At 37.5% G+C, this 144,179-nt stretch overlaps 1 protein-coding gene and 1 pseudogene across 6 annotated transcripts; one reads left to right on the top strand and one right to left on the bottom strand.

Annotated features, from left to right (window-relative positions):
- Positions 1–76,582: 76,582 nt before the first annotated feature.
- BRMS1L (BRMS1 like transcriptional repressor) lies at positions 76,583–127,596 on the bottom strand. Of its 6 annotated transcripts, none has more exons than XM_032624460.1 (11): positions 123,037–123,803; positions 116,853–116,943; positions 112,937–113,064; positions 111,070–111,149; positions 106,670–106,834; positions 85,026–85,122; positions 83,891–83,974; positions 82,915–82,979; positions 81,802–81,841; positions 79,592–79,718; positions 76,583–78,182 (listed from the first exon to the last, which is right to left on the bottom strand). In XM_032624460.1, the coding sequence occupies exons 1-11, from the start codon at positions 123,176–123,178 to the stop codon at positions 78,065–78,067; spliced, it is 1,137 nt and encodes a 378-aa protein (XP_032480351.1). In that variant the 5' UTR covers positions 123,179–123,803; the 3' UTR covers positions 76,583–78,064. The 6 variants fall into 6 exon arrangements, 4 of the variants coding, with proteins under 4 accessions (XP_032480351.1, XP_032480352.1, XP_032480353.1 ...); XM_032624461.1 differs by lacking the exon at positions 106,670–106,834 and adding an exon at positions 103,989–104,048 and having other exon boundaries at positions 79,592–79,739; positions 123,037–123,802; XM_032624462.1 differs by lacking the exon at positions 106,670–106,834 and adding an exon at positions 103,989–104,048 and having other exon boundaries at positions 123,037–123,799.
- Positions 127,597–140,981: 13,385 nt separating this feature from the next.
- On the top strand, positions 140,982–142,034 carry LOC116748610 (annotated as a pseudogene).
- The last annotated feature ends 2,145 nt before the right edge of the window (positions 142,035–144,179 follow it).

Genomic DNA, 144,179 nt, shown 5'->3' with positions numbered 1-144,179 from the left:
CAACCTCACACACACTAGTATGATGGATGTGGGAGAAACAGATCTCCCACATATTTGGGAGACCCATATTTGGGTTAAAATATCAAGGCAATCTTGAAGAAAAAAAGAAAGGAATTACCAAATAATCCAAATAAACATATAAAGCAAAGTTTGAGAGGACTTATTCCTAGCTAAAGAGAATAATAAGAATATAAAACAGGCCCATGGTTTGGGGGAGATGAAAGTATAGGGCTGATTGTCTATCAAAGTTCTTTTCATAGCATCTTCTGACAAAACCATCTATCTATCCCTCTGTAGCTACTTTCTTAAGCCACTGCCATTCCCATAAGCACAACATCACCCCAAACTGTTGCCCATGTCAATTGAACCAATTGGAAGTGGCACAAATTCATAGAGTCAGAAAATACCTTGGTAGATGCCAGGGGTCGGGGTGGGTTGGTGGTGGGGAGGGGGAATGGGGAGTTGGTGTTTAATGGGGACAGAGTTTCAGTTTAGGAAGGTGAAAAATTCGGGAGATGGATGATGGTGAGAGTTGCACAGCAATGTGAATGTACTTAGTGCCACTGAACCGTACAGTTAAATAGGATTAAAATACTATGTTTTATATTATGTGACTTTTACCACAATTAAAAAAAAAACATTAAAAAAAAAGTCCACTTGGCAGAGTTAGAGCAGATGTCCTGTCATTGAGGAACTTTCTCCATTAGGAATGGGAGCCCTGAAAGAGGATTTGGATTCAATTGTTCCATCCAATCACTTCATTTTACAGATTCATTCCTTAATCTAGACAAATACTTCCAGGTTCCTAGAATCCTTAATCTAGACAAATACTTCCAGGTTCCTATGCACTGGATAGGTGAGGAACTAAGTGCAGAGAATCTAAAGTCACACCATTAGCTTCTAACCCTGAACCAGAGGCTGTGTCTTCTGAGCCCTGCCAAGGCATTCTCCATCACACCCTGCTGCTGCTTGGGCCCCCTGGCTCTGAGAACATGAGCTAATATCTGCCACATCTTTTATCTTCAAGCAAACAAATTCCTTATTGAAAGGGCACGACAAGCACATTTACAAAGGTCTTCTTTCCCAGAGCCAGGGAGGCAGGTAAGAGGCCGACAGGAGCAGCCCTGTGTGCCAGGCCCCATTCTAAGTGCTCTATCTAGACTGTTCCATTTAATCCTCACACCTGCCCTCTTCGATGGGTCCTCTTGTTATCCCCGTGTCACAGATGAGGAAACAAAAGCACAGAGAAGTCAAAGAAAAGCAAAACCGGATGTGTCCAGGATCTCACAGCTAGTGAGTGGTAAGTCCATGCCTTAGACTGCTCTTTCCAGCCCCAAGCCTGAGCTGCAGAACTGTTTTCCACAGTTTACTGCCCAGTGATGCAATAACGAAACAACTGATTGTGCTGGGGTTTCTGAGATCATAACTTCTAAGAGTATACAAGAGCTTTGGCATATAGAGTCACGAAGGATTATTAAACACTCTGTAATTATGATACTGTCAGATAGGGGTCATTTATCCTTATGCCTTGTGGACCCCCTAGGCTCTGTCCACTAAATCACTTTTAGGGGGTTTTGTAAAATAGGAAACAAAAGTGACAAGATTTTCAATCAAACAGGGTCCATTTGTCACACTGTGCCTACATCTCTATGTAAATGTTCAGAGGTTTCTGCTGATGTACACAGCCACCTTCTACGCCAGTTTCTCTCTAAAGTGGAGAAACCATGCCTGAAGCATATCAGGCATGGCAAAATAGTGAACCCTACCTCAAGAGGATTTCCTGTGTGTCTGTAATGTTCCACTAATGAAGTCTTAGAAGCATTTAAGGCCATCTCCCCTGTGCACACCCGCAGCACAGCCTTAAAGAAAAACATCCATGTCCACGAATCATGCAGAAACAAGAGGGAGCAAATGGATTTGAATTGTTAGGGTCCATAATCATACAAAATACAGTTTCCTCTCTATGAAAAAGATTAGCTGTTCAGACATGCAGCTTACAGAAGCCAACTTTAGCGAAATACTTCTTTTCCTTACAGCGTATCAAATAACTTAACACACATATCATTTTGCTGCTTATGACTTTCCATCAGAGAGCCCCAGAAGCTAAGGGGGCAAATTTCTTGGCAGTGTGCTAGAAGAGAGAAGATTTTATTTTTCCAGTAATAAGAAAGGAAACATAACACGTTCATGACACTGCAGAGCTACATTTTTGCCTTCCCATATCTAGATCTACCCTCAAACAAATCTCATTACCGGATACAATCAAAGAAATTAAAACAAGTCACCTCTATGACATTTCACCACCTGTGATGCTTCTATTCCCATCAAAGATGCATAAAGTGCTTTTAAGATACAGGTCCACACAGGCCTTAGTGTGGTAAACCCAGTATAGGCCCCGCTTAATACCTACCTAATTAATTAAAAAGCCTGCTCTGCAAAACAGCCCTGCGACTTGGCATGGCCAATAAGATGTGATTTAAGGAGAATATTAAGAACCACAGAGCCTGTCATTTGGTTTAATCTACAACAGTTTTGCAAAGCAAAAATAATAATAATAGTAATTGAAAAGTACTTTTATTCAGGGAACAAAAACTGTGCTGTTTAACAGAGTCTGAGGCTTGACCACTGCCGGGAATCACCAAGTACCCAGGATGTCCAAGCTTCACAGCCTCTGTAAAAAGAGTTCATTTAGACTCCACCTCCCAGCCTCTCCCTTGATCCTACGGGGGTCTAATACTTCTGAGTCAACCCTCCTACCACAGCAATGGAAATGTTGTGCAGCAAAACACCTAGCTTGCAGGGGAAAAATATATACATTCAGAAACTACAATTGATACAAGAAGCCAGATCACAAAAGAATAAAGTGCTGATGGTCAAGAAAGAGTTAGAAGCTCATTGAACATAAAAATAGATTCGAGAATTGCCAGGGATTCTTCAGAACTAGAGTGAGGTATCCAAACCACCTTGCTCTACTCAAGCACACTACTGCCCCAGGCATTGAGAAGTCTCGCACTGACTGTGAGAACATTCTACCACCCCTGCATCCCACTTTCTAGTTGGTCAGACTGACCGTTTGCTCCACGAGGACAGAGCCTGTATCTGCCCGGTTCACTCAATCTTCCGGCACCTTGCTTGGCACATGGTTTGTACTCACAAATGTTTGCTGAATCCATGAAGTAACAACTTCAGGCATTGGCTATAGCTTTGTTTTCCAGAGTTATGTGGAAAACTTGACCTCAAAATACAGATACTTCTAGCCCTAATTTCCATTTCCCAAATGCACTGAGTTTTCCTAATTAATTTCCTAATTAATACAAACCCAACTCACAAGATGAGTAGATATTACAGGATTCTGCCCTTGTTTCTATGTCCCTTTCAGTTGGCTTTCCTGGAGCCTGGGTTTGTGAGGACGCTACGAATGTGTTTGATGCATGGAGGCTTTCCCCCAGTTTAGTGAAATGGGACAGGCTTCTGTCTCCCTCACCTCCAGGGGAAGTAGACTACTACCTGTGGTTTTAAATTCTAAATGGTATATTCACATGTGACTATGAGTTTACTTCAGAAGGCATAATACAATGTAACAGAATAAAAACTATCTGGAACATATATCTAGAAGGGGCTAAATTATAGTACATTTACTAACATTCATATATTTAACAAATTTTCACTGTAGCATTTTGTAATCATCTGCTTTCAAATCTAATTATTTTTCTTCTCATCAAACATATTAAGTCCTTTCTAAAGTAAAATTCTCAACAAATGAATTCCCTGCTTATACTACTCTATATGCTAGTCCAGTGACCTTGTGTACTAGGCCTTGCTCTGGCACCTGCTTGCCTCCCGAGCTGCATGCCTCACCACTCCTCCACTCATTCTGTACCCCATGCAGTTCTGAAAAAGTGCCCGGCTCACCCTCTCTCTCCTCTGAGAGTTCATGTGTGCTGGCCTCTGCCACAACCTTTCTCTACCTCCTTACTCCCTCTGCCTTGTTAAGTCTTACTCATCTTTTAGATCTTAATTGAGGTATCACTTCCTCAAGAAAGCCTTTTCTGAGCACCACCAGCACCCACAAGATGAAGCTAAGGAGTCTCCTCTATGCCTCTTATAATACCTAGATCCCACCTCTGTGCTGTCATGTTCTCCAAAGCAACTGCTTATTATCCATATCTATTCCTAGATAGTAGCTGCTCGATAAGTATTATTGAATGAATGCATGCCAGAAGTGAATGCATCCAGGCTAAAAGATGTGAGACAGATGACAGAGTGGTCTTTTCCCTCTAAGTTTATACTTTTTATCTCGATCATATGAATGAATAAGAAAAGGCCACCTTACGTCATGGCCTCTCCTAGACAGCAAGTAGTTCCTATGAAACTAAGGCCCAAATTATGGCCTCCATTTGAAGATCCTTTCTAGTCCCTTAGGCAACTTTAAATAATAAAGATAGGAAGGTTCTAGAAGGATTTTCTTTAACCTCACACTAACAGTCATGAGCCACTGTTCCCATTGCTTATGTGAGAACTACAATATTTTATCATATATAGACCTGTCGCATGATAATATAAAGGGAGTCCTTAATTTTCACATTGTCTTAAATGTATAGTTTCTGTGGGGTTTTTAAAAAATCTCTGCACATGACAATCAATAAATATTTAATGATGACAGTGATGATCAGGATGATAATGGTGATGGAAATAAATAATATAAAAGGATGACATATCACCATGAGCTTCGAGTTGTCCTCCAAAGGCTCTAAATGTGTTTTATGCGAGGCTCGTTCTCATAGCTGGACAACATCGTGAAAGCAACTCCCAGTTTTAAAAAGAAAACCAATTCTGAAAGATGTTGTTGACACTTGTGACCCCATGGAAATTATTTCAATCTGTGGGCAATTTGCTTTCAGTCTTTGTGTACAGCACAGAAAATTCCGTCGGCTCGCTATCACACACCGCCCATCTCGGCATTCGTTCTCTTTTCTTAGCTCATCAAGACACAAAATAATCTAAACAAAATGACTACATTGACATTTTCCTCAAATACCGTAATAATTGCTAAATTGGACTCACCAGAGACAAAAGGAAATTTTATTTTCTGTTGATCACATGCATCTTTTTATACATGAGAACCCACGATACTATCATTCCCCACCACGCTGCTTCTGCCAACAACTGTGACTGACTGGGATGCACATAAAGCCCCCAGCCTCACATGGAGCACGACAAGAGTCAAATTAGGTGGGCTGGGAGCAAAACAAAGAGCTCCAGAAAAGGAATTATCTCAAACGCAGCATTTTAACAGAGGCTTCTTCATGCCAGCGTGCATGCCGCCTCATTAAATGATGTGTAAGGGTCAGAGGTTAATCAACTTCAATTTGGCAAGCATACTGAGTAGTTTTTAGTCATCACCTTATATTTCCAAATGAGAAGAGGCAAGAAACACTCCAAGTTAGTGGAGCGTTTTCTAATGACAACTTTTAACTCGTCAGAAACAGCATTTCTCATTTAATTTGGGGGTTTTTCCCCCCTCAAAACCACTAAAAGGGAGCCCTCATACACTCCTGGTGGGAATGTAAACTGGTGCAGCCACTGTGGAAAACAGTATGGATGTTTCTCAAAAAACTGAAAACAGAACTACCACATGACCCAGCAATTCCACTCCCGGGTATATATTCAAAAAAACCCCAAAAACACTAATTTGAAAAGATACATGCATCCCAATGTTCATAGCAGCATTATTTACAATTGCCAAGATATGGGAGCAACCTAAGTGTCCATCAACAAATGAATGGATAAAGAAGATGTGGTGTATGTATAAAATGGAATACTACTCAGCCATAAAAAGAATGAAATTTTGCCATTTGCAACAACATGGATGGACTTGGAGAGTATTATGCTAAGTGAAATAAGGCAGACAGAGAAAGACAAATACTGTGATAGCATTTATATGTGGAATCTAAAAATATAACAAACTAGTGAATATAACAAAAAAGAAAGACTCACAGATATTGAGAACAAACTAGTGGTTACCAGTGGGGAGAGGGAAGGGGGAGGGGCAATATAGGGGTAGAGGATTAAGAGGTATAAACCATTATGTATAAAATAAGCTACAAGGACCAGTGGTGAAGAATCCGCCTTACAATGCAGGGGACGCAGGTTCAATCCCTGGTCAGGGAACTAGGATCCCACATGCCACAGAGAAACTAAGCCCGCACGCCACAACTACTGAGTTCGCTCACCTCAACTAGAGAGCTCGCGCCACAACTACAGAGCCCACACGCTCTGGAGCCTGGGCGCCACAACTAGAGAGAAGTCTGCGCGCCACAATGATAGATCCCGCATGCCTCAGCGAAGATCCTGTGTGCTGCAACTAAGACCCGACGCAGCCAAAAATAGATAAAATAAATATTTAAATAAATCTTAAAAAAAAAAAATTACCACTCTGGTAAGGGAGACTGTGTATGTGTGTGGGGTCTGTCAGTGAGTATATGGGAAAATCTCTGTACTTTCTACTCAATTTTCCTGTGAACCTAAAACTGCTTGAAAAAATAAAGTATATTAAAAAATAAATAAAAATAAACTACAAGAATATATAGTAAACACATGGAATACAGCCAATATTTTATAACTATAAATGGAGTATAACCTTTAAAAATAAAATAAAGATTTTAATAAATGCAAAATACTCAAAGATATACAAGACATAAATGGTTGCCCTTTTTTGACAGTTTTATTGAGGTATAATTAACATTAAAAGAACTGCATATGGTTAAAGTGTACAATTTGGTAAGCCTTAACATATGTATGCACAAGTGAAACCATCACCCACAATCAAGGTAACAAACATAGCCATCATCCCTTTTAGGGGCTCACTCTTGTTTCCTCCTGCCCCATTATAATCTCTCCTTCCTACTCCTGCCACACCTTATTCTCAGGCAACCATTATCATTACAGATTAGCTTACATATTATAGAATTTTATATGAATGAAATCATACAGTATGTATTTTTTTTAGTCTGGCTTCTTTAATTCAGCCTAATGATTTTCAGATTTATTCATGTGGCTCATGTAATAGCCCAGAAATAAACCCACACACCTACAGTCAATTAATCTTCAACAAAGGAAGCAAGGATATACAGTGGAAGAAAGACCGTCTCTTCAGCAAGTGACGTTGGGAAAGTTGGACAGCTGCATGTAAATCAATGAAGTTAGAATACACTTTCACGCCATGCACAAAAACTAAACTCAAAATGGCTTAAAGACTTAAATATAAGACATTACACCATAAAACTCCTAGAAGAGGGGCTTCCCTGGTGGCGCAGTGGTTGAGAGTCCACCTGCCGATGCAGGGGACACGGGTTCGTGCCCCGGTCCGGGAAGATCCCACGTGCCACGGAGCGGCTGGGCCCGTGAGCCATGGCCGCTGAGCCTGCACGTCCGGAGCCTGCGCTCCGCAGCGGGAGAGGCCACAGCAGTGAGAGGCCCACGTATCACAAAAAAAAAAAAAAAAAAAAAAAAAAAAACTCCTAGAAGAGAACATAGGCAAAACATTCTGTTACATAAACCTCACCAATGTTTTCTTAGTCTCCCAAGGCAATAGAGATAAGAGAAAAAATAAACAAATGGGACCTAATTAAACTTACAAGCTTTTGTACAGCAAAGTAAATCATAAACCAAATGAAAAGACAACTTACAGAATGGGAGAGAATATTTGCAAATGATACAACTGACAAGAGCTTTACTTCCAAAATATACATACAGCTCATACAACTCAACAACAAAAAAACAAACAACCCACTGAAAAATGGGCAGAAGACCTAAATAGACATTTCTCCAAAGAAGACATACAGGTGGCCAACAGGCACATGAAATGCTCAACATCACTAATTATGAGAGAAATGCAAATCAAAACTACAATGAGGTATCACCTCATACTGGTCAGAATGACCATTATTAAAAAAATCTACAAATAACAAATACTGGAGAGGGTGTGGAGAAAAGGGAACACTCCTACACTGTTGTTGGAAATGTGGATGGAAAACGGTATGGAGGTTCCTCAAGAAAACTAAAAATGGTTGCCACATGTTGCTCATGTAACAATAGTTAACTGCTGTTTACTGCTAAATAGTATTCCGTTGTCTGCCTGTGCAACAGTTCATCCATTCGCCTGTCAGCAGACATTTGGATTGTTTGCCAATGCTTATGATTATTGCAAACAAAGCTGCTATGAACATATGTGTACACTTTTTTATATGGACATATGCTTTCACTTTAAGTAAATACGTCAGAGTGGAAAGACTGTGACATAGGGTAAGCGTATGTTTGACTGATTTCCCAAAATGTTTATGTAATTTTACATTCCCACCAGCAATGTATGAGCATTCCACTTGCTCCATATCCTCACCAACACTTAGTGTGGTCAACCCTTTTAATGTATTGCATTCCAATAAATATGTGGGAGTATTCATTGTAGTTTTTATTTGCATTTCCCTAAAAACTAAAGATGGTAAGGATTTTTTCATATGCTTCCTTGTCATAATATATCTTCTTCGATGAAGTGTGTTTAAATATTTTACCCACTTTTAAAAACGGAGTTATTTGTTTTTTATTGTTGAGTTTTGAGAGCTCTTAGTATATTCTGAATACAAGTCTGTCATCAGACATGTGGTTTGCAAATATTTTCTCCCACTCTGTGGCTTGTCTTTTCATGCTGTGTCTCTTGAAGAGCAGAAGTTCTTAATTTTGATGAAGACCAACTCATCAATTTTTATTTTTGGTGTTGTATCTAAGAAATCTTTGTTTAACCCAAGGTCATACCTGTTTTCTTCTATACATTTTATAGGTTAGGTTTTACATTTAGGTCTATGATCCATTTTGAATTCATATTTGTTTATGGTACAAGTATAGATAGAAGGGTTTTTTGGGTTTTGTTTGTTTGTATACAAGTATCCAACTGTTCCAGTGCTGTTGGTTGAAAAGGATATCCTTCCTCTACTGCATTACCTTTGTACCTTTATAAAAAAAAAATCTATCTGATCTTTCCATTCAGTTTTTCTGTAAACCTAAAACTACTTAAAAAAACAAAGTCTATGGGACTTCCCTGGCAGTCCAGTGGTTAAGACTCCACACTTCCACTGCAGGGGGCATGGGTTTGATCCCTGGTCAGGGAACTAGGATCCTGCATGCTGTGTGGAGTGACCAAAAAAAAAAACAAAAAACAAACAAAACCCCCCACAAAAAACCCCACAAAACCCCCCCCACAAAGTCTATTAATTATTTTAAAGTCAAAGTAAGTCAACTGATAATATATGTGTGGGAGATTATCTTTTAATTCCCACTCGTTTCTCCATGGGCTACTAAAACAAAGCACCCAACAGTGTATCATAGCATCACAGCAAATACCTGACCCTGCAGAAAGTTTTAGTGGTCGTTATAGTCCGAACTCTCAAAGATTATGCAGAAGGTCAAAGAAAAAAATGGACTTGTAATATAAAATTTAGAAAGGGAAAGAGGACACTTCCAATTAAACATGGAGGGTAGAATATACGCATTTATCTCTGCTTCATTCTCAACACTATTAGACAAAATAAGAGGAATAAAAAGACATGAAGCCCCAAGGATAAAGAACACAGGAGAGCAGACAATAGCAAATGAGAGATAAAAACAAAATTTTGGAATCTGAAAAACAGAAGGATGGATGACCATTAACTCAGAGGACCAGGCAGGGAAAGCAACTAAGTGCCTAGGGTAAGGAAAGCCAACAAGAAGTCAGTCCATTCTACAGAAGACCCAAGAATTGGATATACCCATTAACTCTGAAGGCAGGCTACAGGGTGAAGCTGAAACAGGAAAAACAGTTTCTCTGCACGTGGATCTCTCTCCGTCTGGTCTCTCTACAAGGGCTGATTTGGGCTTCCTCGCAGCTGGGTTGTTGAGTTCCAAGAGCAAGTATCCCAAAAGAGAAAGTCAAACGGAAGCTGAATCTTTTATATGATCTAGCCTCAGAAGTAACATAGCATCAGTTCTACCATGTCCTATTGTTTGAAATAGTTAAAAGTTCCTGCCCAGATTAAAGTGGGGGGTGGGGAGAGGACAACATAGACCCCACCTCTCAACAAGCAGAATTTCAGTTACACTGTAAGAACATGTGAGGTCGGATAGAGTGATTTGTGAAGCCATCTTTGGAAAATAAAATCTGCCACAGCCACTGACTACTTGAACTGCTTTATTTTACAGATAAGGAAACAGAGGTCCAGAGAAGTCTGTATGATCCAAATCAAATAATCACTAGCAGAGCAAGACTAGAAACTGGGTATCTGAGCTCCTAGTCTATGTTCTTTTCCACTAAGTCACATTGCCTCTCAATTTTTATAAAATTTACACTGGTGAGATTATAGAGTTACTGAATAGAGAATATTTAGTATAGGCAAAGTCTGACCTGACTCCTAGATAAGGTTTTCTTGATTCAGTAAATTCAGGCCATAAAGAAACTGCTCTTAGCCAGTGGAGCAATAAAAATTAGGGAATTTTTAATAATTCCCAGAGCAAAAACAGTTAATGAAGTTAATGGAGAAACATTTTACAAGTTAATCTTCCTCATTGCTGAGTTTCAATGACATTATGAATTCTATAAATATTTTTTCCAAAATAGTTTCATCCTTTCTTCAGAGAAATGGAGTAATACAAATAATTCTAGTGTGATTTAAAACTCTAACCACAGGAATCAGGCATAGTTCTTTGACCATACTAAATTCTAACAGTATTACTCATTTTGATAAGTTTTACTCTGCTAATGTAGACATTATCAGTAATGAAGCAATTAGAGTTCAGGTACTATAATGAATCAAAGTGTCATTTTAAAACAGATATAAGTCATCAGCAACAGAAAAGAACAATTGAAAAAGAGATTAGGAATTTCTGGTAGAGTAGCTTGATAAGACCAACCCTCATGCTAGGAATAACTAGAAAATCTCAATAAGCTACCCCAAAAAATGTCATTTTCTAAGGCACTGGACAGCAATCAAGACTTCGAGAACTTAAGGGCTAATCCTTGAGAGAAGGGAGATGCATTGGACTGACCACGACTCCTCCTATCACCTTTTCCTCCAAGGCATTTACCAATTCCCAAAAGGCTCAGGGTTAAGCAGTCAAGAAGAAAACAGTGGCTCAGAGATTTTTGTCAATCTTACAGGGATAGAAAGATAAAAATTGACATTTAGGACAGCCAGGAATTAAAAGAACCAGGATCCAGGAGAAAAGGGAATCACAGAGAAGTGAGCTAAAAATTCTCTACCACTTTCCCCTTGAGTGATTTGTTAATTCCTGAATCACAAATGAGCTAAGCTGTTGGCTGTCTTTTGGTACTAGAGAGATAAAAATTGAAATCCAAGGCCCATGAAGGAAGAGATGATATGAAAAATAACTCAGGCTTTCAGTTCAGACTCCCCAAAGTCTATGTCTTTGCAGTAAAGCAAAACAGACATAGACCAGCCATCACAGAGGCTTAAATTCAGCCTTGAATCAGCTTCCTCCCTGATTGGATCAAGATGACTACTCTACCATTAAAAAAACTAACTCCTATCTGGAATAGGATAACATTATCCAGAGCCTTTACAATTTTTATTATACAGTGTCTACATTCATTTTTTTTAAACTATTTAGCATTCCAGGATATAGAAAAAATGACCAAAACCAAAGTGGGAAAAAAAAAACAGAAAATAGACAATAGAGCAAAAGGCAATCCAGATATTGGAGCTATCAGACATAGACTTTAAAATAATTTTAATTAAAAATTTCAGCAATATATATGACAAGATGGAGATTTTCATCATGGTAATGGAATCTGTAAAATACAATAGCTGAAAATAAGAACTCAGTAAACAGAGTTAAAGGCGTATTAGGTACAGAAGAAGAAATTAGGAAACTGAAAGATAGGTTAATAGAAAACATCAAGACTAGAACACAGAGGGAAAAAAAGAAAAGTACAAAAAGAGCACAAGAGATATGTAGGATGTGGTAAAATTGCAAACATCTCTATAACTGAAGTTTCAGAGAAGAGGTAAGAAACAATGATTCAGGGCTTCCCTGGTGGCGCAGTGGTTGAGAGTCCACCTGCCGATGCAGGGGACACGGGTTCGTGCCCCGGTCCAGGAAGATCCCACATGCCGCGGAGCGGCTGGGCCCATGAGCCATGGCCGCTGAGCCTGCGCGTCCGGAGCCTGTGCTCCGCAACGGGAGAGGCCACAACAGTGAGAGGCCCGCGTACCACAAAAAAAAAAAAAAAAAAGAAACAATGATTCAGAAACAGGACGAGAATTTTCAAAAACTGACAAAAGATGTCAAGTCAAGTCATAGATTAGAGAAACTCTCTAAATACAAGCAGGATAAATATCAAGAAAATCACACTTACATGCATCAGGCAAAGCTGTTTAAAGCTAAAGTCAAAGAGAACATCTTAAAAGCAGCCAGAGAAGACAGACACATTTCCTTTAAAGAAAAAATAATAAGACTTGTCAAGAGAAAAAAAAGAAACCAAAGAAAATGGAATGACACCATTAAAGTGCAGAAATAACTTCCAATTTGGCATTACACACCAAACAAAATTATCTTTCAAATTAGAAATTATAACAAAGATATTTTCAGGCAAATAAAAACTGAAAACTTATTGCCAAAAAACCCACTAAAAATAAAATATTCAAGTGAGTTCTTCAGGCAAAAGTACAAAGATTCCAGATGTAAGCACAGAAATATAGGACAGAATGAAGAGCAAGAGAAGGTAAATATGTGGTTAAAGTCAAATGATTATTGACTTTATAAAATTATAATGTAGGTTTTAAATTATATGTAGAGATAAAATAAATGATAACAATAGCACAAAAGGCAAAGGGGTTAAATAGGATAAAGTATTCTACAGACCTTATATTGATTGGGGAGAGTAAAGAGTACTAATTTTTAATAGATCTATTTAGTCAAGGATATCTGTTGTAATCTCAAGAATAACCACTAAAAGAATAGCATTAAGAGGGAGAAACTAATGATAATAAGGGGGGAAATAAAATAATTTAAAATATTTTATTCATGAAAGTCAAAAAAGGAGAAAAAAAGGAACAAAGAACATGAAACAAATACAAAATAAAACAGTGTATATATAACCTGAATATCAGTAATTACATTAAATATGTGAATATACAATAATGCATTGTTATGGTCTCAATGTTTGTATCCCTTCAAATTTTATATTTTGAAACCCTAATGCCCAAGGTGATGGTATTGGAAGGTGGGGCCTATAGGAGGTGCTTAGGTCACAAGGGTGGAGCTCTCATGAATGGAATTACTAGTGTCCTATAAAAAAGGTTCCAGAGAGATCCCTAGCCCCTTTCACAACATGAGGTCAAAGGGAGAAGGTGCCAGCTATGAACCAGGAAGAAGGCCCACACCAAAAGGTGACCATGCTGACACCTCAATCTTGGGATTCCAGCTTCCAGAGCAGTGAGAAATAAATTTCTGTTGTCTATAAGCTACTCTTATAGTAGTCTTATACAATATACCCTTATATAGTCTGTGGTGTTTTGTTACAGCAGCCAAACAGACTAAGACATGCATTTACCCAGTCCAAACTTCCTTGAGAAAGGAATGTATAAATTTCTTTTTACATATTTTCTCAAGGAAGTTTCAGATGTTACAAATTCTTGCCATTACAACAATGCAACAATGTTGTGAGAGGTTTTTTTTAAAATAAATTTATTTATTTTTGGCTGCTTTGGTTCTTCATTTCTCTGTGGGGCTTTCTCTAGTTGCGGCGAGTGGGGGCTACTCTTTGTGAGGTGCGCAGGCTTCTCATTGCAGTGGCTTCTCATGTTGCGGAGCACGGGCTCTAGGCGGGTGGGCTTCAGTAGCTGTGGCACGTGGGCTCACAGTTGTGGCTTGCAGGCTCTAGAGCATAGGCTCAGTAGTTGTGGCGCACGGGCTTAGTTGCTGCACGACATGTGGGATCTTCCCGGACCAGGGCTCGAACCCATGTCCCCTGCATTGGCAGGCAGATTCTTAACCACTGCTCCACCAGGGAATCGCTAAAGGCTGTACATCTTCCACTTTATCAGGTCTTACCAAATTACTTCCATCATATGACAGGCCCTCTTTCACCACATTCTTGCCAATTCTTAGTACTACCAGCATTTTGTAAAATTTTTGTAATAATTTGCCAGTCTGATGTGCATGAACAGTACCTTATTGTTTTAATTGCATTTACTTTATCATTGGCGAAGCTGAAATGTCTTTAGTATATTAACTATTAGGGTTTCTTCTATGATTTGGCTTTTTGTATCATTTGCCCTTTTTTGTGAAGTTGTTTTTATTTTTCATATTGACTTGTCCCTTAATTTATTCCATATACTAGTTATAAGCTTGGGATACTAGGTACATAGTGATGTTCTTCATCCAAACAGGAAATAAACAAATTCAGGCACATTTTTCAGTAACAGTGAGTTCAGTGTCAGATAATGTATTGCAGATATTTACTCAAAATGGCTAACTTTTAACTTTATAATGCCTTTTGCATACAAATTTTAATATGGTTAATATATTCATTTTCCTACCTGACGTGCTTTTAATGTAAGAAATTCTTTCTTAGCCTATAGATTAAAGATATTCTCATGTTTTAAAGTTTTATTTTCTCTCTAGATCTTTAATTCTCTTTAGGAATTTAATTCTGCATGTGATGTGAAATAAAAATCCAATTCTTTTCCCGTACAGATAGCCAATTGTCTCGGTATCATTTATAAAAAGATCTATACTTTCCTTATTGATTTATCCTACCATCTCTGTTATACACAATATCACACATGTATTGATATATGTGGTCTAACTGCCTGTCCTGTGCCAATCACACTGCTTCAATTGCTATTACTTCCCATTAAATCTTATTATCCAACAGAGTATACCTCCCCCAATTTATTCTTTGAATTATTTTAGGTCTTCTTGGCACTTTATAATTCCATATGAATTTTGGTTTCAACTTGTCAAATTTCAAGATTTAAAAAAACTTGGAATTTTTATGAGAATAAATTGACTTTATGGATTAATTTGGAGAGAAATGACATCAATATTGAGTCTTCTCATTCATAATCTTGTTCATATCGCCGTTTATTTAATTCTATTTTATAGCTTTAGTAAAGTTTCATAATTAAGGTCTTACACATCTTTTGCCAAATATGTTCTCAGTACCTTGAAGTTTTTGTTGCTCTTACAAATGACATCGCTTCTTATATTTTCTAATTTTTTTGTATATTGAACATGTATCCAATAACATTGATGAAATATCTTGTTTGTTCTAATAATTTATCTGCAAATCCTCTTTCATTTTTAAGAGCATGCTTAACAAAGGACAAAGGAACTTCCAAATCAAGTACCTGAATCCATTATTTTCTAAGCCAAGGAACTGAATACAAAATTTTTAAATGGAGAGAGAAAGAAACATATTTTCTTTCCATATCTTTTTAATAAATACAGATTGCCTCATGATTTTACCCTTCTACGAGGTCTGGTATAAATAAGGAGACTAATTTTCAGCAGTGGCTTTGGAAGATGGGTCACTCTTTGGTCACTCTTTGTGCTATGATAGTGAAAAAATGATCCTGAAGACAGAGGCAGGAGCCAGGTCATGAGTGACTTGTGTGCCAAGCTGAGGAGTGTGTATTTTATCCCGAAAGCAATTAATTTAAATTGGATTTGCATTTTTGCATTTGAATTTTAGAAAAGAGCTCAAGCTCATGGACTGAGCGTGTATTCTAAAGGCAGGGACACCAGTTAAGATACATTGCAGTAACTCCCTACACTATAAGCTTCATGAGAGCAGGAACTGTTGATTTTGCTCACCACTGAATCCTCAGAGCCTAGCACATGCTTGACACATGACATATGCTCAATAAATACTAGTCGAATTAATTAATCAATCAATCCTATGAGAAATAATTAGCACAGAACCAAAAACAGAGGTTGTGGAGATGCAGAGGAGAAGACAAAATCTATAAATATCTAAGAGAGGGGCAATTGTATATTGGCAGTGACAGAAGGGAAAAATCTAGAATGGCTCCCAGATTACCAGCTTGGGTGACTAGATAGATAGAGGTACCCTAAAACTAGAGAGGTAATAAAGAAATACAGACATGTTATCAGGAATATATACTGAGTTCAATTACAGACATACTGACTTTGAAGTACTTCCAGACAGATTAGTCCAAAAAGCAGGTGGATCTCTGTATCTACAGCTGCTCGAGGGGAACCCAGCACTAGGATGTTGCTAAGGTTGTATGTGTCAGTGAGTCATACTGGGCAAGTGTAAACTAGTTCAAGTCTCTTTCCCCTGTGACGTGCTGTATCCATCTTAAGCTACCCTAAGAGCTCAGTAAAGTACTTACAAGGATTTGAGCAGATCTGAAGTTGCTTCTTGAAGAAAATTTGGCCTCACCTTCAGGGACCTCTGTGACCCACCTCCATTTGCAAGTGAGGTGACCTTTCATTTAGGTAAAAACACAATTGAGCATTATCTTCGTCTTTCATAAAATAATGTCACCCCTGCCATCTGCTCCTCTACAATCCAAAGCATATCACTGTGTCTTCGACAGTATATGCACACTTAACTTCTCATCACAGAAGTTCACCTGGAATAGTCAAAGGCCCTTAGGTTGATAGGCTGACAGCCTGAGATTTGTTCTCTGTCCACTCCTCAGCTTAGGAGTGTAGAATGCTTTTTTTACAGGCTATTCTAGTATTAATGGAGAGCACCACATTAGCTTAGTTCCTTCACCGAGTACCACTTCAGCATTATTCTCAGCCTGCAGCAAAGCTCAACATAAGAAATACACATGAATAAAGGCCCAGTGCATTTGCTTTTCTGGAGATATTGTTTTTCTTGTTTTTATTTCTATTTGTATTTTTATTATAAATATAATATGTGCTTATTGTTTAAAAAAATCTTTTTTCAAGCAATATAAAGGCTCCCATATCCTTCTTTTTCTGCCCACACAATTCCAGCTCACGTAGTCAAGATTCTTTCCATTGCAAGCGACAGACCTGTAGTTTGAAGGAAGTTAAATGCGGGAGAGGAACTGAAGGCCACTAGGGTAGGGCAAGGAATCAAAGCAACCACTGCTGAAACCAGGGTGGTACCAAGGGCCCCAGGGAATGAACCCGGTGTGTGAACTTCTAGTCTCTGCTTCTGCATGGATGTTAGAGTTATTCTCTTAGTTTTCTCGAGTGGTGAAGGACAGAGCTTCGGGTGACTGGGGGAACACAGCCTTGCATCACAGTCATCCAACAGGAAAAGGGATTTTTTTTTCTCCCTTAGAAAAATCCCAGGGACATGCTCTGATTAGCTTGGTTTGGGTCAAGAGAGTACCGCGGTTGGTAGCACCCAGAAACTCATGACTGAAATAGAAGAGGAGCAGTTCCGTTAAGGAAGAGGGACACTGTTATCAAAATAAGGGGAAAGTGTGCTAGGCAGCAAAAGTGTCTGACAACTTTATATTACCATCAATAGTTTCCTGCGGGGCTTCCCTGGTGGCACAGCGGTTGAGAGTCCGCCTGCCGATACAGGGGACACGGGTTCGTGCCCCGGTCGGGGAAGGTCCCACATGCCGCGGAGCGGCTGGGCCCGGGAGCCACGGCCTCTGAACCTGCGCGTCCGGAGCCTGTGCTCCGGAACGGGAGAGGCCACAACAGTGAGAGGCCCACGTACCAAAAAAAAAAAAAAAAAAAAAAAAAATAGTTTCCTGCGTATCTTCCAGACATTTTCTCTATATTTAGAAGCATATAAAAATATTCTTTTTATGTTTTATACAAATAGAACATACTATGAAAAGTTCCTTTTAGGAGTTTAACAAGGAAAAAAATGTTCAAAAATGATCTTTTACTAAGTATACTTAGCTGGTATACTTTCTTTTAATCAGATAATGAGAATTTTCTAGTCCACTATTTTTCTCTTGGCTGTAAGGAAGCCCAGAGCTAAATTTAATGTTCAGTTACTGTAACTATACTAAATCTCACGGCTAGAGTATTTACTTCCTTCTTCTTTTTGTGCTTTTAGATTTCTAATTCCCAGTTTGTTTAGCTTTATTGTATAAATGTCTTTTATTGTAAACCACCTAAAATTCTTCTTGAAAGAGGACAGGATTTTTACAAGTTCTTCTAACACCTAGTATCTTTCAACTTTATTATTTTCCATGATGAAAGTAATAAGTGCTTAATTTACAAAATTTAGAAAATAAGTGGGAATCTAAGGAGAAAAAAAATCATCTGTGTTCTCACCACACATTATTAACATTTTAACACACTGCTTAGCTTTAATACTAGGAGAAACAACCAAGTCATATAACCAGGTCAATCGAATAGACTCCTTGCTAATCAAAAAAAAAAAAGTTCCTGGAGCTTTTGAATTATGGGGAGATCCAAGGAGAAGAAAACACTGAACAAGAAAAAAGATCTCTGAAATTTTGACAATGGTTATCCAGAATTTACTCTCATTAGTACTGATATAGAGTCTATTAATCCATCCTTCCCAAATGCAGTCTATCCATACCTAAATTAAGATAGAGTTGAAAAACAAAATGCTACCTTTTTGTTAAGCTTCTACAATTGTATCTATTCATAAAATCAGTGGGAAAATTATTTCAACTAAAACAAAAAGTCTTATTTTCTAGGTTTCATAGCCAAAATAGTGTTTTTTAAACACACAGTTAATAAATGTATTAGAAACTTTCATATCCCCAATTGTGTAAAGTTGCCAAGGTGACAGTATCAAAAAACCAGTCACAGAAAAACTTTGAGACTCATGTGCATACCTGTTCCCCCTTAAACTTTGACTCTGAAAGAAAATTAAGTAATCATACCGAATGTTTTAAAACCTGTATCAGTCAGCTTGGGCTTCCATAACAAAATGCCATAGACTAAGTAGCTTACACTTCTTTTGTCACAGTTCTAGAGGGGGGAAGTCTGATATCAGGGTGCCAACATGGTCAGTTCCTGGTGAGGCCTCTCTTCCTGACTCTTAGAGGGCTGCTTTCTCACTGTGTGATCACACGGCCTTTCCTCAGTGCGTGTACAGAGAGATAGAAAGCTCTTGTCTCTCCTTCTCTTCTTACAAGGACACTAATCCTATTGGATCAAGGTCCTACCATTATGACCTCATTTAACCTTAACCACTTCCATAAAGGCCTTGTCTCCAAATAGAGTCACATTCAGGATTAGGGCTTCACGATATGAATTTGGGGGTTGGGGGGACAGAATTTAGTCCATAGCTATCCCTTTGCTCTGATAGTCATATCTCTGGCAACAGTTTAATTTAGCTCTTTACATATTGAAAATAAGCACTTACAGAGGGGTGAGTTCTTTACCTCTTTTCAGAATAACAGTTCACCCACCAATAACTTCACACAATAAAAAATATGTTTCTTAAAAACTAAGTATGATATAAAGATAGATGTGAAAAGATATACATACGTATGTTGTGTGTGTGTGTGTGTGTGTGTGTGTGTGTGTGTGTGTGTGTAGAGAGAGATTCAAAGTTCACTCATTTCTGCGTCATCTGAAACCTTTAGCCATCACCCTAAGATTTGGGTCCTAAAATACCCAGTATCATAAAACATAGCTAGGTTGGTAGGTAGATAGGCAGCTATGGTGAAGCCACTAGGAGCTGGAACTCAATGACCAAAGTGGGTACACATGAAAATAATTGGATACAGAATAGACAATGCAAGCTGAAATTACAGCACTTTGTTTTGCCGTATATTTTATGTAAAGTGTGCTTATATTTAAATATAGAACCAGAAGACTATGTTGGGTCAAATTTAAAATAGTCCCATTTTCTGTGTCTGAGTAACATGCTTGTCTTTGAATTCTTTCATCCAAATTAAAAAAACTAGACAACAAAAAAAACCCATAAATCAAATATTTTGGTCCCTCCCTGGTCTTCCTACCATGGGCTGACTCTATTCAGAAAGTGTGTATTTTTCCCCATGACATCTGAAGTACAATATAGAAATTCATCCCTCTAGTGAACTGGGCCTTTTCCCAAGAGTTTTATTTTGCATTTAACAAAATAACAGCAAATTTCAGGTATTAGAAGGATCGAAACAGCCTCTTCTATTCTGTTGTCCTTAGAGCACCATCTTTTATTCATAGCTTCTCTTGTGGTGCTGGGAGGCAGATTTTGTTGCTATAGCAACGCCCTGCACATCCTTGGGGATAGCTTACAGTTTTACTTTTTTTTTTAACAACAAAGAGCCATTGATACTACATGTTGCCAAAGGTTACAAAGTTGAATTCTAAAATGAAAATATTTCTTCTATAGAAGTGGTACACCATATGCGTCCCACAAATTCAAAGAGATATGTAAGGATATGACCTTTGTGTGAACACTGATGAATCTAGTATAATACTGTTTGGCTTCAATGGATTATTCACAGCAGAAGTAGTTGAAGTGTATGCCTTGTTTTCTAAGACCACTGTCGGGGATAAGGGGTTTATTCCCAGTATCTGTAAAGATCCAGGAGGAGGAAACAAAATCAAAGGTACCATTGCTTACATTTTGTTTGTTATTTTGTAATCACCTTCCCTTCCCCACCCCCACCAAAATGAACTGCTATATCAAAATCCAATTACACTTTGACAGTAAATAGATCCTCAAAGAGTGGTTGTGACTGAATCCTTGTTCCTCAGAATAGATATTAAATATATGAGAATCTCAAGAGCTCTGAAATCTGTATTGCTAGCTTCGTCTTAACTGGATTCTCTTCATCTGTGAAAAAATTATATTCCTTAGCTAGCTGTTTTGTAAAACCAGGAAAAATATTTCTTTTTCAAGTATTCTTTTCAGGATAAGTTATCTCATTCCCCTAGAAGTCTGAAGGGATGCACTGAGAACCACAAATGAGAAGTTAAAGGCTCCATGGAATCACTTCCTGGGAAAACAGCCATAAGAGTTTATAGAAGGTCTGGAGGTGGGAATCTGGATTTTTCTCATTAACAGGAGAGAGAGCTACAGACTGAAAATGTAGATAAAATACATATATAAATACACATATAAGGACTGACCCCAATCTCCCCCACTCACTACAACCTGGGCAAATTCTCCTCCTAGCAAACCAAGCAAACCCCATAATCAAGGCCATTTATTCATTCGTTTATCAATATTTACTAGGTACATGTTACATTCCAAGCCACTCAAAAGCTTTTCAAATGCTTACTAAATGCCTGATTGTACTCTTGAAGAGTTAATCTCTAATTCAATAAAATCTTCATTGGTACAGTTTTTATAGCTAGAACATGGATAAATCTATTAAAAATAACAGATTCTCAAGGTAATCATAGCTAGCAATAACAAGCTCAAAGACAGTGTTTCTAAATACCATCTCCCACCAAAAGGAACCAGGTTTCCTTGGAGAAATGACTGATTCCAGAAACGGTTGGGATAGGGAAAACACAAGGTAGACTAGAACATCTTGTTCAAGAAAGGAAGGAAGTGCTTAAACACTGATAGAGTCATATCGAAAGAATACCGGAGCTGGTTTGAAGGAGCTCCCACTGCCACATCTTGGACAATTTGACCATCAACATGAATAGTGACAGAAATAGGTCATAATACATCCAATGAAAAATAAATCCATGAGTCCATAGTAAAACTCAGAAGGAGAAAAGGTGGCAGGGATGGAGAAGAAAGAAGAGGAAAGAAAGTGGGGGAAAGAAGAGGAAAGCTCAACTTTACAGAAGAACACCAGCTGTTATGAAATGAATTGTGTCCCACCTAAAGTCCATAGGTTGAAGCCCTAATCCCAATGTGACTGAATTTGGAGATGGGACCTAGAGGGAGGTAATTAAGGTTAAATGAGGTCATAAGGGTAGAGCTTAAATCTTACAAGACTAGGGTCCTTATAAGAAGAGGAAAAGATACCAAAGGGTTCTCTCCCTCTCCAACCACAGAGAAGAGTCCAGGGAGGACACCATGAGAAGGCAGCTGCCTACAAGCCAGGAAGAGAGGATTCACCAGAAACAAACGCTGACAACACTTTGGTCTTGGGCTTCTAGCCTCCAGAACCATGCAAAAATACATTTCTGTTGTTTAAGCCACCCAGTCTGTGGTGTTTTGTTGTGGTAGCCTGAGGCAACTAACACACCAACTAATAAATGTCAAGAAAATGATAGAATTCAAAAATCACTATTTTCAACCCACAATGTAAAAATCATCAATGGATGCTAAAACCAATGGGTAAAAAACTATTGGTTTTAAAATATCACCACACAGGTTAACTTTACAATGGGAAATTTAGGCATGACATCATCACCTTAACCAGGTGATCAAACTTAACATCACCAATAGTGGGACAACCTGATATGCACCTCTTGATGGATCCAATAAGAAATATACATCTGCTATCCAGTATCCTTGCTAAGAATATTTAACCTGAATCTAATCATGAGAAAACAATCAAATAAAACCCAGAAAGGGAAACACTGGCAAGGCAATTACCTACATCTTCAAAATAAAGTGGATGTCATGAAAAGAAGAGACCACTTCTAGAGTAAAAGCCTCTAAATATTACCACCAAACAAAATTCATAAACCTTGATTGGATCTTGGGTCAACAAAACAGCTAAATAGACCTACTGGGTATAATTGAGGAAATTTTTAAATGGGACTGTATATTAGATGACAAATGGAATTAGTGTTAATTTTCTTAGGTGTGACTAGTATAGTTGTTATATAGGAGATTGTCCTTATTCTTTAACAATTCTTACTGAGATATTCATGGGTGAACTATCGTGATGTCTGCATTTCAAATGTTCAACGACAACAACGATATGTATATACGTATGTAAATAGCAAAATAAAGAATGTGTATCAGTAAAATGTTAACAGTTGATCAATGTAGATAAAGGGTATACAGCATTCAGTGTACTATTCTTTCAACTTTTCTGTGGTTTGGAATTTTTCAAAATATGCAGTTTAAAAAATAAGAAATGTAAACGTATAAAATGTTAAACATTTTATGGCACGCAGCTCACCCTAACTGCTACTGACCATGTGCCTACCAAGACCAAACAGCACAACTTAATGATTAGAGAGCATGGACACTGGTTCCCAACAGACCTATGTTCAAAACCGATTTCTCGGTTTTGTTACTTCCACAAGTAAAAGTATCACCAACCTTTAGCTTTCTGCGGTAAAATAAGATTAATATCTACCTGATAAGCAGTCAAGAAGATTAAGTGAGGTAGATAAACTCTCTGGCACACAGGAGGCAGCGACTATTATTACTTGGCAGGATGAAGATAGGAATTGGAGGTTCTTTTTTTTTTTTTTTTTTTTTTTTTTGCGGTATGCGCGCCTCTCACTGTTGTGGCCTTCCCCGTTGCGGCGCACAGGCTCCAGACGCGCAGGCTCAGCGGCCATGGCTCACGGGCCCAGCCGCTCCGCGGCACGTGGGATCTTCCCAGACTGGGGCACGAACCCGCATCCCTCGCATCGGCAGGCGGACTCTCAACCACTGCGCCAACAGGGAAGCCCATGGAGGTTCTTTAGTCACCATTACATGCTTCCCGCTCTCTGGTAAGCTCTCTCCACTGAAACTATGACATCACTTACTAACAATGAGTGACTGCATTACATTATTAGTAACCATTTTTGTGGCAAGAATGTTTTGAACCAAATTAAAAGGCAAGGACCATGTCTTAACTCTAATTTCTCTATCTCCCAAAGAACTTTGTACAATGTTATACGTGGTAATATTTCACCCGTATGCTGTGACAGACCAGTCCTTCTCAACCCTGGTCGCACATTGGAATCACACAGGGAGCTTTTAAAAAAATCTGATGCCTGGACTCCACCCCAAAATATTTTTATTTAGTTGTTCTGGGGTAGGACCCTAGCCTGTAGATTATTTAAATTCCCAAGGTGATTGTAAAAAAGTGTCTGTTTTGTGTTTCTCCTTAGCAAAATGGCACCAGCCATTGCTGCCAACTTTCTAGCCCCTTTGGAGTAAGCTGGAGTGTAAGGTGTAGGTGGGTTTGCATTTTGACATGTCAGCCTTCTATGAGCAATGCTTGTCCTCCTACCTCTTGAGAGAGGGTAGAAGCCAATTTCAGACAATTCGTAAGACTTTCATGTAGGCTGTATAGGGGAGGAAAACCATCTTTCCCTTCTACCCTTCTAAGTTCATGACTGGACCCCTGTAACCAAAGACAGATTAACAAGAGAAAAGCATACAAATTTATTTAATATACTTTTCACGTGTCATGGGAACCTTCATAAGGAAGACCCAAAGAAATGGTTAAACCTGAGAATTTTTACATTAGGTTTCATGAAGAGTAGAAAGTCATGAGAAAATATGAGAGGACAAAGGGCGTGAAGTAAGTGGAGTAAACAGGGAAACTTAGCAATGCCTGTTCATTCAGAATCTTCTCTGTGTCCCTGTGTCTGCAGAGATAAGGATGCTCCTTTCCTCCAGGTATAGCAAGGGCATCTCTCACATGAGGGTTTTATATCTGCTTCAGGGGAAGGTCAGAAAGTCCTTGCATATACTGTTTATCAAATTCCTTCAGCTTAAAATATTCAACATGCCAAAAACCATATTTGGGGGTAATGTGTCCTGACCCCCATCTGTTGTTAACATGAAATGTGGCATATTGGTGTTTCACTTTATCAAAATTTATAATTACACCTAATGCTGCTCTTTTTTCAGTTGAAGAAAACTGTAAAGGTGACTCTTCCTAAACTAGAAGTTTGGGTGAGGTTTCACAGCAGAATAGTTATCCAAACAGCAGAAACATAACCGTAACAATACATTATTTGATAATTTGGACATTCACAATTCAGAAAATATTTTCGTTTCCTAGAGAAACTGAATCAGAAAGCAGACCACTTGAATGATAAAAGAAATGGAGAGGTGTGGGACCAGAAATCAGAATCAGCAAGTATCAGAATATGAGAATAAGAGCATGTTAGCACATTCATCTAGCCAGCTGCCCATGTTGAAGAACAAATTCAAATAAAAATGTACCCAGGCATTGGTTAGAATGATGAGTACGCCGCTTCCCACAATCCTCCAGCCACGATGGCCCCTGTGGCTATGGGTCTTAGCTACAACCCTGGTAATCTGACTCATCCAAGTACCACTTCCCTGCCCTTGGCTGTGCTCTTACAGACCTTGAACTGCTGGGAAAACACCTTGTGTCATTAATAAAGTATAAAAGGACGCTCACAGTGCATAATAAGATACAATTACTAATGATGCTCTCGTTTCTTCAAAGGAACCAGGTCTAGACCACTTCCAAAAACTATCCAGTGCCCCACTGAATAGCCAGGTAACCATGGGCAAGTCACTTACCCTCTCAAAGCTCAAGTTTCCTTGTCTGTCAAACAGGGATAATAAAGTGCTTACTTTATAGGATAGTTATGAGGATTCAATGCATTCAAGAATGCATGTCAAATGCTTAACACTGTTCTTCATACATAGTATCACTGGTTAAATGGAAATTATTATATTATTAATATTGTAATAAATCCAAACCCCGCAGTTCCTTGTGTGAAAAAATAAAGATATGGAAACCGAAATTAACCCCTATTCCCGTTAATTTATATACGAGAAAGCTTTGATATTTCCACAGACAGTAATCAACTGATTTATGCTTTGACAGTATCTTCAAACAAAATTTAGATATTTAAAATCATTGTCCTTTAAAATAGAACCCAAAGACTTAATTACTTGTCGAAAAGATAGCTTCAAATTTTACAAACAAATTCCCATCTCTTTTAACCCTAAGACATGCCCTCCAAAAATAATAATAAAGGTGATGTGATAGTGGGACCATTTCCATTCATTGCCAGGACATTTCTAACTAACAGAAAGGCATTTGAGACTTTAAATTTTTAACTGAAAAGAATGATGCAAATGAGAGAAAAACCATGTTAGGAAAGACAACATGGAAGAACAATGCACTAAAGAGTGGGAAACTGGAGGAGAAAAAGCAATATGACAGGCTTGATTGGAGCAGAAGGAGAGAAAATTTAGTGATTACCTAGCGTACAGGAAGAAAAAGCTTTTCCTCCAGCCTTTCAGATTCTGAACATGGGGGCCTGTGAATTAAACAGAAAAAAATACAGGTAACAGGAGAAAAGACGTACAAACTTTATTGATGTTAATATTTTACATGCATGGGGGCTTCACAGAAAAGTGAAAACTGAAAGGAGTATCCTCAGGGGAGGGGTCCTTATCCATCATTTTAACAAAGAATGATAAATTGTGGAGGAGTGACTAGACACAGAAAAGGGGGTTGGGGCTGCTAAGAGTGGTAAGTTGTGGAAGGTGGCTGTTTAATAAGGTGTACTGTGAAGACCCATCTCAGTGCTGTTTCCCAGGTCTTCCTGGCACAGGAGAGAGGACACCTCTTCAAATGGAAATTTATGTCACCTTTACAAAGGGAAATGTATGCCCTGTTTTTAGGCAGAAAGGGGGATGGCAGAGAACTTTTTCTGTGACTTTCTCAATTGCTTCAAAATACTCTTTATGCCAAAGATGATTTATGCATATTTATGCATAAATATGCATATTTGGGGGTGGCGTATTCTGGACCCCTCTCTAGAAAGCAACTGAGGACTCAAACTGAAGAGTTTCCAGAGGCAAGTTGTTCTGAATAACACAGATAGATAACATTATTTTACCACACATTTTGAAGTAGCCTAAAGGAGAAACAGTAGAAGTAGACTAGACAGGATATACTTAAAAAGGAAGTTAAAGACTTCTTAAGAGGAAGATGGAAAGAAAGGGAATTGATTTTAGGAATGCTATAAAAAAAAAAAGGCAAAACTAGACTGTTTCAAAAGTTTTCTTTGGGGGGGAGTCAGGTTTTTATATTGTTCTTGTTATCTTTTTCTAGAGCTTTAAAAAGTTTGGGAAACATGTAATGGAATATCATAACCAACATATAGATAGATAGATAGACGGCATGTAAATGAATTTTACCTTTAGTAAACTCAACAGGAGGTAAAACATCTCCTAAATTTAAGGATTCTAGTCCTTAACAAAGAAAGATTTATTACTGTCCTAAGGAAATAATTCCCATAATGAGATAAAGTGCTGCTTTTAAGTCCAGGTACTACATGGGTCTTTGGCAAACTACTAAACCTCTGTAGGTCTCAATCATACTATGGATACAACAGACTAAATGGACCCCGAAGTCCCCTCCCTCATAAAATTCTGTTTTAGTATAAATGGATATGACCCTCCTCAAGATGTGACTTCCTTCTCCTTCAGTCACACTTTTTAATATTGAATACTTTCCTCATAAAAATAGTGGCATTACTTATGATAGGATTAAACAAAACAAAAACACTTTCTTCTCAGTTCCTTTTATGGAACAAGATTACAGGTATTTTGGGGTTCCCCAAATCTCATAAAACCAAAATTTTGAATATTTTAAAATATATTGCTGGGCTTCCCTGGTGGCGCAGTGGTTGAGCGTCCGCCTGCCGATGCAGGGGACATGGGTTCGTGCCCCTGTCCGGGAGGATCCCACATGCCGCGGAGCGGCTGGGCCGGTGAGCCATGGCCGCTGAGCCTGCGCATCCGGAGCCTGTGCTCTGCAACGGGAGAGGCTACAGCAGTGAGAGGCCCACATACCGCAAAAAAATAAAATAAAATAAATATATATATATATATTGCTATCTCAAAAAGTTGTAAAATTTTTAATCAAGTTTTACTAAATAAAGTTGGTTTGGAATTGTGTTCATATAGTTATTAAAATGCCATTTTGAAAAATTACAGAACACTTTTCAAATTTCATGTGCATCTGCGTAGTAGCTCTCTAGATATTTACATAGATCATATATCTAAGAGTAAGGGACCAATGTCTCTCCCACAGAAACTTATTACAGAGAGAAGCTACAGTGCAGGGTTAATCAGAATTAAGCATGTTATTATTATAATTAACAGTGTTGATAGATCCAAAATGATTCTTTAACCTTTTTCAGTTATTCTTTTCCTTTATCTTTTTGCAAAGTTTTGAAAACCTGTATTTTTTTATCCTATATCTTAGAGTAAAAAGGTCTTGAAATTATACTCATGTATTAAAATTATAATCCTAAACATGCACAAGTTCTGGTTCCCAAAGCACATTTTCTGGTCCCTTCAGAGCCTGAAAATAACTCTGAGCACAAGCGACATGGGCAATGCTGCCCAAGATCACCTTTCATTTTTAAACATACTTTTTCCAGTTCAATTTTGCGACCCTTTCTTTTCATTCTGGTTATTGGAGGCCTTTTCTAAGTACTGCCAAATAGGAAATTACCACAAAGACAAGTAGAAGGAAAAAATATTTTTAAAATAACTTCACACACCGCCTGTAATTTTGGTAAATGCCTTCCTCTCAGAGTGTGCGGGCATTTCTGAGATTTCTGTCAAATCAGTCGTGCGGGCCCCCCACAGGGATCCGTGTTCCCTTTTCAGCTCAGTAATCAAACAGCTGTGACTGGTCCATGTCTGCCTTTGTCCACTTCTGACCTACATGTTCCTGTGAGGGACATCTTTGTCTCACTTTTCTTTGGTCACCGAGTTCATGTACCTCAATAGGCTAAGTCTCACAGTCCATTAACGAGAATTCTCAGCTCAGCCCTAGGCCACCCAGAATCCCTGGTTGTATGTTGTCACTGAATGGCTTCACTGGTGGCCCATTCAAATGTGCTAATGTCAGAAAAAAGGGTTGAATGGGGTACCAATGTACACCATTGCTGAGGCAAAGTGACTGGGCTTCCAATAAAGCCTCCCCCGGGGTGATGTTAAGCAGAGTTATCAATGGTGCTGAGGCTGAGCCAGGACTAATGCTCCAATCATGCCATCAACAGGTGGCACAGATGCAGCCACTTCAATATGAAATCACAGTGCAAAGTTCACTGGCAATTCAATCCTCTCTCCAGCTTCCAACCTCCAGATAAAAGTGTAGTTAGGCCTCCTTCCCCTTCTGGTTCTGGGGCAAGCTCACAGAAGACATTCTGGGTGGGAGAGGAAATGGGTACTGTTTGTTTCCAATTGTTCTGAGGTTTACACCTTCGTTTGAGAAGCTTTCTTAAAGGCCTTTTATTTTCTCATAGATGTACAGAAGCAGATAAAGCATTGCTCAGGGATCACCCCCAAAGCACTAAAAGGGCATTTCAGCTCAGCAAAGGAATATTTTGATTATGCAAAATAGATGCTACATTATGGTCCCATGGTGCTAATTCTCAGAACATCCTGAATTACAACTAATTACAAATTACAACTAAATTTTGAAGGTATGATGACCAAACCAATTCTGCAGCCCTTCCTCCCCTAATCAGGGCAAATGAAAGAGGGGGAAAAAAGTTGGAGTAGCTCCCAATTTTTCCTTGTAACTAGATATGTCTGAGAAGAAACATAAAGGGAACCAACAAGTCAGGATTTTCACAATTTTTTTTTTTTTGTGTGTGGTATGCGGGCCTCTCACCGCTGTGGCCTCTCCCGTTGCGGAGCACAGGCTCTGGATGCGCAGGCTCAGCGGCCATGGCTCACGGGCCCAGCCGCTCCGCGGCATGTGGGATCCTCCCGGACCGGGGCACGAACCCATGTGCCCTGCATCAGCAGGCAGACTCTCAACCACTGCGCCACCAGGGAAGCCCCCACAATTTTTTTAAATTCACCCGGATTTCTGAATTATTCACAAATATACAGGATCTCCACCCATTAACCAGAAGAATAGTCCAAAATTACAGTCCCCCTATCACTCAAACTGGACACCAAGATGAATCATTACCACTGTAACGGTGCCCAATAGAGTTAACAGAAACTGATAGCTATAGAAATTCTTGAGCTTGTCTTACAGAACAGCAGATAAGGGAACAGCCTGTTAAAACCTCTTTGCTTATAAACTACCTTCATGGATTAAGCTCGCTTTAGTTAGGTTGCTTTTCTTTCTTTCTTTCTCTTTAATTGCATACCTTCTTATCTTCACACAGCTCAGTTGGTATACAGAAACTTGGAGTCAGCTCTTGTCCAGTGCAGGCCAGCTGGGGCAGGTTGGAACCACCGACCCTGAAACTGGGCCTGTGCAGGCGTCCCCCCACTGGCCTGGTGACGTCAGAGGACCAGAAAACTCCACCCTCCAATCAAGCTCAGCGCTTCCATTTTGACTACGCACAAACACGTAACCGGATGCACCTGTGCAGAACACCAATTACCTCACCTTTTCCCACCCCTAAGACCACCCTACTCATTTTATATTCCGGCCCCCCCTCCCCCCCCCCCCCCCCCCCCCCCGCTTCCAGCAGGCAGATCTCAGACTTGTTTTCCAGTCTCCTCGCTTGGCTGCCTTGTCAATAAACTCCTTCTCAGCTGTAGACCTCAGCGTCTCAGCTTTTAATTTGGTGCCCGTGGGCCAGATGGACCTAATAATGGTAACACCACTGCTTCCCAGATTCCTAATCCTTAAATACTTAAGACAGTCTGCTGAGCCAGGTCATGATCAAGTCAACCTCAATCCTCCAGGAAGGCCCAACATTCTGCTTGGCCCCTCACTAGGAGTCAAACATTTATAAAAACTACTTCAGTTCTTTGGCTCCCTCAAAACCATTTTTCCTAAAAAATGAATAGGATATCTCACCATCACATCTTTTCCCTAATTTCTTATAATGGATATGGATTATTTTTATACTTGGAAACAGTTATTTTTTTGAATAGTAAAGTTACTTAATCCTCAGTCTTCTCTTCCTCAGAAGTGGAATTTTGTCCTCAATTCCCTAAGAAAACAAAATATTTGCATGACATGTTAGTAAGAGAAGCAGCTGGCTGAGTTTCAGGAATGAAATACAAATTAGTCCACTAAGAAAAGATTTTCTGCCTTCTCCCTTCAAAATTTCCCTCCTTCTTAATCACATTTAACCCAAAGCTATTTAAGGTGTAAACTTAAATATTTTAAAAAATCTATGGCTTCTTGTCAGAACGGATGTCCATGGAGCCCACACTCCTTCAATTGGGATAGCCTTTGAGAGTACCTATTTAGATCTTGGTCCAGGACCACAACCACATGATGCCGTAGCTTTCCCATTTTGGTTCCTCTGGTATATTGCCAAATAGAGGATGTAATGGTCCCTTTACAAAATAACGAATGTAAGTGAAAATTGGGTTGGGTTCATACCTGGCCAGCTGGCTGGCATTATTTCTCTCATCTTTATTCCTAATGTAGATCAGCTTAAGAAGTCAGAACCTTTACAGCATTTTTAAAAAGACGCCTCTGGATTTTACTTTCTTCACTGCCTCTAAAGAGGCTCCACAGAATGCCTGGGAAGAATGGGCCAATCCCCAGCTGTCCCTTTGCTTACAATTCCTTCCCTCCTCCCCGTTGTCCCCTCCTCTGCTTCCCCTCCCCCAACTGCCCAAACTTTGCTTTTGAAGGCATCCTTGACTTCAGAGAAGTTAGACCATGTCTCGGATGTCTTTTCTTTCTCTAAGGCAGGCTAATAGAGATAATGGGCCCTGTGGGAGAGAGGAAGCCAAAGAGAGAGATTCCTTTGGACACTTAAGGGAATTATTGACAAGGCTCACCAGACTGGGGTTAACAAATGGAAAGCAGCTGAGGTCGTTCCACTAGACCCTTTATGCTCTCAAGGAAAGGCTGCGGGGTGGGGGAGGGGGGTGGGGAGAAGGGCAAGTTGTTGTTTTGGGGGAGAGCAATTTTTAAAATTATCCTTAGGCCACTTATTGAAGACTCTAAATAAATGTTTCACATAATTGAGACTATTAATTAAGGCTACACCCAGGAACAGCGGTTAGTGTTTTGCTCACTGGACAGAAATGGAACAGTGAATGAATTCTGGTTAAGTGAGGAAAAGTCAATATCACTCATTTCATAAGTTAGAAAACCAAGTATTTAAATGCTGCTGCAGGACAAGTCAGAAAAGATTTAGCATAAATCCTTTCTTTTTTTCCACGAGTCTACATTTTTCACTGGAGATAGACAAAGGACGTAGTTACTCTCCCAATCTCCCTAACTTCAGTAAAGAGCTCTTTACAACATTCTTTTTTTTTTTTTTTAAACATCTTTATTGGGGTATAATTGCTTTACAATGGTGTGTTATACAACATTCTTTTGATGTTAAAGCCTGGCCTTTTCTTGCATGTACTAGATATCATATGCAGGGACTTTAACATGGGAATGTATCTACCAACCCACCTCCTCAGAGCAAAATCTGCTTCCATTATTAACCTTTAGGCTGGAGCTCAGTGACGATTGTTCTTATTGGACCTTAACTGCAAAAATTCACTCAAATCTGCCACCTCCTTTCCAAAGAATGACTGAATTGAGGTTGCAATACAGAAACATTCCAAATAGGAATTAGACTTCACATTGGCTCTAATTCTTGCTCTATGGCTACATGGTAGCCAGATGTTGTTGATACTGGTGAAGGCTGCATGCATTACCATCCTTCACATAAACAGCCCAATTCAGAAGGCAGAGGGATTAGATATTCATCCCAAAGTACAAAAATAGCCTAGATCAGATTTAAGGTGTTAATACAGATACATAATGAACATTCTTCTGTGTGTTTTGTTATTGTTACTGTTGTTACGAACAAGTGGTCTTTATATGGGAAAAAATTGTATTTCTTTTTTTACCTTTTATTCCTTGTGACCCTAGGGCAGAATTAGCTTGGCCTTGTGTTGACTCTACTCCTAAGAGACAAATCCCTCCATTGAAAGAAAATCTTCCTCCAAGAATCCCACGCTCAGCTGCTAAATTAAGAGAACTAGCCTAGAAAGATGCAAAGTAGGTATTTTAGTTCAATACAGCAAATTCCAAACATGCATGTGGGTGGGTCTACATCACAGACCAGCAACATTCCATAGAAGATCTATTCCTCTATAAAATAAACTTTTTCCTTCCTGCTGACCAAGTTTCCAAACAAACATCCAGCTTTGTCTTCTGCTCCTACTAATGCCATTTATGTTGTAAAATCACTCTTTTGCAAGATACAAAGAGTGTGATTTCTAAAAGCAAGTGTCAGATAAAGCAATTTATTGTATGTAGATTTTAATTGTCTCTTTAAAAAAAGAAGAGTCAATTATGCCAACATCCCTAGCAAATCTACCACCTAGTGACATGCTGTATATTTGTCTACACTTCCAGAGCTGGCCATAAGCTGCAGATGCCATCTTTCTGGACTGCCTTTGAAGTTCTAATGTTTCTGTACTTCAAAGAGGTACCAAGACAATATTAGGAATGACGAGAGTGGGTCCTATTCCCCAATTCAGAAAATGTTAGACATATTTTATGAGCCTAAATGACTTTCTATTTCATTGTCAAAATCTTCCTTCACCAAAGGATTAAAACTAGCTAGAAGACAGTAGATTGTACTAATTATGTAGTCTATGAAAGACTTTGTACATAAAATAATTAGCAAGGAAGTCTCTATCCCAACTGGTTAGTGAACACCTTTATTATTGATGTGGCAAAATAAATGTGAGGGTCTTTAAGAAAAATTATTTCAAATCTACAGTCACTTCCCTTTCTTGTAGCATTCTTAAAAGACTTCACCATCATCTAATGAGCCTTCTGTTCCCTTTAATTCCATTGTCAAGAGTTGCAAACTCCTGGGTTAGTTCTGTGTAATAAATCAACATTTCTAAATAAGATTTATATACTTATAAAATCAATATTTGTGACTTCACTGCTCAGTACAATTTTCTATATAAAAAGGCCAAATAAAGTTTTTAATCTTTTAACGGCTTAAAAAATAAGCGGAGACTGGCATCCAAACCTAAAAGAAAGCCAGCAACAGGTCTCATGAAAATCGTGCAGAGAGCCCATCAGACATTAAGTAAATACTTTGCTTCTGTTTTCCAGTCCCTTTTTGTTTGGTTACCACGGCAACCTGTTTTGTGGGGGTCACTTGGAATGTATAAGAATTTGCTGCAATTAGATGCTTGCATCCTATTGGCCAGTATGAGTAGTAGTAAAACTAAAAAGAAATAAAAGAGAGGGAAAGGCCCTCCCTGATGAATGTGGACAAAGCCAACATGCACTTTGGGAACCAAAGAAAATATTTGTAAGCCTAATTATCTTTCAGAGCTATTTTCAAAATTGCTCTTAATAAAAATGTCCGTATCCTCTAGCCTGTGATTTCTCACCTTGTTGACCTTCTAAACTACTCTTTAGCTATAACACGCGTATTGCACTTGATTTTACTTTTGTTATTCTCTAATTGTTTTATGAATATGTCGTATGCCTTTATGAGATTACAAAAGTCCTTCATGGTAGGGACCACATCTTAAACTTTTAAGGCACTGTAGTAAAATGGAGAAACCATGGAAGTGGAATTAGATGTGATGGGTTGTGGTCTAGGTTCTGAAACCAATACATTGTACAACATTTAGCCATGTCCCTTTAACTTCACTGAGTCTTGGTTTCTTTTATTTCTTTTAAAATTTATTTTATTAAAGTATAGTTGATTTCCAGTGTTGTGTTACTTTCTACTGTACAGCACAGTGATTCAGCTATACACATATATGCATTCTTTTTCACATTCTTTTCTATTATGGTTTATCACAGGATATTGAATATAGTTCCCTGTGCTATACAGTAGGACTTTGTTGTTTATCCATCCTATATATATAATAGTTTACATCTGCTAATCCGTCAGTCTCTATATTATAAGATTCATGCCCTTTAAGGGTGTTATAGATTATTTTTTACTGTCTACAGTGTTATGCCTATGATATACTATTTATTTCCTGAATTAAGTTTAACTGACAATATTTTATTTTAAAATTCTGTCCCAGGCAACCCTAAATATATAGATAAGATAACTGCCTCTTCTCCAGTACTCAAGAGGCACTATCTCTTTGTTATGGACTCTTAGACTGTAAATTTTAAATCCATGTTTGGATGGAGTGAAGGTGCCCTACTTCTAAGATGAAAAGAGGAAGGAGATTAGATGTCTAATTATATTAACAAAGAAAAATAACAGCATCAGTACATGCTCAGAACCTTGCTTAGCCTGACTCAAGAGAGGCAAAGCTGCATTACTGTTGTAGCATCTAGATCCAGGCATTCTGAATAACAGAGAAATTGTTTACTTAAAATAGCCTCGCTGTGCGTTTTTTTTGAAGCAGTATCTACTAAAGTTTAGACCTACCACTAGACATATCAAATGATTTCAAATCTCAGCTTGATTGTTTACAATCCAAAGATTATCTAAATTCTCCTCCACTCACTATGATCACTCCAGATGCTTTAAGCCCTTGTTGAGCCTGCTCAAGGAGGCTATCCATTCAGGCTTTATTTCAACACCTCCAATAGCAAGAAACTCACCGTGTCCCAAAGCCATTCATCCCATGTTCAAGCAGCTCTAATTGTTAGATAATTCTTCCTTATGTTAAAACCAAATCCCTAAAAAAAAAAAAAAAAAAAAACCAAATCCCTCTTCCCTGTTATTCTATACATTCGTCCCAGGCTAGAATTGTTCTCATGATATTGTTTGAAATTCTCTTCCTCTGAGTACATATCAGTTTTCCAAGGCCTTCTTGCAGAGACACCCAGAGCTACACACAATACTCTAGGCTGACTGACGAATACAGTGTATATAATAGGACCATCACCTTCAGAGGTTAAATCAACAAGCATGATTATGTGCCTGTTTGGGGCTATGTGCTCGAGATACAAACATAAATTAGACATCTGTGATTTCAGAGAGACAATGGTCTATAGGAAAAGCCAAGAATGTTAGCAAATATATTCACCAGAAGGGATGAGGGCTAAGGTTGAGAATACAGTAGTGTTCCAAAAAAGTATGTTTTCAGTGCTCCCTGGGCAGTGGGAAAGGGCCAGGAAAAGTTTCATAGAAGAGATGTTACCAGGGAATCCAAAGAGAAAGAGCATTCTGGGAAGAAGCAATAGTATAAGGAAAAGCTCTGACGTAAGACTCAACATGATAAAGTCAGGGAACTCCAAAAAGTTCATTATAATGGAAATGCCGGGTATGAAGCATGACAAGGCAAGAGCTCAGGTTGGAGTAGTAGGCAAGGGTCAAATGGTGGAGGACTGTGTACGCCATGCTAAGGCATCTGAACATTGTCCTCTGGTCCAGTGATCTCCAAACTAGGGTGCAGACACCAAAAAGGATGCACCAGATGATCCTCTGGGGTAAAATATGAGAACTTCCATTTTATTTGATTTTTACCTCAAGAACTAGTCAAATATTAAGCTTTACTAATATTTCATTCGTATCGACACCGGCACCCTCAATAGGTTTAAACATCAAACTGTCACCTGTCACATACAGTGACATGTAAGCAAAGCATCTTGAAGGAAAGATGGGAATCCCACAATGTGGAGACCTGGACAGTTGGCCATCACCATTTTTTATTAAAAATGCTGCATATATTAGCTACTTTAAAGTAAATAACCCTCATAAGATAGAAAGGTGACTTTTAAAAGATCTCATCAGGGCTTACCTGGTGGCACAGTGGTTGAGAGTCCGCCTGCCAATGCAGGGGACACGGGTTCGTGCCCCGGTCCGGGAGGATCCCACATGCCACGGAGCGGCTGGGCCCGTGAGCCATGGCCGCTGAGCCTGCGCGTCCGGAGCCTGTGCTCTGCAACGGGAGAGGCCACAGCAGTGAGAGGCCCGCGTACCGGGAAAAAAAAAAAAAAATCTCATCAAAGAAATCCCAAACTAAAAACTCTAATAGGATAAGCAAAGTAAGAGCTAAGAAAGAGGGAGAATTGATCCTTCTACTCCTTGTATAATCTCTTTGTCAGGTAAGAATACTAATAATACTTTCAGATCTGTTAAGTCATTGACATATATATATATATATGAAAAAACTGTTTAAGATATGGATTTACATGTAGAATATGAAGACTTTATAAAATTTTGCTAAACTCAATAAAGTTTATAACCCTCTTTTGCAGAGTTTTTACTCAATAGTAATAACTTTGGTTTAAAATGCTTCTTTTCCTTCTGCCTTAGGAAACATGGTCGAAAGCATTCTGAAGGCCTATGGAGACCGCAGCAGATGATGCAGTGACCCCGCCGACACACCTTAGGCACATGTTGTCCCTACTCCTGTGGACTACATTTTACAGTAACATCTGTATCCCTGTACCTGAGGGCTCTCTCTAGATCTGCAAATAGGTAGGCCAAAAGTACTGGATGATTAATGTCTAGCCGATTACAGACAGGAGTCAGAGAGTATTTACTGTGCTTCAAGTGGAACAACTCAGAAAAATTCTGTACTGGCTCCTGAGCTCTCCATGGGAGTGAACCCCAGTTTCCCACAGCAGGAACTTGCTTGGTAACACCTCCTTTATTGGATCATTCCCTCCTTTCTTTTCTCACTTCTGTCATTCCTTATTCATGCTTCCTGGGATCTCCTCCTCCCAAATAAGTTGCTAACACTCAAATTCTTGCCTCAAGATCAACTTCTTTGGGAACCCAACCTAAGACAGTGACTAATCAAAATGCATTAGATAGATAGATAGACAAACAGAGCTAAATATTTGAAGAAATAAGTACTAGAAAATTTGCTAAACAGTTGGATAAACTATAGATATTTCTAATATGCTTCTGCTCTTAATATTTATCAGAACTTTTTTGCAAGCCAATAAGGTGAAATGTAATGGAGAGCATATATTCTCTTTAGTATTGACATCCTTTAAAAACACTATGTTAAGGAAATACTGAGTATAAATACAAACTTCACTAAAAGAAAAGATATCCTAAGATAAAGGGAAAAGGTTAGCACCATAGTAAAATTCATTACCTGCATCATTAAAGGCAAATTTGGGTGCAAAAATGGTGACTCCAGGTGAACATTTTGCTGATGGCATTAATTTTACAAAAACAAAGCCCTTAAAATATAGTCCATATCTTTATAATATTTTTAAATCACCTTTTAATGAGGTGAAAAAACATCATGCAAATCTGCGGTATTGCAGAAATTTGTTATCTCACAGCAAAGAACTTAAAAAGAACTTTCATATATAAAATGAGTTGCATATTTTTATTTTACAAATAGACAAATGTCCAAAATTTGCTTACCTTTTCTATGATGAGAATAGATTGTCATTAGCATACTACCTAGAAGATTTTTTTAAGTAAATAAACACCAATCAAAATCCCAGCAAGTTATTTCATGGATATTGACAAACTAATTCTAAAGTTTTTATGGAGAAGCAAAAGACACAGAATAGCCAACACAATATTGAAGAAGAAGAACAGAGTTGAAGGACTGATGATACTCGCCTTCAAGACTTGCTATAAAACTACAGTAATCAAGACAGTGTGGTACTGGCAAAGGAATAAACAAATAGATCAGTGAACAATAGAGAACCCAGAAATAGATCCACATAAATATAGGCAACTGATCTTTGACAAAGGAGCAAAGGCAACACAATGGAGTAAAGACAATCTTTTAAACCAGTTGTGCTGTAACAACCGGACATCTGAATGCAAAAAGAGTAACCTAGACACAGACCTATACCTTTCACAAAAATTAACTCAAAATAGATCATAGACCTAAATGTAAAACACAAAACTATAAAACTCCTAGAAGATAACAGTAGAAAACCTAGATGACCTTGTGTATGGTGATGCTTTTTCAGATACAACACCAGAGACATGATCCATAAAATAAATAACTGATAAGCTGGACTTCTTTAAAGTCTGAAACTTCTGCTCTGCAAAAAAACAACATCAAGAGAATTAGAAAACAAGCCACAGACTGGGAGAAAATACTTACCAAAGACATAATCTGGTAAAGGACTATTATCCAAAATATACAAAGAACTTTTAAAACTCACCAAGAAGAAAACAAACAACTCGATAGAAAAATGGGCAGGGCTTCCCTGGTGGCGCAGTGCTTGAGAGTCCGCCTGCCGATGCAGGGGACACAGGTTTGTGCCCTGGTCCAGGAAGATCCCACATGCCACAGAGCGGCTGGGCCCGTGAGCCATGGCCGCTGGGCCTGCGCGTCCGGAGCCTGTGCTCCACAACAGGAGAGGCCACAACAGTGAGAGGCCCGCCTACTGCAAAAAAAAAAAAAAAAAAGAGAGAGAGAGAAAAATGGGCAAAAGATCTGAACACACACCTCACCAAAGAAGATATATAGATGGAAAATGAGCATATGAAAAGATGTGCCCCATCATATGTCATCACAAAATGCAAATTAAAACAACAATAAGATAACACTATACACCTATTAGAATGGCCAAAATTTGAAACACTGACAACACCAAATGCTGGCAAGAATATGGGGGTAATAGGAACTCTCATTCATTGCTGGGGGAAAGGCAAAATGGTACACACACTTTGGAAGACAGTTTAGTGGTTTCTTATAAAACTACACATCCTCTTACCATACAACCCAGCAATCACGCTCCTTGGTATTTACCCAAAGGTGTTGAAAACTTATGTCCACACAAAAATCTGCACAGGGATATTTACATCAGCTTTATTCATAGTTGCCAAAACTTGGAATAACCAAAATGTCATTCAGTAGGTGAATATCCATTCACCAATACACGGTGGTATATCCAGACAATGGAATATTATTCATCGCTAAAAATAAATGAGCTATCAAGCCATGAAAAGATATGGAGGAAACTTAAATGCATATTACAAAGTGAAAGAAGCCAAACTGAAAAAGCTACATACTGTATGATTCCAACTACATGACATTCTGGAAAAGATAAAACTGTGGAGACAATAAAAAGATCAGTGTTTGCCCGGGGTGGAGGATGGGAGAGAGACTGATAGGCAGAACAAAGAGGATTTTTAGAGCAGTGAAAATACTCTGTATGATATTAGAATGATGGATATATATTAACCCTAAGGTAAACTATGGACTTTGGGGGATGATGATGTATCAGTGTAGGTTCGTTTTTGGTAAAAAGTGTACCGTCTGGAGAATGATGTTGATAATGAAGGCGGCACGCGTAGAGGGTATATGGGGACTCTCTATACCTTCCACTCAATTTTGTTATAAACCTAAAACTGCCGCAGAAAAATTGTCTTTAATAAATAGACTTAATCTGTCCTTTCAGAATAAAGATGAGAGTTTAACCACGAATGAGAAAGCAACTGTTTTTCGAAAGAAACATGCATGGACAGAGCATATTTGAAATGGCACTGTTTCCATTATTATGCAATTTCATCACCAAAAAACAATGTGAAAGTGTCGTTCTCACACCTGCAAACTTAAAAGCACAAAAATGCTTTTCTAACATTATCAAATTTTGTAAATAAAGGGTTTCAGTGGGGCTCTGTTAAAAAAATATTAAAATGTAATGCCTTTTAGTTAGTGCACAAGAACAACTGATTGAAATTATGGAAGATGGAAATGTATTACCTGAATTTCAGAAAAAAAGATTGGATAGTTGTTGGATGGGATTGAAAAATAAAAACTGTGTTTTAATTATAGCCAGTGATGCACTTCTATTTGTTTTTGAAGTATCCTGTGTTTAGCCACCGCAGCAATCAAAAGCAAGTATCAAAATAAACTGAACTATGAATCACTATATCAAAATAATGTTAAGTCAAGTTTTTAAAAAGTAATGAAGCCTATTTAACTACATCACAAAAATAGATTAGATGTTCTATTAATGATTGATATTTTGAATGAGTTAAATTCTTATTGTACCTCATTGCTTTTAAATTTCTGTTTTGTGTATGTTTTATCATGTACAAAATAAATAAATATTTATATGTATATACATTTACATTTGATATACATGCTCTAAATATTCTTATGGATAGGGCACACAGATAACAGGAAGACTGAATGAAAACCTATTGAAGGGTTTAGAGTTGGGAAATAACAAGATCAGATTTGAGTTTTAGAATGCATACTCTAGAAATGTCTAGATAGTCATGCAAGTTTGGAGACAGACAATCTAGGAAACTATTTGACAGTTGAGTAGAGTAGTTAGGCCTAAAACAACACAATAGCAATGGAGAGAGATGAACAATGGCTAACGTGAAAGAAAAAAACATGGAAAACCAAATGTATGTAAGGATCAGGGAAAGACCTGAAATAAGGATGACTTGACTCCCTAGTTTGGGGCATAAATAACTCCATTGGTAGTAAAGTACTTACCAAGACAGGACCTTCCAGACAGGAAATACCAGGAGAACAGCAGATTTAAGAGAGAAAGCTAATATACCTGCTGAATCTGAAATGCTATGAGAGATAAGTATTGATCTCAGAAGGCTGGGCTTACAGATTTAAGAGTCATCAGCTTATATGATTACACTTGATTACTTGATTAATACAGCCTAAAAATGATTGTTTTTCTTTATTTGGGGGAGGAGAAGGGTCAGTTACATCATACTGAGCTTAAAATTAACTGAACTCTTAAATCTTATACATGTGGTACTGTTAAGTCATTTCTCTTATACTGTGTTTTTGCCATTGAGTCTTTGGACAAGAACAAGACTTTCTCCTGTGCTTAGCTCTCCTTGGATGAGCTAACATGGATAACAAGCCCATCTGCCAGAGTCTCCAATTTTATTTCATCACTTGCTATCTTCTGTTAACTGAAAATTTTGTCATTCCATTTTGCCTCTCCTGGCTCTCAGGCACCCGTTACTGAGTTGATTGGTTCATGGTATCCTAACATCATCGGTATCTGCAAGGCTAACTAGTTTATTTTATTTTGTTGTTGTTGTTGTGGGATCTTCCCGGAACAGGGTTCGAACCGGTGTGCCCTGCATTGGCAGGCGGATTCTTAACCACTGCGCCACCAGGGAGGTCCCTCCCCAATAGCTTTTTAAAAAATCTCAGTCCATATTGTACTGCACATGTGAAAGTTGCTAAGAGAGTATGTCTTAAGAATTCTCATCACAAGAAAAAAAATTCTGTAATTAAATATGGTGACAGATGTTAAATAGATATATTGCGGTGATCATTTCACAATATATACAAATATCGAATCATTATGTTGTACATCTGAAACTAATACAATGTTGTGTACCAAACAAAAAAAAGTCTCAGTCCAGATTTTCATAATTTTCTAAATGAGATTGTGTATACGTTCCATGAGGCCATTTTACCTGCTAAATGCCATGTTTCAACTTGTCTTATAAGAGAGATTCAGGTAAGGTCCTACAAGATTCTCGGGAAAGGTAACTAGTGAGGTATTATTTGAACCTCAAGACTTTATCTAATAGCAGCTGTAAATGTAGGTTAAATATATTTAATTCACTTCTAACAAAGATGTATTCCTATCACACCATCATCTTCAGAGTTGGTCCCTCCAAAAATGATGAGTGAAAAAGAATGGAATGTATCATAAGGGCTATAGAGGTAACCACAAATTTTAATAAGACACCAAATAATTTTATAAAAGGATGAAGAGCTCTGAAGCTGAAGTTAATTTAGTATGTCATGGTTAGTATTTAGTGCCTGATTTGTACCTGTTGAGATAACTTAACTATATGGTCATTTTGTTACTTTTCAAAAGCACTAAATTTCTGTTCAGTTGAAAACATTTCCAGAATAAACCTATTTGGTCGTTTCATGGACATTATGCATTTGTTTACAAATCAATTATTGTAAATGACTGCATGTGCTTCTTTTCATTATGCAAATTCTGTGTATCATTACACTTTTTGCTTTCTTGGCTGTATTTTAGTGTCTAGTAAGCTGGTGATATTGACAGTAAAACAAATATTTGGCACATATTTGAAGTGAACTATAACTCAGAATCAAATGTAAATGGTTCGTTGTGAAGTCAGGGAAATACATGTTACTATCCATTGCTTGAGTAAAGAAATTTACTAAGAAAAAAATATATTAAAAAAATTTGAGCAGAGTTCAAGGTAACAATTACAGAAAAACTGCCATATTAATAGGAATCAATAAACTCACCAGCTTTTTTCTCTCTCTACTTTCTGCCAGAGAGAGCATTGATAGGCAAAATGACAGAAATGGAGAAGGGGAGAAATGCATACGCTGCACTTAAAGTGTATTCTACAAGATCATAGTTCATTTTTTAAGTGATGATATTGTACTCTTTTCTCCTTCACAAGTTTTATTCACCACCTTCTGTGATAAAGTTTATTTATTATCCTCAACTACCACATCCATACTCAGTCAAAGATAATAATAATTACATCAAGAAAATAGCAAGTGATACTACTGATTTTAGTGTTTTCATCCAGAAAGGTGTAAACTATTCATTAAATTTTTTTCTGCCATAATCAATTTAATTAATAATTTGGATCATTCAATATTTCCATGAAAAACCACAATGTGACTATAAGGATAAAAAGAACTCATATTAAAAGGAGAGGAGAGCAGCAGACATACAGCAATAAGAACAGAGCTGGTTAAAAGCACTAAAAGCCGAAATATTTACAGATCACTCTTCAGCTTTTCCTAGAGCAACAAATCCAAACAGTGCTATGCCTTCTGTTGCTTTCTTTCACTTTACAGATGCTGAAAACTTTCAAGTTTCTATCTCCTAGAAGTGGGGTGGGAAAAAAAGCTGGTTATTATTCCTAAACCCATTGAAATTGCATTTGTGGCATCAAAATGGATTTTTTTTTTAAGCAGGATGTTGGATTGACAGTAAAGCAGCTGCTCTGCAGCAAACGAAAGCAAAAATTAATAAGAGACCTTAGCAAAAGAAAGACTATTGGTTTTGCACACCCAGAGCAAATTGGCTGGATTTAGAAGAGCACACTTTGATCTTTTCCAGACTAATTACTGCTCTGTGGTTTGGCTGTTTTGTGCATTAGTTGCCCTTCATACAAAACCGAAACTGCTGTGGTACACAGCTGTAATACAAATGAAAATTTGACATTCAGTAAACAAAGCATGGTAAGGGTCATTCTTTTAGCACAATAACTGCGTAATACAATTTTAGAATGCCTTTTGTATACAAAAAATTACACATTTAAGGCAGTTTTGAACTCAGAGTAGGCAGTCAAGGCTGTTTGTAAAGGATAGAGAAATTGCTCCCAACTCTGATCTATAAATACAGATTGAAAACAGTTTATTCCAACATTGTACAAATGCTGAGGAATTTACATATTACAGAAATAAATGTATCCGTTTTTAGAAGATGGTTTTTCATTTGTCTATAAGGTTAATTGGGAGCAGATTTCTTAAGTAGCTGTTTGCAGTGGCAATAATGGTGTTTATTCACAAGTATGATTCTAGATTTGCTTCTGGGAAAGATTTCAGGTTATTTTATAGAAATATATTTAGCTTATAAATGAGTTATCCTTCTAAAGGACACGACTTTATGTCATTTGTATTTTTAATGTGTTTTTGACAGTCACTCTAACAAGCTGTACAATAAATTATCATCAAATGACTAAAACATAGATCAAATACATTGAAAGGCTTTTATATTATAATATGACTCAGTTTGTATTTAAACCAAGTTAACCTCCGAAGCTATACAAACATTACCTAGTTCCTTCCAACACACACATTTGTACAACTTCAGGTATACCTACGCTTAGTCAGAGAACTTACAATAATTCCACTATCTAATGCTGAAATCTTTCAAATATAGAGAAATATTTGATTAAAGAATTGATCTATCAAAAACATTTCTAGCTAGACAGAACCAAAAACGCCAACACTTTATGCTTTACTTCTACTTCAAACATTTGAAAAGAGGTGATTTAGAGAAGATCATGATATAGCTCATTCAATTAATTGTTTATCAGAAAGTGAAAAAAATATTTATCCAGGATTGATTAATAACCAACAACCATAACCAAGACAGTATATCATGGGTGTGAAAGATTGGAAGTACTGATTCTTCCATTCAACCACTTAAGAATACCACACATTAGATGTTGAGCAAGTTTTCTTTCAGTCATTATTTCTTCAATTGCTAGATGACTTCTATAACTTTTATGACCTTCAGTGCCTCCCCTTTTTGCTTTCAAACTTTAGCTGGTTACACCCTTCATATACACACAATGCTGTTTTCTAAATGCCTGTTTCTGTTTGGTTCATTTACCTTTACCTCACAGAACAGCTCTCTTGTGGGTGGGGCTGTGTAGGTGGGGGTGGGTAGTTACCTATTCACAGCAAGAGACTTGAGAGTTCAGCACAATAGATTTTCACAATATGTTAGGTGAGGCCCAGAGCTCCCGCGCTAAGCACCATGTGGAAAGGTAGATAAATACATAGAGATAGAGCCATAGACCTCAGCCAAGTGGCTTGAAGAATAACAGAGAATCTATAATGATTTCTGCTTCAGCAGCAATCAAACTCAACCTCTGCAAATTAATCAGCCTGCAAAACACCAAGAATGGAGAAAAGAGGATATTGATTCCTGGAGAAGTCACCTATATTTTATTTTCCCATTAAAAATAATCACAGAATGCTATTCTAAAGTGTGAACATTTTCCCCCCAAAGTATAAAACAGACCAGTTCCTTTTTGCTATTTCAAAGATTATCTCAGAATGACTCCATGAAACACTGGTTTTAATTTTTATCTGGGGAGAAAACTGTCAAGTATACCCATAAAGCATTATTTCCCATGCACTTTTTTTTCTCCAAGGGTGTTAAAAAAAATGGGGGGAAGGAGGTCCAAGAGGGAGGGGATATATGTATACGTATAGCTGATTCACTTTGTTGTACAGCAGAAACTAACACAACATTGTAAAACAGCTATACCCCAACTGCAAAAAAACCAGGATATTCATTTTTAACTTTTATCCAAAATAAAACAAATGATGACATTTTCAAAAAAAAGGGTGTGTTAGAGTCTTGGGGTTATAGTAATTTCTCTTTCCTATGACCATTAATTACTTAATGTCCCTTTCCATTTACTTTTTCTTTTTTAATACATCTTTATTGGAGTATAACTGCTTCACAATACTGTGCTAGCCTCTGTTGCACAACAAAGTGTATCAGCTATATGCATACATACATCCCCATATCCCCTCTCTCCTGCATCTCCCTCCCACCCTCCCTATCCCACCCCTCTAGGTGGTCACAAAGCACGGAGCTGATCTCCCTGTGCTATGTGGCTGCTTCCCACTAGCTATCTATTTTACATTTGGTAGTGTATATATGTCCATGCTACTCTTTTGTCCTAAGTCATGCCTTCAGGTTTGAAAACTATCTGCAAAGGAACAAGAAATTTAAAATTACTTTTATTTTTGCCTTTTCAGAATAAGTTCTCTGGTTAAACCGCCAAATGAAAGACCCCCTTCTAACTTACCTTAATCATAAATTTAAAAGAAATATGTTCATTGAGTTGAAAATTTTTACAACAAAAAATGTAATTCTGAAAAATGAAAGTTAGGTTTTACTTAACAGTGGAAGCTGCTTTTCATAATTATCCTGTAAAATAATAAAGAATTCTTTCATTTCCTATACAATCAATTACAGCCTTGTTATTGAAGGACTTTTTGAATTCTACCCCCCCCTGCAAATGGTTAATGTTCCAAGTTTGCACTTTGGGGGTTATTAGAATCACAAGTTCTGTTTTAAATTAAATGCCTAATTAAAAGAAAACCATTCATAAATAGCAATGTGCATAAATAGGAATGAAATAATAGTAGCTCCACGTCTGTCCCCTTTTCCCACAAGGCTCTTAGAACATTTTTTTGTCCCCAGGAAAAAACTGAAATTTGTCAATTAGCACAGTTGCCACCCAGACATCTTTGCTGAATATTCAAATTGGCCTCCACTGTCACTAGCATGTTTGGGTGTAAGAGAATAGCAACAACAGTGATCTGCCTCTAGAAACATTCCTTAAAGCAGGGTGCCCTCCTAGGCCATTCCGAGACTACTATCAGTACCACCCTGCTTCCTTCTGGCAAGAACCTAACTCTATCCAGATCGAGAGGAAAAAAAAACACCTCTCAACCTTTGGGTGAAATGTGGGCTTTCAGCAACTCTCGTAAAAAAAAAAAAAAAAATTCTCAACGTATAATGGGGCTTTCAACTGCTCCCCAAACCATTCTTCATCTTCTTAAGGTTGGAGGTTACAGGGTACATTTTAAAATGGATTTAACACTTGCTGATCACTGAGAAGATTAAAGGCAGAAACGGCCAAGACTGGATGGCGGGGCCCCTACCAAAGGCTTGAGACCATCACTCTCTTAGCCGGCTTTTCACTTCTGTGCATTCAAACGCTTCTGAACTAGGTTTGAAAATTTCAGGATTCATCAAGAGCCAGACCAGAAGATAGCATATTCCAAGCATTTCATCATCAAGTGAAGTTCGGTTACAGAGCTCATTGCCCTCTGACCTTAGGGAAGCTATTTCACATTTCTCTTCCCCATCCATGATGGGGATAAAAGGTAGTTTTGTGGGATAAAGCTTGACAAGGGTGAATGAATGAAATTATGCCTTTAAATGGTTTGAAGTCAGGTACAATTTAAATAAAAAACTAGTACTTTTCACACATTGTGATCTTAACATCAAAGCAAGGGGAATGTAATCTGCTGCTTTTTCATCCGAACAAATCCAGTAGCAATCATGCTTATTAAATACTTGTACATAGTTTTGTGATAAAAGCTGTGCTGTCATCCAGGAGCTAATTATCTCAAAGGAGAGACTGTAAAAATACTCTGTAAAGTGTTTAAAGTATAAAGTGTAAAAAATGTAAAGTACTACACTTGTAAATAGTAATAATAGTAATAGGTATTCAGTGCTTACCCCGTACCAAGCAGTATGTTCTACAAGGGTTTAATTTAACCCTCACAGCAACCTCGGGAGATAAATACTTTTTATCACCATTTAAAAAATGATACACCCAAGACTGAGGGACACTGAGTCACTTGCCTATTCCACACAGCAAGAGGGAGAAACCAGGGGAAAAGCCATGGTCTGTCCTATTTCCAAACCCCAGCACATCATGTACGGGAGTTCTATGGCAATGATGTTTACCTTTTCCCCATATTAGAATTCAGTGGTTTCATCATGACTGACAATTTATACCTCTGAAAATGCAGATGTTGTTATGAGTTACAAAGTTGAAACATGGCATGTTTTGTTCATAAAAGACTTTTCTAAATTAATAATGTACCCCAGAAGAAATTGCTTTTGTTCTCATTTTGTTTTTCACATGAGTACAGTAAGTGCTAGAAACACAAACCAATCACATCATTACTTGTTAACAGTCAGATTTTTAAATATTTGGTGGTAACTATCATGGTACGAGAAAATATTGCTGACAGCAGCACTATAATAAAATGTCACTATGTAGTCAAATAAATATATAATTGCCAATTCTACACATGAATTTTCTAATCTGAAAATTTCCTGGCAGGGTGGTATTGAAAATAATGGCTCCAACAGTATTTCCCCAAGTCATTTTAGTTAACAGTTTATAAGAATCATATTTTTCAAATATCCTTCCTATCACTTTTGATTATGATAGCAACAAACTGTATTCCCACTTTACAACAGGAGAAACTGTGACAAAGAAAAGTTATAATAGATGGTGAAACAAAGTATTTTAATTTCTTCTAAAAGTCACGTACATCTAAAACTGGCCCAACCATTTAAGGCTACTTCTAACTTTTAAAATATTTTACAAGAAAAAATCAATTCCAAGTACTTATTCACCACAATTTATATTTCAGAGTACTGTAATTAATTTTGGTACATGGTATATGAAAGAAAATAGGACTAAAAGTTCATCTCCAGTAATATAAATCTTGCTAAAATAGTGAATTGTGATAATTGGGAGTTTCATTACAATGCAGAAGAAATACCTTCTAATATCAAAATATTTTCCTTATTCTACCATTAGAGATCTATGAAAAGTTTGGGGAAACATTAGGAGATATGTTTTCAAGTAATTTGGTGTGAACCTTGCTAGCAATGATCCAAATAAGTTTTTAGATTACTCTTTCAAGAAATTGCAGTATTTCATGTAAAATGGTATCCACTTTACTACTAAGGTAATTTTTTACTCACCATGAAATCAAAATCTATATTCCGCTCTTCCTTGCATGTCTCTTTAAAACCTCAAACCAGAGGAATGAGTCACATTTTAGACCGTTTTCTTTTTTAATCTTCTTCACTCTTCTAATCTGTTTCTAAAGGGATACTTAGTTTTAACTAGATTGCACTTTCACTTGAAAAGAATTGAACAGGGTTTCTAGAATGAGTTAAAGATTACCCATTGAAAGTATTTTTGGCAGCTACCTTTAAAAATGCAAGGATCTGTAAACAATGGTACATCTAGATTTAATACAGATAATATTTGGTTCTTTGAGATAGAAACAATGTAATTATGATATTGGCAGGAAAGATATATAAGATGTACTTTTCACTTCTAATATCTCTTTGGATGAGCACAGTGTTCTTTGTAGAATTTTATTATACTGAGAATGATAAATACATTAGTGAATTTCTCATACAATGACAACAGAAACGTCTGGTATTGTTTTTAATCAAATAGTTAGATATACACAATATTATTTCATGTTACTTACAGTGAGAGTATGAAACTCAAAGCATGTGGTAAGAATCATTTTTTTGACTTCTATTTATTTATTGTTTTATACAGCAAGTTCTTATTAGTCATCCATTTTATACACTGATGTCAATCCCAATCTCCCAACTCATCACACCACCACCACCACCCACCCTTCGTCACTTTTCCCCCTTGGTGTCCATACGTTTGTTCTCTACATCTGTGCCTCGATTTCTGCCCTGCAAACTGGTTCATCTGTACCATTTTTCTAGGTTCCACACATACGTGTTAAAATACAATATTTGTTTCTCTCTTTCTGACATACTTCACTCTGCATGACAGTCTCTAGATCCATCCACGTCTATACAAATGACACAATTTCATTCCTTTTTATGGCTGAGTAATATTCCATTGTATATATGTACCATATCTTCATCCATTCGTCTGTCAATGGGCATTTAGGTTGCTTCCATGACCTGGCTATTGTAAATAGTGTTGCAATGAACATTGGGGTGCATGTGTCTTTTTGAATTATGGCTTTCTCTGGGTATATGCCCAGTAGTGGGATTGCTGGGTCATATGGTAATTCTATTTTTAGTTTTTTAAGGAACCTCCATACTGTTCTCCATAGTGGCTCTATCAATTTACATTCCCACCAATAGAGCAAGAGGGTTCCGTTTTCTCCACACCCTCTCCAGCATTTGTTGTTTGTAGATTTTCTGATGATGCCCATTCTAACTGGTGTGAGGTGATACCTCATTGTAGTTTTGATTTGCATTTCTCTAATAATTAGTGATGTTGAGCAGCTTTTCATGTGCTTCTTGGCCATCTGTATGTCTTCTTTGGAGAAATGTCTATTTAGGTCTTCTGCCCATTTTTTGATTGGGTTGTTTTTTTTAATATTGAGTGACGTGAGCTGTCTAAATATTTCAGAGATTAATCCCTTATCCATTGCTTCACTGGCAAATATTTTCTCCCATTATGAGGGTTGTCTTTTCATCTGTTGTAGTTTCCTTTGCTTTGCAAAAGCTTTTAAGTTTCATTAGGTCCCATTTGTTTATTTTTGCTTTTCTTTCCATTACTCTATGAGGTGGATCAAAAAAGATCTTGCTGTGATTTACCTCAAAGAGTGTTCTTCCTATGTTTTCCTCTAAGAGTTTTATAGTGTCCAGTCTTACATTTACGTCTCTAATTTATTTTGAGTTTATTTTTGTGTATGGTGTTAGGGAGTGTTCTAATTTCATTCTTTTACATGTAGCTGTCCAGTTTCCCCAGCACCACTTATTGAAGAGGCTGTCTTTTCTCCATTGTATATCCTTGCCTCCTTTGTCATAGATTACTTGACCATATGTATGTGGGTTTATCTCTGGGCTTTCTATCCTGTTCCATTGATCTATATTTCTGTTTTTGTGCCAGTACCATACTGTCTTGATTACTGTAGCTTTGTAGTATAGTCTGAAGTCAGGGAGCCTTATTCTTCCAGCTCCATTTTTTTCCCTTAAGACTACATTGGTTATTCATCTCAATAGATGCAGAAAAAGCTTTTGACAAAATTCAACACCCATTTATGATAAAAACTCTCCAGATAGTGGGCATAGAGGGAAACTACCTCAACATAATAAAGGCAATATATGACAAACCCACAGCAAACATCATTTTCAATGGTGAAAAACTAAAAGCATTTCCTCTAAGATCAGGAACAAGACAAGGATGTCCACTCTCGCCACTCTTATTCAACATAGTTTTGGAAGTCCTAGTCATGGCAATCAGAGAAAAAAAAAGAAATAAAAGTAACACAAATCGCAAAAGAAGAAGTGAAACTGTCACTGTTTGCAGATGACATGATACTCTATGTAGAGAATCCTAAAGATGCCACCAGAAAACTACTAGAGCTAATCAATGCATTTGGTAAAGTTGCAGGATACAAAATTAATGCACAGAAATCTCTTGCATTCCTATAAACTAATGATAAAAAATCTGAAAGAGAAATTAAGGAAACACTCCCATTTACCATTGCAACAAAAAGAATAAAATACTTAGGAATAAACCTACCTAGGGAGAAAAAAGACCTGTATGCAGAAAACTATAAGACACTGATGAAAGAAATTACAGATGATACAAACAGATGGAGAGATATACCATGTTCTTGGATTGGAAGAATCAGTATTGTGAAAATGACTATAATTACCCAAAGCAATCTATAGATTCAATGCAATCCCTATCAAATTACCAATGGCATTTTTTACGGAACTAGAACAAAAAATCTTAAAATTTGTATGAAGACACAAAAGAACCCGAATAGCCAAAGCAGTCTTGAGGGAAAAAAATGGAGCTGGAGGAATCAGACTCCCTGACTTCAGACTATACTTCAAAGCTACAGTAATCAAGACAATATGGTACTGGCACAAAAACAGAAATATAGATCAATGGAACAGATAGAAAGCCCAGAGATAAACCCAAGCACCTATGATCAACTAATCTATGACAAAGGCAGCAAGGATATACAACGGAGAAAAGACAGCCTCTTCAATAAGTGGTGCTGGGAAAACTGGACAGCTACATGTAAAAGAATGTAATTAGGACACTCCCTAACACCATACACAAAAAATAAGCTCAGAATGGATTAAAGACTTAAATGTAAGGCCAGATACTATCAAGCTCTTAGAGGAAAACATAGGCAGAACTCTCTATGACATAAATCAAAGCAAGATCCTTTTTGACCCACCTCCTAGAGAAATGGAAATAAAAATAAACAAATGGGACCTAATGAAACTTAAAAGCTTTTGCAGAGCAAAGGGAACCATAAACAAGACGAAAAGGTAACGCTCAGAATGTGAGAAAATACTTACAAATGAATCATTGGACAAAGGATTAATCTTCAAAATATGTAAACAGCTCATGTAGTTCAATATTAAAAAAACAAAAAGCCAATCAAAAATTAGGCAGAAGACCTAAATAGACTCCTGTGTTTCTCCAAAGAAGACATACAGACTGCCAACAAACACATGAAGGATGCTCAACATCACTAATTATTAGAGAAGTGCAAATCAAAACTACAATGAGGTATCACCTCACACCAGTTAGTATGGGCATCATCAGAAAATCTACAAACAACAAATGCTGGAGAGGGTGTGGAGAAAACGGAACCCTCTTGCACTGTTGGTGGGAATGTAAATTGATAGAGCCACTATGGAGAACAGTATGGAGGTTCCTTGAAAAACTAAAAATAGAATTACCATATGACCCAGCAATCCCACTACTGGGCATATACCCAGAGAAAACCATAATTCAAAAAGACACATGCACCCCAATGTTCATTGCAACATTATTTACCATAGCCAGGTCATGGATGCAACCTAAATGCCCATTGACAGACAAATGGATGAAGAAGATATGTTACATATATACAATGGAATATTACTCAGCCATAAAAAGGAACAAAACTGGGTCATTTGTAGAGACGTGGATGGATCTAGAGCCTGTCATACAGAGTGAAGTAAGTCAGAAAGAGAATAACAAATATTGTATATTACCACATATATGTGGAACCTAGGAAAACTGTACAGATGAACCAGTTTGTAGGGCAGAAATAGAGACACAGATGTAGAGAACAAACGCATGGACACCAAGGCGGGAAAGTGGCGGGGTGGTGGTGGTGGTGGTATGTTTGGGAGATTAGGCTTGACATGTATACAATACTATGTATAAAATGGATAACTAATAAGAACCTGGTATATAAAAAATAAATTAAATAAAATTCAAAAAAAGAAAATTTTCATTCAGAAAAACCATGTTAGCTCAAGGGTGAAAGAAAAAATTAGAAGTGATTAGCGATATGGGGACTGTATGAGGTTTCTATTGCTGTGTTACCACAAGTTACCACAGACTTAGCAGCTAAATACAACATCCCTCACAGTTTCTGTAGGACCGAAGCTGAGCTGAGCTGAGTTCTCTGCTTTCATTCCTCACCAAGTTGCAATCCAAGTGTCAGCTGGGTCATCAGAGGCTTGACTGGGGAAATCTCCACTTCCAAGCTCCCTCATATTGTCAGCAGAATTCACTTCCTTGCAGTATAGAAGGGTTTTAGTTTCTTCCTGAAGGCCACCCTCAGCTCCTTAAGAGTCACTCAAAGTTCTTTGCCACATGGGCTTCTCCATGTGACCACTTATTTTGTGACAGCTTTATTTATTCAAAGACAGCAAGAGAGTTTCTCACCTCAGAGAGGGCCCAGACCAGCTTTTAAAGGTTTCACCTTATTAAGCCAGGCCCACTCAGGATAATCTTGATGATCTATTGATTTTGAAGTCAATTGATTTGGGACCTTGAAAGGATATTTCAAGACTCCAGGTGAAAAGTATAAGATCCCCCCCCCCAAAAAAAGAAAAGTATAAGATCCCAGACTAAGAGTCAAAAATATTTAAAAGATACATATACACCTTAAATATAATTTAACTTTTTATTAAACTTTAGTTAATTATCAGTTTGATCCTTTTTCTCTTATCTGTAGAACTGAACTCTGATAATTCCTAAAGTAAATTTTTTTTTAATATTTTGACCTTTAAAAGAAAAAGCCACAAATATTTCAAATATCTGGATCATTCTAGCCAAGAACAAAAGTAAAACACAATATATAAATATCAGATTACCAAGCATTGAGTCCTATACCACAACTCACACATGAAAACTATTAATTAGCTCATATTAACACCAATAGGGCATTTACTGGGTTGGCCAAAAAGTTCGTTCGGGAAAAACCCAAACGAACTTTTTTTGGCCAACCCAATATATCATATATATGTCATTATATGACTTGAAAAATATGGTACAGAATATAATTGATAAAATTTATGTAGCATTTTTGTAGCCTTCTATCAAAACAATTGTTTAAATATATATATATATATATATATATATGGGCTAGCTTGTTACTCGTATTTGTATTGTTTTTAAAGGGTAAACTAATTTAATGAGTAGTGTGCAAAATCTTAACTTATATAACCTGAATTACAATTTTGGAAAAAAATGAAAACCAAACAAATTAAAAGGTGTCAGCTGAGCCAAAGGCATTGCAGTCAGGGCTGAAATACAGAGACATTTAAAAGCTACCTTAGAAAGTGACAAACCACCTACTTTAACTGGCTCTAACTAGAAACATCAGCCATGTCTGCTCATTTTGAGCCATAAATATACATAACTGACTAAAGGGAGAGAAAAAGACTGGTAATGTCCATTGATGTCTATGTATCCACAACCCTGTTTCACCTTTAGAGACCTCTTTAATGCTTGCATTTTTGAAATGCAACAGAAATGATCAATTCAATTATTTTAGAGTCTATGTCGAGTACCATATAGTTTAGCTGAAATTAGAGACAACCAGCAATTGAGGGAGACCAGTTGAGAATGCATGCAAAACACATTATAAAGAGGTAGATTTCACTCATTTAGGACTGAAAAGCACAATTTAAGAAAGTTGTGGAATAATCTTTAAGTGAAGACTCTATCTCTGGACTAGTCTTTAACCCAAGAGTAGAACTAGGGGGAAAAAACTCCCAAATTTTCAATCTGCTTCAAAGAGAAATTTTACGAGGAATCTCTGCTATCCAGAATTTCCAGAAATCCCAAACACTTACTGTTCAGAAATGAGTTTCGCATCTTGAGCTTTGAAAAATGTCATGTTATTTGCTCTAAAGAAAACAAATTATTTCACAGAAAACAAATATGCAGTTTCCTCTCTCTGAAAGCCCCCTTTGTGTTTGAATGAAAACTTCATGGGATTGCCAGGAACCTAATAAGCTCAGATACCATGTCGATGTGCTTGCTTTTTAGATTTCTGGGACATGCCTGCTGCCTGCCGAGGATGTGAAAGGAGACAATTCAGAAGATAACGAGGCAATTTCAGATGTCTTCACATTCTATACAAGTGAACACTGGAAAGTGTTTATTACTATTATTTATATAACATTGAAAGAAAAAAGATTTTGAAATTTGTTGTTGGTCTAGAACACTTGACTAACATTCGACTAACACTCCATGGATAATAATCAGAAGGTAACTGCATAGTAACATTGCAGCATGTACACAGTATGCAGTAACACTGATTCTTAAAAGGAATCACTGAAAAACAATGGCTTCATGAACTTTTGTGTCTCCCAAAGTAACATTTTACATATAAAATTTAGCTCAAAAATATATTCTAAGAATTTAGCCAAACCAAATACTAAAGAGAGGAGAGAGAGAGAGAGAGAGAGAGAGAGAGAGAGAGAGACAAGGGTGGGGGAAAGGAGAGAAAACTATCTAGAAGAGATAGAAGAACCTGAAGACATCAGTGTAAGGATTTAGTCATGCATAGTAAATATGTACTTTTCTGGTAGACTAAGACAAAATAAGGGTTATAAAAATGTATTTTTTTGTATATAGAATTTTTCATCACAATCACAACCCATTACTAGCTAAACAATGAATATAGCATCTTTTAAAAATTTTATTGAGGTAGAATTGACATACAATAAACAGATTATACATAAGTGTACAATTTGGCAAGTTTTAACATATGTTGATAGCTATGCAATCACCACCACAATCTTTCATCATTCCTGTTTGTATTCCTGCCTCCTGTCCCTCCCCAGCACTCTCTCCCCCTCCTCTAGGCAACCATGGACCTGCATCGCATCACTTTAATTAATTTGCATTTCCTAGAATTTTATGTAAGTGGCGCTATTGGTGTCTTGCTTCTTTCACTCAGCATAATCATTTTGAGGTTCACCTGTGTTGTTGTATGTATCATTCCTTTTTTATTTCCGAGTAGTATTCCATTGCATAGATATAATACAATTTCTTTATTTACCTGTTGAGGGATATCTAGGTTATTTTCAGTTTTGGGCTGTTATAGATAAAGCTGCTATGAACACCCCTGTGATGTACAAGCTTCTGTATAGAGATAAGCCTTCCTTTCTCTAGGAGCAAAATGACCAGGTCATATATTAAGAGTATGTGTAACATTTTCAGAAACTAACAACTGCAAGCTGTTCTGATTTACATTCCCATTTTGTGTGTAAGAATCCTCCACATCCTTATCAATTTTTGATATGGTCAGACTTTTTCAGTTTACCATTCTAAATTGTTTGGTGGTATTCATTAAGGTTTTAAATTTTCATTTCTTTAATGAATAATGATGTTGAGCATCTTTTAATGTCTGTGTTTCCAGATTTGTATTTCATTGACTTCATTGTTCCTGTTTTATAATTTCATTGATTTCTACACTTCTCTTTATTATTTCTTTCCTCCTGTTTACAGTAGGTATCATCTGCTCTCCTTTTTCTAGTTTCCTAAGATGGAAGCTGAAATAATTTATTTGAAACTTTTCTTCTTTTCTAATATATGCACTTTAGCACGATAAATGTCCCACTAAGTACTGCTTTAGTAGCAATATCCTATAAGTTTTGATGTGTTGTGTTTTCTTTTTAATTCAGTTTAAAATACTTTGTAATTTTTCTTTTGATTTGTTCTTTGTCCCATGGGCTACTTAGAATTTAGAAGTGTGTTCTTTAGTTTCCAAATATTTGGGAACTTTCAGCGATCATTTTTTTTTATTGATTTCTAATTTAATTCCATAGTGACCAGAGAAAATGTGTTTTGATGATGTGAATACCTTTAAACTTACTGAGACATGTTCTGTGCCCCAAGATATGATCAATCTTGTTAAATGTTCTCTGTGCATGTGAAAAGAATGTGCATTCTGTGGTTGTTGGATAGTTTTCTAAAAATGTCAATTAGCTCTAGTTTGTTAATGTTATTTATTGTTCAAGTCTTTTATATCCTTGCTTATTTTCTGTCAAGTAGTCTATCAATTATTGAGAGAAAGATTTTTAAATTTCTGGCTGTAATTGTGGATTTCTGTACTCTTTGACGTTCGTGTATTTTGAGTTTTGTTAGGTGCATAAATGTTTTGGATTGTTGTGTCCTCTTGATGAATTGACTCATCATTACAAAATAACATTCTTCATCCCTGCTGATAGTGATTGTTCTGAAAACTTTGTTTGCTATTAATAACCAGTCCAGCTTTTATATGGTTAGTATTAGTATGGAATACCTTTTCCCACCTGTTACTTTTTAACCTATTTGTGTCTTTATATTTAAACTGTGTTTCTTATAAGCAGCATATAATTGACTTTTGCTTTTTTAATCCAATCTGGTCATCTATGCCTTGTAACTAGGGTGTTCAAACCATTTACATTTCATGCCATCATTGGTATAGTTAGTTTAAAGTCTATCATATTAATATGTTTTCTGTATATCCCATCTGCTCTTTTTTCTTCTCTTTTTCTGCCTTCTTTTAGATTGAGTAAAATACATATATTTTTGATGGGTATCGAATTCTAGATTAACAGATTTTTCCCTCAGTACTTGAAAGAGGTTGCTCGATGGTTTTCTCACTTGTATTGCTTCAGATGAGAAATCTACTGTCATTTACTTATCTTAATCTACTTATCTTTATGCCTCTGTATGTAACAGGTATGTGGTAGGCAGAAAAATCACTGATTTAGATGATGGATGAGACTGGGATTTTTGACCTAATGAGATTTAGATGAATTTTTAAATTTTGTCTTGATGACATAATTGGAGCTCTTGGGATGAGGTGAATGTATTTTACATGTGGGACATGTATAGTCATAGGACCCATGTATACTTAGGGTCCAGGAGATAGACTATGCTAGGCCTAATAATGACTCCCAGACATGTTCATGTTCTAATTCCTGGAACTTATGAATATGTTATATTACATCAAAGGGTAATTAAGGTTGCAGACAGAATAATAGGGAGATTACCCTGGATTATCTGGATGGATCTGATTTAATCACAAGGGTCTCTAAAAGTGAAAGAGAGAAGTAGAAGAGAGTTGGAAAAAGAAACATAATTGTGGAAGCAGAATCAAAGAGATGCTATTTGCTGGTTTTGAAGATAGTAGAAGGGGCCACGAGCCAAGAAATGTGGGTGGCCTCTAGAAGCTAGAAGACACAAGGAAGCATTCTTTCTTAGAACTTCTAGAAAGGAACGCAGCCCTGTTGATAACTTGATTTTAGCCCAGTGAGACTCATGTCAGACTGCTGACCACAGTACTGTAAGATAGTAAATTTGGGTTGTTTTAAGCCTCTAAGCTTGAGGTAATTTGTTACATCAGCTATAGGAAACTAATATAATACCCTTTTTATTCTCTGGCTGCCTTTAAGATTTTCTTTTTATCACTGGTTTGATAGATGGCATTTTTAAATGCCATACACATATTCTCAGTTTCCCCCCAGAAAAGACATTAATAGAAAATGCAATTTTAAAAACGTTTCTGTGCTGTTAAAGCAAAAAGCAATAGCTGATAAAAAGAGGAAGAGAAAATAGAACAATGTATGATTGTCTTACTTATACAAAATTTTCTATTGAAAGTTTAGCTTAAAAAACATTGCTTCTGGGCTTCCCTGGTGGTGCAGTTGTTTAGTCTGCCTGCCGATGCAGGGGACGCAGGTTCATTCCCCCGTCCGGGAAGATCTCACATGCTGCGGAGCAGCTGGGCCCGTGAGCCATGTGCGTCCTGAGCCTGTGCCCCACAACAGGAGAGGCCACAACAGTGAGAGGCCCGTGTAACACACACACAAAAAAACATTGCTCCTATCTTAGTAAACTGCAGGTGATATCAACAACATTTTTAGAATGATTACACATTATGATCAAAGTCCTAAGACCTCAAAATAAATAAAGAAAAAGAAGTAAACATGAAGTCTCCTCCATGGGGGGGGGGAGCGGTGCTCAAACATCAATAATATAAATGTTTCTATATGTACCACTGAAGGACATAAAGTAGGTTATTTTATCCTAACCTGGTCTATTAAATTCATTTCAAGAATAATGCTTTACAGTTCTAAGAGGGAAGTTTATAGCAATACAATTCTACCTCAAGAAACAAGAAACAGCTAAAATAAACTACCTAACCTTACACCTAAAGCAATTAGAGAAAGAAGAACAAAAAATCCCCAAAGTTAGAAGAACGAAAGAAATCATAAAGATCAGATCAGAAATAAATAAAAAAGAAAGAAGGAAAAAATAGCAAAGATCAATAAAACTAAAAGCTGGGTCTTTGAGAAGGTAAACAAAATTGATAACCCATCAGCCAGACTCATCAAGAAAAAAAGTGTGAAGACTCAAATCAATAGAATTAGAAATGAAAAAGAAGTAACAGCTGAGACTTCAGAAATACAAAGGATCAAGAGAGATTACTACAAGCAATTATATGCCACTAAAAGGACAACCTGGTAGAAATGGACACATTCTTAGAAAAGCACAATCTTCCAAGACTGAATGAGGAAGAAATAGAAAATATGAACAGACCAATCACAAGCACTGAAATTGAGACTGTGATTAAAAATCTTCCAACCAACAAAAGCCCAGGACCAGATGGCTTCACAGGAAAATTCTATCAAACATTTAGAGAAGAGCTAACACCTGTGTTTCTCAAACTCTTCCAAAATATAGCAGAGGGAGGAACACTCCCAAACTCATTCTACAAGACCACCTTCACCCTTATACCAAAAGCAGACAAAGATGTCACAAAGAAAGAAAACTACAAGCCAATATCACTGATGAACATAGATGCAAAAATCCTCAACAAAATACTAGCAAACAGAATCCAACAGCACATTAAAAGGATCATACACCATGATAAAGGGGGGTTTATCTCAGTAATGCAAGCATTCTTCAATATACGCAAATCAATCAATGTGATAAACCACATAACAAATTGAAAGAGAAAAACCATATGATCATCTCAATAGATGCAGAAAAAGCTTTTGACAAAATTCAACACCCATTTATGATAAAAACCCTCCAGAGAGTAGGCATCAAGGGAACTTACCACAACATAATAAGGTCATATATGACAAACCCACAGCAAACATCGTTCTCAATGGTGAAAAACTGAAACCATTTTCCCTAAGATCAGGAATAAGACAAGGTTGTCCACTCTCACCACTATTATTCAACATACTTTTGAAAGTTTTAACCACAGCAATCAGAGAAGAAAAAGAAATAAAAGGAATCCAAATCGGAAAAGAAGAAGTAAAGATGTCACTGTTTGCAGATGACATGATACTATACATAGAGAATCCTAAAGATGCTACTAGAAAACTACTAGAGCTAATCAATGCATTTGGTAAAGTTGCAGGATACAAAATTAATGCACAGAAATCTCTGGCATTCCTATACACTAATGATGAAAAATCTGAAAGAGAAATTAAGGAAACACTCCCATTTACCACTGCAACAAAAAGAATAAAATACCAAGGAATAAACCTACCTAAGGAGACAAAGACCTGTATGCAGAAAACTATAAGACACTGATGAAAGAAATTACAGATGATACAAACAGATGGAGAGATATACCATGTTCATGGACTGGAAGAATCAACATTGCGAAAATGACTCTACTACCCAAAGCAATCTACAGATTCAATGCAATCCCTATCAAACTACCACTGGCATTTTTCACAGAACTAGAACAAAAAATTTCACAATTTGCATGGAAACACAAAAGACTCTGAATAGTCAAAGCAATCTTGAGAAAGAAAAACGGAGCTGGAGGAATCAGGCTCCCTGACTTCAAACTATACTGCAAAGCTACAGTAACCATGACAGTACAGTACTGGCACAAAAACAGAAATATTGGTCAATGCAACAGGATAGAAAGCCCAGAGATAAACCCACACACATATCTTCACCCTATTTTTGATAAAGAGGCAAGAATATGCAATGGAGAAAAGACAGCCTCTTCAATACGTGGTGCTGGGAAAACTGGACAGCTACGTGTAAAAGAATGAAATTAGAACACTCCCTAACACCATACAGAAAAATAAACTCAAAATGGATTAAAGACCTAAATGTACGGTAGACACTATAAAACTCTTAGAGGAAAACATAGGCAGAACACTCTTTTACATAAATCAAAGCAAGATCCTTTTTGACCCACTCCTAGAGAAATGGAAATGAAAACAAAAATAAACAAATGGGAACTAATGAAACTTAAAAGCTTTTGCACAGCAAAGGAAACCATAAACAAGTTGAAAAGACAACCCTCAGAATGGGAGAAAATATTTGCTAATGAAGCAACTGACAAAGGATTAATCTCCAAAATTTACAAGCAGCTCATGCAGCTCAATATCAAAAAAAACACAACCGAATCCAAAAAAGGGCAGAAGACCTAACTCCAAAGAAGATATACAGATTGCCAACAAACACATGAAAGGATGCTCAACATCACTAATCATTAGAGAAATATAAATCAAAACAACAATGAGGTATCACCTCACACCAGTCAGAATTGCCATCATCAAAAAATCTATGAACAATAAATGCTGAAGAGGGTGTGTAGAAAAGGAACCCTCTTGCACTGCTGGTGGGAACATAAATTGATACAGCCACTATGGAGAACCGTATGGAGGTTCCTTAAAAAACTAAAAATAGAACTACCATATGACCCAGCAATCCCACTACTGGGCATATACCCTGAGAAAACCATAATTCAAAAAGAATCATGTACCACAATGCTCATTGCAGCTCTATTTACAATAACCAGGACATGGAAACAACCTAAGTGTCCATCGACAGATGAATGGATAAAGATATGTGGCACATATATACAGTGGAATATTACTCAGCCATAAAAAGAAATGAAATTGAGTTATTTGTAGTGAGGAGGATGGACCTAGAGTCTGTCATACAGAGTGAAGTCAGAAAGAGAAAAGCAAATAATGGATGCTAATACATATATATGGAATCTAAAAAAAAAAAAATGGTTCTGAAGAACCTAGGGGCAGGACAGGAATAAAGATGCAGATGTAGAGAATGGACTTGAGGACACGAGGAGTGGGAAGGGTAAGCTGGGAAGAAGTGAGAGAGTGGCATGGACATATATACACTACCAAATGTAAAATAGATAGTGGAAAGCAGCCACACAGCACAGGGAGATCAGTTCGGTGCTTTGTGTCCACCTACAGTGGTGGGATAGGGTGAGTGGGAGGGAGACACAAGAGGGAAGAGATATGGGGACATATGTATATTTATAGTTGATTCACTTTGATATAAAGTAGAAACTAACACACCATTGTAAAGCAATTATACTCCAATAATGATGTTTAAAAAAATAGAATAATGCTACCTACTAATCCAACTAAATTCTATAGTCTATCAGGCTTAAAGAATTATATTGGGCTTTTAAAGCTCCTTTCTGCTGAGAAACTCAGACTGCTTTTTTTCTTTTTAAATAAATTTATTTATTTATTTATTATTTATTTGTGGCTGCGTTGGGTCTTTGTTGCCGCACATGGGCTTCCCTACTTGCACCAAACAGGGTATACTCTTCATTGTGGTGTGCGAGCTTCTCACTGCGGTGGCTTCTTTTGTTGCAGAGCATGGTCTCTAGGCATGCAGACTTCAGTAATTGTGGCACGTGGGCTCAGTAGTTGTGGTGCAAGGGCTGAGCTGCTCCGCGGCATGTGGGATCTTCCCGGACCAGGGCTCTAACCCATGTCCCCTGCGTTGACAGGCAGATTCTTAACCACTGCACCACCTGGGAAATCACCTCAGACTGCTTTTATATATAATGGCTTTAAATGTCACAATGGTCCCATAAATTTCATCAAAAGACCGTAATATTCCCAAATAAAGCCAATTCCCCTCCCCACCCCCCCAAATGTTAACATCTGCTGGAATCAGGCAAACTCCTTGTTTTGTAACTAAAGAAACCCTGTGGATATTTTTTAAGTAAATAAGGTGTAAAGGTTAAGAGAGGGTGTTCAGCTGTGTAGATATAAAACAACTGAATTTTGGCAGAGGAAGTTCATAATTTCCAGATAATTTAAGGTAAACTATTTCCACAAAAAACACACACAACTTTTTAAACTTTTAAAAACTCACGTCACATGTGTTCATTTTCAAAAAATTAAAAGAAAAAGACAAGAATATGAACCCATAATCCCACTGTCCAGGATAACCTCTGTTAACATATTGCTGTACACCTGTTGATCTGGGTATTTTCTGATTGCCCCTCAGGATCCATTCTCAATCCTGCCCACCCTACTCTGTGCTATATAGGCTGATCTACATGGACTGCATCAAAGGACCCCTTTGCAGTCTGACTTCTGGTTGAGCTCAGTGAATGAAGGACACTAGTAAGAGAGTAGAGGGAGGAAGCAAAGAGAGGCCAAGATATTCATTTTCCAGCAACCACACTGTCGAGTTACTATGGGAAGACTACATCCCTTTAGGAAAAGTTACAAATCCTGTCAAAAGGCCATCTCCACCGAACAGCCCCTTCCTCTGGCTCCTTTAGGCAGGCCTGGAGGTGGTAAGAACATCCCACCCTCCATACCCTTATAAGTTCCAGGTTCTGTACTATTCATTGTTTCTCTATGTTCTGCCTACACCTTGTAAATAACCCCTATATTGAACTCTGCTCAAATTACTCAAATTCAGTGTGCCATCTGTGTCCTGCTGCTACCTTAACTAAAATGCCTGTCCAGATTTTTAAGTATCAATTATATACAAACACACACATACAAATACACATTCATGTTTTTGTAAAATACCTGCATAATTCACCAGTGACAGTGTAGCTCTATCAAAATCTATATGAATTACTATTATTCAAATTTTACATTGTTTCCATTTTTCTATCTGAATATTGATGCAATAAATATCTATGTACTTACATATATCTTGACCCTTTATTATCCTAAGATACATTCTTAGCAGCAGTATTTCTGGGACAAAGGGTATGTGCATATTTAAGACTTTTGATATTACCAAATAGTCCATCATACAGGCCATAATGATATTCACCTGTCCATGCAGCATACAAGAAGCCCAAAGGCCCATTATCTCACCCACTCACTAACACTCTACCAAAACATTCTTGCAGAAAGAAAATTAACCTCTTCAATTCTATTGTATTCATACCACTTAGTACTGTGCGATGAAGCTACACCCAAAGCCACCAAGTTGCTAGCTGCATAACAATTCAAACATCGGCTCTAAATTCCAATTTCAGAAATCATAAAATACTGTTTTCTGACTTCTCCTCTTTTTCCTGCATGCCCCTCCACCACCCAGGTTTAAAGCTTTTTTATTGTAAAGTAAAATGTGAAGACAGAAAAAGCACATATACACGATACACATATATAACTCAAGAAATTATTATAAGGCAAACATACCTTAGTGGAGAAGTAGAATCTTTCCAACAGCTCCAGAAGCTTCTTCCACATGTCCCATCCCAGTCACCACTCTTCTTCATCCCACATGAATAACGACCATTTAGCTTTTATAATAATCACTTCTTTGCTTTTTAAATATAGTTTTGTCAACACACCATCAGTTATTCTTGCCTAGTTTTAATAAAATTATATGTCTTTTAAGTATCTCTTATTCGATAAGTTCTCCCTCTATCCCTTTCATTTCCTTACACTTTTTCAGTTGAAGAAACTGGGCCATTTGGCTGGAGAGTCTCCCACAGACTGGATTTTGCTGATTGCATATTCTTGGTACAATCCAAAATTTTCTTCTGTTCTCTGAATTTCTGCAAATTGTTAGTTGCATCCAGAAACTGGATCAGACTCAGGTTCAAGACTATAAGAGGCATGTGATTTCTGATTATCTCTTTATTTTGTGATCTTAGCAGCCAATGATGTTTAATGCTTATAGCCATTCATTAGAAATTGCCAAATGGCAATATTCAAATTCTATTACTTTATTTTAATTTATTTGTTAGATTACCTTTATAATAATCTACTCTGTTGTTACCAAGTAGTGCAGTTCATATAGGAAAGGCAAGGTAAATGTTGTTGTCTTTCTCTTTATTCACCAGTTTTCAAGATAATGAATTGTTTCCTTATTCTCCAAAGGTTAAACACACACATGCACACACAAAATCATTATGAGCTTTTCAATTTAGACATTTTTATGGGCTTCAGTCCATTGTAATTATCATATTTGAGCTCAAATTGTCCCATTTTTTACCACTAGGAGCCTTTTAAAGCCAGCCCCTGAGTCCTTTTGATGTGACTCTAGCAGTATTTGATAGTTTTCTCTCTCTGGTAATATAGGATGTTCTAGGCTTCTCTTGTTTATTTCTTGCCCAAGTCCTCGATTTGACCATTTCTCCCAAAAGCCTTGGTTTCTTTTAATGAGAAACTGTAATGAGAATTATACATTGTATCACAATCTAAGCACAAAGGATGCACCCTGTTTCTGGGTTGATCATTGTTTTTAGGCTGTTCGGTGGACAGAACTAGGAAACATATATGAAATATTTGTTGCATCCATATTGATAATTCCAATTCCACCTCAAGGTTTTATGTAACCTCTTTCCTATTGTATCTCCTTTCTTCCAGATGAGAATTCTGGTTCTCAAGAATGCAGAGGATGATAGAATTAATATATTCCCCAATTACTCAGTTTATCTCATACTACACACACAACAGTCTCAGAATAATAATATTAATATTACCACCAATATAACTACTGAAAACATTTTAAAAATTCATATACTCTTCCTATTCTTAAAACAGTTATACTCTACTTTGTCAGGCCATTACATACTACACACACTCTCTCCCTCTTATCCAGTGCTGGGGCCACCTCATATCAGCTCAGGAGAGCCAGTTGTTAAATTTTCAGGAGCTTTGTAAGCTGGTGGTTAAACACATCCATTATTAAAAATTAAACTATATAAACTTACAATTAAATCATACGGAAAGAAAAGGTAGAAAATAAACAAAACTCATCATCTCCTAATTATTTTACTACATGTCATTACTACCTATGCTTTTAAGGTTATTTACATGGATTACATCTGCATGGTGGAAACACCATATTACTCTATCATGGTGAGAGGCTGCCCAACTCTTCTCAACTCCGCCTTCAGTGACATCACATTTGGTAGCCTGAAGTCGACCATGGTGGGAGTATGTACGTCACAGAAATGGACAAATCCTATAAACTAGGGCTTTATTGTTTTTTTACAATTGTCTAGACTTAAGAAACTGAAGGAGGAAATGGTAATAATGCAAATTAAACTTAAAAGTGTATTGCATCGGGCTTCCCTGGTGGCGCAGTGGTTGAGAGTCCGCCTGCCGATGCAGGGGACGCGGGTTCGTGCCCCGGTCTGGGAGGATCCCACATGCCGCGGAGCGGCTGGGCCCGTGAGCCATGGCCGCTGAGCCTGCGCGTCCGGAGCCTGTCCTCCGCAACGGGAGAGGCCACAACAGTGAGAGGCCCGCGTAACGCATAAAAAAAAAAAAAAAAAAAAAAAAAAAAAAAAGTGTATTGCATCTATAGCCATTACGTTTTTGAATAGCACCCCCAAAATGAGAAAATACTTGAAAACTATTATCCAGTTCATCGAAGAGGTCACTTGCATCATTGACAAATGAGTGAACTCATGATACACATCTTCATTGTTTCACATTTGTCTTACTCCTTGATATAAAATTTTGCAGAGTTCCCTCTTGAGTTGTTTCCATGTGATGCTCAAAAATATGGTGGCTTGTTTTCTGAGATTTTCTTGGTTTTGTTACCACACACCACCTCGGTCTGAACCTTCTCTTTCCTTCATCTCTATCGTTTCCATGCTGCTCATCTTTGATTATATTCCCAGAAGTTTCTCCTCAGTGCGATCCCTGACCCAAAAGGGCTCCTGTCAGGTCTGTTTGGAGAGTTCATGGGGCGGGGCTTCTCCAGCACCTTCAGTCCGTCTTCCTTCAGGGCCCTTGGTATTGGAGAGCAAAACCTCAGCAAGTGTCAGCTGCTCTCCTCAAAGTGGCCCACGTTGCTTTCCAGTGAATACCTGTTGGCTACTTTAAGGGTCTCTCCTCTTCCCTGTTGCTTCCTTCTTCCTCCTACACAGATGCTGTTTGTGTTTTGTGGCTGATGGTGGTTTGGCCTCACCTACCTATAGTTTGGGGTCCGTAAGGAAACTTCTCCATTTAGTTTTGTCGTAAATGGAGTCCATGAGTTTTTAGTTTTGCTATCTGGTTCCTCTGACTGCTTTTATGTGGAAAATAAAAGACATTGAAAAACCATGCTGCTGTCATCATCTCTCCAGAATTTTCCATCTAAAATTAATTTTTGTATTAATGTAGAAGTTCAACTTCCATATTTTCCCATATGGGTAACTATTTTTCCACAGTCACTATTGAAAAGTCCACTCTTTCTTCATGGCTCTGCAATCCTCCCTCAGTCATGTATTAAGCATCCGTAGATGTCCAAGTGGGATGAGTGTGCTCCTGCACGCTGCGTTTTGTTCCACTGATCTCAGCGTCTATTCCTGTGCTGATACCTCACTGTTTAATGACAAAATCTTTATTAAAATTCTAGTATGTCAGCTTATTCTTCTTTGGAAGTGTTTTGGGTGCTATTGGCCTTTGTTCTTCCATATACATTTCCAAATCAAGTTTGTCAGGTTCCTTGAAAAACCCTGTTATTTTCTACATTTCATTTAAGTATTTAAAAATTTAAATGCCTCTTTCATACATTATAAGGGTAAATGTTGCTTCAAGATACTTTTGTTTTAGGTGCGTGTGTGTGGTATGTGTGTGCATACACGTGTATGTATTAGGACATGTGTCCCTGTCAAAAGGAAAGCCACTGCCCTGGGTCATCCAGAAGGTTACCTTGGCACTGGTTCCCTCTCAGCCTTCCTCTTTTCCATTAGGTGTTGATGGCCTTCTTATCCCTTGCCAGACAGTCTGGGAGTTTTTAAATTGAGACAGGAAATCATAGGAAATAAAGAAATGTTAGTAATGTCTTTACTCTTAGGAAAACAGTTTGAAGACAAACAGTCTGAACTCTTGGGCCGCCCAAATCTTGGAATTCTAACAGGGACACCTCAAAGCGCCCTCTGCTGGCAGCCAGTATTAATCACCGCTAGAGTCAATAATTACAAATAATTACTAACGCAGACTTTATTTGTACATAACTACATTTTAAGCTCGTGATCACATATAGGGAGTTATATTTACTATGATGTTCTCCAACTGACAAAATGGAATTCAAGCACATAAGCTAAAATAGCTCTTATACAGAATCTACAGTTAAAAGACATTCTTTTTGAATGACAGATAGATCCTTAAAAATAATGTCCTTAAAAACAATACACACACACACACACACACACACACATACACACACACACAGAGCACAATTAGTGCCTCTCTCTGAGGAGTAAGATTACGGGTATCTCACTATCTAAGTTAGATATATTCTATAATGGAAGTGTAAAAAAGAGACATTTTTTTTTACAAGTTTTCGAGTATTACAAACAAATCTAAATGCTACTTGAAAATGAAATGAACTAGTCATTTATAATTATTGAGAATAATTGTTAGTTGAAAATGACTATTTTTGAAATTCTCTATTATGAACAGTTATCAATATTTCAGGAATAAATGTATATGTCAGAAAGCTGTGCTTCTAATTTTACATTTTTCCCTGGTCAAAAATAAACCACCCATGACTAACCTCTTTCATTCTTCATGTAAAATTTCTGAGTGCCTAAGAGAGATGGCCATAAAAAATGATAAAAATAAATTCTACATAATTATGAAAATTAAAGTTGTATTTACCGTGGTTAATAGTCATTTATTAGTATACTACAATCTTAAAAATAAGTTGAATAGTTTAAAATAGAGTTAATAAAATTAAGTGGAGAGATAAAATTAAATCTTAAAATTCAGATCATCCATATTAACAATTTCTAAACTGATAATTACTCCTGTGTCAGCACGGTATTGGAAGATATTTAAAATATCATCATTTATCTTGCTCAAAAAACTTAACTATTTTGTGTATCTACCCACTAATACATACAGTACCTGTTTATTTTAACTTTAATCTAGAAAGATTATAGAAAGTCTATGCTTCCCAATTTTCAAAGCTCTAATAATCGTACGCCTATATACTGAGGTCACTAAAACATCACCCTAACTTTGGGTATAACTCAATGTTTCAATGACAATGTTTATACCCTAAGAGAAGGAACTATGACACAATCTAGTTCTAGATCTTTATATAAAAGATCAGTGAAGTAATTCATTTTCCAGTGTGAATTAATATTTATTAATTTGATATTTATAAATATTCTTTATTAAATTATCAGCCAGGCCATTCCTGATTAATAACAGTCTAGAGATTCTGATTATAAGTAGATTATTGGGTAAAACACAACCATACAAAACTATTTTAAGAATGCTGAGGATAAAATTGGAGAAGTGGGGAGCAAAGCTTACAACAGGGTTATTGATTTAATAGACAAATTAAACTATTTACTGCCACATCCCTTCAGAGCACTTTGATCTGTACAAAAAGTTCTAATGTTTCCTTTTTTAATTCCACACTCTGTTTCTGTAGTAACTCTAAAGCATATAATCCGTTGCAATGTTCCTAAGCCTTTTACATGGTGAATTCTTTTCAGTCAATAAATAGTAATAACAACATAATGCTTGTTTCGAACTTTATCTTCTTCCTGAATATCCCTTAATTAGTACGCAACAGAATTAAATGTGACTGCAGTCTCACTATACGATTTTGAATAATTAGAAGAAAAAATACAAATTCCAAACTAAGCACCTAAGTCTTGTAAGAATTTACTGCCACCTTCAGGTTTTAATCAAAATGCAATCGTAGTACAGCTTTTACATTTCCAGGAGACAGTCCCTGGTTAATGTAGTTAAAATATTAACATTATTTTCTGGTTTGGGAAGCAAAGTGCTATCTAAGTTAGACTGCAGTACAAATGTCTTTCATGAAATACCCTTCCACCTTGTCTTTCATGATTCTTCTACAATGTAATTGAAAATCAAAGCCTACAGTATTTTATCAGCCACTATAACTATAATTACATACAGGGAGCTCCCAGAACACTGTCTAGAATATACCTAAGTATCTTCAGACTAAATCTAATTTAAAAAGCTCTTCAAACAAAACAGTTTTAAAGGTTCCATGTGTCAGTGCCCTCTAGCCAAAGACGACCAGGAACACACCTATAGTTAAACAAGTTGGGTTTCTTGCTCAATGCAACGAGGGAGCGCACACACCATGGGGGCTGTGGGTGTCTGAGAAAGAAGGTGTGAGAAAGGACTTAGAAGATTTGGACTTATAGTGGGAGATTTGGGGTTGTGTTCATGGAAGTGGGGCTTGGCTCTGGATGGGATACTGTCAGGAAGTGGGGGCACTTCTGTGATTGGGCACTTTAATAAATCTTATTTATAAGGCAGGAGGAATGAAACAAGGCCAAAGCCATCATGTATAAAACAGCAGCAGCTGTTCATATTAGCCAGGATAGGGGAAGCTTTCAGATTTTTGTGGTTGGCAGGCTGACCTTGGTTTTGTCTATACTTACACAAGATTATGAGGGGGAGCGGGGTCTTGGTTTTTTCATCTCACTTCATCACGGGCACAGAGTGGCCTTGTTTGATGTTGATGTTCTATGCGATTGTTTATGATCAACAGAACACAAAGGCAAGTGCCAGACAGATCCCAGTTGTCAGGGACTGCTTTTCTTTCTCAGGGGAACGTTTGCAATTCTACCAATACCTTTAGTGTTATTCCTTGAATTTGTGGTGAAATCATAAAAGTTTATTATGTTTTTTTAAGATGGAAATCAATAGAATTTGAAGCCCTGGTGTTCATGATAAATGTTGTAAGCTAAAAAAAAAAAATTAGAAGGAGGGTATTTATTAGAAGACTCATGTAACATGAGGAAGATTGGGTGCAGGTGGACTGTGGGTTAGCTGGAAGCAGGAAGTTAAATGCCAAGAACAGTCTCTCATCTCTTCAGCTCTCCATGTCATCTTTCTCCACAGGGCAGGAAACTTAATTGCCTATTGCTTAATTGTCTTCCCAGTTACATTTAAAAAGGGAGACTGACTCTCTTTCCACAGATATAATTTGAAAGATCTCAGGGGAGGATTCCAGCTGGGGCAGCCTGAGTTACAGACCCACCTAATCTAAACAACTGTGATCAAGAACGGCAGAGCATGAGAGAGATGGATGCTCCCATTGGAACCACATGGCTGGGGAAGAAACAGTTTCTGGAAAAAGTAGAACTGGAGGGCTGGGCAAAAGAACTGAAGTTCAGCCAGGAGTGAAAAAATCAGTTCTGGGTTTTAGAAATAAAATACCTGCTATAGGCAGTACTCTTTACAATAGTCAAGACATGGAAGCAACCTAAATGTCCATCGACAGATGACTGTATAAAGAAGATATGGTACATATATACAATGGAATATTACTCAGCTATAAAAAAGAACAAAATAATACCATTTGCAGCAACATGGATGGACCCAGAGAGTATCATACTAAGTGAAGTAAGTCAGACAGAGAAAGACATATATCACTTATATGTGAAATCTTAAAAAAAAATGATACAAATGAACTCATTTACAAAATAGAAATAGACTCACAGACACAGAAAACAAACTTATGGTTACCAAAGGGGAACATGGGGGGAGGGGGATAAATTAGGAGTTTGGGATTAACAGATACACACTACTATGTATAAAATAAACAACAAGGACCTGCTGTATAGCACAGAGAACAATACTCAGTATCTTGTAATAACCTGTAATGGAAAAGAATCTGAAAAAGAATATATATATATATTTTAATTTTTAAAGGTGATTAATAAAAAGTCTTGACATTAAGAAAAAAGAAAAAGAGAAGCACAGAAGAGTACATATAATATTCCTTTAATGTAAATAATGGGTCCTGCTTTGCCCTATTTTATTTACCTAGCAGAAAAACAACCAATATAAGTCATGGAATCTTTTAAAGCTCAAAATGGAGAGAGAAAAAGAGGAAGGCCAGAGAACTAGGAGAGGACACAGGAGGCATCTTGCAGGCAGTGGAAAGACCAGCATCCTCTCCTTCTTTGGTCTCCCCTCACCTCGGCAGCCTCGCAGAGAGTGGACTTGGGCCATGACCATGACTGGTGCTAAGAACTCCCTTGAGCAGTCACACCAGGAGGAGGGAGAGGAGAGCTCTACAGTAGGGGAAGGGGAACAAGCAGACACAACCCTTGGGCTCCCCTGACTATGAGAAGCCTGAAACCTCCCCAACAGACCCTTGGGCATGAGGGACGGTACAGCTCAAGGGTGTATAGGAAAGGCCCAAACCAATTTGGCCCTGACATAGTGGGTACTGTTATTATTTATACGTATATAAGTATATTGATAAAATACGTATAAGTTAACACCATGGAGGGTAAGCTTCAAATCAAAAACTGCTATAGTGGTGGGGGAGTGGGGGGGGGGAAGAACTGGGAGATTGGGACTGACATATACACACTACTATGTACAAAATAGAGAACTAATGAGAACCTGCTGTATAGCACAGGGAACTCCACTTCGCTGTACAGTAGAAACTAACACAACATTGCAAAACAATTATACCCCAATAAAAAAATAAATCTAAAAAAACACTGCTGTAGCCAATGAATAATTTAAACAGTACTTTAAGTTTTTTTAAATCGTCTTTCCTTAATAAGTGCAATTACCTATAAATGTACTTAAACATAATACACTGATATCATAAATTTATCTTCAAAGAAGTGAAAACACTTCACTATCTTTGCCATTACCAATAACATTTTCATATTTGCTCAATAATAAACGAAATATATTTCTTTCAACATCTCACTAATAGCAGGTATCATTTAGCCTCTGCCTGAGGATCTGGTTTTCTAAGCCGTTTAACATAAATTATAATCTTTACTAGCAGAGATGAAATGCTACCATGTGGCCTGCTTCTGGACTAGAATTATGGCTCTTCTCTCTTCAAGAGAATGCAACAGTCTCCTGACAAGTTCACCCACTTCAGACTTCTATTAGATACAGAAAAATGGAAAAGGAAAGGAAAAATGAACTCTAAAGACTGTTACTACATAACTTTTCCCCTTGACCTTCTTTAATAAATTGTGTCTTTGAAAGAGAATATATTAACTTCAAGTTTAGGAACAAAGAAATTTTAGACTTATAGTTGCTTTCTAGTTATAGATAGATGATAGATAGACAGAAAGAAGATAGATGATAGATAACGTATATAACATATATACATTTTTTCAGGAAGATTAGCAACTTGAGATAATCAACTAAGTTTAAGACCATTCAAAATATAAGTTCTGCCACAATCTTTTGCCTTGCATACCTTGAGGAAAAAAACCCCAGAAATTCCTAATATATGGTAAATTTATAAAGTAAGCATATCAGAATTCTGACATTTATGTTCATTTTTTTTCAAACATGAAAAATATTAAATAATGACTTTCTGTTTATATACTAAACATAGTTCCTGGCACATGGCAGGCATTCGAATTACCAGTGTTATTATCACTGGCTGCCCATGAACCAGGGGCCACACTGGTCCAATAAACTGGGCAGAGTAGCAAAGTACATAATATAGAAAGAACTTACAGGGAGGCTGTGGACCAGGCCTGCACAGCGAGATCCTGGTCAGCAGAGCACCAGGAAAAAATAAAATCAAAAATAAGATACTAAAAATAGAGTTGCCATGATCCAGCAATCCCACTCCTGGGCATATATCCAGACAAAACTATAATTCAAAAAGATACACGCACCCCTATGTTCATAGCAGCACTATTCACAATAGCCAAGGCATGGAAACAACCTAAATGTACATCAACAGATGAATGGATAAAGAAGATATGGCATATGTATACAATGGAATATTAACCATAAAAAAGAATGAAATAATGCCATTTGCAGCAACGTGGATGGACCTAGAGATTAACATACTAAGTGAAGTCAGAGAGAGAAATACAGATACCATATGATATCACTTATACGTGAAATCTAAAATATGACACAAATGAACGTATCTACAAACCAGAAACAGACTCACAGACACAGAAAACAGACTTGTGGTTGCCAAGGGGGAAGTGGGGCTGGGGAAGCATGGGTTCAAAGTTTGGGACTAGCAGATGCAAACTATTATATATAGAATGGATAAACAACAAGGTCCTACTGTATAGTACAGGGAACTATATACAATATCCTGAGATAACCCATAATGGAAAAGAATATGAATATATATATGTATAACAATCATTTTGCTGTATATCAGAAATTAACATGACACTGTAAATCAACTATACTTCAATAAAATTTTTTTAAAAATAAGATTATAACAATGTGTCCGGCACAATACCAGGAAGGGGCTATCTCACAAGAGGACAGGTGACCCCTTCAAGTTTCGACAAAACCATCTTTTGATTCCAAGTTTGCTTTCACACAGATTTTCCTAGAAGGAAAAAATATGCCAAGTAGTTGACTTGAGGAGTCTGGTCTCCTTCTCAGTGAAAATTATTAAACTGACACTCGGCTGTCACTTCAATCCACTGTGAATGGGTCGGTCTAACTCCCCCAGAGCTGTCAACTCAGGCATGTTATTAGTTTGATAGAGCTGCCATAACAAAATAGCACAGACTGGGTGGCTTAAACAACAGAAATGTATTTTCTCACAGTTCTGGAGGTTAAAAGTCCAAGATTGAGGTGTTGGCAGGTTCGGTTTCTCCTGAAGCCTCTCTCCTTGGCTTGCAGGTGGTGGACTTCTCATTGTCTTCACATGGTCCTTCCCCTGTGTTCACGTATCTGCTGTCCAAATTTCTCTGTGTCCAAATTTCCTTTTATAAGGACATCAGTCAGACTGGATGAGGGCCCAGCCTAACACCCATTTTAACTTAATCACCTCTTTAAATGCCCCATCTCCAAATACAGTCACATTCTGAGGTAACGGGTGTGATGGCTTCAAAATATGCATTGGAGGGGCGGGGGGAGATACAATTCAGCCCACAACAGGGCATATGAATAAAGTTTAAGTTTCTGGGCCTATGAAGTAAGGGGCAAGACTCTGAGCCACAGTGACCAATGAGGGAAACCGCCTCAATTAATCCCACCTGACATATCAGGCACACTTCCTGTAGTTCATCTATGAAGACAATATAAGGAACATACATTTTCCCTAACCTCATTCTGAGCTTTTGTGTTCTTTGAAAAATATTTTACATTTCCTTACATTTAGCAATTAAAATCATTTATATTCCAACTTGGCAAGAGACTACATAAATCCTAACTAGTGTATTCATTCATCCTACAACCATTTTCCTTATCAATTCATTTTAGTTCAGTTTTAGTGTACTGGACTTACTGGATCCAAAGACAAAATCAGAAATAACCAACGTCCCTGTTCTTCTTTTTAAATAATTATCAAGTATTTAAGATTGTACATGGTTCTGTCAGTGGTGTTTGAGTCCTGAGTAACAACACACATATCGAAACAACTTTTACGTGAAGAAGTTTGCAATGAAAAGTACTCAGTGTCCAGTGAGAAGAAGGGACAGAATGAGGAATGTACATTAGTGTTTGCTAATAATTATTAGTGATGAATTGGATTACTGATGATTAGATTCTTTTAATGGGAAATGTCGAGAAGGGATAGACCAAACATGAAATCCTGGAAGCTGTGACAGTTAAGGTCCATATATTGATACTAAGACAGAGTCTGATTGTAAACAAAGTACCAGCAGCTGCTAGATCACATTTTGCAGATTCTAACAGTTCCCCTAAACTAGACTGTTTTTGACCAGAAGTCAAATGGCAAACTGCCAACAATGAAATATATTTTATAGTATTTCAATCATAGACAAGCATACACTTACCTGAATCAGTATCAATATTATGGAAAAGTTACATATGATATAAACATTGAAGTTCTGAAAGTAAATGTATTAAATCATAGTCAGTTTTTAAAATAAAGACTTTCTACTTAAAATTTCAGAACTTACACGGTACATTTTTATTAAAGTAGAACATATATGCATATATTTAAATTAAATATAACTTAGCTGCCTTAAACATCTAAATATACCCCAACAGAGGTTGAATTGTGGTTTAGGGACGCAGAAACATGTGTTCAACACTCCAACACTCCATATCTATTAATGTAAATTGCCTTAAATCCTTCTTAGAAGTAGACAGGTTATAAATAATAAAAGTGCACAAGTCATTCAAGACACTACGAATGACACACAAACATATCTTTTTATTATATACTAAATTTAAAAATCCAAATATTAAAAATGCTTATGAAACATTGTATACATAAGTACTGTCAAACACTATCAGATTATGACATTATGTACATTTGCTAAGGTTAATTAGAAACAGAACAACATACGTAACTGCTGATAATTAATTTCAGAAGTCAAATATTTTAACATTTGGCAACTGTGAAGTAGTGATCTGCACAGGAAGATGTTTGCAGAGGTAAAATAGTGAGAAAACAAATGGAAAAATGCAGATATTCCTGCCCTAAGTGTTAATAAGTAGATCTCTTCCTCATCCTCTTAAGTCTCAATATAACAGAAATTAAAGTGCACAAGACCACCAGGAATACCTGATTTGGTTGTACCCTAATATATACTACAGCCAATTGTGCTGCCATACTGAGGGTTTCAGTTCCCTATACTGTTCCTGAGGTTTTAGAAGTTAATTTTGAATGTGACTAGGGGAAGAGGCCAATACTTTCTAAATTGCACCAAGTGGCCTTAAAGTGTAGAAACACCAAAGATAAAAACATTAATTTGGGAATAGATTCAAGGAGATCATCCCTGTCTATTTTGCCCTAGGAATAAAATTAGGATACGAACCTAGTTTTACCTCTGGAAAATGCTTACTAAAAATCTGTTTCAAAAGATCAGACATGTACAGCAAGCACCACAATACTGTCAGTTACTGTCCACCACTTACATACTGCATCATAAATACCAGGCATATAGACCTGCCCTCTAAAGGTTCACATGAAATAAAGGTAGAATCATGTTATTACTTGACACTAATATTTCTAATCAACATGAAGTATAATTTGTAAAAATAGGTCACCTCCATACAATCAAGGAAAAGGAGAAGGAAAGCTGCTAGTCTACAAAAGTGCTCCTTTTAGCTTTCAAACCCAATAGCTTAATTTCGGGTAAAACAAGATTGCAAAGTAAGGCCATCAGTTCTAAATAAGCTGATGATGCCATCTATACATACTCACGTATATATGTTTAAATTTCAATTCTGATTTGACACAAATGTACTATTACAAACCATTTATAGGAAACATTTTATAGGGCTTATTTACAAATATATGATCAGTGACAAAGACACTGAAAATCAAGAAAACTGCAGATAAATGTAGCCATTGCTAACATAGTTCACTAAAGGTAAGACAGATTTACATAAAAACCAAAGAAAAAAGTTTAGTAAGAAACCCCTACCATATATACCTATTGGTCACTGGGCCAAAAAGGCAAATAAATGTAATGATCATGATTAAACTTTTATCACTGTCTCTTTCAATAACATATCAACATGAGGTCTATTTAGAGTACTACCTACAAATACCCAGTCTCTCATGATTCGATGAGAATATTAAGTTACTGAATATATTTTTTTATTCCCATGGCACATCATACTTGGTAACACTAATAAGGTAGATTTAGATAACACTTAAATCATGATTACGAATGTTTAATTGAATATTTTCCTTTCTGTAGCTGTGAAATGTAAAGCTTAGATTTGCTTCCATCAGGCCTCTTAAACCAAACTTCATCATGGTTAATTGTTGTAATTACAGCACTAAAAAGAAAAAAATACGAATGAATGAATTACAATATGGCTTCTCCACTCATTTTAGAGCACAAACTATAAAACCAAAATAGCTGGACTCTAAGAGTAGATTCAGGTATGTAATTGTCATTTACCGGAATGCTATCAGCAGGGCATGCTGTCAAAAATATCACATTCAGCAACATTTAATAGATAATCTCCTTTCTTTTCTTAATAGAGTTGGTTAAACTTACTACTAGAACTATTAAAAGCACATTGTCCCTAACTCCGTTCCCACCCCACCTCCAAAAGAAGAAAAAGGGGAGCTAACACCACTCCTTATGTAGTATTACACCTCCAACTCATATCAGCCTTGGCAGTAGGAAATCTTTCAAATGCCAAACTTAATTCCCAGTGTCAAGCATCTGTGGTACTTGTACAGATTTTTTTTTTTTTTTTTTTTTTTACAGATTTTTTTTAACACTACTAATCTTTACATAGACATCTTTCTAAAAATATATGTGTTTAATCCTCTTTTATGCTATTTCATCTCCTTTTTAACCACATTTATGCTAAGTAGTAGTAGTTAAATGTCTCAAAATCAATAAGATAAAGCAAAGAATCCATGGGTATCATGTATAACCTAGTAATTAATTAGCTCAATGAGCTTCTATGAGAAAAGTTACTATACACACTGATCCTGAAATGAGTATTCTATACTAAACGCAAACACTTTATTTACTACTGATGCCTAGAAAAAGATAGTTTCTTACTGTAGAAGGTTACTACTCTGAGAATTAAATCCTAAACTACTAAAGGAATTAAAGCAGCGATGGGCAATAATATTTTCCAAAGGCCACACCAGATAAAACTTATAAGGCTCTGTAAATAATTCTATAAACTTTATTTAAGCCTAGACAGATTGAGTTTTTTAAAAGGCAATTTTCAGTTTTCAAGTTATACTTTAATTCCCACTACTGTAAGTTTTTGTTAATTTTCAATTCCTTTCCCATGCTAATTGAAGCAAATTTTTAATCTAAAATACTGTAATATACCCCAAAAAGTTAAGGATTAATAGAGCCACACTGTGGCAGCATATTGTCAAATTCATAACAGTCTGGATTAAAGGTCATAATATTAGGATCATAGCAAGTCATCTATTATAAGAATTAATAAATGGGATTTCTTACCTGGCTAAATAATTCCAACATTTCCATTTGTGTTAATGCTTGTGTCCATGAACTTAATATGTAACTCTGGTGTATAAAATTAATACTGGTGTGTAAACATGCTAATCAAATCATATGTCAAGAGAAAAAAAGAATCCATAGGGAATTAATAATGTATTATGAATGCACTATGGAAGCAGCAAATATTTACTGACAACAATGTGGTAAACTCTAATACTGAGTAGCACTGAAATGATAAAGGCTTTTTACCTTGTAGGACATTCATCTTTTTTGTCAATACATATTGTCTGTCCACGTATATACCATTCACCATCATAATACAATCTTCCCTCTTCGGATCTAGCACTGTGCAGGTGTTTTTCCAGTTTCACAGGTGCTAAAGGGATCAGTTCAAAAACTGTTATATTAATAAGACATTGTCAGAAGAAAAGTGCAGAACATTAAGTATTAACACCAACCCATGCATATATGTGAAAAAACACTAACAATATTTCTTAGATAACAAAACTAAATCTAATAAAAACAAGAGAATTTCATTTCTTATATTTTATATAATTCATTCAGTTTTTAATATAGCTATTTAATAAAGCTAAACAATATATAATAAATCAATTAACTAGACAAGTGTAAGAAGGAGAAGCAGATATATTATCAATTACTAGTGCCAACTTTAAGTGAGATATAAAATCTGAATTGTCATATTTCTACTGAAAATTATATTTTTCATATTTTCTCCCCTGCAGCTGACACTTCCAAAAAAGCAAAGTTTAATAAATATTCCAAGAGTTCCCCAGGACTTTGATTCTAAAAAGGAAATTTCCTCAAGTAGAACTTCCATTTTGAAATCCTAGAAATGGTCTGAGATTCACCAGATAAACTCATGCAGAGAAAAAAAATGTTCTTTATAGAAACACACTGTCAAAAGCATACCATGAAATACACACCTCTGCATCATTCAAATGTCACCACCTCAGAAAGGTCTTCCCCAACCACTCTACCCACTCCTCAGTTAATCTTCATCACAGCTTTATATTTCCTTCATAGCAATTATTACAATTTGTCAGTATCTGTTAGTTATCTATTTACATATACATTATTATTCTGCTTCCCCCCAAGGAAGTTCTAGGAGGTCCATCTGTTGCACCATTGTATTCCCAGAACCTCAAATAGTGCCTCCTATATAGAAGGTGTTCAATAAGTATTCACTCATTCATTCGTTCAACAAATGTTTTCTGAGCACTGCGACTAAAAGAGATGTTTCTGACCTTTGTGGAGCTTACGAGTCTCTCAGGAGACAGGTAAACATGTAAATAATCAATAAAAAATTACAAATTGTGTTAAGTGCCATGAAGAAAACAAATAGTACACATGCTAAAGATAACATAACAGGGGTCGGGGAGGAGACCCACTCAACAGTGTAGTGAGACTCTTAAAGGAATCCATGACTCAAAAATGTTCAGAATATAGGTAGTTACCCTTCCACCTAATTCCCAAGGGAAGCAGTTTAGTACAATATTGCTAACAATTTCCTGACATCACATAACGTTTAAAAGAATCCTTGGGTTAAATATAAAATAGAAATTGATCTCTTATAGATTATCTGTTGGGATACGACTCTTCGTATTTAAAACATGTTTTATTTAAAATTCTTGCTTCATTGTTCTTAGGATTAGGAAACCTCATATACAGTGAAAGTAGGCAGAAACAGAGAAAGTTACCCTAGACAATAATGCCCATCACTACTTTGGCAGTGATTTCAGACGTTCCAAAAAATTGTGAATAGTATAATTTGATATAAATTTTACAAAGGCATATCAGAATGTGTAAATCTTAGTGGTGCGTAAATTTTCTTGATGAATCCCACTGCCAGCACTCTAATCTCTCGCCTAGAAAACACAGGCACAGAAGAAATTTTGCCCACAATTCCAGAGGATTCACAGGCTCCCTGAAGGCCATCCATGGACTCCTAAAACCTCCCCTACAGAATTACTGAACCCATAAAAAACACTAAGTACATACTTTTAAAATTACTGATCCATATCAGCAATTGAAATGTAGCTGAAACACTAAAAGAAGAAATACATTCCATTCAGAAATCTTGAAACTTTTACATGAGACAAAGACTCCAGAAGAATTCCTCATAATTCTGGGGATAGTGTTCACTGATGAAATGAAACCAGTGATCGGGGACTGACTTAAAAAGTCTCCACAGGGCTTCCCTCGTGGCGCAGTGGTTGAGAGTCCGCCTGCTGATGCAGGGGAAACGGGTTTGTGCCCCGGTCTGGGAAGATCCCACATGCCGCAGAGCGGCTGGGCCCGTGAGCCATGGCCACTGAGCCTGCGCGTCCGGAGCCTGTGCTCCACAATGGGAGAGGCTGCAACAATGAGAGGCCCGCGTACTGCAAAAAAAAAAAAAGTCTCCATAGCGAAGATTTCTGAACTCAGACTAAATGACTTACGTTCTGTTTTCACTCTGTGTGGACCCAGTGTAGCCATTGCCTTAATTTAAAAAAAAAAAAAGAAGAAGAAAGATGTCTGAGTTCATAGGCAAAGTATATTTTAGTTTCTATTTAATATAAACAACACTACTGATAAGCTCAATAACAAAAACAGTGAAATACGATCTTTAGCTGCTTCAATAAATTGGTAATATCTAAGACCATAGGAATATATAAAAAGAATAACAATTTCTCCTAGAGGTGTTATCAATATCCGAAATAATCTCAAATTCTCAACTAAGAAGCTTCTGAAAATAGAAAAATTTAATAAGAAAACAAGTCTCCACTTTCAAACAAGCACAGAAAATCCTATAATGCTTGAATGCTTAAAGACAGGATGCAAGACATATGATAAGGGTTCAAATATTCACTTTCGTTTATTCAACAAATATTTATTGAGTGTATTCCATGAGCCATTATCAGGCTAAGAACTAGGCACAGAATGGTAATTTATTATTATTTTGGGGTAACCTAAATAAACGCTTTTCTGCACTTTTGCATGAATTATTAATTACATTATCACAGGAAAATACAGTCAAACAGCTGACATGCATCTCTTAAAATATTCTTGCAGGGACTTCCCTGGTGGCTCAGTGGTTAAGAATCCTCCTGCCAATGCAGGGGACACAGGTTTGAGCCCTGGTCTGGGAAGATCCCACATGCCACGGAGCAACTAAGCCCGTGCACCACAACTACTGAGCCTGCATGCCACAACTACTGAAGCCCGTGCACCTAGAGTCCATGCTCTGCAACAAGAGAAGCCAATGCAGTGAGAAGCTTGTGCACTGCAACAAAGAGTAGCCCCCTGCTCGCCATAACTAGGGAAAGCCCACGCGCAGCAACGAGCACCTAACGCAGCCAAAAATAAATATAAACAAACAAATAAATAAATAAATTTATTTTAAAAACTCTTGCAATCCACTATTATCTGTATTAGTATTAACTGTCTTAGAGAGACTGTTGCAAAGTAAAACATATTTACAATAATATTTTGATGTATTAGTGAAAAATCATAGACTCTTAAAAAGTAGACTATAAAAAATATACTTGCATTCCATTGCTTTTTAATCATACCTTCCTTATTGTTGTCCAGTCTTCAAGAATATCAAGATCTTGTAGCATATAAACTATATACGGACGTTGAAAAGTCAAGGTCAATTTAGCTGTAAGAATTTCACATTTTGAATTATACTTCCAAACTTCTGTTTTTCAGAGAATGGAACAATGACCTCTGGACAAAAACCTTCAGCATGCTGAATTCTGACTTCAAATTATTCTTCAAAAAACTTAGTACCAGGATAAATATGTTCCAGTACTTCAGATGTTATAACCATATTCCCTTAGTCCTATGGTATCAAGGATAGCAAGATACACCACCAACCTAATCACTGGTTTGAGGTGGGGGGAAAAAGGCAGGAGCGAGGGGAGGGTACCAAAGGGAATGCCAAGACTGAATGCATATACTAATTTAATTTAAAGACATTCCACTTTCAGAGACATTAAAAATGTTAAAAAGTACACATGAGGGCTTCCCTGGTGGCACAGTGGTTGAGAGTCCGCCTGCCGATGCAGGGGACGCGGGTTCGTGCCCCGGTCCGGGAAGATCCCACATGCCGCGGAGTGGCTGGGCCCGTGAGCCATGGCCGCTGAGCCTGCGCGTCCGGAGCCTGTGCTCCCCAACGGAAGAGGCCGCAACAGTGAGAGGCCCGGCGTACCGCAAAAAAAAAAAAAAAAAAAAAGTACACATGAGAATTAAGCAATCATGCTACACACTAAACAGCTGCTTCATATCAAAGCCCTTGTGATCTACAAAGCCATATTAATTTCAAAGTTGGGATCGTTACTAAATTTCTACTCCTTCCGTACTCCTCTTAATCTAAACTATACCCTTGTGCCTTTAATCGGTTTTATAAATCATCTTTTGCTTTTTACAGGATCATGCAAATAAAGACAATGTATACTAACAAAAGTTACAAAGATATGCACAATGCAAAAATGTACATTAAAACAAAACAAAACAAAAAAAAACAGAAAATTTGAAAAAGGATATCTGAAACCACAACTGGCTTCTTTTTGTCAGGACTGAAAGGGTCCTTCCTCTTTTTTCTTGACTGAAGCTCATCGTTCCACAGCTCTGGCAAGTAAATAAAAATTAAGTATTAGCTGATTTCTAGAGATCAAAGGAGGAAAGAAAGACTATATAATTTCATAGTAGCAAAATTTCATTGGTGTCTATGTTTATATACTGTATGTGTATACTATACATATATATATGACTATATATAATTTCATGAGCAGTTATATATTTTGAATTTTCCTCTGCTTTTATTAGAGCAAAATTCAACTTGGCACTTAGCGACTAATAACTGATAAACATATGTCAGGCACTCTGGTAAATATACATCGCATGAATGGTCTCAACTAATCCTCAAAGCTACCTCTGAGGCAGATAGTCTCATTACTTCAATTATAGGAGGAGACTGATTTAGAAAAGCTAAAGTGACTGTCACTTGTAGTCACCCAACTACAAGTAAGGCATCATTAGAGCTCAGCTTGTCCACTCTGTCTACTCCATATCAGAGAAATAGAATTTATAACAAGTAAAATAATACATATGCAAGAACAATAGGATAACCCAGTAAATCTTCCATCCAGTGTAGAAAGCCTTTCCACAGTACCTCTGAAAAAGCCATTTCACTTTGGACTGATCTAATTAGTAGTAAGTATTTCCTTTTCCTGAGACAAAAATCTGCCTCCCTGGAAAGTCCATCCATTTGTCCTAGTTTGTGTGGGACCAAAGAGAAAAGGGTTTTATTTCTTCTTCCACATGACAATCTTTCAAGGCTTAGAGGAAAGAACATATACTACAGCTGTCTTCCAATACTATTCTTATGTTTTAATAATATTCTTACTATTCTTGTAGTATACTATCTTATGCCTATAGTTCCTGTCTCACTTCTGTTTTGTTCCCTTTCATGTGCTCCATTTTCTACATCTTTCTGAAGTGTGAGTCCAAATCAAAGCAACAATCACAATCATATCAGATTCTTTAGCAGTCTTGCCCCTCTCTCATTAGGACACTTCATTTACATAACATATGTAAAGGAGACTACATACAGCGAGACACCTCAGTAAACCAAAGGTTTAGTGTCACTTAAACATGACAGTCACAGCATTCCCCTCACCTGAGGTAATATCAATGCTATGCCTGTCCTCTTCAAGCCTTCTTATCTTCTCCTCTAGTTCACTCTGCACTGTATCATATAACAAAAGCTTTTCACTCTGAAAAAAAAAAAGAAAGCAGATCACACATAAGCAGAAAGAACAAATCGGTCTATCTTAACTAAAAGTACCAAATAACTCACTCTTATTTTAACATATGGCGCTTTCGTGTTATTTCAACTTAAAAATTTTAATGATAAAATGTCAAATATATGAATAAACTAACACTAGAAAATATAGAATCTAAATATAGGGAGAACTATATACAATTAAATTGTTTAAGAACATCTAAATTTATATGTGATAAATAAAGAGGCAAATATTTACTTTACAAAAAAACTCATAGTAAGCTCCCATGGCCCCTTTTAAATATAAGCAGGTCCCACCTGTACCACAATGGAGACCTTGTCCTATAAAGTATATATTTATAAAATGGATCACTTTTTCTCATCAGAACAATTCCCTGTTAATATCGCAGAATCATATTAAAATAGACTAATATATCACCAGGAGAAAAATTCAAATCTAAACTTTACAATTATTTTAAACAATTCAATTATAGTCAAAATCCTAAAATTACAGATTAATTATATCCAAATCTTTCAACAAAACTACAGAAAGATTGAGTCACTCACTAAGAGACAAGACTGTTCACTAGTAAATCAGACTAGAATCCAGGTCTACTACTTCTAGCCCGCTGTATCCCTTATTTTAAAAGCCATAGAACACACATCAGTATAATATATAGATTTATTATATAAAAAGCTATGACAGATTCCCACCCACCCACCACACCCTTATCTCTAGTAAGGATATTAGCCTATTGGGCCAGATATATAGCTAGATATGACTGTCTCATAGAGGCCACTGGAATGCAGTTAGTTATGATTTCTTGTGGATGGCATTAGCCATGCCCATTTTCAGCATTCCCAGTGTCAGTTATGAAGTCCTGTCTTTTGGGTTTGAAATTTAGAGTCTACACATGCTTGAAGGTTCTCCTGAGTGGTAGAGAAAAGATGGCTTTTGTCAGGTTGAAGCAATCCAGGAGCTAGAGAGAAAGCAAAGCTGAAGAAGACTAAAACTAGATCTCATATGAAAAATTACCTCATTACATGCTACTCTCTATGCTTACTTCTTTTTACTTACCCCTCTGCCTTTGGCAAAGTCTAACAGATATTCTAGCCTTATCTACATTGTATTACAAGAATTGGGAAATGTTATGTAGCAGAGAAAAAGGGAGAGCAGGCTGTGGCCACAGTCAAGATCGTGTGACAGCTATAAATAGAGCCAGATTCTCCAACCAAAGATGACGCCGAATGCTAAGCAGGAGTGATAAAGCTTTTGCTTTTAAGAATATTTCAATTTTTAAAAAATTTTTAAGTAAAAATAAAAATTAACATTAAAAAAAAGAATATGGAAGTTTAACTGCTGCATTCTCTTTGCTTTCCATTGATAAATTTGCCCTAGGCCAAGCAGAAATTCTAAAATAAATCTACCAATCATTCTTTACAATTAAAAAAAAAAAAGCCACAAGGGGACTAAAATGTTTGAAGCTATCTCTAAAAATATAATAGGTATACTTTAAAGTATACAAATAGAAGTATCTTGATTCTATCCTCACTGTTATTTCTTTGATCTTCTCTCCCTTATCCCCAACCCCTCAACAACTTTCCCTGAGAAGGAAAGTCATAATGAAGCAGCTAAAAGACACCTAGAAAAGAAAGAGGCATCCAAACTCCCTTGCTTTGGTGCCTGTAGAGGCCTCTATAGTCAATAGGTAACTTCGCTTTTTTAAAGTATTACTAATTATAATTACATGTTTGGCTTCAAAATCCCACAACCCTCCAATCTCCACACCTATACTTAGTAAACCTGCTCACTGAGCCCTTTCGCAGGCTGACACCTATGCTCCTTCTCATCAGGGAAATGCCAGGGAGCCCCAGGAAAGTGGCTCCAAGGTTCCGTGTTTGTACTCGTCTCCCGCTGGCCTGGGTTCAGAACCAACTCCCTTTCGGCAGTTCCCTGACTTAGGCACCTCACGGTTCCCAACCTGGAATGGAGTCCTCGGAGATTTTCAAAGACTAGCATTACCAGAGAGCAAACCATATTAAAAAGCTACAATCATTTTTTTTTTAAGTGGGATACACTGGAATGAAAAGATAAGCAGAACAGAATTTAAAAGCCAAGAAATAGACCCATTGGTTATGGGAAATTTTATGAAAAGGGTGACTTTTCAAATAATTTGGAAACCTGATGACAATAAATGACAACAGAAAAATAAGTTTAACTATATAGAGAAAAACTCAGGTTCTTTGCCTCATGTTATACAAAAAAATTAATGGACTAAAGAGTTAAATTTATGAAATGAAATCCAAAAGAACTAAAGGAAAGGGACTTCCCTGTAGTCCAAGGGTAAAGAATCCATCTTCTAATGCAGGGGACGCGGGTTCAATCCCTGCTCAGGGAACTAAGATCCCACACGCCATGGGGCAACTAAGCCCACGGGCCACAACGACTGAGTTCCCGTGCCTTGACGAGACAGCCCACGTGCCACAAACTACAGAGCCCACGCACTCTGGAACCCACGCACCACAACTAGAGAGAGAAGACCCAGCTGCCACAAGAGAGAAGCCCATACGCTGCAACGAAGAGCCCGCGCAGCACAACAAAAAGATCCTGCATGCCTCAATGAAGATCCCATGTGCCACAACTAAGATCTGATGCAGCCAAAAAATAAAGAAAGAAAAAATATCAGCTTCAAAGAACTAAAGGAAAGATGGGGACTCTATTTGATGTTGGGGTGAGAGAAGTCTTTCAAAGCACAAAAATTAGAAGGACAAGTTATTTTTTTAAAACTATGCACACAGAAATTAAAAACACATTAAAAAGCAAACAAAAGTAAGAGGAAGGCAATAAAAAAATATTTACAACATGACAAAGGCCTAATAACCATAAGATGGAATTAAACAAGCATGGATAAGTCAGTAAGAAAAATCTAAATACTATCCATACTCACTGCCAAAATCAGCCAAAAAGAGAGACAGAAAACACAACTGCAAATTAAAATGTGCATTATGTGATATTATTTTTCACTTGACAAAGTTGTTTCATTCTTTTCAAGTATAATAAACAATGCCAACCAATACTGAGAATATAAACCAACTCAACAATTTGGAAAGTAATTTAGAAACATGTATTGAGGACTTTACTGATTGTATCCTTTGATCTAGTAATTACACTGAAGATTCCATCCTAAGGAAATAACAACCTCGACCAATGCTGTATGGAAAAGGATGCTCACAACAGCAATACTTGTAATGCCAAAAACTAGGAACAAAGTAAAATCCAGTAATAGAGTATTGGCTACATAATTATTGTACATCCATACTACTACTCTGCAGAAACCAAAAATTCAGAATTCAAAAAGTAGGGAGAAACTGCTAGAGTAAGATTACAAATGAACCCAGATCATAAACTCTCTCTTCCCTAAGACATAATGAAATAAACAAAAATATGTACAAAATAAATCAACAAACCACACTTGTAGTTGTCAGACAAAGGAAGGGGCACAATGTCATGCCATAATCTCTGAACATGGTGACTAAACTGAGACAGAACCCCAAGACCTGCATTATGTACATTACACACATGCGTGCACTTCACAAATAAAGAATATGAGAGAAGGGGGAATATTCTGAAAAGTCTGAGTTATACTTCCAAATCTAGAAAGAAATGAAGGAGGGTCTGGATGGGGGAAAATACATGAAAAGCCCTAGAGACAGAAAGCCCTCTTCATCATGGTAGGCTCACCAGTGAGAAGAAAACTTCCACAGCTCAGCAGCTGACAAGCCCTGCACATAGGCAGATTGTACTGACTCACTCTTAAGTATGAATGATGGCCAAAGGTGACTAGTTATTTGTGAAAAGCATCGAAATGAAAGACAGAGACAAACAAACAAAAAAGAAGGATAAAGAAACAGACACAAGTCAAGACACAGAAAAAAAATTCAAAACAACTACATTTAATACCCATAGAGGAAAGCGATTACACCCATAAGGAAAGAACAGGAGTTAGAAAAAATATTTAAAAATGAGTAATCACAGGGCATAAGTGCTCTTGGAAATTAAACACATAATAGAAATAAAATATTTAGTAAAAGGAGTGGATGAGAAAGTTGAATATGCTCTAAAAAAGAAAAAAAGAAGAATAGGAGACTTCCGGGAAGATGGCGGAAGAGTAAGACGTGGAGATCACCTTCCTCCCCACAGATACACCAGAAATACATCTACACGTGGAACAACTCCTACAAAGCATCTACTGAATGCTGGCAGAAGACCTCAGACCTCCCAAAAGGCAAGAAACCCCCCACGTACCTGGTTAGGGCAAAAGAAAAAAATAAACAGAGACAAAAGGATAGGGACGGGTCCTGCACCAGTGGGAGGGAGCTGTGAAGGAGGAAAAGTGTCCACACACTAGGAAGCCCCTTCGCGGGCGGAGACTGCGGGTGGCAAAGTGGGGGAGCTTCGAAGCCGCGGAGGAGAGCACAGCAACAGGGGTGCGGAGGGCAAAGCGGAGAGATTCCAGTGCAGAGGATCAGGGCCGACCGGCACTCACCAGCCGAGAGGCTTGTCTGCTCACCCGCCGGGGCGGGCGGGGCTGGGAGCTGAGGCTCCGGCTTCAGTGGGAGTGCAGGGATAGGATTGAGGTTGGCGGCGTGAACACAGCCTGCCGGGCGTTAGTGCACCGCGGCTAGCCAGGAGGGAGTCCGGGGGAGAAGTCTGGACCTGCCGAAGAGGCAAGAGACTTTTTCTTCCCTCTTTATTTCCTGGTGCGCGAGGAGAGGGGATTAAGAACGCTGCTTAAAGGAGCTCCAGAGACGGGCATGAGCCGCGGCTAAAAGTGCGGACCCCAGAGACAGACATGAGACGCTAAGGCCGTTGCTGCCGCCACGAAGAAGCCCGTGTGCGAACACAGGTCACTATCCACACCCCCCTTCCGGGGAGCCTGTGCAGCCCGCCACTGCCAGGGTCCCGCCTGGATCCCGGGATCCAGGGACAACTTCCCCGGGAGAACGCACAGCACGCCTCAGGCTGCTGCAACGTCATGCCGGCCTCTGCCACCACAGGCCCGCCCCGCACTCCGTGACCCTCCCTACCCGCCACCCCTCCCCGGCCTGAGTGAGCCAGAGGCTCCGAACCAGCGGCTCCTTTAACCCCGTCCTGTCTGAGCAAAGAACAGACGCCCTCCGGCGACCTACACGCAGAGGCGGGTCCAAATCCAAGGCTGAGCCCCTGGGAGCTGTCAGAACAAAGAAGAGAAAGGGAAACCTCTCCCAGCAGCCTCAGAAGCAGCAGATTAAAGCACACAATCAACTTGATGTACCCTGCATCTGTGGAGTACATGAATAGGCAACGAATCATCCCAAATTAAGGAGCCGTGTGGATGAAAGGCTCTTGGTGCTGCAGCCAGGAGTTAGTGCTGTGCCTCTGAGGTGGGAGAGCCAACTTCAGGACACTGGTCCACAAGAGGCCTCCCAGCTGCACATAATATCAAACGGCGAAAATATCCCAGAGATCTCCATCTCAATGCCAGCACCCAGCTTCACTCAACGACCAGCAAGCTACAGTGCTGGACATCCTATGCCAAACAACTAGCAAGACAGGAACACAACCCCACGCATTAGCAGAGAGGCTGCCCAAAATCATAATAAGTCTACAGACACCCCAAAACACACCACCAGACGTGGACCTGCCCACCAGAAAGACAAGATCCAGCCTCATCCACCAGAACACAGGCACTAGTACCCTCTATCAGGAAGCCTACACAACCCACTGAACCAACCTTAGCCACTGGGGACAGACACTAAAAACAACAGGAACTACAAACCTTCAACCTGCAAAAAGGAGACCCCAAACACAGTAAGATAAGCAAAATGAAAAGACAGAAAAACACACAGCAGATGAAGGAGCAAGATAAAAACCCACCAGACCTAATAAATTAAGAGGAAATAGGCAGTCTACCTGAAAAAGAATTCAGAATAATGATAGTAAAGATGATCCAAAATCTTGGAAAATAGAATAGACAAAATGCAAGAAACAGGTAACAAGGACCTAGAAGAACTAAAGATGAAACAAGCAACAATCACAATAAATGAAATGAAAAATACTCTAGATGGGATCAATAGCAGAATAACTGAGGCAGAAGAACAGATAAGTGACCTGGAAGATAAAATAGTGGAAATAACTACTGCAGAGCAGAATAAAGAAAAAAGAATGAAAAGAACTGAGGACAGTCTCAGAGACCTCTGGGACAACATTAAATGCACCAACATTCAAATTATAGGGGTTCCAGAAGAAGAAGAGAAAAAGAAAAGGACTGAGAAAATATTTGAAGAGATTATAGTTGAAAACTTCCCTAATATGGGAAAGGAAATAGTTAATCAAGTCCAGGAAGCACAGAGAGTCCCATACAGGATAAATCCAAGGAGAAATACGCCAAGACACATATTAATCAAACTGTCAAAAATTAAATACAAAGAAAGCAAATTAAAAGCAGCAAGGGAAAAACAACAAATAACACACAAGGGAATCCCCATAAGGTTAACAGCTGATCTTTCAGCAGAAACTCTGCAAGCCAGAAGGGAGTGGCAGGACATATTGAAAGTGTTGAAGGAGAAAAACCTGCAACCAAGATTACTCTACCCAGCAAGGATCTCATTCAGATTTCATGGAGAAATTAAAACCTTTACAGACAAGCAAAAGCTGAGAGAGTTCAGCACCACCAAACCAGCTCTACAACAACTGCTAAAGGAACTTCTCTAGGCAAGAAACAAAAAAGAAGGAAAAGACCTACAATAACAAACCCAAAACAATTAAGAAAATGGGAATGGGAACATACATATCGATAATTACCTTAAATGTAAATGAACTAAATGCTCCCACCAAAAGACACAGATTGGCTGAATGGATACAAAAACAAGACGCATATATTTGCTGTCTACAAGAGACCCACTTCAGACCTAGAGACACATACAGACTGAAAGTAAGGGGATGGAAAAAGGTATTTCATGCAAATGGAAACCAAAAGAAAGCTGGAGTAGCAATTCTCATATCAGACAAAATAGACTTTAAAATAAAGACTATTAGAAGAGACAAAGAAGGACACTACATAATGATCAAGGGATCGATCCAAGAAGAAGATATAACAATTGTAAATATTTATGCACCCAACATAGGAGCACCTCAATACATAAGGCAAATACTAACAGCCATAAAAGGGGAAATCGACAGTAACACATTCATAGTAGGGGACTTTAACACCCCACTTTCACCAATGGACAGATCATCCAAAATGAAAATAAATAAGGAAACACAAGCTTTAAATGATACATTAAATAAGATGGACTTAATTGATATTTATAGGACATTCCATCCAAAAACAACAGAATACACATTTTTCTCAAGTGCTCATGGAACATTCTCCAGCATAGATCATATCTTGGGTCACAAATCAAGCCTTGGTAAATTTAAGAAAATTGAAATTGTATCAAGTATCTTTTCTGACCACAACGCTATGAGACTAGATATCAATTACAGGAAAAGATCTGTAAAAAATACAAACACATGGAGGCTAAACAATACACTACTTAATAACGAAGTGATCACTGAAGAAATCAAAGAGGAAATCAAAAAATACCTAGAAACAAATGACAATGGAGACACGACGACTCAAAATCTATGGGATGCAGCAAAAGCAGTTCTAAGAAGGAAGTTTATAGCAATACAATCCTACCTTAAGAAACAGGAAACATCTCGAATAAACAACCTAACCTTGCACCTAAAGCAATTAGAGAAAGAAGAATAAAAAAACCCCAAAGTTAGCAGAAGGAAAGAAATCATAAAAATCAGATCAGAAATAAATGAAAAAGAAATGAAGGAAACGACAGCAAAGATCAACAAAACTAAAAGCTGGTTCTTTGAAAGGATAAACAAAATTGATAAACCATTAGCCAGACTCATCAAGAAAAAAAGGGAGAAGACTCAAAGCAATAGAATTAGAAATGAAAAAGGAGAAGTAACAACTGACACTGCAGAAATACAAAAGATCATCAGAGATTACTACAAGCAACTCTATGCCAATAAAATGGACAACCTGGAAGAAATGGACAAATTCTTAGAAAGGCACAACCTGCCAAGACTGAATCATGAAGAAAGAGAAAATATGAACAGACCAATCACAAGCACTGAAATTGAAACTGTGATTAAAAATCTTCCAACAAGCAAAAGCCCAGGACCAGATGGCTTCACAGGCGAATTCTATCAAACATTTAGAGAAGAGCTATCACCTATCCTTCTCAAACTCTTCCAAAATATAGCAGAGGGAGGAACACTCCCCAACTCATTTTACAAGGCCACCATCACCCTGATACCAAAACCAGACAAGGATGTCACAAAGAAAGAAAACTATAGACCAATATCACTGATGAACATAGATGCAAAAATCCTCAACAAAATACTAGCAAACAGAATCCAACAGCACATTAAACGGATCATACACCATGATCAAGTGGGGTTTATTCCAGGAATGCAAGGATTCTTCAATATACGCAAATCAATCAACGTGATACACCATATTAACAAAGTGAAGGAGAAAAACCATATGATCATCTCAATAGATGCAGAGAAAGCTTTTGACAAAATTCAACACCCATTTATGATAAAAACCCTGCAGAAAGTAGGCATAGAGGGAACTTTCCTCAACATAATAAAGGCCATATATGACAAACCCACAGCCAACATCGTCCTCAATGGTGAAAAACTGAAAGCATTTCCACTAAGATCAGGAACAAGACAAGGTTGCCCACTCTCACCACTCTTATTCAACATAGTTTTGGAAGTTTTAGCCACAGCAATCAGAGAAGAAAAGGAAATAAAAGGAATCCAAATCAGAAAAGAAGAAGTAAAGCTGTCACTCTTTGCAGATGACATGATACTATACATAGAGAATCCTAAAGATGCTACCAGAAAACTACTAGAGCTAACCAATGAATTTGGTAAAGTAGCAGGATACAAAATTAATGCACAGAAATCTCTGGCATTCCTATACACTAAGGATGAAAAACTGAAAGTGAAATCAAGAAAACACTTCCATTTACCATTGCAAGAAAAAGAATAAAATATCTAGGAATAAACCTACCTAACGAGACAAAAGACCTGTATACAGAAAATTATAAGACACTGCTGAAAGAAATTAAAGATGATACAAATAGATGGAGAGATATACCATGTTCTTGGATTGGAAGAATCAACATCGTGAAAATGTCTCTCCTACCCAAAGCAATCTACAGATTCAATGCAATCCCTATCAAACTACCACTGGCATTTTTTACAGAACTAGAACAAAAAATTTCACAATTTGTATGGAAACACAAAAGACCCTGAATAGCCAAAGCAATCTTGAGAAAGAAAAACAGAGCTGGAGGAATCAGGCTTCCTGACTTCAGACTATACTACAAAGCTACAGTAATCAAGACAGTATGGGACTGGCACAAAAACAGAAATATAGATCAATAGAACAGGATAGAAAGCCCAGAGATAAACCCACGCATATATGGTCACCTTATCTTTGGTAAAGGAGGCAGGAATGTACAGTGGAGAAAGGACAGCCTCTTCAATAAGTGGTGCTGGGAAAACTGGACAGCTACATATAAAAGTATGAGATTAGATCACTCCCTAACACCATACACAAAAATAAGCTCAAAATGGATTAAAGACCTAAATGTAAGGCCAGAAACTATCAAACTCTTAGAGGAAAACATAGGACACTCTATGACATAAATCACAGCAAGGTCCTTTTTGACCCACCTCCTAGAGAAATGGAAATAAAAACAAAAATAAACAAATGGGACCTAATGAAACTTAAAAGCTTTTGTGCAGCAAAGGAAACCATAAACACGACCAAAAGACAACCCTCAGAATGGGAGAAAATATTTGCAAATGAAGCAACTGACAAAGGATTAATCTCCAAAATTTATAAGCAGCTCATGCAGCTTAATAACAAAAAAAAACAACCCAATCCAAAAATGGGCAGAAGACCTAAATAGACATTCCTCCAAAGAAGATATACAGACTGCCAACAAACACATGAAAGAATGTTCAACATCACTAATCATTAGAGAAATGCAAATCAAAACTACAATGAGATATCATCTCACACCAGTCAGAATGGCCATCATCAAAAAATCTAGAAACAATAAATGCTGGAGAGGGTGCGGAGAAAAGGGAACCCTCTTGCACTGTTGGTGGGAATGTAAATTGATACAGCCACTGTGGAGAACAGTATGGAGGTTCCTTAAAAAACTACAAATAGAACTACCATATGACCCAGCAATCCCACTACTGGGCATATACCCTGAGAAAACCATAATTCAAAAGGAGTCATGTACCAAAATGTTCATTGCAGGTCTATTTACAATAGCCCGGAGATGGAAACAACCTAAATGTCCATCATCGGATGAATGGATAAAGAAGATGTGGCACATATATACAATGGAATATTACTCAGCCATAAAAAGAAACGAAATTGAGCTATTTGTAATGAGGTGGATAGACCTAGAATCTGTCATACAGAGTGAAGTAAGTCAGAAAGAGAGAGACAAATACCGTATGCTAACACATATATATGGAATTTAAGAAAAAAAATGTCATGAAAAACCTGGGGTGAAACAGGAATAAAGACACAGACTTACTAGAGAATGGACTTGAGGCTATGGGGAGGGGGCAGGGTAAACTGTGACAAAGCGAGAGAGAGGCATGGACATATATACACTACCAAACGTAAGGTAGATAGCTAGTGGGAAGCAGCCGCATAGCACAGGGAGATCAGCTCGGTGCTTTGTGACCGCCTGGAGGGGTGGGATAAGGAGGGTGGGAGGGAGGGAGACGCCAGCGGGAAGAGATATGGGAACATATGTATATATATAACTGATTCATTTTGTTGTGAAGCTGAAACTAATATACTATTGTAAAGCAATTATACTCCAATAAAGATGTTGAAAAAAAAAAAAGAATAAAGGGAGGGAGGGGTAGGGACTTCCCTGGTGGCATTGTGGTTAGGAATCCGCCTGCCAATGCAGGGGACACGGGTTCAAGCCCTGGTCTGGGAAGATCCCACATGCTGTGGAGCAACTAAGCCCATGTGCCACAACTACTGAGCTCACGTGCCACAACTACTGAAGCCCACGCACCTAGAGCCCGTGCTCCGCAACAAGATAAGCCACTGCAATGAGCAGCCCGCGCACTGCTATGAAGAGTAGCCCCCACTTGCCGCAACTAGAGAAAGCCTGCACACAGCAATGAAGATCCAACGCAGCCAAAAATAAATAAATTTTTAAAAAAATGAAGGGAGAGGAGTGGAGGGAGGTACAATAAAAATATATAAGATCTATATAATATGTAATAATTATATGAAATATAAGAAAATTCAAAGATCAATCTTGAAGGTCCAGCAGCCAACCAATAAGAGTTTCAAAAAGAGAAAAACAGAAAATAATGGAGAAGAACAATATAAGGAACTTCCCAGAACTAAAGATATGAGTTTCCTGATTTAAAGTTTCCTTTGAGTATTCATAATGAATGAAAAGAGACACACACCAAGGCACATCATCTTGCTGTTCCACAGCACCAAGGATAAAGAAAAATAGGTATTCAGGAAGAAAACAGGTCACGTACAAAGGATCAGGAATCAAAGTAAGAGGCTTCTCATAAGCAATACTGGGAGCTAGAAGACAATGGAAAAATGCCTTCAAAATTCTGAGGAAACATGATTACTTACCATCTAGAATTCCATACTCTGAATTGGGAGTTAAGATGTTTTTGGAAATGAAAGATGTAGGGGTTTTAAAACATGTCCAATAAATGTTTGACATGCCTCCCTTCAAAAGGTAGAGTCTAATTCCTCTTCCCTTGAATGTGGGTAGGACTTAGTGACTCATCTCTAATGAACAGAATGTGGCAGAAATCTAAGTTATTAAAAACCCTGTCACTTCTGTCTTGCTCTCGTGACCCGTTCACTCTGGGAGAAGACAGTCACCAGGTCATGGGGGCCCTCAGTCAGCCTGTGGAGAGGCCCATGGGACTAAGGCTTCCAACCAACAACCAGCAACAGCTTGCCAGCCTTGGAAGTCAGTCACTTGGGAAGCAGATCCTACAGCCCCCCCTCAAGCCTTCAGACAACTGCTTCCCTGGCTGACCTCTTCACTGCAACTTCATGTGATTCCCTGAGTCGGAACCACCCAACTAAGTGGCTCCCAAATTCCTGACAATAGAGACTGCGAAATAATAAATGTTGATTATTGTTTTAAGCGACTAAATTTTGGAGTAATTTATTACAAAGCAATAGATAATCAATACAAGAGGTCTCAAACAACTAACTTCTGTACACTTTTTCCCAAGAAGCTACTCTATGAAACTGAAAAAAGAAAACAAGATCTAGCAGGAAAGATGTAAAGGGAATTTCCAGGGCGATGGTGAAGAGATACCCCTGAAGACAGAGATGCAGCTGGCCTAGAAAGCATCTGAAGGATGTAGCAGGAAGGAACAGGTGAACAAGGGGTCCAGGGGTGGAGGAGTTGCGCCCAGGAGGGAGGACTCCAGAAGGAAATGGGTCTCATGGATTACCTGATGCATTTGATCACAGGGAAAATGGCATTGGGGGTTTTCATAAATCTGCTGGAGTCTCTGGGAAGAATTGGTAAATAAGAGAAAACTAACAAACAATAAATGAAGCAATTAATCCCAAGGTTAAAAAAATAGTTGTACAAAAAGGGAAGTTTAAGCAAAGTATAACTCTTGGATCAGTAAACAATATTTATAGTTACAATAAGAACAAAAATTGTGACACAACAATATTGGAAGAATGAGATGAGGGGAACTATTATGGAATCCTCAGCTTTCATAATAGGAAACCAAAAGGTAATATCTAAAACTGATATTATTTAGAAATATGAAGGTAAACTCCAGAAGCAGTAGATAAAAGATTTTGATAGACAATTGCTGCTGGGATGTAAAATGTGGAGATGGGAGAGGGACTGCTGTTTTTCATTACAAGCCTGTGCCTTCAGAAATATGTACACACATTACCCCGTAAAAACTGACTTTTAAAAGGGTTTTTAGGGAGGGGGAATTGGATGAAGACAATCAAAAGGTACAAACTTCCAGTTATAGGATAAACAAGTAATAGGGATGTGATGTACAACATGATTAATATAATGAACACTGCTGTATGTTATATATGAAAGCTGTTAAGAGAGCAAATCCTAAGAGTTCTCATCTCGAGGAAAAATACTTTTTTCTCTTTCTTTAATTTTGTATCTATATGAGATGATGAATGTCCATTAAACTTATTATGATGATCATTTCACGATGTATGTAAATTAAATCATTATGCTGTACACTTTAAACTTACACAGTGCTATGTCAATTATATCTCAATAAAACTAGAAGAAAAATTAATTTTTCAAAATAAAAAATAAAGCACAAAATGACTCCCCCAAAAAAAGTATTTAGAGCCATAAGGAAACGCTCATGAAATGCTGCTTATAAAAAAGTTAGGATACAAAATACCATACATAGAGTCATATCAGCTATGTGAAAAACAATTATACAAACACACATACTTATTAACAGTAATTACTTATGCGTGGTAGATTATGGTTGCTTCTATTGTCTTCTTTAGACTTACTTCTCAAGTTTTCTCAATAGACAGTTATTAACGTTACAATCAGAAAACAAAAAATGATTAAATGAATAGACAACCAAAAAATCAGAGCTCTGAAGAGCTCTCACCAATCTTCTCAAGAACTGAAATCCTAACCCTGAACCCTAAAGGGCCTGGCTGAGACCTTGCTACCACTTGCTGTCGCATCTGAAAACTCATTTGCAGCTCTGTGGGGAGGCTTAAATGAGATAACCTCAATAAAGCATCTCCACCCATCTTAGTGCCTGGCACACTGTAGTATTCTATAAATATGATTTTCTCCCTTAATTTGACACAAACCATCTGCTGCCTGATTGTCTCTGTGGTTTTTGGCACACTCTCTATGTGCATACCTGTGTGAACCTGTCTAGTCTCTGGTCCCGCCCCTCCTTCCTATCTGCTGCTAATCAAACTTTTATTCTGACAACTGTCAATGTGTCTTCCTTCTTCCCACTTTCCTTGCCTCTCAGGTTATTTCTATATGAGTCAAATGTAGAACTAAGGAACAAGCAGATACAAAGCCCTGAACAACAAGTTCAGATTTAATGATAAACTGCATGAATGACTAGGAAGATCAAAGGACTTCATCCTGGTCTGCTGCTTATTAATTGTGTGACCCCCCAAGCAAACTATTTAACCTCTCTGAGCCTCAGTTAACCCCTTCATAAAATCAAGATAATTCCTATGCTATAAAGTTGTTGTAAGTACTAAAATGAGAGAAAGAATGTAAAACACGTAAACACTCTAAATGTAAGTTCCCATTCACCCTTTATTTCCTATCTAAAAATGCCCTTGAACTACTAGTATTTTCAGATTAATTATATAATTAAACAGAGTACTTATAATATTAATTATGTATTAAACATACAAAACAGCAAGCCATAACTAAACCGCAAGAAATTTAGGTAAATATTTAGCATCTCTATGGAGGAGGGAGGACTGTCAAAGCTGAAAAATGATGAGAGAAAGAATATCAATATAATTGTCTAAGTAAAAAACATTACTTGAAGATATCTTATTGACTTTTATTTATGGCAATATAGTAGACCGAGATATCCACAAAAAACAAAACAAAACTTCACCACACCTAGACAGACATTCTAGATAAAACACCACAGAACTCTTTTTATAAGGTATAGCTAATCCCTTAAGAAAATAAGAGATTACCACCAAAGACCAAATATAAACAAGGAGTTAAAAACCAGTGTGCTAACCTGATATTAAAGCTCGGGTTTTCCAAAATATAGCAGAGGGAGGAACACTCCCAAACTCATTCTACAAGGCCACCATCACCCTGATACCAAAACCAGACAAAGATGTCACAAAGAAAGAAAACTACAAGCCGACAGCACTGTTGAACACAGATGCAAAAATCCTCAACAAAATACTAGCAAACAGAATTCAACAGCAAATTAAAAGGATCATACATACACCATGATCAAGCAGGGTTTATCCCAGGAATGCAAGGATTCTTCAATATATGCAAATCAATCAATCAATGTGATACACCAAATTAACAAATTGAAGGAGAAAAACCATATGACCATCTCAATCGATGCAGAGAAAGCTTCTGACAAAATTCAACACCGATATATGATAAAAACCCTGCAGAAAGTAGGTATAGAGGGAACTTTCCTCAACATGATAAAGGCCATATACGACAAACCCACAGACAACATCATTCTCAATGGTGAAAAACTGAAACCATTTCCACCAAGATCAGGAACAAGACAAGGCTGCCCACTCTAACCACTATTATTCAACATAGTTTTGGAAATCCTAGCCACAGCAATCAGAGAAGAAAAAGAAATAAAAGGAATCCAAATTGGAAAAGAAGAAGTAAAGCTGGCACTGTTTGCAGATGACATGATACTCTACATAGAGAATCCTAATGATGCTACCAGAAAAACTATTAGAGCTAATCAATGAATTTGGTAAAGTAGCAGGATACAAAATTAATGCACAGAACCTCTGGCATTCCTATACACTAATGATGAAAAATCAGAAAGAGAAATTAAGAAAACACTCCCATTTACCATTACAACAGAAAGAATAAAATATCTAGGAATAAACCTACTAAGGAGACAAAGACCTGTATGCAGAAAATTATAAGACACTGATGAAAGAAATTAAAGATGATACAAACAGATGGAGAGATATACCATGTTCTTCGATTGAAGAATCAACATTGTGAAAAGGACTCTACTACCCAAAGTAATCTACAGATTCAATGCAATCCCTATCAAACTACCACTGGCATTTTTCACAGGACTAGAACAAAAAATTTCACAATTTGTATGGAAACACAAAAGACCCCGAACAGCCAAAGCAATCTTGAGAACGAAAAACGGAGCTAAAGGAATCAGGCTCCCTGACTTCAGACTATACTACAAAGCTACAGTAATCAAGACAGTATGGGGCTTCCCTGGTAGCGCAGTGGTTGAGAGTCCGCCTGCCGATGCCAGGGACACGGGTTCATGCCCCGGTCCGGGAAGATCCCACATGCCGCGGAGAGGCTGGGCCCATGAGCCATGGCCGCTGAGCCTGCGCGTCCAGAGCCTGTGCTCTGCAACGTGAGAGGCCCGCGTACTGCAAAAACAAAAACAAAAACAAAACAAAACAAAACGAGACAGTATGGTCCTAGCACAAAAACAGAAATATAGATCAATGGAACAGGATTAAAAGCCCAGAGATAAACCCACACACATATGGTCACCTTATCTTTGATAAAGGAGGCAAGAATATACAGTGGAGAAAAGACAGCGTCTTCAATAAGTGGTGCTGGGAAAACTGGACAGGTACATGTAAAAGTATGAAATTAGAAAACTCCCTAACACCATACACAAAAATAAACTCAAAATGGATTAAAGACCTAAATGTAAGGCCAGACACTATCAAACTCTTAGAGGAAAACACAGGCAGAACACTCTATGACATAAATCACAGCAAGATCCTTTTTGACCCACCTCTTAGAGAAATGGAAATAAAGACAAAAATAAACAAATGGGACCTAATGAAACTTAAAAGCTTTTGCACAGCAAAGGAAACCATAAACAAGACAAAAAGACAACCCTCAGAATGGGAGAAAATATTTGCAAATGAAACAACTGACAAAGGATTAATCTCCAAAATATATAAGCAGCTCATGCAGCTCAATATCAAAAAAACAAACAATCCAATCCAAAACTGGGCAGAAGACCTAAATAGACATTTCACCAAAGAAGATATACAGATTGCCATCAAAAACATGAGAGAATGCTCAACATCATTAATTATTAGAGAAATGCAAATCAAAACTACAATGAGATATCACCTCCAAACTGGTCAGAATGGCCATCATCAAAAAAAATCTACAAACAATAAATGCTGGAGAGGGTGCGGAGAAAAGGGAACCCTCTTGCACTGTTGGTGGGAATGTAAATTGATACAGCCACTATGGAGAACAGTACGGAGGTTCCTTAAAAAACGAAAACTAGAACTACCATACAACCCAGCAATCCCACTACTGGGCATATACCCTGAGAAAACCATAATTCAAAAAGAGTCATATACCAAAATGTTCGTTGCAGCTCTATTTACAATAGCCAGGACATGGAAGCAACCTAAGTGTCCATCAACAGATGAATGGATAAAGATGTGGCACATATATACAATGGAATATTACTCAGCCATAAAAAGAAATGAAATTGAGTTATTTGTAGTGAGGTGGATGGACCTAGAGTCTGTCATACAGAATAAAGTAAGTCAGAAAGAGAAAAACAAACACCGTATGCTAACACATATATATGGAATCTAAGAAAAAGAAAAAAAGGTCATGAAGAACCTAGGGGCAAGATGAGAATAAAGACACAGACCTACCAGAGAATGGACTTGAGGATATGGGGAGAGAGAAGGGTAAGCTGTGACAAAGTGAGAGAGTGGCATGGACATATATACACTACCAAATGTAAAATAGATAGCTAGTAGGAAGCAGCCGCATAGTACAGGGAGATCAGCTTGATGCTTTGTGACCGCCTGGAGGGGTGGGATAGGGAGGGTGGGAGGGAGGGAGATGCAAGAGGGAAGAGATATGGTAACATATGTATATATATAACTGATTCACTTTGTTATAAAGCAGAAACTAACACACCATTGTAAAGCAATTATACTCCAATGAAGATGTTTAAAAAATAAATAAATAAATAAATAAAAATAAAGCTGGGGTTTCCTTGAGGGTATTTGCTGGTTATTGAATGGAGAGGCATCACTTTTAATGGCTATTTGGTTAAAAGAGAAAGATCTTGGGGGGAACTGGGATCCCTGCATGGTCCTCAAGGGTTACTACCTTTAGTGAAAAGGGCGACTGAAAAAATCCACCTGAGGGAAATCTATCTGTCTCAGCCTAGGCAATAAGTGGGGAAAAAAGTTTTCCCTGAAAATATGTCATCTTGGGCCTGATTTCTACATCTTTGGGATTCAAATATAGACCCTGCATCTTCCAGAAAATCCAAAGCCAGAAAGCAGTCATGTGGTGCTGGCATACCAGGATGCCTGGCTGAAACAACTCAGCGGAAATAAAAGCAGACACTCTCTGAAGAGCTACAGCCTGTGTCCAAGGCTCACAGAATTGCTACCAATAAAACCTCCAGAATCAGGAAATAAGGAAATAAGGTGTGAGGTTTGGCAGAAATAAAAAACAGCAGAATTAGGCTCTGAAGGATGTCAGATAATTACTTATTGAATAAAAGTATGAATTAATTATTGCAATATGGAAAACCGAATAAGGCCTTACAGATGACTAATCACAGTTCCAGAAGACAGAAGGAAAGAAAATGGAAGACAGACAATACCAGAAAAGTTAACAACTGAGAAATTTCCAGAATTAACAGAGAACAAATTCTGAGATTCAGAAAGCACAACAAATCCAAGTCAGGAGAGAAAAATAATCTCTATGGAGACACACAGTAGAGAAATTGAAGAACAACAAAGAGAAGAGTTTTTGCAGCCAGCGAAGGGAAGGAAAAAAGTTATCTACAAATGACTGTAACCTTCTAGCACAGACTATGGAAAGTAAGATCCTAAAAACATTAACAGGAAATAACTGTCATCCTGGAATGTTATAACCCCCAAACTGTCCTTTCACAATTTTTACAAATAAAGCTATTTTTGAACAAATAAAAACTGAGCTTACCACTAACAGACTCTCAGTGAAGGAATGCCTAGGATGTTCTTCAAGAAGCAGAAAATAGACCTGCAAGGAAGGGTTGCAATTCAAAAACAGTGAACAAGAAACTAGTAAACTGTGGATAAACCTAAAAAGAACTAAATTTACGAGATCAAAATAACGTCTCATCTAAAGTATGAAAAACAAGATGGAACTAAAATAGTAAACAACTATACCTTGTAATTTGAGAGGGAGTAACTGGAGTTAGAGTTCTAAGGTCCTTTATAAGAGTTCTAATGAGGAGGACAGTTATTAATTAATATTTAGATTCTACTAATGTAGGTATGCATGTTAAAAACTTAAGGTAATCATTAAAATATAGAAATGGAAGGCATGGAGGTAATCATTAAAATAGAAATAGAGGGTATAACTTTATGATGTATTTTTAAAACTCAATAAATCACACATACCTCCCAAAAAAGGTCAGGAAAGAATAAAAAAAGGATAAAGCAGAACAAACTGAAAACAGGTTGGAATTAAATATCAAAATAATCACCAATATAATTGGACTAAATTTATCAGTTAAAAGACAGAGATTGTTAAAATAAATTTTATTTTAATTCAAGGCTTATGCTATTTACGAGTAATACACCCAAAATAAAAGGTCAGAAAAAAGTGAGAGGAAAAAAAAAAGGATGAAAAAACCTTTTATCAGGAAAATTCCAAGCCAAATAAAACTAGGGTAGCTGTTTTAACTATCAGACAAAATAGACTTTAAGGCAAAAATCACTGTTACAGAGATAGAAGGGTATAAAAAAAAGGATAAAATGTTACATTTATTAAAAAATAAAAATTCTAAAATATGTGAGTCTGCTAATACAGACTCTCTCTCTCTCTCTCTATATATATATATATATATAAAAAGCAAAAACTTATAGAATGAAAGATATGGAAAATAAAAAATCCCATTTACAAGAGTATCAAAAATAATAGAATAATTAGGAATAAACTAAAGTGAAAGACTTGTATACTGACAACGTAAAATATTGATGAAAGAAATTAAAGAAAACACAAATAAGTGGAAAGCCCACGTTCATGGATTGAAAGACTTAATATTGTTATTAAGACTTAATATTGTTAAAATGTCCATACTACCCAAAGCAATTTACAAATTCAATGTAACCTCTATCAAAATTCCAATGACATTTTTTTACACAAATAGAAAAAACAATCCTAAAATTCATATGGAAACACAAAGGACCCCAAACAGCCAAAACAATCTTGAGAAAGAGCAAAGCTGGAGGCCTCACATTTCCTAATTTTAAAATATATTACAAAGCTATTGTAATTTTAAAAATATGGTACTGGCATAAACATTTAGACAAATGGAACAGAATAAAGAACCCTGAAATAAACCCATGCATATATGGTCAACTGAACTTCAATAACAGTACCAAGACTACATAATGGGGAAAGGATAGACCTTCAACAAATGGTGTTGGGAAAACTGGAAAGCCACATGCAAAAGAATAAAACTTGACCCTTATCTTACACCATACACAAAAATCAACTCAAAATGGATTAAAGATTTAAATGTAGGACCTGAAACTGTAAAACCAATAGAAGAAAATAAGGAGGATAAGCTTTATGACATTGGTCTTGGCAATGATTTATTGGATATGACACCAAAAGCACAAACAAGACAACAAAAACAAAAAGATAAGTGGGACTATATCAAAACAAAAAAGCATCTGCACAGCACAGGAACAACTAGAGTGAAAAAGCAACCTAACAGAATGGGAGAAAATATTTGCAAATCATGTATCTAATAGGGGGTTAATATCCAAAATATGTAAGGAACTTGATTTTAAAAATGGGCAAAGGATTTGAATAGCCATTTCTGCAAAAAAACATACAAGTGGCTGATAGGTACGTGAAAAGATGCTCAACATTACTAATCATAAGAAAATGCAAATCAAAATGACAACGAGGTATCACTTAATACCTGTTAGGATGCCTATATTCAAAAACCAAAAGATAATAAGTGTTGGTGAGGATATAGAAAAATTGGAACCTTTGTGCACAGTTCGTGGAAATGTAAAATGGTGTGGTCACTGTGAAAAACAGTATGGAGGTTCCCCAAAAACACTAAAAATAGAACTACCATATGATCCAGCAATCCTACTTCTGAGTATATACCTAAAAGAACTGAAATCAGGGTCTTGAAAAGATATTTGCACTCCTGTGTTCATTGCAGCATTATTCACAATAACCAAAATGTGAAAAACAACCTAAATGTACACTGAGGATGAATGGATAAAGAAAATGTGATATATACATACAATGATGTATTATTCATTCTTTAAAAAAAAGAAGGAAACCCTGCCTTATGCTACAACATGGAAGAACCTTGAGGACATTATGCTAAGTGAAATAAGCCAGTCACTTAAGGACAAAGATCGCATGATACCAATTATATGAGATATATAAACTAGTCAAACACATAGAAGCAGAGAGTAGAATGGTGGTTGCCAGGGGCTATGGGGAAGGGGAAACAGGGAGTTGCTGTTCAATGGGTATAAAGTTTCAGTTATCTGTGATGGTTAAGTTCTAGAGATCTGTTGTACAACCATGTGCCTAGAGCTAACAATACTATATTACACATTAAAATTTGTTAAGAAGGTAGATCTCATGTTAAGTGTTCTTACCCTAATTTTAAAAAGAGAGAAAAGGGCTTCCCTGGTGGCGCAGTGGTTGAGGGTCCGCCTGCCTATGCAGGGGACGCGGGTTCGTGCCCCGGTCCGGGAGGATCCCACGTGCCGCGGAGTGGCTGGGCCCGTGAGCCATGGCCGCTGGGCCTGCGCGTCCGGAGCCTGTGTTCCGCAACGGGAGAGGCCACAGCAGTGAGAAGCCCGCGTACCGCAAAAAAAAAAAAAAGAGAGAGAGAGAAAGGAAGAGAGAGAGCGGGTTGGGGGGAGGGAGGGAGGAAGTGGGGAAGGGAAGAAAGAAGGAAGGAAGGAAGACAGAGGAAAAAAGGAAAAAAATAAAACAAAACAAAGAAAAAGATGAAAGAAATTCCATGAGAGATAAGTTTCAACTGGGTGCTCTGGAATCATGAGCATTACAGCATCTCTGGGCCTGTACAATCCTTTTTGACCAAAGGAACTTGAGACAGTGGACACGCATTGTGACGCATCTCATCATTAGCACCTTTGGCCTCCAGATCTCAAATTATGAATGACTTTACTATATTGAAAAGAAGAGTATGTGAATTTTCTTAGGAAATGAAAGAAAACTAATATCACAAAGAAAATAAAAGAAATAAATACAAGGAGGTATTAACAAATCCACCATCACAGAGAGAAATTCTACTCACCTCCCTCAGTAATTGAAAGATGAAGCAGACAAAAAAAAAAAAAGTGAGGAAACAATGCATATACTTATATAAATAAATAAATGAATAAATTGAAAGTGTTACGAGGAATGAGATATTTGCAGTTTCAAAGTACTTCTCCACTAAATACTTACTAATCACAATGAGAAAAAGTTAAGTATACTTAGAAAAACCTAGAAGACATCACTTAAACCAAGTGATCAGAGTGTACATAATCTATCATGGTACATATCAAAACTGTGCACTGCCTGTTAGAATTCAATGAGAAGAACACAGCATCATTGCTGTGATACTCCTACCAAAGATACAAAACCTGGTTCTAATCATGAAGAAACAGCAGACCAACTCAAAATTGAGGAACATTCTATAATATAACTGGCCTGAAATTTTCAAAAATGTAGAGATCATTAAAAAACCAAGGGAAGACTGAGGTATTGTTCCACACTGAAGGAGACTAAAAAGACAAGACAATTAAATGCAATGACAAAGATAACATGTGATTCTGAACTGCATCTCTTTGCTATAAAGACTGCTATAGGGAAAACTGCTAAAACTTAAATGGAGTCATAAGATTAGATGGTAGTAACAAAATCAATGTACATTTCCTGATTTTGATGATTTTAGTGTGGTTATGTAAGAGAACATCCCTCATTTGTTTGAAATATTCATTACAGTATTCAGGGGTTATGGAGCATCATGTTGCCAACTCATTCTCATGTTCACCAAACAAGTTCTTTTGTACCTTCTTGCAACCCTACTATGAGATTGTTTTCAAAAATGCATCATAAAGACAAGATGTACTAAGCACTCATGGAACTGAAGATTGCAATGTTAAATATATGCTTCTATAAGAAGAGAAAAATATGGAATATTCCTAACTTATTTTATGCATCTTGGAATCAAACAAAGATAATATAAGAATTAAAAATTAAATCTCACTTATTAACATAGAAATGAAGCCTCTAAACAAAATATCAGCAAACTGAATCTTGTAATGCACAAGAAAAATAATCATTCCAGGAATCCAAGGACAGTTTAACATCAGAAAATACATTAATAATTTAAGTGCAGGGCTTCCCTGGTGGCGCAGTGGTTGAGGGTCCGCCTGCCGATGCAGGGGACACGGGTTCGTGCCCCATGCCGGGAGGATCCCACGTGCCGCGGAGCGGCTGGGCCCGTGAGCCGTGGCCGCTGAGCCTGCGCTCCGCAATGGGAGAGGCCACAGCGGTGAGAGGCCCGCGCACAGCAAAAAAAAAATAAAATAAAATAAAATAATTTAAGTGCAAAAAAAATGACTAATTCAACAGATGCAGACAAAGTATTTAATAAAGTCTAACAATATTTATGGGAAAATTCTTAGAAAAAAAGAAATAAATTTCCTTAACTTGATAAAAAGAGTATTTATTAAAACCAAACATCAAGTATCATACTAACTGGAAAACCATTAGAAGCATTCCCTTAAAATCAAGAACACAGTAATGACCAGCTTTCACTGCTTCTATTCCAACATGTACTAGAGGTGCTATCAGTGCCATTAAGACAAGTGAAACAAATAAGAAGAGATCAGAGGACTTCCCTGGTGGCACAGTGGTTAAGAATCCACCTGCCATTGCAGGGGACATGGGTTTGATCCCTGGTCTGGGAAGATCCCAGACCCAGAGCAACTAAGCCCGTGTGCCATAACTACTAACCCTGCGCTCTAGAGCCCGAGAGCCACAACTACCGCAGCCTGTGCGCCCTAGATTCCGCACGTCGCAACTACTGAGCCCACCGTGCTGCAACTACTGAAGCCTTCATGCCTATAGCCCGTGCTCCACAAGAGAGGCCACCACAATGAGAAGCCCGCACACTGCAACAAAGAGTAGCCCCCGCTTGCCGCAACTAGAGAAAGCCCGCGCGCAACAACATAGACCCAACACAGCCAAAAATAAATAAAATTAAAAAAAAAAAAAAGAGATCAGAAAGGAAGAAAAAAGTTGCTATGATTCACAAATGACATTATTATCTACATGGACAATCTAAGAATCTGTAATTAAATTATTAGAATCAAGAGAGGTAGATAAGATTGGATATAATATCAATATATAAATTACTTTTCTATGCAGCAGCAGAAAATAAAAAGCCATTTTTAAAAAGTTGTTACTAAAAAAAACAAAAAAACTTAACAATAACAATTGTAAGAAGGAAAAGAGCAAGATAAAATTATTAGGGTATTGAGTTACTAAGACTTACTAGACTGAAAGCTGTAAAAAATGATGCTGTGACATTGGTGCAGAAAGAGCCAAACAGACCAATGGAACAAATGAAAAAAAGCTAAAAACAAGCCAACACATATGTCGATATTTGATATAAAAAAGATGGGAGGGCTTCCCTGGTGGCGCAGTGGTTGACAGTCCGCCTGCCGATGCAGGGGACACGGGTTCGTGCCCCGGTCTGGGAGGATCCCACATGCCGTGGAGCGGATGGGCCCGTGAGCCATGGCCGCTGAGCCTGCCGGAGCCTGTGCTCGGCAACGGGAGAGGCCACAACAGTGAGAGGCCCGCGTACCGCAAAAAAAAAAAAAAAAAAAAGAGATGGGATTGCTGATTAGTGGGAAGACAATGAAGAATATAATAAATAGTGTCGAGAATTACCTATCCATATGCAAAAAAGTAAAATTAGAGCCATACTTTAACCACACATAAAAATTAATTAAAGGCAGTTTAGCAATCTGTTAAAAAGCAAAATTTCAACTTTTAAAAGAAAATACATCATTTTACCTCAAAGTGGGGAAGGCACAAAAAGCATCTATCATAAAGGAAAGATGATAAATTCAATTACATTAAAATGTAAAATTTTGTCCATAAGGTCATCAGAAAAAGTGAAAAGATATTCCATTGCCTGGGTAAAAATATTTGCAAAGCCAATAACCAGCAATGCATTTGTATCCAGAGTATATAAAGAACTTCTACAGTCAATAAGGAAAGGACTAAAAGCCCAAAGTAAAGGCAAAAGATATGAACAGGCACTTCTTAGGAAAGAAAATCCAAGCAGCCAGTACACACCAAAAGACGTTTCACCTCAATTGTAACCAAGAAAATGAAATAACAAGCTCCATCATTTTTATACCTATATATTCTTAGTATTTTAATGATTTATAAAGATATGGTACATTAAAGTAAGATAAGAATCATCATAGAACGTGTCCTCTTATTTTCACTAGTATATTTATGATCTTGTCTAGGTTTTATGAAAAGTTATCTGCAAAATCAGCACTATGTTTTCAAACGCTATTCAAAATAAACACAACATACAGAATTTATTTTTCCCCATAGAGAATTTTGCCCTAAGATGTGGAAACAGATCTAGAGATTAAGAAATTAATATAGCCCAACAATCTAACTGTACTACTGGATATACATTTTTTGAGCCTTGAATATTATACTAATTATACTATTTTCCGTGATGCCAGATGACATAATCATTAGTCTTTTTAAGGTAACAGTTGCAAAACTTCTAAAATTATATCACTTAGTTCTTTTCTATGGTCCCTTGCTTGTGTCCTATTTCCAATACAGCTTCCAGTGCAACTGTATTTAAAAAAAAAAAAAATCGTACAAGTGCTGAGCTAAAGTACTATTTAATTTTGTTCCATTTAGTTTATTTACTATACTGCTGTACTCATAAGACTTGAAGAGTTGAAATCAGCTTAAAAGTTGAGCAAAATAACAGTACCTCACAATGCTGGCGAGAAGCTTGAATTTCACATTCATATTTGTTCTTTACAGATTCTAAGCAGAGCTCTCTATAGATTCCTGCAACCAAACACAATTACTCTGATTATGTTAGCAATAAGGAGTTTCAATATCACTTCCCTACAGGAATTCTGTCCTAACTATTTTATAAGATGAATCAAGAAGAAACTGGCAAGTGAGTCTAACTTTACCTTTAAAAACTAAAAATAAAAGGCTCAGTTAAAATATATATCAAAGAAGACTAGAAAACTAATAAGAGTTTAAGTGCTAGAAAAAAACTACACTGCAATTTTTAGTTCTTACCCATTTTTCTAAAGAATACTCCTAAATGTTTGATAGAGAATGATTAAAATGAAAATAAAACTCTTCACCTATGAAAAACAATCTCTTGGGATTCATAAGGGAAACAGAGTCAATAAGCTCCGGTTTCTTAATCATATATACTCAAAGGAACAACTGGATACCATAACCATCAAAACCACTAGTTTTTAACTATTATTTATCTTCAGAGTCCAAAGCTTCCAAGAGGATTAAATGTAGAAACTAATATAACAAAATTTATAAACTGATACGAGGTTTGAGTGCTCCTAACAGGGCTTTACCTAGAGAATGGATGCTCAAGTGAGTTTAACTTAGAGGTACCAAGACAACAGCATAAAATAGGCACCATGGTCATGCAAACATGCCATCACAAAAATGGCAAACAAAGAGGTCTAGATGTATATGCTTAACTGTATGCCATAGTTGCCCCTAGAAATGTAATTCTGTTTCTTGTATAGAAAAGGCAAGGGACAGATGCCTGGAACTATGCCATCAGCAACACATTCACACACACTACCTTTTGTACAATCAAAAAGTAAAGGAGGCTGCCTAACAGAAAAGTGAATAATTGACTGAAGTAATATTTCCTAAACATCCACTAAGTCTCACTTAGTGCTTTTAGAATGTCCAGGAAAATTAAGGACATGTTTACTTTTAAGGGTGTGCTAAGCCAATATGCAAAGACAGCAGATTAAGCATCACATCATCTACATACTTAATACTAAGCACTCAAGAATAAAATCTGGTTTAAGGTGGATTTAGTACAAAGATAACCTATTATCAACAATGCCTTAGGTATTATATAACAGGTACATGAGGATCAATTAGTGTCCCTCAAAAAGAAAACAATCGGCATCTCCACTAATTAAATTTCAGTTTCTAGTTTGACTATGAAAAATCAGTAAGTGACCTTCAAATAGATATATCCCTTGTTATGCGTGGTAGGACACAATTCTGAGGCCAGATCCCAGTTACAAACAGAAGACTGAAATTTAACCACACAAATATAGTACATCTTCATTTATTCACAGCCACAAATGAGTCATCAAACTTATCAAAATAAAAACTCATGTCTAAACTGTAGGTTTGAAGGCGAATTCTCTGTTCTTTAATATCCTGATCAAACATTTAAAAAATGTTTTTACAAATAAAAAATCCTTATCACTCTTACAGATGAAAAATACTGAGGACTTAAATTGAACCTTAATAGGGAATTAAACTGCGATAGTAACAGTATCTCTTAATGAAAGTATCATGGTTTCTAATTGTTTCACATGTGGAAGTACCCTCTCAACAACACTGTGAGCAATTTGAGGGCTTTTTTTCTTTTTTCAAGGCCCTACAGTAGCAGAGAAAAGCATGAGGCATTTAATAAATAACTGTGGGCTGACTGACAGTGAAATACTCTGGTCAACGTAAATACAGTTGTACTTCCATTAACAACAACCGCTCACTTGATAAACACCTTTTAAGTCTATTGAAGAGTTCATTTTCTACTATATGGAAAAGATGTTTCACTTTCCTACCTGCTACCTTTGTACGAATTTGCATATTTTCTTGTAAAGTTGCCAGTGGTTCCAAATATTCTGGTGCTTTTCCAGCTATGACTTCTTGTAGTTTTGCATCCACCTGACTTAATCGTTCTTTATAAAGTCTTAACAAAGCAAAAATTAAGATATTAATTTTAAAAGCCCAACAAAGGCTAACAATTTACCATTTCTATACATTCTCTTCTTAGTATCATTCATATTCTAATAGCCTACCAAATGTATTTTTGCCTTGCTCTCAAGTGAAGAATGCAGTTACATTATTTGACTTTATACACATAATCACAAAGAAATGTCTTTCTATTTTTTAGATATATCACTCTTTAATAGTTAACTTACAATACAAAAAATACAACTGAAATAACCACTTTTGGTCACTCTAGATGTTTTTGTTTTAACTGCAGAATAAATCAATTCTAAGAGAAAAGGTCAAATAAACACTGAGTTTAAAAAAAAATCATTTTGAATAATTTAGATACAGGCATTACTAGCTTTCAAAAATAAATAATTCCCTGTCTCCTCTCCAAGTTTCCTGAAAAGCAGTCAGTATTACAATATTAAGCCTACTTGATTTTTAAAAGAACAAAGAGGAAGTAGAGTGATGAAGGTAAAACCAATGGCTAGAGAACTTGTGATCTGGCATACTCAGTTCTTCTAGACTGCAAATGAAGAAGCTATAACAATGAGTTGCTCAATAGATGGGGAAATGAAAAGTGGGGCAAGGAATCCCTGTTGCTCTATTTATGAGTCCACATACAAATACTCCTAATTTACCAGCTGTCATCCCAATACCTTTAGCTTGATTATCAAAGACAGTATGTGAGACAACTCAATGTTTATTTTTAGCAATAATCCTGCAGGACAGAACTAACTCTTTTTTAACAGGAAAATGTTTAAATTGTCATTCTTTATAAAAGGCACTTCTAACCCCAGTTTTGTGGCATTTCAAGGGCATCCTAAAATTTCAAAGCAGACAAACAATTTAAGGTCATTTTGTAAAATTTTTTTGCCATTTATTACTTCATCATAGGTGAAGAATATGTCATATACATCACAAGGATGGCATCTAGTAACTTCCAAAAGAAACCACTGCTTATGCTTGTAGGTGTTCGTATAAATAGCAGTTGGCTATTGAAAACATGATGATACCTGGCTTTCATATAAAATTCCACTCTTTCCTCTTGAAAATATAAACCAATACAATTAAGGCAACTAATATTAATTGTCTACTATTGGTCATCATAATTAGCATAGAGATTTATACAATGATTCTAAAGGAATAAAGCAAATTTGAGTGTTAATACAATAACTATTCTTTTTTTTAAACAAAAAGGGAAAAATTAACTGAATTAACTGCCAAAATAATACGTTATCACATCTGGGTTAAATTTTTCTAAAATGCAACATACAATGTGTAAAGTCAGAAAAGTACAACATGATACTTATAGTTTTTGAAGTTATAAATACAACTTTAGGCAAAATGCTAAAAATCTGATAAAAAAGATGACTGTCCCTGAAAAACATCAAACTCATACAAAATATTGATAAGGTTTCCTGAATAGGTGAACATCTTGAATGAAGAGGATATGTGAATGAACAATATTCAATTAGCTCACTTTTAAAAGAATAGATTCCTCAAAATCAGTATAATTTCTACAGCCTTGGAATCCAAGTATAAACTCATCAAAGGCAAGGATCATGAGTCCCTCAGCAGCAACCACAGTACTATTCGCAGAATAGAAGCTCAATTAACGCTTGTTGGATGTTGAACACTGAAATGAATGGAAACTTGGATGGCACAAGTTCCTCTATCTTTTTAAGGAGGTGGAAGAACTCACCTTCCACCACTTTACAAACTGCAAATTGTGGATTTTCTGCCTTAGGAATGGAGTACTACTGTGCCCTGTAGTAGCAGAACAGGCAAAGCAGGGTATTTATTACTACTATTATTATTATTATTATATTTCCCACCTCTGCCAAAGAGGATTTGAGACAGCTTACAGAGATACACAGTGTGACAAAATAAAAATAAAACACAAAGCAATGGGGCAAGACAAAAAAATAATTATAAACCTGGTGCCAAGATTTTTCTTTTCTAAAACATATTTCTAGATTCCAATTCCTTGAGAAAGAATCCTATTAAATAGTGGCAATGGGTCTACTTTTAACACTTTCAGAAATGAATAAAGCTGGTAGGGGGAACTGGCTGGTGGTCATAGTGAGCCATGAGAAAGTAATACTCAAGACAATTGCCTGCCCCAAGGTGAACAAGATTAGACCAAATGACTCACTAGATGCAAAGTTCTCCTACGTAATATATTATACTAGAGCTTTACAGCAATTTTCATTTCTTGGATAACCATAAAAGGCACTTTAAAAGCTCAATAGGTGTATCTTAAATAATTGTTTAAGAATTATTCATTCACGGATTACTTGTGCTAAAATACAAAAATACAAATTTGCTTCCTCTTTTCCAGAATGATCCCAAATGAACTGAATGAACTCTCCGTGTTGCCCAAATAATGGATTCCTGGGGATCCAAACTAATTTTGATTTCAAATTAATAATGTAAATCTTTAGAATAAGAAAATATCATGTTTTTTAAAGCCACAATTTTAAACTCTGGATTATTTTGGATTGCTTATATTAATTTGTTGCACTAGCAGGGAACATTATCTATATATTCATCTCTAATACCAGTGAAAGTTAAGACCAGAAATGGCATAAATCCAGCAGGATTCATATGGTAACCAAACCTGTCTTATTTTAGTCTGGCAATTTCAGATATTAAATGGGCTTTCATCTCTTCTTTGGGCCTCTCTAGGGAAGAAGTAGGCGAAAAGGAATAAGCAGCAAAATCACGAAGGATTCATAAACTGAAGAGCCAGCTTCTGAATAAGTTAAGGTGTCTTTCTCTCTTTCATTTACAATTCCTAAAATGTAGCTTGCCCCATAACCTTGCCAGCAAGTTCCAAACTGAAAGCTCACCTTTAAGATTTTTTTTTAATCTGCATCTGCATCTATTCTGTTCTCTCAAATCACTGGGGCCCATTCTTGCGTTACCAACTTTACATAAGAGTTCTGGCATTGTAAGCAGGGGGAAAAAAATAGTATCTAATAAACATGCACTACATGCCAGACAAATGGCTGAGAATTTTACAGACTGCTCATTCAAACTTTACAGTAGATAATAACGAATCTCTTATTATACCTTTGAAATCTGTCCAGAAAGCCTGGATTCAGAGCCTATGCTCTTTCTATTCCACTACAGTTCCTCCAAAGTAATGTGCCTTAGTGGAAGGGACACCATAGCACTTTCTGCACTAGAAGGCAGAAAGCTTGGCTTAATTTATCCCTTTCTGAAGAACTATGAACAAATCACTTAACCTCTCTGAGCATCAATCTTCTCATGGGTAAATTAGAGATAAGACTATCTATCTCCCAACCTTACAGAGAAGCAAACTAAATAATGCGTGTGAAAACACGTAATGTATATATTACCCAATGTTAAGATATAAACAAAAATCACTATGCCATCTTTGGGAAATATCTCTCTTATTCTCACAATTTTAAAATGCTATCTTTATCCAATTATTTAACAAAGGAATAAATGAAGCAGATTAGAATCAAGGGTGCAACAACCCAGGAAAACATTTTCATTACCAACCCCACATAAAAATCTTATTATATCCCCCCCCCAAAACAGCCTCAAAACCCTTGATTAGTTAATGAGGTCTTCAGCAGGCAAACAATAGCCGAAGCCTTTTTCAGATCAGTCGGTCCCATAAAACACGAAAAGGAAAATAGTTTAGAGTGAATATAATTTCTCTCATGCTACTGTACACGTGACAAGGTTAAGATTCGGTGACAATGACCTTCTGAAGTCACTACTTACTGATCCTTGAGATCGGTAAACTGTTTTTCAAGATTGGACATTTCATCTAAACATTCCATTCTTCTTCTTTCACAGTCTTCATCATCCATTTCTGTTAGTAAAAGGCAAATATCAAAGATAAAATTAATTTTATGTTCCAAATATATCTGAATGTTAATTCAAATGGTAAAAAAAAAAAAAGAAAAACACTGAAATATGAAGTTAGATATGCAAGGCCTACATTCAGCCTTAAAATACATATTTACCAAAAATAATTTCCACTATAGATTTTAAACTAAAATACAGATGAATTAAAACTATAACAGTCTCTAGACCTTCTTATTTTTATTCATTTTTAAATAATTTTAAAGGGCCAACATTAAACTGTGACTATGAAGTAATTAACCCACTTTTGGTCTGTTTTCCACCAAATCACGAGAACTTAAGCACCAAGATGATTATGTCCTTGCTCAAAAACACTTATGGAATTCTTCTTTCAGCACTGCTCACAAAGATGATTTGCGGTTCAAATAAAAAAGAAGACTAATCTCATTATGTTTACCACAGAATGTCTTGGTCTCCTACTCTTATATTCCCATTGATCCCTCTCCCCAAATTACTGTCAGTCAGTGCGAAAGAGGAAAATGAGGAGAAAAACAAGCAAACTTTTCAAGGAAAGCAACTGTTAGTTACCAGCTCTGTCCTATATTTCATATCTTCTATTTTTACATCACATACAGTTGACAATAACAGAAGCTCAAAATGATATGCATATTGATCATCATCAAATAAAGGTCAAACTATGAGAAAGAGTTAAATTATGTTATCTTCCAATAGTGAGGAAGTATACAATTTTTTTTAACTTTTCTGAAACAGATTAAAATTATTTCTGGCTCCTAATAGCTTATTCCTTGGCTATTTAAAACGTGGGTCCCTCAAGACGACTCACTCCCCATTATCTCTGGATAGTTTTTCTGTAGCCTTAGGACCGGCCCAGTACCAAGGTTGGAGAAGAATAAAACTGTGGAAATTTAACATGCAAGACATATGGTAGAAAAGAAATGCTTTCACAACATGCAAAACTGCAAAGTTTATTTAAATAATTTCTTTGCACTTAAAAAATTTGACTTGTAGTTCAAATTATTATTACATTTTTCACAAATTAAGTTCATTATTTTCTGGGATAGAATAAAAAACAGTGAAAAATCACAAGGGTCAACATAAAAATTAGAGAGGCAGAATTTTAGTAAATAGATGTCATATTGCGAGATCCTAGCTCCCATAAAAATTAAAATTACAAAAAAAAAAAGAACACTTGAAGATAAAATGTTTTACAGACCTAGGAAATGTATTCACATATAGTATAGATGTTCTTTCTCTGTATTCCTCACTTTTGAAATCTCACCTATTTTCATGACTAGGAAGATGACTTCCAAATTATGCTTCCCATACCAGGCAGGTCCCAACGCCACATTTCCACCTGTCAGTTGGGCACTCTGACTTAAATATACCAACAGGACCTCAAAAACAACATGTCTGTAATACTCTATCTTCCACCTTCATCTCAAATCTTTTACTTTTCTATTTCTGTTCATGCTACCACCATTCTCCTTGTATCTGGGTTTTTCTTCTTACCTTGACTCTTAAACTTGTAGTCATCAATCCCACTTTCTGCTTTTTTTGAAATCTTTCACATCTATATCTTTTCCTTTTCTAGCTCAAATCCTTCTCCCAACCAAACTGGTTTTCTCACTTTTTTGAATAAGCCTTAAGATCTGGCCTTTGCACTTTTTCTTATATTCCTCCTTCTATAGCAGGGGTCCCCAACCCCCAGGCTATGGACTGGTACCACGTTAGGAACCGGTCCCCACAGCAGGAGGTGGGCAGCAGGCGAGCAAGCAGAACTTCATCTGTCTTTATAGCCACTCCCCATCGCTCGCATTACCACCTGAGTTCCACCTCCTGTCAGATCAGCAGCGGCATTAGATTCTCATAGGACCACAAACCCTACTGTGAACTGCGCATGCAAGGGATCTAGGTTACGCACTCCTTATGAGAATCTAATGCCTGATGATCTGAGGTGGAGCTGAGGCAGTGATGCTAGCACTGGGGAGCAGCTGCAAATACAGATTATCATTAGCAGATAAGTTTGCACAGAGACCATAATCAATTGCTTGCAGACTCATATCAAAACCCTGTCAGTGGGACTTCCCTGGTGGCACAGTGGTTAAGAACCCACCTGTCAATGCAGGGGACATGGGTTCTATCCCTGGTCCAGGAAGATCCCACATGCTGCAGAGCAACTAAGCCCATGCACCACAACTAATAAGCCTGCATGCCACAACTACTGAGCCTACACATCGCAACTACTGAAGCCAGCATGCTCTAGGTCCCACATGCCACAACTACTGAGCCCGAGTGCTGCAACTACTGAAGCCCACACGCCTGGAGCCCGTGCTCAGCAACAAGAGAAGCCACTACAAGCCCGTGCACTGCAATAAAGAACAGCCCCCACTTGCCGCAACTAGAGAAAGCCTGCATGCAGCAATGAAGACCCAACACAGCCAAAAAATAAGTAAAATTAAAAATTTTTTTTTAAAAAACCCTATCAGTGAGTGGCAAGAGACAATTAAGCTGCATCTGATGGCAGGCTTTATAGTGGCAAGTGAGTTGATGTACTTCAATTGTACAGCTGCATCTTGTGGCAGGCTTTAAGTCAGAATCCGACACTTACTTTAGTCCGCGCATGGCCCACCCATTATTTTATTTACCACTTCCGTCCGTGCTTCTTTCCCCCACTGTGCACTTGTCTCAGTCACAGTTTTGGTAAGCCCACAAGCTAACCCTAGCCAAAATGAGTAAAAAACAAATATCACTGAAGAGCTTCTTTGAAAAGGGGGAAAGACCCAATGATGAGACAGCAGAAGACTCTAAGACTACCAACAAAAAGAAAGCTGGGTTTAAAAGAAAATACCAAGAGTCCTACTTAAATTACAGGTTCATTGCAACAGGTGATTTACATTTTCCAAGCCCACTTTGTATAACATGTGGCAACCGGCTATCCAAGGAAGCCATAAAACCTTCAAAACTGCTCCACAACATGGACACCAAGCACCCTGCATTAAAAGACAAGTCTTTGGAGTTTTTCAAAAGAAAATGACGTGAACACGAAGAACAGAAGCAATTACTGAAGGCCACCACTTCATCAAATGTGCCTGCACTGAGAGCATCATTCTTAGTGGCTAAACGTATTGCTAAAACTAAGAAGCCTTTTACTATTGGTGAAGAGTTGATCCTGCCTGCTACTAAGGACGTTTGTCGTGAACTTTTAGGAGAGAATGCAGTTCAAAAGGTGGCACGTGTTCCTCTTCCGGCTAGCACCGCAACTAGATGAATTGATGAAATAGCACAGGATATCAAGGCACAATTGTTAGAGAGGATTAATGAGTCACCGTGGTACACAATCCAGGTTGATGAATCTACCAATATTGACAACAAGGCAACAATGCTTGTTTTGTGTGATACATTTTTCAGGAGGATGTGCATGAGGATATGTTATGTGCACTTTTGTTGCCAACCAACACCACAGCTGCAGAACTATTCAAGTCTTTGAATGATAACAGGAAAACTGAATTGGTCATTTTGTGTCAGTATATGCATGGACAGAGCGGCTGCCATGACTGGACGGCTTTCTGGTTTCACTACTCGGGTCAAAGAGGTTGCTTTTGAATGTGAGTCTACGCACTGTGTCGTCCATAGAGAAATGCTGGCTAGCCAAAAAATGTCACCTGAACTTAACAACATTTTTCAGGATATGATTAAAATTATCAACCACATTAAAGTATATGTCCTTAACTCATGTCTGTTCACGCAGCTCTGTGAGGAGATGGACACGTCTTCTCTTATACACAGAAGTGAGATGGCTTTCTAAAGGTATATCACTGGCCAGAGTTTTTGAGTTATGAGAGCCACTCCAGAGATTTCTTTTAGGAAAACATTCACCAATGGCAGCACATTTCAGTGACACAGAATGGGTCGCAAAACTTACTTGCGTGACATATTCAACCTGCTCAACGAACCCAACCTGTCACTTCAGGGGAGAACGACAACTGTGTTCAAGTCGGCAGATAAAGTGGCTGCATTCAGAGCCAAACTGGAATTATGGGGGCGACAAGTGAACACTGGGATTTCTGACATGTTTCAAACATTAGCAGAGATTTTGAAAGAGACTGAACCAGGGCCTTCTTTCTCCCAGCTGGTGCATGATCACCTATCTCAGCTTTCTAAAGAGTTGAACATTACTTCCCAACCACAAAAGACCCCAAAACTGGGAAGAAATGGATCCGCGACCATTTGTGAATAAGCCAGGTGAAATCGACTTTGTCAATGCTAGAAGAGGATCAACTGCTTGAGATCGCAAATGACGGTGGCCTTAAAAGTACGTTTGAGACAACTTCAGATCTCCATACGTTCTGGATTAAAGTCAAGGCGGAATATCCTGAAATTGTCACAAAAGCACTGAAAAGCCTGCTTCCATTTCCAACTCTTATCTTCATGAAGCAGGGTTTTCTGCAGTGACAGCAGCCAAAACGAGATCACGGAGTAGACTGGACATAAGCAACACACTACAGGTGTCACCGTCTCCCATCACCCCCAGATGGGACCATCTAGTTGCAGGAAAACAAGCTCAGGGCTCCCAGTGACTCTGCATTACGGTGAATTGTATAATTATTTCATTATATATTACAATGTAATAATAACAGAAATAATGTGCACAATAAATGTAATGGGCTTGAATCATCTCTAAACCATCCCCCCCTCCCTGGTCCGTGGAAAAATTATCTTTCACGAAACCAGTCCCTGGTTCCAAAAAGGTTGGGGACCGCTGTTCTATAGAAACACCTGAACATTACCACTCCAATCCAAGTTCTACCCATTCTTCGAGGTAATTTAGGTAACCCCACCTTCTTCATCTAGCCTTTGCTGACCACCCTATACTGAAAAGATCTCCTCTGCCTCAATTCCTACAGTATTGTTTATAGTTAAGCATTTGTTTGGCAATTTAATCAAGTGGTGACCTATGACAGCTCTTTAATTGCAGTCAGATTATAACTATTTATAGCTCACAATGAGTAGAACCCAGTACTGCAAAAGGAAGTCACTCAGAAATACTTATTTTGGGGTGGTTGATTTATTGACTGAAATTACATACTTCCATGGAGGTTTCCTTTGAAAGGGAAACCTGAAAAGAGGGTGTCAGGGTGCTGACAGACTGTCATCAACTTGTCATCAATCCTTGCTTCACATGGCCAAAATCAGGACAAGACAAAGAAATAAGTCTCATCTTCATCATATGGATAAAAGGAAAAGAATACAGGTAATCACAAATTCCACTTTTTTAAAAAATAACCATTACTAAAAGTTTGCAAAAATTCACTTGTGGTGTTAACCTGCCCTCCTCTACCCCACCCCACCTCCCCGCTGAAAAAACAAAACTAAAATAGCCCAAAGTTATAAAAGATTGCAGGAAAGAAAAGATTTGGAGAATTTCAAAGTTGCCAAAAATCAGCCAATTTATAAGCATATGAAGATCCCCAATCACCCCTGATGTTAGGCTCTTCTTAGTCTTGACAAGTGCAGAGAGATGCTGTAAACGGTCCAGCTCCCACGTCAGCCCCTCGAAAGAGCACTAATATCAAGTGCTGACACGCTGACTTGGAAGCTGAGATTAAAAAATTCTAAGCCAGCCAAGAGCCAATACAAATCTACCCTCGGCTCCGACAACCCACCCACGTTGACAAGTAAGGGTTGCAAAGGTGCAAGATAAGAAGTCGGTGGTCTGGGGAGAGGAGGCATTTGCAGGGTCTCCCAGACAAGATGCGGCACATTCCTCGCTACGGATAGCCCCGGGCACTACCCAGAGGTCCCAAGGGCGGGGCGGACCGCGAGCAGGACCGCGCAGCGTACGGGAGCTGGGCGAGTCCAGGCCCGGGCCCTGCCCCGCCCCGCCAACCGGGACCCGCCAGGAGTCGGGCAGCGCCCAGCGAACAGTCCGGGTGCCAGGGAGAGCTGGGAGCCAGTCTCCGCCCCTTCCCTCTCTCTCCTCCCCGTTCTCCCAGCAGGACGCAGCTGCCCGGCGTGCGGAGAGCGGCCTGTCGCTAGCCTGACGCGAGGACTCGGGGTCCCAGCCCGCTGGGTCGCGTACCTGAGCTATCTCCATCCTCGGAGACCGACGAGCTCTCGGTGTCCTCGTCCTCGGAGCTGCTCCCCTCGTTTTCGGCGTAGTCCACCTCCATCTCATCGTGATGGTTCGTCTCCTTCTTATCCCCTCGGGAATGGACTGGCATTTTCCAGCCGCGCCGTCGCTTCCCACTCCCGGCGCCCAGCCCGGCCACCGCCGCTTCAAAGAAGGGCGCGCCGAACGCCCCGACCCACCCAGCGGCCGAGCTTTTTCTGAACCCCCTCGGCTCCTCCCCGCCCCCGCCGGAGCCTCACAACCTAACCCACAGGCTTTGCGCTGGGAGCTCTGCCATTGGTGGAGGCAGTCCTCCGAGCCTGGGGCTGGAGCTTGTCCTGCTCGGGTCCGGTTGGTTGCCGGTAATTACGGCGCGGCCTCGCGGTATGTGTCGGGAGTTGTAGTCCTTACTGCTCAGACCTGCAGGGGCCGCCAGCTTCCAAGCTTCAACAGTCCTGATCACTTCTCCCCTCTGGACTTCAAGTCCCACAAGGCACGAAAGCTGCCAGAGTCGATCTCAGTTTATAAACTAAACAGAAACAGATTGTGAGAATTTGGTCTGTATTTATTCTTTTCCCGCCAAGTGATTGAGCTCCCAGGCCATCCAAGATGTTTCTGTCAGACGAAAAGGTCTTTTGCCTGAGGTTTTTTCCTCCTCTTTGAGGATACGGGAACTGGAGAAATGTCTCTTTACCTAAGCACTTTTATTTACTACTAATAAACTATTATTTAATTTATTTCTGCAGGCAACTTGCACTTTCTATGTTGCACAAAAGTCTTTAAATTGTTCTTGAAACTTTTGCAATCCATAATATGGAAGGAAAGGAAGTTTTATCTTGGCACTTTTCTCTAGTATGTTTTGCATTATTTTTTACCATTTGCAGCCTGAAAATGCTACCAATCTTAACTTCAGTTTTCAAAGAAAAATACATATTTGACTTAATGAAATGTTATATTTTATCAACGGTAGGGATGATAGACAAGGAAAACTCATTAGATATAATCATAATAACATACTAATTGACCACTTTTACTCTGTATCAGGTACCCTGGTAAGTTCTTTAAATGAGTTATATTGAGTTAAATTCTCAATTTAACAGCCCTGAGGTAGTTGCTATTATTATACCCATTTTACAGATGAGGAAACTTTACTTGCAGACAAACCTAAAAACGGTATTTTATCAATTATAAAGACAGGGCTTCTTCCTGAAGTGGCAATTTGCTATTGACAGAGATTTCATAGAATATTGTGGGTTGTACAGCATTTCTCAAACACAAGGCCCAAAGACATTTGACAGAGAATGATAAGAGTATCCAAGCATAAATTTATTAAAGTTAGATTTGGAATTTAACGACAGAAAACATTTCAAGGGCTATCCATCTCTTGGCTTAGATCCAAATTATGGGGCTTTTATTATCTAGTGTCAGCCTACTTGTCAGCCTACTCTTCTTACTGTAGTCTCCAAAACTGAACTCCTCAATTGATAAACACACAAATTGTTTCCCATTTCAATGTTTTTGCATATCCTATTCTCTCTGCAACCCTCTTCCACTCCTTTTTTTCAAAGCCACTTTCCTGACAACGTTCATCACCAGCAGCACCTCCACCATTCAGTACACACTCCTGTTCCTTCAGGTTGCTACTATACTTTGTACTTTGCAACTTTGTACTTGTTTCTGTCAAACTGTATTGTGAATTCTTTAGCAGATGCATCTCACCTATTGGATTGTGAATTCCTTGAGAACAGGGACTGTCTTATTCTGGGATGCAATTTCAGAGGCAAGCATGTGAGTACATGCACGTACATTATGTGAGTGGTGTGGACTAAAGTGGGGCAGCTGCTTTTAGCTCTAGCCAATTGTTGCTACATCAGAATTCTGGCCTAGATGTCAAATCTTCCAGTTTTCAAGAGAAACTGGAAATTTAGATCTCTATGTGAAATAACCAGATTTGTAAACATTATCTCAAGTGCATTTTTTTTTTTTTGCTGTTGTTTTGGTTTGGTTTGGTTTATTAAACTCCAGACCAAACAAAAACAGCTGTGGATAAAATCCCTGGCCTCTGTTAATCTCTGTTATATCAGCAGCTAGCAGAGTATGTGCTAAATAGTAACAATCACTTAGATTTCTGGTCACTATGTGACAAGCACTGTTACATGCTTTAAGTACATTAATTCATTTAATCCTTATAACAACTCTATGAAGTAGATATAAAATTATGCCTTCTATTTTTCAGATGTGGAAACTGAAGCTCAGAGCAGTTAGGTTACTTGGCCAAGGCCACACAGCTAATAAATAGCAGATTTAAGATTTGAATTTGAGTAGTCTGACATCAGAGCCTGCACTCAACAACCAGTATACAGTGCCCCTGTAACAGGTGCTTTCTATGTTTCTGCTGTTTAAAGGAAAACAGAAGGAAGTTGGAGAGGAGGCATAGGTTCTAGCCCTGGTTCTGCTAGTAATCAACAATTCAATTTGGCAAATCACACGATCTCTGGTCACTTGTAAAATGAGAAGTTTGTATTAACGTTATCTTTAAGTTCTCTTCTGGGGCTTCCCTGGTGGTGCAGTGGTTAAGAATCCACCTGCCAATTCAGGGAACACAGGTTCTAGCCCTGGTCCGGGAAGATCCCACATGCCTTGGAGCAACTAAGCCTGTGCGCCACAACTACTGAGCCCACACGCCGCAACTATTGAAGCCCACCTGCTCTAGGGCCTGCATGCTGCAACTACTGAGCCTGCAACCCACAACTACTGAAGCCCGCATGCCTAGAGCCCGTGCTCTGCTCCACAAGAGAAGCCACCGCAATGAGAAGCCCACGCACCACAACAAAGAGTAACCCCCGCTTGCCTCAACTAAAGAAAGCCCGCATGCAGAAACAAAGACCCAATGCAGCCATAAATATATAAATAAATAAATAAATAAAATAATAAGTTATCTTCCAGCTCTAAAATTCCTGTCATCACTATATTTATGTTTAAGGCAGACAAAATAATGGGAGATTATACAATTAGAGTTGCATGATGGTGTTTTGCTTAAAAGGGTAATTTCTCTCTCCTCTCCCCAAACAGATTTTAGAAAAGATGCCTAGGGAGTGTAAGAGGAACCATAAGGGGAAAAAAATGAATAAGGCTGGAAAAGAATGTTGTCAATGTAGAAAGTACAAATTAATGTGAAGAAAACCATGAACACAGAATGAAGTTTCCTCAGTCGAGGCATATTAATAGATAGGAATGATGCCTTCCATTTATGTAGCACTTTACATTTCATGTAGGGCTTACACAATCATTAGATACATTTTAAATCTCACTTTTCATTAATCCATCCATATGCACTCATTTATTGAAAGCCTTCTAAAACTCATGGTCGGTCATCAGCAAAATCTACTATATCATCACCTCTTCTCTGAAATGTTCCCTTAACTTTCTTGTTCTAAACGGAACAGTGCTCTCCCCTAGGACTCTGCTTCCTTTGCACCCCTACTCCCACTGAGTCTTGTCATGGAGTAGGTATGTTCCATGTCCCCCTTGTTCCTTCTAGATGATCGTTCCCCCCCAAAAAAAACCCAGCTTGTCATCAGCATATACCACATAGTATCTTTACTTGTGGCTGTCATGTACATGCTGCCCAGACTCATTCCCCCTCATTTTTTGAAGATTTTAGCTCTTGGTTCATTCTCTCCCATGGTATGCCTATCATAATCCTTGATCATTTTAGTATTCATGTAAATAATCCTATACCACTCCATTTCCTACTCGGTTTGCTCTGGTACAGAGTAGACATAAAATAATCCTGGCTTTTTCTTTCTAGTTTTCCTCCCATACCTTCTCTGGGGTAACTTTTTTCAATCTGTCTTATTAAATATTTTAATATTACATGATAATTTAAACACATAGAAAGGTATTCAGAATATTATATATGTAACACAGTATTGCTCTCTAAGCTTTGTCAAATCTTAGAATTTTACCACATTTTCTCCAGACCCCTCTTCTGTCCCAGTTTTCTCCTTCCCTCTCCAGAGTAACCATTATTCTGACTTCAGTGTTTTTGATTGCTGTGCATGTGTACATACCATTTTTGTATATTATGTATCCATAAATAATAGAAAGGATTGTCTAACATGTTTTAAAGTAGTCTCATACACTACATATCATGCTACAACTTCCTTTTTCCTCAACAATTTTTTAATATGTATTTATTTGGCTGCACTGGGTCTTAGTTGCAGCACGCAGGATCTTTAGTTGCGGCACGCAGGATCTAGTTCCCTGACCAGGGGTCGAATCCGGGCCCCCTGTGTTGGGAGCGTGGAGTCTTAACCACTGGACCACCAGTCCCTCAGCAATGTTTTTGAGATGTATCTATTATGATACAGGTAGCTCTAAATCCAGTTATTTTAACCTGCTCTAAGGTAGTCCCTTGAATACATATATTCCATTGAATGAATATTAAAAACTTTACTCACTTACCTGTTAATGGATGGTTAGGTTGCTTCCAATGTTTTCACTATTAAAAACAGTTGCCTCAATGAATATTCTTGTATTTATCTTTTGGGGCATGTGTGCGAGGATTTCTCTAGGTCAGTGGTCTCCAAAGTGGGGCATGTGAATCCAGGGAGTATATCCTAGGGGACAGGAAGAAAAGATTAAAATTTCTGTGTATCTAATTTTCAATTTCATCTTTGTCTGGAATAAAGTAGATGTAGGGAGGAAGCTTTATGCCCATTTTTTACTCTGATTTACACTAATTATATTCCTTGTGCTTACTTGTTTTTAATCAGCAGATCCTGCCCCTAAAGGGAAGCAAACTTAATTTCAACCACTACCACGTGGTGGAGCTGAGACATCAGCTATACAGCCACAAACCTTGCTGCTGATTGACCCAGGCCAGATGCTGATAACTTGAAAAACAAACGCAGGAGACCAGAGGCAGCGACTAATGGCTAATATTCAAATCAGCGTAAACATTTTAATCATTCAAACTAAATCTAGGTCTTTAGAGATCTACATTGACAACTAAATGAGACCAATTTATTATCAATGATATGAGTCCATGATTTCAATTGCTTAAGAACGAAACCATCTAAAGGTGCTTGAAATAGCCTGTTGACTGGTACAGGGCCCAACCTTGTATTAATTGTCTATTTGCAGAAATTAGTTCTTGGATTAGTTCAACTATAAATTTGATAACATTCCTATTAGCATATTTATATTATTATTATTATTCCACTATCTCATAGCTCAAATTATCACGTGCTTTTCTGTAGTCAATATCTGAGTTTTTGTTTTTTAGTATAGAAATTTTCCTTTTCTCTTAAGATTTTTCTCAAGGGCAAGTATTTTATATGCAGTTTTATTTTTAATGTGTATTTTTCCTCTTCAGATAATTTTTCTGTATAGTTAAAGTGGGTATCTTTTATCCCCCTCAGTATCTACCCCCTTTTTGAAGCAATAGCTCCTTGATTTTTCCCTTCGAGAGCCCCCTCTGCTCCATTCATCCCATATGGTTCAGGTGACCAATCAGAATATTATGTTCTCCTGGTTCAGGGATGGAGATGTGGACCAACCTAGGCCATGATGGGCATTGCCAGAACTTTTATTGGCTCTATCAGGAAGAAGTTTCCATCTTTTGAAATTAAAACTTCTATTAAGCCTATGAGCCTAGCTTTACTAGGGCCATTTCTCCCTCCATATATGACTGGGGGAAACAGGGAAGCAGGCATGGGAACCAACAGAAAGGAGAAACAAAGCTAAAATAGAAGACTCCTGGTGACATTATTTAAGCACCTGCATCCACGTGTGTTCAATGTTAATCCTCAGACTTTCAGTTACATGAACCAATGAATTCCTTTTCTTTGTTGAGTCTTAACCACTGGACCTCCAGGGAAGTCCCTGAATTCCTCTTCTAATTGAAGAGGTTTTGATTGGTTATTTGTTACTTTCGGTTGAAAGAGTTCTGACTACAACAGACAGTTAATTTTCTTGTCTTTAAAATGTGTGTGTCTTTTTAAAGGAAGCAGTGAATGAAATATTTTTAAATCTCCCATCATAATTTCTTATCTATTCTTGTCAAAAGTTCCCTCTCATATTCACTTATATATTAACTATAATATTTATTGAATGTATATTATATGTCCCGTACTGTGGTTTCAAGAGATACACAACAAAACAGATACAGCCTCTGCTTTTACAGAGCTTAGAGAAAAGCAAAGAGATAAATATTAAAAAGTTAACTATACAAATTAAGGTGTGCTCTCTGCTGATGTTATGAGAGTATAACACAGAGACCTGTAGGAGTGGGTGTCAGGTAAGACCTCTCCAAAGTAGTAATATTTCAGCTAATACCTGAGAGATAGGTTGGAATTAGCCCATCTAGAAGGGAGGGAAGGGGGAATATTATAAACCGAGGGAACGGCATATGTAAAAATCCTGATGTAGAAAAGAGCTTTCTCGTGTTCATGTTTGAGGAATTAAGAGATCACTATGGACAATCAGCATATAAGGGTGAAAGGGGTACAAGGTGAGGTGGGTAAGTTAGGGAAAGGCCACATCTCACAGGGCCTGGTAGATTACAATAAGGATATATGATTTTTATTTATTTTTGATCCTAAATGCAGTGGGTTGCCCTTAGGAAGTTTATAGGATGGGATTATACGATTAGACTAGTGGTAAGATTACACTAATTTAAGATCAGATCTTTAGAAAAAAAAAAGTTTGTAAGAAGGGATTATACGATTAGACTAGTGGTAAGATTACATTAATTTAAGATCAGATCACTGGTTGCTTATTGGAAAATGGACTGGATAGGAACAGGGAAAGGAATAGGTCAATCAGATGTTGAGGTGAGATAATGGTGGCTTGGACAGGAGTAGAGGCTGTGTGGAGAAAAGAAATGGACAAATTTGAGATAGTGGAAGATAAAAATCAACAAAACTTAATAATGGATTAAATATGGGGCATGAGAAAGAGGATATACAACATAGTTTACTTATCTCCCTTCTCTTTGAATTCGATTTATTTCCTTATGCTAATAAATAATGTCAGCAGCCTTTGCGTCAACAAATCTCATGAAAAATATATTTCACTTAAGAAGTTCTATACTCACTGTATATTATTTTCAGCGCTATCTGTCCTTAACCAATCACAAAATTTCTTCCAGTGCTTCTTTATTTCTTCCAGTTTCATTGAGATATACTTGACAACACTGCAAAAGTTTAAGGTATACATCATAATGATTTGATTTACAAGAAGTGATTATCACAATAAGTTTAGGGAACATCCATCATCTCACATAGGTACAAAATTAAAGAAATACAAAAATATATTTTTCCTTGCGATGAGAACTCTTTAGAATTTACACTCAACTTTCATAACAGCAGTGTTAATTATATTTATCACATTGTGTATTACATTCCTAGTTCTTCTAATGCTTCTTGACTTGTGTGTGAATGTTACCTGTTTTCTCTAAAAATTCAATCATAATCTGTGAAATTAAACAGAAAGAAATTACAAAATGTTTTGACATCGGAACCAATGATGCAAAAGCAATGATAGGTAAAATGGTTGGCACAATAGCGAGAAGGCAGTGGTACCAAACCATACTAATATTCATTGTATTCTTCATTGCCAGTTTCACTTATGAATGTCCTTGATGAAGTAGGAAAATTTACTCTTTATGAGATCCCAGGCACTGAGTACATCTTTTTAATATTTTCTGTGGCAAAACCTACATACTGAAGTACAATGGTGGTCTTCAGGAAAAGCACGTGTGCGATTCAGTTGTGAGCTAACCTAGCAACTTGATTCAAGGAATGGCAGTTTTACTTGAAAGAGCTGACAAACTAGTTATTCAGACTTGGTTATCAGGCAAACATTTTCACAAAAAATCAAATAAACAAAGTGAGCCTGTCACTTTTAGTAAAACAGGTGACAGTATTTGTTACGAAAGATAAAATTCAAGCTTCCAAATGATAATTAGGAATTTGGAAAACTTTTATTCACCATAGTGATTATGACAACCTTTTAATACTTAAAGGATTTTCTGATGTATATGCTTTTTAAAATACTTACATTGTTTAATGAAATGTATTAACATTTGGAATATCTGTATATCAGTGAACAATTATTTTCCAAATGGCAAATGTATAATGTTACAAAATTATGCATGGGTAAAAGATCCATTTAAAGTGCGAGATTTTAATGTAAAGAATACAAAAAGTTTACCGATATGCTTTCATAATCCACATTACTACTAATCTTTAAGAAAGCACCAATCGTTGAGTTTTAGTTTAGGTTAGTTTTAGCATAGTGACCACAATTATCCGAAAAAAATTAAAATATTCCCCCTTTGGGGACTTCCCTGGTGGTCCAGCGGTTAAGACTCCGCACTCCCGATGCAGGGGGCCCGGGTTTGATCCCTGGTCAGGGAACTACATCCCGCATGCCGCGACTAAAAAAAAAGAAAAAAGATCCCGCATGCCGCAAATAAAAACATCCCGTGTGCCGCAATGAAGATGCCGCGTGCCTCAAATAAGACCCTGGGCAGCCAAATAAATACATGAGTGCAATAGAGTTTTAAAAAAAAATTTCCCTTTCTCCAATGTAAAGTTACTCCCCCTGCCCCTTCCATACTGTACTCTTTGGAAGAAACTCGTTATGTGCAGACCACACCTAAGAAGTAGGGAGTTATTCTCATCTCCTTGGGTATCTACATAAATTCTTTGGAATTCTTTTTGCATGGGAGATTTGTCTCTTCTCCCTCATTTATTTTTTATTCAGTCATTATTTATATCAGTATGGACTCATGGATGTTTATTTTATATTTTGTGTTATAATCTAATACTACTTTATTTATTTTGTTGTTCACATTGTCTCAACTTTGACCATTAGGTGCTCTTTCAGTTGATGTACTCCTATAATTTGTGCGTGTGTGTGTATATGTGTGTGTGTGTAGCATTTCCTTATTTCTGTCACTACAAAATGTTCCAGGCTCATCTTGTATATGAGACCTAGAATCAGCTCCAGGCCTAGAACAATACATTATTCCAAAGAGCCTTGTTTCCTTTTTTTTTTTTAATTGGAAAATGGTACTAAAAAAACCATCATCTGGGTGTTAGGTATGCTTACTGCTACTAGGGTGTCATTGCTTCTAAGCCCTCTCAGCTGATGAGCAAGGAAATATAAATGTGTTTACTAATCCATCTATATTCCTGTCTATAAATATTTCTATATGTAACTATCTACATTAAGCTAAACATGAGTTCCTGATGACGTCTCAAACTCGAATCCACTACCACATGGATGATTCTACCCTCCTCCCTGGGCTTATCTGAAAGATTCCCACTCCAATAAGAAGAAGCTTGGGTCCTGCCATCGGCCATCCACTTACGTAATTATTTAATTCCAATATACATGTATACCAGTATCAAAACTCTTAAGCCATACCCCCATGGGGGTAAGGACTTAATCAACTAGAGTACAGTGTTTATGTACATTTTCTTTAGTCTTCAGTCTTACAGATTCCTCTCATTTTCAAATGAGTATGTTTTCCCTACCTTCTTCAGTGAAGCTGTTGCATACATTGTAATACAGTTACTTTGTCACATTCTGTGTTCCAACCTGGGATCCTCTGACCTTCTAATTGATTTTTTAAATTTGCATACATTATGGTTCATTCTATGTTCTATAAGATTCTACGAGTACTGATAAATGCACAGAGTCAAGTATCCACAATTACAATATCATATAGAATTATTTCACCACTCTAAAAAATCCCCACTGCTTCACCTATTCGCCCCTCTTTCCTCTTCTCCAAGCCTCTGGCAACCACTGATTTTTACTGTTGGTATAACATTGTCTTTTCCAGAATGTCATATAATTAAAATCATAAAGTATGTGGCCTTTTCAGACTGGCTTCTTTCACTTAGTAATAAGCACTTAAGATTCATTCCTGTGTTTTCATGGCTTGATTTTTTTTCGTTGATGAATAGTATCCCATTGTATGGGTGTAACACAGTTTTTTTATTCACTCACCTATTAAAGGACATCTTGGTTCTTCCAATTTTTGGAGTTACGAATAAAGATAATACAAATATTTGTGTGCAAATTTTGGTGAGGTCATATTTTCAAATCAATTGGGTAAATATCTGGAGTGTAATTGCTGGATCATATTGTAAGAATATGTTTAACTTTATAAGAAACTGCCAATCTGTCTTCCAAAGCAGGCTGTACCGTTTTACAGTCCCACAAGCAATGAATAAGAGTTCCTGTGCTCTGCATTCCCACCAGCATTTGATGCAGCATTTGTTTTGAGTTTTCGTCATTCTAATATGTGTGCAATAGTATCTTACTGTTGTTTTAATTTGTGATTCCCTAATGATAAATGATATTGAAGATCTTTTCATATGCTTATTTGCCATCTGTATATCTTCTTTGGTAAGGTGTCTATCCAGTCTTTTGCCCATTTTTTAATCGGGTCACTTGTTTTCTTGAGAGTTCGCTGTATTGGGTTGGCCAAAATGTTCCTTCGGTTTTTAGGTAAAAACAAAAGACACATTTTCACCAAGAACTTTATTGAACAACATAGTCACCCTTTTGTTCCACTACCTTCTGCCATTTTTCTGGCAACTTCATAATTCCATCTTCCCAAAACTTTTTATCTTTTTGAGCAAAGAACTGTTCCAGGTACCTTTTACAGTCTTCCAGGGAATTGAACTTTTTTGCATTAAGAGAATTTTGTAAAGACCTAAATAAATGGAAATCCAAAGGTGCAATGTCTGGTGAATACAGCAGATGAATCAGAACTTCTCAGCCAAGCTGTAACAATTTTTTGCCTGGTCATCAAAGAAACATGCTGTCTTCCATTATCCTGGTGGAAGATTATGCATTTTCTGTTGACTAATTCTGGAGGCTTTTCGTCAAGGGCTGCTTTCAGTTGGTCTAATTGAGAGCAGTACTTGTTGGAATTAATCATTTGGTTTTCCGGAAGGAGCTCATAATAGAGGACTCCCTTCCAATCCCACCATATACACAACATCACCTTCTTTGGATGAAGACCGGCTTTTGGTGTGGTTGGTGGTGGTTCATTTCGCTTGCCCCACGATCTTTTCCATTCGACATTATTGTACAGTATCCACTTTTCATCACCCGTCACATTTTGTTTTAAAAACGGAAAGTTTTCGTTATGTTTCAGTAGAGACTTGCATGTGGAAATATGGTCAAGAAGGTTTTTTTTGCTTAACTTATGTGGAACCCAAACATCAAAGCAATGAACATAACCAAGTTGGTGCAAATGATTTTCTACGCTTGATTTGGATATTTTGGGTATAACGGCTATCTCCCGCGTGGTATAACATTGATTGTTCTCAGTTAATGTCTCAATTTGATCACTATCAACTTCAACTGTTCTAACCGAGCCTGGAGCATCGTCCAGCGAGAAATCTCCAGCATGAAACTTCACAAACCACTTTTGACACGTCCGATCAGTCACAGCACCTTATCCATACACTGAACAAATCTTTTTTGTGTTTCAGTTGCTTTTTTACCTTTCTCAAAAGGCATAATATGCCAAAAATGTTGCTTTTTTCTTCCATCTTCAATATTAAAATGACTACACAAAAATTCACCAATTTTGATGTTTTTTTTAATGCACACTGATATAACAGCTGTCACAATACAATCTAATAAAATTGTTTCTAATGAAGTTAAAGACAACTAAGTGCTACTAGAGCCATCTTGCAGAAAAAAACGAACGAAACTTTTGGCCAACCCAACATGTTTTAAACAAGTCCTTTTTCAGATATGTGTTTTGCAAAGATTTTCTGCAAGTCTATGGCTTATCTTGTGATTCCCTTAACCGTGTCTTTCCCACAGCAGAAACTTTAATTTTAATAAAATCTAACATCAGTTTTTTTCTGTCATGGGTTATGCTTTTGGTGCTATACCTAAAACCTCATCACCAAATGAAAGCTCACCTAGATTTTCTGTTTTCTTTTAGTAGTTTTACAGTTTTGCACTTTACTTTTATGTGTCCTCCGTTTTGAGTTAACTTTTGTGAAAGGTGTAAGGTCTGTGTCTAGGCTTATTTTTTTGCATGTGGATGTCACTCGTTTCAGCACATTTGTTGAAAAGATTATCTTTTCTCCATTGAATTGCCTTTGCTCCTTTGTCAAATGCCAGTTGACTATATTTGTGTGGTCTATTTCTGGGCTCCATATTCTGTTCCATTGATTGCTGTATCTATTCTTTCACCAGTACAACACTCTCTTGATTACTATAGTTGTATAGTGAGTTTTGAAATCAGGTTGTAGCAACTTTATTCTTTTTCAGTGTTGTGTTGTCTATTCTGGATCTTTTACCTTTCCACATAAACTTTAATTTTTTTATTATTTATTTATCTGGCCACACTGCACGGCATGCGGGATCTTAGTTCCCCGACCAGGGATTGAACACGCCCCCTGCAATGGAAGCTCGGAATCTTAACCACTCTACCACCAGGGAAGTCCCTCCACATAAATTTTAGAATCAGTGTGTTGACACCTACAAAATAGCTTCCTGGAATTTTGATTTGTATTGTGTTCACTCTATAGATCAAGTTTGGAAGAATTGACATCTTTAAAAAATTGAATGCTCCATTCCATGAACATGAAATATCTCTCCACTTATTTATATAGTTGATTCCTTTCAACCGGATTTTGTAGTTTCCTCAGGTTTAATTTTTAATAATGTAATAAATCAGCAAAAGCTCTTTGGGGGTCCTCAATAATTTCGATCCTGAGACAAAGAGTTTTGAGAACTGCTGGTCTCTCTCTTGATCACTTCTTTTGGTTCTTAATTTTCTAACTGCTAACTTCAGTTCCTTGCCATTCGTGTCTCATTAGGATTCAATTGGTAAGCATTCTCCTGTTACTATTGCAACACAGTTGGAATTTCAACCTTCTCATTCACAAGTAATGAAACTAAAACGGATACCATGTCTAAAGTACTGGAAGTAAATGTACAGCTTTTATAATAAATGTAATCAGCTAATAATGACTGCACACAGTGATTTCCCTCCAAAGAGTATGGTATGGAAAAGCCAAAAACAAAACAAAACAAAACACTTTACATTAAAGAAACCTTTAATGTACAATACTTGTACATTATGTACAATGTCCATTACAAAATGTAACGGACAATACTTCCGTCAGGTGATCTAGGTCAACATCAACAGTGGAGGTCAGGATGATAGCATGTACCATTGATATGATGTGAGGAAAATGGTACTTTACCTCCATGATCTTCCTCCCCCAAACCCAAAACCTTAGTCTAATCATGAGAAAAACACCTGACAAATTTCAGTAGAAGGGCATCCTTCAATAAACCTGACCAGTACTCCTCAAAACTCTTAAGGTCATCAAAACCAAGGAAAATATGAGAAATTATCACAGCCAAAGGGAGCCTAAGGAGAAATAATAACTAAATGTAATAAGGTATCCTGGATAAGATCATGGAACAGAAAAAGGACATTAGATAAAAATAAAACTATGGAATTTAGTTAATAATAACATATCATTACTGGTTTTTTTAATGTAATAAATACACCATACTAATATCAGATGTTAATAACAGGGGAAACTGCAGCAGTTGGGCAAATGGGCACCCTTCATACTATTGACCCAATTTTCCTGTACATTTTAAATTGTTTTAAAAAATAAGTCTGTTCAGTAAAAAGATCAGTGGTTGCCAGGGGTTAGAGGGAGGGGTGAATAGGTGGAGCACAAAGGATATTTAGGGCTATGAAAATACTCTGTATGATGCTATAATAGTGGACACATGTCATTATACATTTGTCCAAACCCATAAAATGGGTATCACCAAAAGCAAACCCTAATGTAAACTATGGTTTTTGGGTGACAATGATATGTCAATGTAGGTTCACCAACTGTAACAAATGTACCACTCTCGTGGGGAATGTTGCTAAATGAGGGAGGCTGTGCATGTGTGGGGGGAGGGAGCATACAGGAAATCTCTGCATCTTCCTCTCACTGTGAACTTAAAACTAAACTACAGAAATAAAGTCTATTTAAAAATCTATTCGTTTTTTAAAATCTCTTAAATTCGAATAAACCTGACTTTATAATAAATAGTAATGTAATGTATTACATGTATTACATTACATTACAAATAGTAATGTAACACTCACATTTGGGAGATTGATGATGACCTTGGGACGTTCATGATTTTAAACTTAAGTTTGAATTCTAGTTTCCACAAGCAATATTTCAAAGAGAATTTTCTGAGTTTTTCTTTTCAAAATAAATATGTCTCCAGTGGGGAGAGCTTACACTTTTATAGAGAAAATCAGGCAGTGGGCTGCACATGCTATCTCTAAATTACATTAATACCACTTTGTTTTGCAATAGTGTTTCCTCTTTTCCTCAGGTGAGCCAGTCATATAATTATTATTAATGATATGTTACAATTTTTATTTTCTAAAATTATTTCATTCATTTACTAAACATTTACTAAGTGCCTTGCAAGAGAAAGGGAGGGGAACTGACAATCATTCTTCTATACAACAGATATTTATTGAGGCTTTCTTTTTTCTTGAAATAAATAAATTTATTTATTTTTGGCTGCATTGGGTCTTTGTTGCTGCGTGTGGGCTTTCTCTAGTTGTGGTGAGAGGGAGCTACTCTTCATTGTGGTGCCTGGACTTCACATTGCAGTGCTTGTTGCCGAGCACGGGCTCTAGGTGCACACGCTTCAGTAGTTGTGGCACACAGGCTCAATACTTGTGGAGCACGGGCTTAGTTGCTCTGCGGCATGTGGGATCTTCCGGGACCAGGGTTCGAACCCGAGTCCCCTGCACTGGCAGGCGGATTCTTAACCACTGTGCCACCAGGGAAGCCCTACTGAGGGCATTTTGTACTGAGTATTTTGCAAGAAGATGGGATACAGGATAGTGGGAGAGCAAATTTTTAAACAATTACACAAATTGCTCCATTAAAATTCTATGAAGGGAGTTTCCACAGTGGGAGCTACTTCAAGTAGGCAGCCCTGAGAGAGCACTGTGGTGTTGAAATCATCAAAACACAGTACACATGACTCAAGGCAGCTATGTGACTGACAGGGTCTTGGTGCTCTGGCCCGGTGTCAGGCCTGAGTCTCTGAGGTGGGAGAGCTGAGTTCAGGACACTGGACCACCAGAGACCTCCTGGCCCCACATAATATCAGTCGGCGAGAGCTCTCCCAGAGATCTCTGTCTCAATGCTAAGACCTAGCTCCACCTAACGGCCAGCAAGCTCCAGTGCTGAATGCCCTATGCCAAACAACTAGTAAGACAGGAACACAACCCCACCCATTAGCAGAGAGGCTGCCTAAAATCATACTAAGTTCACAGACACCCAAAAACACACCAATGGACACAGCCCTGCCCACCAGAAAGACAAAATCCAGCCCCACCCACCAGAACACAGACAGCAGTCCCCTCCACCAGGAAGCCTGCACAAGCCACTGAACCAACCTTGCCCACTGGGGGCAGACACCAAAAACAACAGGATGTACAAACCTGCAGCCTGCGAAAAGGAGACCCCAAACACAGTAAGTAAATTAAGCAAAATGAGAAGATAGAGCAATATGCAGCAGATGAAGGAACAAGGTAAAAGCCCACCACACCAAACAAATGAAGATGAAATAGGCAGTCTACCTGAAAAAGAATTTAGAGTAATAATAATAAAGATATCCAAAATCTTGGAAAAAGAATGGAGAAAATACAAGAAACGTTTAACAAGGACCTAGAAGAACTAAAGAGCAAACAAACAATGATGAACAACACAATAAATGAAACTAAAAATCCTCTAGAAGGAATCAATAGTAGAATAACTGAGGCAGAAAACGGATAAGGGACCTGGAAGATAAAATAGTGGAAATAACTACTGCAGAGCAAAATAAAGAAAAAAGAATGAAAAGAACTGAGGACAGTCTAAGAGACCTCTGGGTCAACATTAAACACACCAACATTCAAATTATAGGGGTCCAAGAAGAGGAAGAGAAAAATAAAGGGTCTGAGAAAATATTGGAAGAGATTATAGTTGAAAACTTCCCTAATATAGGAAAGGAAATAGTCAATCAAGTCCAGGAAGCACAGAGAGTCCCATATGGGATAAATCCAAGGAGAAACACACCAAGACACATATTAATCAAACTATCAAAAATTAAATAGAAAGAAAAAATATTAAAAGCAGCAAGGGAAAAGCAAGAAATAACATAGAAGGGAATCCCCATAAGGTTAACAGCTGAACTTTCAGCAGAAACTCTGCAAGCCAGAAACTAGTGACAGGACATATTTAAAGTGATGAAAGGGAAAAACCTACAACCAAGATTACTCTACCGAGCAAGGATTTCATTCAGATTCAAGAGAGAAATTGAAACATTTACAGATAAGCAAAAGTTAAGAGAATTCAACACCACCAAACCAGCTTTACAACAAATGCTAAAGGAACTTCTCTAGGCAGGAAACACGAGTGAAGGAAAAAAGACCTACAAAACAAACCCAAAACAATTAAGAAAATGGTTATAGGAACATATATATCAATAATTGCCTTAAATGTAAATGGATTAAATGCTCCAACCAAAAGACAGAGACTGGCTGAATGGATACAAAAACAAGACCCATACATATGCTGTCTACAGAGACCCACTTCAGACCTAGGGACACATACAGACTGAAAGTGAGGGGATGGACAAAGATATTCCATGCAAATGGAAATCAAAAAAAACCTGGAGTAGCAATTCTTATATCAGACAAAATAGACTTTAAAATGAAGACTATTACAAGAGACAGTGAAGGACACTACACAATGATATAGGGATCAATCCAAGAAGAAGATAAAGCAATTGTAAATATTTATGCACCCAACATAGGAGCACCTCAATACATAAGGCAAATGCTAACAGCCATAAAAGGGGAAATCGACAAACATAGTAGGGGACTTTAACACCCCACTTTCACCAATGGACAGCTCATCCAAAATGAAAATAAATAAGGAAACACAAGCTTTAAATGATACATTAAACAAGATGGACTTAATTGGTATTTATAGGACATTCCATCCAAAAACAACAGAATACACTTTCTTCTCAAGTGCTCATGGAACATTCTCCAAGATAGATCACATCTTGGGTCACAAATCATGCCTTGGTAAATTTAAGAAAATTGAAATTGTATCAAGTATCTTTTGTGACCACAACGCTATGAGACTAGATATCAATTACAGGAAATAATTGTAAAATATACAAACACATGGAGGCTAAACTATACACTACTAAATAACCAAGAGATCACTGAAGAAATCAAAGCGGAAATCAAAAACTACCTAGAAACAAATGACAATGAAAACATGATGACCCAAAACCTATGGGATGCAGCAAAAGCAGTTCTGGGGGGGAAGTTTATAGCAATTCAATCTTATCTCAAGAAAAAAGAAAAATCACAAATAAACAACGTAACCTACACCTAATGCAGTTAGAGAAAGAAAAACAAAAAAACCCCAAAGTTAGCACAAGGAAAGAAATCATAAATATCACATCAGAAATAAATGAAAAAGAAAAGAAGGAACCAATAGCAAAGATCAATAAAACTAAAAGATGATTCTTGGGAGCCACGCTCGCCCCCAGAACACGTTCTGCACCCCCCGAACCTCGGCCTGGCCAGAGCCCCTTCCCCACCGGCGCGCGGGGTGGGGGGCGGGGCGGCGGCGAGGTCAAGGTGACCAGAAGCAGGCAGGAACCTGGCTCTCGCGGAAGCGGCCCCCGGGGGACTTCGGCGGGTCTCACCAGGGCCACCAGCAGGAGAGGGCAGGGAGGGGAGCGCAGCGGAGCCTTCGGAGCCCGGATTAGCACAATGGAGAGGTAAAGTAGAATTGCATGGGAAAATCATGGAAGTTGATTACTCAGTCTCCAAAAAGCTCAGTGAACAACAAGACTGTGAAATTGCTCAGGAGATTCAGGAGAAGCTGGCTATTGAGGCCGAGAGACGACACATTCAGGAGAAGAAGGATGAGGACATAGCTCGACTCTTGCAAGAAAAAGAGTTACAGGAAGAGAAAAAGCGAAATAAACACTTTCCAGAGTCCCCTGGAGCCAATGCTTATGGTGATAGTTACTATTATGAAGATGGAGGAATGAAGCCCAGAGTGATGAAGGAAGCGGTCTCTACTCCATCACGAGTGACCAACAGGGGGTCAGAAATGGTATGATGCTGAAATTGCCAGAAAACTGCAAGAAGAAGAAATTTTGGCTACCCAGGTGGACAGGAGAGGAGCTCAGGTAGCTCAGGATGAGGAAATCGCTAGACTTCTAATGGCTGAAGAAAAGAAAGCTTACAAGAAAGCCAGGGAATAGGAGAAATCATCTTTGGACAAAAGAAAGCATGACCCCGAGTGGAAGCACAAGACAGCTAAATCAGCACACTCAAAGTCAAAAGAGAGTGATGAACCTCACCATTCTAAGAATGACAGGCCAGCACAGCCACTACCACCTACCATGACAGAGGCTGAGGATTCGGATTACACTCATTTTACAAACCAGCATAATTCCACACGTCATTTCTCAAAGTCAGAATCTTCTCATAAAGGTTTACATTATAAGCCGTAAAAACCTAGGAACCTGCCTTGAAAACGGACTCACTGTAGCAAAATTACTGGATGATACAGAATGCATTCCATGCTTATTTTTTTCTCCTATATTTTGTATTCCTCAGATTTATCCTCAAGTGTTTTTTAGACCATAAATAATTTTCATTCATTTAAAATGTTTTGGTTATTCCTGATCACTTGGGCAGTACAAGAAAATCTAGCTTCTGAATATTGGCCACCTTTATGCTGCATATGCTTCCTGGGATATAGTATCTAAGAGCTCTATAAAATGCCATTTTCGTTAGGTATGGAGAATTGATATCTAGGGAATAGGCTTTATTTAGCAATTAGAATTTTGTGGAGATAATGATCTAAGTAACACAATGTTTGGATGCAATGCAGAATAAAAGAATATAAGAAATAATAAAAAAAGATGATTCTTTGAGAAGATAAACAAAATTGATAAACCACTAGCCAGGCTCATCAAGATAAAAAGGGAGAAGTTTCAAATCAACAGAATTAGAAATGAAAAAGGAGAAGTAACGACTGACACTGCAGAAATACAAAGAATCATGAGAGATTACTACAAGCACCTATATATCAATAAAATGGACAACGTGGAAGAAATGGACAAATTCTTAGAAAAGCACAACCTTCTGAGACTGAACCAGGAAGACATAGAAAATATAAACAGACCAATCACAAGCACTGAAATTGAAACTGTGATTAGAAATCTTCCCACAAACAAAAGCCCAGGACCAGATGGCTTTACATTTGAATTCTATCAAATATTTAGAGAGAGCTAACACCTATCCCTCACAAACTCTTCCAAAATATAGCAGAGGGAGGAATGAACACTCTCAAACTCATTCCATGAAGCCACCATCACCCTGATACGAAACCAGACAAAGATGTAAAAAGAAAAGACACCTACAGACCAATATCCCTGTTGAACATAGATGCAAAAATCCTCAACAAAATACTAGCAAACAGAATCCAACAGCACATTAAAAGGATCATACACCATGATAAAGGGGGGTTTATCCCAGGAATTCAAGGATTCTTCAATATACACAAATCAATCAATGTGATACACCATATTAACAAGCTGAAGGATAAAAACCATATGATAATCTCAATAGATGCACAAAAAGCTTTCAACAAAATTTAACACCCATTTACGATAAAAACTCTCCAGAAAGTAGGCATAGAGGGAACGTACCTCAACATAATAAAGGCCGTATATGACAAACCCACAGCCAACATCATTCTCAAAGGTGAAACACTGAAACCATTTCCTCTAATAGCACAATAGGCACAAGACAAGGATGCGCACTCTCTCCACTATTATTGAACATAGTTTTGGAAGTTTTAGGTACAGCAATCAAACAAGAAAAAGAAATAAAAGGAATCCAAATTGGAAAAGAAGAAGTAAAACTGTCACTGTTTGCAGATGACATGATACTATACATAGAGAATCCTAAAGATGCTACCAGAAAACTACTAGAGCTAATCAATGAATTTGGTAAAGTAGCAGGATACAAAACTAATGCACAGAAATCTCTTGCATTCCTATACACTAATGATGAAAAATCTGAAATTGAAATCAAGAAAACACTCCCATTTACCACTGCAACAAAAAGAATAAATTACCTAGGAATAAACTTACCTAAGGAGACAAAAGACGTGTATGCAGAAAACTATAAGACACTGATGAAAGAAATTAAAGATGATACAAATAGATGGAGAGATATACCATGTTTTAGGGTTAGAAGAATCAACATTGTGAAAATGACTATACTACCCAAAGCAATCTACAGATTCAATGCAATCCCTATCAAGCTACCAATGGCATTTTTCAAGAACTAGAACAAAAAATTTCACAATTTGTATGGAAACACAAAACACCCCGAACAGCCAAAGCAATCTTGAGAAAGAAGAACAGAGCTGGAGGAATCAGGCTCCCGGACCTCAGACTATACTACAAATCTACAGTAATCAAGACAGTATAGTACTGGCACAAAAACAGAAGTATAGATCAATGGAACAGGATAGAAAGCCCAGAGATAAACCCACGCACTTATGGTTGCCCTATCTTTGATAAAGGAGGCAAGAGTATACAATGGGGAAAAACAGCTTCTTCAATAAGTGGTGCTGGGAAAACTGGACAGGTACATGTAAAAGAATGAAACTAGAACTCTTCCTAACACCATACAGAAAAATAAAATCAAAATGGATTAAAGACCTAAGTGTATGGCCACACACTATAAAACTCTTAGAGGAAAACATAGGCAGAACACTCTATGACATAAATCTCAGCAAGATCCTTTTTGACCCACCACCTAGAGAAATGGAAATAAAAACAAAAATAAACAAATGGGACCTAATGAAACTTAAAACCTTTTGCAAAGCAAAGGAAACCCTGAACAAGACAAAAAAACAACCCTGAGAATGGGAGAAAATATTTGCAAACGAAGGAACTGACAAGGGATTAATCTC

Source organism: Phocoena sinus, chromosome 2, assembly GCF_008692025.1.
Source record: "Phocoena sinus isolate mPhoSin1 chromosome 2, mPhoSin1.pri, whole genome shotgun sequence".
In the NCBI taxonomy this organism is placed as follows: domain Eukaryota; kingdom Metazoa; phylum Chordata; class Mammalia; order Artiodactyla; family Phocoenidae; genus Phocoena; species Phocoena sinus.
The sequence above is the reverse complement of the archived record's forward strand: the minus strand, read 5'-3'. Positions and strand labels throughout refer to the sequence as shown.

What these genes read in the sequence shown, in the direction of transcription:
- BRMS1L (XM_032624460.1), bottom strand. Translation starts at nt 123,178, where the DNA reads ATGCCAGTCCATTCCCGAGGGGATAAGAAGGAGACGAACCATCACGAT. An exon ending in CTTCTCGCCAGCATTGTGAG is followed by an intron (nt 106,835 to 111,069) that starts GTACTGTTATTT and finishes TGCGGAACACAG; the next exon opens with GCTCCGGACGCGCAGGCCCA. An exon ending in TAGCATTGATATTACCTCAG is followed by an intron (nt 83,975 to 85,025) that starts GTGAGGGGAATG and finishes TTTACTTGCCAG; the next exon opens with AGCTGTGGAACGATGAGCTT.